Source organism: Cyprinus carpio, chromosome B24 (genome assembly GCF_018340385.1).
Source record: "Cyprinus carpio isolate SPL01 chromosome B24, ASM1834038v1, whole genome shotgun sequence".
Lineage (NCBI taxonomy): Eukaryota > Metazoa > Chordata > Actinopteri > Cypriniformes > Cyprinidae > Cyprinus > Cyprinus carpio.
This window is the reverse complement of record NC_056620.1, coordinates 4,304,402-4,448,580: the sequence shown is the minus strand read 5'-3', so window position 1 is coordinate 4,448,580 and position 144,179 is coordinate 4,304,402. Positions and strand designations below refer to the sequence as shown.

The following is a 144,179-nucleotide window of genomic DNA, read 5'->3' as shown; positions in this document are numbered from 1 at the left end:
ATTAGCCCCCGCCAGATCTCGGTGCTTATTTTGTGTTGTGTGTGTGTGTGTGTGTGGAGTGGGGGGGCACACAGGTGGAGCACACTCAAGTTAATCAACACCATGGTATAAATACAGCTGAATTACCTCTATCCATTGACGGTTTATCAGCATCCCTCCTCCGCCCCATCTCCTTACTTCGAGTTCATACTACCCTTACACAAATAAATAAATACATAAAGAAAAAAAAGAAAAAGGTTCTACAAATGTGAAATATAAATAATAGTGCTTTGGTGGGATCCAGTTTGTACTTTGTGGAACTCACATTATTATTATTCTTATTGTTATTGTTAATAATAATAATAATAATAATAATACATTATATTACATATATTTTTGTAATACTTTCTGCAATGGTATGCTTATGATCCATATAATTTTCAAGAAATATTTCTGCAGGTCTTAAAATGACTTAATTCACCCTTCCAGAAATCAATGGTAAATTCACATTCATAAGGAAATTGTGCAAGCTTTTTTTAAAACATTAGGTTGAAGGATCAGAAAAAGGCCATAGATACAGCCTCTCATAGAGCTTGCCCTCAGAGAAATCAGCAAAGTAGTCGAAAGTGGACAGAAAAGATGGGGGACTGTATCTCCCTTGTCATCTTGTTATGTGATTGACCAAAATGCATCTTAATATCAGGTGTAAACAGGGCCTTCAACTGCCTCTGGAAGTGGTCAAAAGTGGACAAGCTCAAAACCTTTCCCATTTACACATGTATTTAGCATTGTCCACTTGTCATCAGATCTACCAAAACATCTTAAAGGATTTGTTCACTTCCAGAATAAAAATTTCCTGATAATTTACTCACCCCCGTGTCATCCAAGATGTTTATGTGTCTTTGGTTTAAAAGAAATTAAGGCTTTTGAGGACAGCATTCCAGGATTTTTCTCCATATAGTGGACTTCAAGGGGTATATAAAATTAATATAGTTAAAAGGTATGATTTATTTTTTTGATTGTTTGTTTGTTTTTCCAGAAAATGACAGACCGTTTTGCTAGAAAAGAGCCTTATTCTTCAGCTGGGTTCATGTAGTCCTTTGAAGCAACACTGAAATTGCAATTTGAAACTTCTACCCTTGCCTCCCATTGGAGTCCATTATATGGAGAGAAATACTGGAATGTTGTACTTCAAAAACCTTAATTTCTTCTCAACCGAAGAAAGACATGAACATCTTGGATTACATGGGGGGAGTGTTGGGCAGTAATGCCTTACTTAGTAACGCGTTACTATAATTTGATTACTTTTTAGTAACGAAGTAATCTAACGTTATAATTTTCAAAATAGTAATTAGAGTATAATTACAAGCTGAGGTCTCTATACGTTATTGCCGGGTTACATTGCTGACAGAATGCAGTGTTTTATAATCTAGAGATTGTAAAAAGGATGTAGCACACGTACTGTAGAGTCAAGTGCCAGTGGATTCGAGACCTGCTCCTACGAGCTCCGACGCAACAGCGCGGCGCGGGATTAGATGGGCGAGTGCTGGTGCGAGTGGTCAGACACAGTGTATGGGATGCGAGAGAATAAAATGATTCACAGGACTCCTGCAAAATAGAAATATCTAAACATATAATATCTAAAAAAAAAAAAAAAAATTGTTATTTATCTATTGCACAAAAGCAACATGAGCTAATATAAAATATAAATGATTTACAGGCGCAAGCGTATACAGAGTTTCTATTTAGGCTATAACAGGTGTTGCAGCATTAAGCAAATTTGAGTGCTCACAAATCCTCTCATTATAACACACGAATTGTAGACATTATGAAATATTAATTATACATGTATGTATTGTATTATAACAGAGATTTGTGAGACTGCAATGAACTGAGATGACTTTTAGAGATTATAATTGCAGCGCTCTTTGCTTGCATTCTGCCAAACCATGCATGGAGCAGCCGCTGCTTGCTTTAGTTAAAAATAAAAGTGTTCTATACATGCTGATGCTTTTAATAACAAATATTTATTGGGAGCGTGTATACTGGGATTTCATAGATTTCATGGAGAAAAAAGTAATTGTAATACAGTTTCTAGTTGTATGGATGAGAAGGAAGGAGACCAGGGTCGGCTTTCTGAGGCTCGTGGGTATTTTATTAATTAAACAAAATAAAACAATCGCACCACATGCGCATGCACTTCAAACTTTCCTGTTTCACAATACTGCAGCCTTAGTCTCTTTGGGCTTCCAGTTCGCACTCCCCACGAGTCCTCAGCTCTCTCTCCTTAAGCCAGTTTCCAACTGGCTTTTATACTGCCTCCTCACACCAATCACTGCAACGAGACCCAGGTGTTAGTTATTTTGCACTTGACCCACTTACCGCCGCTCGTCTCCTCGCTCTCTCTCCCTTCGCAGACCTCGCTGAACCACGCCTCCCCCGCCACATACCCCCACACGCCCGACTCAGGCCGGGGAGCCATCCGGCCTGCAGCCCCCCCTCCATTCCTGGAGAGGAAGTCAGCCACAGCCATCTGTACCCCCGGCCTGTGAATCACCTTGAACTTAAAAGGCTGTAAGGCTAGATACCAACGGGTGATTCGCGTGTTGGTGCCCCCCCTTAATACTCACAGGTATTTGATACAACCCAGCTTGATCGGGGGCGGCCTGTGGGTCGTCCGGGATCCGGACCAATGTCCCCACCTCCATGACCGGGCACCGATCCACGAAATGGCAAGGATCCCCGCAACGCCAACAGGCCGGCCCAGGCCTTCCCGCCGCCCTAGTAGCAGGAAGTGGGTCAAACGATTGCCGTGGGGAGGCAGTAGGAGCCTCGTCAGTCCCCTCCAGCTGAGGCAACCCCACTCCACGGGTGGGGCCTCGTGACCCAGCTGCTGCTTCGGTTCCCGTCCTCCAGCGGGGAGCGGCCCTATGTGGCCCAGCAAATCGGGTCCTGGGAACAGGAACAGGTTTAGGGGAAGGGGAAGAGAGAGAGAGACAGGGGAAGAGAGAGATGGATGGGAGGGGTTCGCCGACCCCCGGAGCACGCCGCCAGCTGGTCCTCCGCCAGTTGGATGGCCAGATCCAGCAACGCCGGCCGGTGGCACTGGACCCACTGGGCTGTTCTCTTTGGTAGTCGGGAGGATGAACTGTTCCAGTACCACCTTGTCAAGGATGGCCTCGGCGTCGCTTCCTCCAGCCAACAGCCATTTGCGGCACAAGTCCCGGAGCTGCTGTTCCAAGACAAAGGGTCGGCCCGCTTCCGCCAACTCCAATGACCGGAAGCGTTGGCGGTGCTGCTCTGGACTGAGGCTGACCCTCTGGAGAATGGCTCTTTTTAAGTCAGCGTACACCAGGAGGTTCTGGACAGGCAGTTGTTGGGCAGCCTTCTGGGGCTTCCCCCGACAGCAGCGGAAATCAGCCGCACCGGCCAGCTGGTCGAGGGCCACTCACATGCCTCTGCCGTCCTCTCAAATAGATCCAGGAAGGCCTCTGGGTCATCCGATGCCCCCATCTTGGTGAGAGGCATGTGAGCGGCAGGGATGGGACTGGGGGAAGCCGACCTCATCCGAACCTCCCGGTCCAGCAAGCTCCAGAACAGCTCGCGGTCCTCCTGCTGGACCCGCATCATCGCCTGGAATCGTTGTTCCTGATCCGCCCGCAAGTCCAGCAGGGCCTGATGATTTTCTTGGTGAAGACCCGCGAGCGATGTGATGATTTCCGCAAATGGCGATCCCCGTGTTCCTGACGGAGTTTGCATAATGGCGGCGTCGTTCTCCTTCCTTCCTGGGTTTCGGCACCAGTGTAATACAGTTTCTAGTTGTATGGATGAGAAGGAAGGAGACCAGGGTCGGCTTTCTGAGGCTCGTGGGTATTTTATTAATTAAACAAAATAAAACAATCGCACCACATGCGCATGCACTTCAAAATTTCCTGTTTCACAATATTGCAGCCTTAGTCTCTTTGGGCTTCCAGTTCGCACTCCCCACGAGTCCTCAGCTCTCTCTCCTTAAGCCAGTTTCCAACTGGCTTTTATACTGCCTCCTCACACCAATCACTGCAACGAGACCCAGGTGTTAGTTATCTTGCACTTGACCCACTTACCGCCGCTCGTCTCCTCGCTCTCTCTCCCGTCGCAGACCTCGCTGAACCACGCCTCCCCCGCCACAGTAATGTAACTAGTAATGTAACTAATTACTTCACAAACAAAATAATCATAACATTAACTCTATTACACCTAAAAATACAAATCCAGTTGAGCTTGCATGTGCAACATAAATGTTCACAAAACTCAATGGGGTGCGCAAATATCAGGATTTTTTTTTTTATTCTGCAGGTGAATTAATCCTTTAAAGGGATACTCCACCCCAAAATGAAAATTTTGACATTATTCACTTACCCCCATGTCGTCCAAACCCGTAAAAGCTATGTTCGTCTTCGGAACACAATTTAAGATATTCTGGATGAAAACTGGGAGGTCTGTGACTGTCCCATAGACTGCAAGGAAGTAACACTGTCAAGGTCCAGAAAAGTATGAAAGATAGGGATGCACAATTAATCAAATTTCTAATCACTATTACAATTATGGATGCCACAATTATGTAATCATTCAAAGTGGCAATTACTCGTTCAAAGTCTCCTTATGTTATTCTGCAGGCTTAAGATATGTTTTTTTTCCTTTCTACATGTTATCTTAAGGGTTTTTCCATTGTTTTAGTTTTAGTATAACACTATAATACCATTCATATTTTTTTTTTTATTTAAAGAAGAAACCAATCCGAGGCTTAATACTATAGAAAAGCACTAAAGGTTTTCAGTTAAAGTGTTTTCAGCTTGTTTATTGTCAAATAAAATTATGGCATGCAGTTGCATCAAACAATTGTATAAACAGCATTCAGTGTAAATTGTGATAATCGTAGTTAATAATCACAATTACAATTTCAAGGGAATAATCGGCAGTTATGATTTTTTGTCATAACCGTGCAGCCCTGATGAAAGACATCGTCAGAATAGTCCATCTGGCATCAGTGCTTTAACCGTAATGTTATGAAGCGACGAGAATATTTTTGTAAGCGAAGAAAACATTTATTCAACAATTCCTTTGTCAACTGTCTCCTCTGTGTCTCTCCATATCACCGTATGCTTTGTATGCTCTTATGTATCAGCAGCGACACAAGGATGCACTGTTTTTTTTTTAATCAAAGCTAAATACACGTAGAAACAGCGCATCCCTGTGGCGCGGCTGATACAGAAGAGCATACGCAGCATCAGTTGAACCACTGATGGCAGATGGACTATTCATACTGTATGTTTTTCATACTTTTTTGGACTTTGACAGAGTGAGTTACTTGGCAGTCTATGGGACAGTCTCAAGCCTCCCGGATTTCATCCAAAATATCTTAAATTGTGTTCCGAAGACGAACTAAGCTTTTACGGGTATGGAACGACATGGGGGTTCTGACAAAATCTTCCTTCATGACAAAATCTTCCTCAATATGTTTTACTTTGCTAAAATGAATGTCTAAACATACTCAAATTAAGATCTATTCACTAAAACTGACCAAAACTAAGTGAGCTTATGCTTAAAACAATACCACATGTCAGTCAGTGAGTAACAAAAGCCTTTCCCCTTGAATTAGGTACATTTTTTCTGAGCCTCTGGCACATATTTTTTATTGCTTTAATCAAGAACTTAAAAAGTTTAAAATTTACTTTCATCAAACCTGCAGAAACTTTGGTATACTGTAGTATACTGATAAAAATATTGTCAGGAAACATAACACATTTTAGAGTTAAGCAACGCTCAAACATTTCCCGACATTGCTTAAGGCATTTTTTTTTTTTTTTTTTTTTTTTTTTTATATGCCAGCATAGGTAACAAAGATTTCAGAACTGAGGTACTACTCTGTGACTACCTCTAAATAATGCTGCCTGTGGTCATGTACAGTTACGTAATACCCTCTTTCACTTTGGGTTAGTTTCTAATCATATTATACATTGCACACACTCTGCATCAAATGCTGGAGTCAAATTCTTTTTTTTTTTTTGGACTGAATGCTTATTCTAGCAAACTAGATTTCATGCTTTGCTGGACAACAGGAGCATATATCTTAAGCAAAGTTGATGGCACACCATAAAACAGGCACTTGGATAATAGTCCCCACATAAATATACCACAAACCCAAAAATAAAGTTATGTTACCATCTACTGTACTCTATTGGACTGTAGAGCTGTATAAATGCCCTGCATCACTGATTCCTCAGAAATAGCCTACACACCCAAAAATAAAGGTAATAAGTAAACCAATAGAGAATAAGAATGTGTCATTTAGGACACGAGAGCTACAGTAGAGACTGGGTGGGAGTGAATGAAGACGTTTTACATTATTTTATGTTTATATTTTTCTACTTAATATGTTGGAATGGTTAAGGCTTACTGTATCATCAACTGCCATAGCCCTTCTCAGGACCGGCTTGAAAAACATGCTTTTTTCGTGCCAGAAAGCTGAAAAAGCAGAGGTATTTCATACAGGCAGTGTTAATTTTTCTAACGCGATCTTAAGTTCGATAATATAAACAAAAAATAAAATGTCTATATTCACTTCCGAACTTGGATGAAATTTAACTTGTTTGCATGGATTAAGCACATTTATTTGATTGCAATTTTCTGCATCCTCAAGTCAAGTTATTTATTTGTATAGCATACACAATACACATCATTTCAAAGCAGCCTTAGTAAGTTATTCTGTTACCTCTATAGGCTTAATGCTTTTACATTGAGCAGTTTTAGGACAGGGCAATATGACGATATAGAACCATGATAAAAAATCCACTGTTTGAGATCTAGCTATAATGTCTTTCTTCATCCTTTATGAAAAATAACCATGGTTTTACAACAAATAAAACCAAAAGAACATGGTTATTTTAGGAACAATGGTAACCACAAATGAACCATGGTTCCCTCTCGAGGTTTCACGAGACATCACGGAGACATTTCTCCATTATGGGAACTCCTTCTCTTCCAACCTTTCCTGAGGTCCTATCGGCTCACGCCAGTCCAAATGACTGACCAATTGTCGCAAAGTATGCAAATTGCATGCAAATAATGACACACTCTAGAGGCAGCATAAAATAATGTGCACGCGACAACTGCATCAGAATCATCTTCTTCACTTTGCTCAACAACCTAAGAATATGTCTTATAAACTATTAACAGCTCACTGTTGAAGTTTGCTCATCAGAGGGCAGTAACTGGATTGCCACTCCTCTGCAGCATTCAGGTGAGTAGCCTTCAGATGCCAGATGAGTCCATCTGCCCTCGATCAGTGGTGGACCTTAAGGACTCTGGTGATGAGGTCATACTGACAAAATGTCAGCATTCCTCTCACCCATCAAACCTGCAGGACATCAGCCCGGCTTCTCACATCCCCCTTCCATGGTGGAGCGGTAAGCCGAGTGCAGATACTGGGACTAAGGGCTCTCATGTCACCGCAGATGCCACACGACCCACTGTCTAATACTGTAAGTGTGCAGCCCCACGCCTCAAAGCAGCATTCTGCCGTGTGAAAAGCACAATCAGTGGCTCCTTACTCATTCACACGATACCAGCCCCTCATCAGCTCCTGCTGTGTTTGGAAGACACTGCTCACTTATTGACACGATACCAGCCCCTCATCAGCAGCTGCCGTGTGTAGAGGACTCCGCTCTCACACTCATTCAAAGCAACATGTTGCCCCCGCCTATGCCCCTGCGCAGAAAGCGTGGAAAGGCGAGGAGTCACTTGATGCCCCTGCACAGAAAAGCGCGTGAAGGTGAGGAGTCACCTGATGCCCCTGTGCGGAAAAGCTCTGTGTCGCCCACCAGTTAAAAAGCATGCCAATTGCCACGTTATGCCGAGGCACGCTTTCCAGCAGCAACCTGCGAGATCGAGGTCTTCTTTGGCACATGGCTAATCATAGTGCTAGGACACCAGGCCCGCAGCCGCTAGCATGACCGCTGCTGCCCCACACCAAGAACAAGGTGTGCGGAAAAAAGTGTAAAGGGACCCAGGGAAGGGCACCATGGCAAGCGGAGTGACCCGCGCCGTGACTCCCGCCCACCGTTAGCTGCCAAGCCGTCGTCCTGACTGCCCGGAGAGGAGGGAAGAGTGCACGATTGGCCCAGCCCCCAAGCGCCGCAAGCTGCCTCAAAATTAGTGCTGTGTTCGTTTTGATGATACGAGTATCGTTACAGTTTGGCCCTGTATCAAAATTGTGGCATGTGTGCAGCAGTGGACCGCGCTTAATTTGAATACAAGAACAATGTTTAAAATTGAGAAGAAAAGTGTGAGGATGAATATGAATAGAGCATAATATATGGGCTAAAACAAGGTTTAATCTGGCCGCAGAGGAACACAACTGGGTTGCCTGATATAAAGAGACGTAATCCCCGAAACAAACCATACCAAAATCGCAATATGGAAATATCTGCTAAGTGTGCTACTTATCTTTGTCAACCTGGCAACCATGTGTACCCGCTCTCTCTCCACTGTAGATAAACACGCTTGCTTTCTGAAAACACAGGTTAGCTTGCAGTTTAGCGATCTCCACTTCAATATTCTATTCTCAGAAAAGTGTAATTCAAGTGTTGATTTATGAGAGAGAGAGAGAGAGAGAGAGAGAGAGAGAGGCTGTGTATGTATGAATTACACCATTGTACCACCATTTTGCCACGTTTCTGTATTAACAGTGAAGCTGTGGCTTTAATTCCTTTAGAAACAATGATATTGCCAGCTCCTTGTTTAGAAAGATTATGTAGCTCTTGAGCGATTAAGCTATTTTGTATACTGTACCTGGGCTTTAGACATTCATTGGCTTATCTCCACCTATCAGCGTTGAGCCCACCTAACAAGTGTTGCTATTGGTTATGGGAATTGTATGTTCAATCTTCGCTGAGTATGTGACTTGTATAGGCTGCTCGTAGCCTTTCTCACGTCGGGATTGTATATCGTTCCCATAACAGAGAAATGTCTCTGTGATGTCTCGTGAAAGCTTGAGAGGGAACCTCGGTTCCCTGAGAGCAGGAACAAGTAACCGGAGACATTTTGCTATACTAACCATAGATTAACCAGGATATTTCTAGTAAAACTGTGGTTTTACAAATGGTAAACAATACTCCAAAAACATGTTTGTTACACGTCTACTATAATAAAACTATGATGCATTTTCGTTAGGGTGATTTAGCCTACATATTAGTCATTTTATTCTAAGCTTATGTAAGCTGTTTTCCAAAAATTATTCATATAAAATGGCTGTCTTTTTTCTGTGGTGATTTGTGTTTGTCTACTGTGTGCTCCTGAACATGTCCTAAAACATGTCAACCGTTACACAGAATGCAATGCAGCAGGACATAGATTCCCATTCTCTATAGCAGGGGTGTCAAACTCAATTCCTGGAGGGCCAGAGCCCTGCAGAGTTTAGATTCAACCCTAATTTAAAACATCTGGTCCAAATCAAGTCCTTCAGGATTATTGGGCTGCGTTCCACTCCAGTTTTAGACACGCACTCGCAAACTTCCCTACACACTTCCCCTCGGGGGAATCCCTGCCGCCATTTTGAAGTGCATTCCACTTCGTGAAGTGGATGAGGGAAGTTTATATGGACAGACCCTCGCTCCCTCGATTTTGACTGAGGTCTACTTCATACACTTCAGGCCACTCCATAGACCACAATGCAACACGATTGTGTCGTCATTGCAGATCGCGTTTAATTTATCCCCACCCCAAACTACACTGTAATATACAAATGTTTTTTTTGTTTGTTTGTTTGTTTTTTTACATTTATAACAGCCCAAGCATACCTATATACATATAGAATGCAAACAATCGTAAACAAACAAATTTGTAAGGTGGGAAAATGTAAATACTTCAAGTTTAATAAACCTTAAGTATAGTTCAGAATAGCTGATTCTAAAGTGATCAAGGGCTTAGGACGTTTCAGTTAAACTAAAAGCATACTTTCCTATTGACAGAGGGAGCCCATCGCAAGGGTTCCGCCAGAAGTGGCCACTCATGCAACATAAATCAATGACGTATATCTGAGTAAATGAGACAGAGGGAAGTTTGCGAGTGAAGGGCATAAAAAATGGACTGGAATGCAGCCTTTGAAAACTACTGTACATGGTACGTGTGTTGGAGCAGGGTTGGAACAAAACTCTGCAGGGATCCGGCCCTCCAGGAACTGATTTTGACACCCCTGTTCTATAGACCAGCGGTTCTCAATTCCAGTCCTCACGACCCCCTGCTCTGCACATTTGTTATGTCTCTTTGTTAACACACCTGATTCAGATAATCAGCTTGCTGGAAGTGAGTTCCGTGCATGAACTGTGTTCCCATTGACATGGTCCCTACACAGTGTTCATTGCTTTCGTTTGAACTGGATCATGGGGAAATATCCTGTGATTCCACTTCGTAGGGCACGTAAACTTAGAATCCCTGCCCCCTGAGATTTGCGCTGCGCATGAAGTTTACTTCACTTCGGAATATTCATTCACGGATTTGCGCTGCGCAACGTCTTCACACACGGACAAGTGTGACCTCATATACTAAGGTAAATAAATACAATTTAAATTCACGTCTCGCACACTTCAGTGCACTTTGAATGGAACATATACGTTCGTTTGAACTGGAATCATGGCGGAATATCCTGTGATGTCAACATAATAGAACAAATATAGTAGAAAAGACTAAAACTATAAAAAAAAAACATAAAATGTACATAAAGAGCAAAACAAAGGATAACGATATCTTATATTGCATAACTTTAGAACCAAACAATCACTAATACACTTTCATTTTGCATAACCCTAGTCTCTGACGGCTGCCAATCGTTTCAAAGGTCTTGTAAGATTTTATGATTATCATTTCTTCTGGATTCAGCCGATGTTCACTGATCATATAAATGCTGGGATGGAAATCCATACATCCCTGTGTGGAAGAGAGAAATATGTCCTTCCTGGCTGTATTCGTCTATTCAAGGTCAGAACCCAGGCAGTGAGTCTGAACGGTTCATTTAGAGATGGGAATTGAATTGTGAAAGCGTAGCTGCTGGCAGCATGCAGGAGTTTGAGGACAACTAAAGGTTGTCTGCACAGGAAGTGAAAACACATTGTCCCACATTGAGACCTCATGGGATACTTGAAAGCCACGTTTCTCATTTCTGATTATAAAGAGACAGTCTGAATACAGGACTGCCAATTAGTGCCTATGACTTAAGCAAATTAATCCTAAATAAAACATGTTTTCGTTTGAAATTGCAAACTGTTTGGCAACTCCAATTTCAAATGAATTTCAGTGTGATATAGTATACACAGGTCAGCCAATTAGCCTAGTGACCTTATAAAATCCATTTAGCTCTTGACAAACAAGTGCGTGGGTATATGTGGGTACTTGGCTGAAAGAACCATAGACACCATTCTTCCCTCTGAAATCGACAGCGCTGTTCATCTTCAGACAGAGAAATACTGGTCGACGGCTCTCTCGGACTGTGACAGCGGTGCAGGAAGTGTGTACATTATTGAACACTTTCCAATTAGAATTCTCAAAGCACTTCTTAAAGGTCTTAGCGGCATGCATAAACGGAGCAATTGCTCCATTCGGGGAAAATAAATGACTTGCGTGAAATTTTGTAGTGTGTTAGCACAAATGGCAGGTTTGCTGGCGTGATTAGGGATCTCGGAAAAATATTTAGGAAGCTCGTTTAATATACCGCCCCTGAGACACTTCTCATGGCCTAACTAACCAACTGTGAAATAGCTTTGGCTAAGTAAGGAGAGGGAACCATTAATATTGATAAAAACGGGTGAGGTGCTCTCAAGGTGGAATGGAAGTTCTAACTAAGGAAAATGATTAATGTCACCTTCAGTAGAGGTTAGAGAAATACATTTATTAAGGTTTTGTAAAGTTTGGGTTCACATACAATATCTCACTCACTCTCTTTCTCTCTCTATATATCTGTCAATATATATTCATGTGCCCCAAAAACTATTAGACAGTTATCATCGACATGAAAAGCCATTCAAAACCCATTTTACTTCTGTGAAGTCATCTGAAAAAATAAAATAAAATAAAATAAAATAAAATAAAATAAAATAAAATAAAATAAAATAAAATAAAATAAAATAATAATACTTTATTATTTGGGGGGGGGGTCAAAGTTATTACATTTAGATTAAATTAAATTATATTAAATTAATAAATTAAATTAAATTAAATATTTTGGTATATGTGTGTTTTGGTGATTTTCAGTGTATGTGAAAAGTATATTTTTTTTACTAAATTGATTCAGCAAGGATGCATTGATCAAAAGTGACAGTAAAGACATTTAGAATGTTACAAAATATTTCTATTTCAAATAATTGCTGTTCATTTTGGATTTTCATTCATTAAACAATAAAAAAAAAAAAAAAAAGATAAAAAAAAACAAAAAAAAAACAAAACAAAATAAAATAAAATAAAAAAAAATAAAAAAAAATTCTTGAGCACCAACTTAGCATAAAATAAGCAGCACAAATGTTTTTGAGATGGATAATGATAAGAAATGTTTCTTGAGCACCAACTTAGCATATTAGAGTGATTTCTGAATGATCATGTGACAATGAAGGAGTAGCAATGCTGAAAATCCAGCTTTGCACCTATAAAATAAAAAACAGTTAAAAATAAATAAAATAGAAAAAATATAATTATAAAATAATTTAATAATTCACAATAATATTGCTATTTTACTGTTGTTTTTTTTATCAAATAAATTTTGCCTTGATCTCAAACTTTTGAACGGTTGTGTATAAAGTTGCATGAGGTCAGAACATGGATTCACATAAAGAGGACATAAAGTTATTTGTGTGCCCTCAAAGATACATACATGAAACCAGCTTTGGTCCAATCTTCAACCCGTTTGAGAGAAAGGACCTTGTATTTTGACTGAGAGAAGTACCACAGGGCATTGGTGAAACATGTTGTGACAGTCAAACAATCTACAGCCCTCTGAATGTGACGCATGTCAGCAGCCAGGAGGAGGTTACATCTGTTCTTCAGCCTGGGGTTAAAAGCTCAAATAAACACAAAGCCCTGTGTGGGGCCACGGCAGGGCTCTCACAGCATTTGTCATGACTGCAACGGCAAACTTATTCTTATTACTGTTATTATGAATAATAATAATAATAATAATAACAATAATAATAATACAAATAATAATAATAATAATAATCATAATATTCTTGTTGTTGTTATTAAAAAACTGAACTATATCAAAATGACTAATTGAAAATTTAAAAGCAATAGAAAAAAATTATTAAAATTAAAAACTCATAATCGTAGATGAAATGACTGATAGCATTGCATCACATACTGGTGTATGATGCCATCTGATGTTCATTATGATTGTCTTCTATTAGACTCACAGGTTCATTGCGATCAGCTGTGTTTTACTTGCAGACTCTTTGTTGTGCAAAGCATGTTGTATACAACCAATACAAGGTTATTTTTTTATTTTTTTTTAATTTTTATTTTTTTCGTAGCATAGGCTGTAAAACATCGCCATGCAGTGCAAGCGCAGTGTTTCCAGCATGTCCTTCCTTCTGTCAAGGCTGACACACATTAATGAGGAACAGAACACATACAGACTTCATCATTATGAGCTTCAGAAGGAAGAGGAGGAGGGCTTTCACACTCCCTCCATTTTTTTTTCTCTCCATTCCGGGAGATATTACAGAGATTGCATACAGTATGTCACTTATTTGGGTGCTAATTGGGCGAATAAACATGTTTCACATACAATACATCTGCATCGCCCTAATCAGGCCTGTAGTGAATACCTAGCACATGCTCTCTGCAGTGCATTATGGGAGGAAAGAGACTGTCTTGTGCTTTGTGTCAGTGTTTCAGTTGTTTACTGTGTTATATTGTGTGTGCAGTGCTGTGTAGGAGGATGACAAATGTTTGCACATGTTTTCACACTGTTAAACTGTTCTGTACCATGCTAGTCAACTGGTCAAGGCTGCAGAGAGTTACTGGACAATAAACCCAGAACAGAGACCCTGATGCAAACACTTTCATCCTTGTCTCGTATATATGATTTCTGCTGGCACATGTGGCAAAAAATGTCTTACTTCTCGTACTTTAAAGGAATAGCTCACCAAAAAAATGAAAATTTGCTGACAATTTACTCACTTTCAGGTCATCAGGTCAAAAACAATATAATAATCCACAAGTAATCCACGCAACTCCAGTTCATCAGTTAGCATCCTGTGAAGCAAAAAGCTACATGTTTGCAAGAAATAAATTCATTATTAAATCGTTTTAACTTTAAAGCATCACTACTGCCCACAGTATGAATCCATAATAACCCTTCCTCCAGTGAAAAAGTCCATCCTCTGTTATCCTCTGAGTCAAAATCCACTGACATATTTGTTGAGCTCTGTTTTCACCTGAAAATGCTTTATCTGTGCATATTTCTCTCCTGATTCAGATGAGATTGTTTTTATTTTTTTCACCGAACAAAGCAATATTTTGCGGATAGAGGACTAGAAGACTAATAAAAAACATCTTGAGGATGGATTTGTTTCTTACAAACATGCAGCTTTTTGCTTCACAAGATGTTAATTGATGGACTGGAGTGGTGACGATTATTTTTATGTTTTTATGAACTGTTTGGACTCTCATTCTGATGGCACCCATTCATGGCAGAGGATCCATCAGGGAGCAATTGATGTAAATTAAATTTCTCCAAATCTGTTCATATTAAAATAAACAACCTCATCTTAGATGGGCTAAGTAAAATTTCAGCAAATTTTCATTTTTTGGGTGAACTATTATTTTCATATTTTTTTTGTTCTCTTTCCAACAATGACAATTAAACTATGGTAGTGCATCTCACTACCATAGTTTTAAATAGATAATTAGACAGGGAGGATTTACAGTAGAAGATAAATTTCACACTTGTTTCACAACAGGCCATCCTGTTTTCAGGTTTCTGACAAGTAAGACACCAGCAATGAGCAACAGCCGATGATATTGCGAGAGGAGGGGTGAGACCTGCTGGCCACTTCTTGACAACCACCGTCTCGTCAATATTTATTTTCAATTTCCAATTGAATAGAAATAGAATAGAAATAGAAATGTCCATAGTTTTATTTGCCTTTTAAAAAGTAGTCCAAAATAATAATAAAAAAAAAAATATATTGTTAATGTACTGTTGTATTCCTGTTGGTTTCATATGGTTTTGAAAAAGTAACATTTTCAAGAAATTTTTAAGTTTGGTGTAACCAATATATACATGAATAACACATTGAATGCAACTGAGTGTGTACACATCTTAATCATTTTGAATCTATAATATATATATATAACATTCACATGTATGCATGGGGTTAGTAAGATTTTTAAATGTTTTTGAAAGAAGCTCAATAAGGCTCAACAAAACAGTATAATAGTAATATTGTGTGTATATATTATATTTCAAAATATTACATTATACCTGTTTTCTGTTTTTCTGCATATTGGTTAAACCACATTACTTTGATTTGATTTGGCAGAGAACCCCCCACCAAAAAAATAATAATGAGCAGTGAAGCAGTGTTTTTAACTACTTAATATGGTTTTCATTGCCAGTATTTCAATGTTAGCATTTTTCTTTGGTAAAATCTGAGCTCATGAATCATGCAAGAAGACCATGTATTGAGGTCAAATTTTATTTTTATTCATTTTATTTGGCAAATGAAAAAATACTTAAATGAGCACAAGGCAACTACCCTTAGTTTTGAACTGTAGGCATAAGATTTATAATTATCTTCTCTCCCCTCTCTTATTTTTTCACACTAATCTGACTCCCAGTGCCCCCACCCATACTAAACTTTTTTTTTTTTTTAATCAACCGCCCCATTGATTAATGTTTTGCCAAACCCCCAAAAAGGTTAACCATTATTACTAATCAGGCAGATCCCTGGTAAACAGCAATATCACAGCCATGGCCTGGAGGAAGCACTGAACTGAGATTAATGCAGAAAAAAAAGAAAGCGAGGAGGGAAAATACTAAAAAAGCAATGATGGAGCTCATCTGTTGCTGTAAAGGGAACAAGACACAATAAATGTTTTTCCCATTTGCTTGGATTTTATTTGTTTGCTTCTGGCTGTAATAAGGATACTGTCAGGTGCATGAAAAGCAAGCTTAATTGACAGGCTATGGTGAGCTTTGAAACAATTGCTTCTGACATGTTTGAAGATTTATTGTGTATACTTTTTTTCATTTCTTATACTGATGGCTTACAATAGAGATAGATGAGAATCACTACTTCAACATAACAAACTGCAAGAGCGTCTTTGTGCACACCAACTTTGCTTATACACTGCATGAATTTGTATTGTGAATGAATCTCTATGGCATCGTACACTTTCATAAACTGTCCTGTATTGTGAAGTACAAACATAACAAATGTTTATACCTTATACAGTACACATTTATGTTGTAAATGCAATGTCCAAACTTCACAAAACTTGTGACTTATGGACCACAGGAAATTCTGAGGATGTTCACCAAGTTACATTAAACTGTGCCCATAGGGGGAGCTACAACTTTGATGCTTTACGATCAATCATGTTACAAATGGCTAGACATTGTTTTTGGAGCAATGTATTCTTCAGATATCACTCACATAATCAAACAAACATGGCTGCTAGCAGCCGATTAAAATTAAGCAGCTTGTAATGTCACATTTGAATGCCTAGCCATTATGAAATTTGGCAGATACTTAGAACTTTTCTTTTTGGCAGCGGCTAAGTGTTAATAGCATATTTTCTTAGCGATATATGCTATTTACACTAAGTGCAAGGCGGGCTATTTGCACTTAGTGTAAACAGATACTCTGTTTCTTCTTTTTCAAGGCTGTTTGTCTGATTTGCACATAACTGGTTATACACCATCTATAGAAAAAATTCCTGTGATTTCCATTAGTGTTTTTTTATCGTTGCAAATATATACTTATGGATGTGGCAGATAATGACTAAATGGCCTGTATCTTGTGAATTCAATGTCCTGACTTCACAAAACTTGGAAGTTCATTCTAATTGAATACTTTTCATTTTACATTATTATGTATGTCATGAAAGTGTACTTTCTTAATATACACAAATTCTCTTTTTATTTGGTCCATATTATATTATCTGAAGTACAGATTTAAAATACACTTTTAGGATTTGAAGTACACTACAAATGCACATTCAGTACTAAACACACTTCTTCTTTTTTTCACAAGGGAAATCTGGTTGTCAGCATAAGTTAATATCTGAATGCTGATCCCTGCACTTACGAGCTTAAAGGGTTAGTTCACCCAAAAATGAAAATTAGGCTGCGTTTTACTCACCCCCAAGGTATCCTAGGTGTATATGACTTTCATCTTTCAGACGAATCCAGTCGGAATTATATAAAAAATTGTCTTTGATCTTTCAAGGTCTATCATTTCAGTCAGCGGGTGTCGCATTGCTTCAAACAAAGGCCTCCTGTAGCGAACTGATGAGATTTTGTAAGAAAAATATCCATATTCAAAACGTAATAATCACTTGAATCTAGCTTGCACCAACAGTTGTACACAGAAGCAGTTCGAGGAGCATGACGTATGAGGTCAGCGTTGCGCATGCGTTGGTGAGTCTCGTGAAAACCTCTCAGGTTACGCATGTAACCATGGTTCCCTGAGAATAGGGAACGAGACGCTGCGTCCTCTAGAGGGCGCTATGGGAACGCTGTCAGCGTTGCCAGTGCCTGAAGCATGAATGAAAAAACAACAATGAACTTGACATTGGCAGGCGGAAGCCTATGACGTAAGCTAATGAGCGACTGCGGATATAAAAGGGCACTTGTAGAACGCATCACCCTCTTTTTTTGTCTGAGGAGACACGGCATGATTCCGAAGCATGGCACAGAGACGCAGCGTCTTGTTCCCTATTCTCAGGGAACCATGGTTACATGCGTAACCTGAGACGTTCCCTTTCGAAAGAGAACTCCACGCTGCGTCCTCTAGAGGGCGCTATGGAAACGGTATACCAACACCGCCATGCTGAGGGAAAAGTGCCTAGGTAACCATATCCCCAAGTCAGGACTTTAGGAACAGCATCCCTACTAGCGAAACACTAGGCTTTACGTGCAGGCTCATGCTCAATCATCATAGACTAACTCACCGTCCAAGTCTGGAGCTCTAAGAGTGGAGGTCTCAGTATTTACGAATCTCTAAAGCGAGAGGAGACCCAGCTACACTCCACGCCAGCGGCAGGTAGTGACTACTGCCTAGGCGGAGCTCTAGGCGGAGCCTAGCCACACTCAACCTCAAAGGCAGTAGTGAGGTCTCTACTGCCTAGGCGGAGCTCTGAAGAGCGAAGGCTTCAGCAGGATGACTCTCTTAAACGAGAGGAAGCCTAACACTCAACCCTCTTAGAGAAGCTCTTAAGAGTGAAGGCCTCAGCATGATGACTCTCTAAAGCAAGAGGAGACCTAGCCACACTCAGCATCAAAGGCAGTTAGTGAGGCTCAGTAGAAGAGCCTACACCCCCTACTGTCTAGGCGGAGCTCTGGGGAGCGGAGGATTCAGCAGAATGACTCTCTAAAGTGAGAGGAAACCCATAACGCTCAACCCTGGCAGGGGAGCCCTTAAGAGTGGAGGCCTCAACATAACAACTCTCTAAAGCGAGAGGAGACCTGGCTACACTCAGCGCCAGAGGCAGTAAGCGAGGCTCAAAAAAGAGCCTACAAACTCATATCACTGCCCCTGACGGAGCTCCAAAGAGCGAAGGCTTCAGCAGGATGACTCTCTTAAAAGAGAGGAAGCCTAACACTCAACCATCTTAGAGAAGCTCTTAAGAGTGGAGGCCCTCAGCATGACGACTCTCTAAAAACGAGTGGAGACCTGACTACACTCAGCGCTAGAGACAGTTAACGAGGCTCCCCAAAGAAGAGGAGCCTACCAACCATATTACTGTCCAAGCGGCGCTATGGAGAGTGGAGGCTTCAGCAGAATGACTCTCTTAAATGAGAGGAAACCTACACACTCAATCCTAGTTTGAGCTCTTAAGAGTGAAGGCCTCAGCATAACGACTCTCTAAACGAGAGGAGACCTAGCCACACTCAGCGTCAAGGCAGTTAGTGAGGCTCAGTAGAAGAGCCTACACCACTATACTGCCTAGGCGGAGCTCTGGGGAGCAGAGGCTTCAGCAGAATGACTCTCTAAAACGAGAGGAAACCTACAACGCTCAACCCTGGCAGGGGAGCTCTTAATAGTGGAGGCCTCAGCATAACGACTCTCTAAAGCGAGAGGAGACCTGGCTACACTCAGCGCCAGAGGCAGTAAGTGAGGCTCAAAAAGAGCCTACAAACTCATATCACTGCCCCTGATGGAGCTCTAAAGAGCGAAGGCTTCAGCAGGATGACTCTCTTAAACGAGAAGAAGCCTAGCACTCACCCCTCCTAGAGAAGCTCTTAAGAGTGGAGGCCTCAGCATGACGACTCTCTAGAACGAGAGGAGACCTGACTACACTCAGCGCTAAAGACAGTTAGTGAGGCTCCCCAAAGAAGAGGAGCCTACCTACAAAAAGTACTGTGCAAGCGGAGCTATGGAGAGTGGAGGCTTCAGCAGAATGACTCTCTTAAATGAGACGAAACCTACACACTCAATCCTGGTTTGAGCTCTTAAGAGTGGAGGCCTCAGCATAACGACTCTCTAAAACGATAGGAGACCTAGCCACACTCAGCGTCAAAAGGCAGTTAGTGAGGCTCAGTAGAAGAGCCTACAAACTCATATCACTGACCCCTAATGGAGCTCTAAAGAGTGAAGGCTTCAGCAGGATGACTCTCTTAAAAGAGAAGAAGCCTAATACTCAACCCTCCTAGAGAAGCTCTTAAGAGTGGAGGCCTCAGCATGACGACTCTCTAGAACGAGAGGAGACCTGACTACACTCAGCGCTAGAGACAGTTAGCAAGGCTCCCCAAAGAAGAGGAGCCTACCTACAAAAAGTACTGTCCAAGCGGAGCTATGGAGAGTGGAGGCTTCAGCAGAATGACTCTCTTAAATGAGAGGAAACCTACACACTCAATCCTAGTTTGAGCTCTTAAGAGTGGAGGCCTCAGCGTAACGACTCTCTAAAATGAGAGGAGACCTAGCCACCTCAGCATCAAAGGCAGTTAGTAAGGCTCAGTAGAAGAGCCTACACCTCTATCCTGCCTACGCGGAGCTCTGGGGAGCGGAGGATTCAGCAGAATGACTCTCTAAACGAGAAGAAATCTAACAACGCTCAACCCTGGCAGGGGAGCTCTTAAGAGTGGAGGTCTCAGCATAACGACTCTCTAAAGCGAGAGGAGACCTGGCTACACTCAGCACCGGAGGCAGTAAGCGAGGCTCAAAGAAAGAGCCTACAAACTCAATCACTGCCCATGACGGAGCTCTTAAGAGTGAAAGCTTCAGCAGGATGACACTCTAAAACGAGAGGAAGCCAAGCACTCAACCCTCTTAGAGAAGCTCTTAAGAGTGGAGGCCTCAGCATGACGACCCTCAGGAGCGAGAGGAGGCCTGACAACACTCAGAGCTAAAGATAGTTAGTGAGGCTCACAAAAAAGGAGCCTACAAACCAATAGTGCTTTCTAAGCGGAGCTATGGAGAGCGGAAGCTTCAGCAGGATAACACTCTTAAACGAGAGGAAGCCTACCAACACCCACCTAGTTGAGGAGCTCTTAAGAGTGGAGGTCTCAACGTAACGTTTCTCTAAACGAGAAAGGACCTGACTACTCAATGCTAGACGCAGTTAGTGAGGCTCACATAGAGCCTACATACCAGTTTCTGTCTAAGCGGCTCCACAGAGCTCCGTTGAGAGAAACAGGAACTGTGATCTCAGCCTAGCCCTTTTTTAGAACCGCTGATCAGGGAGGCTCAAGAGAGCCGCACACCTGGGCTGAGAAGATGAGGAGGCTCAGAGGAGGCTCAAACAAGAGCCTAACCACTCAAAAAAAAAAACTTGCCTTTTTTTTTTTTTTTTTTTTTTAAGTCAGGAGCCTCCTTCACCAAAAATGTAGATAACCCACATTATACACCGTTCCTATTCTAAAAAATCTATACAAAAAGAATTCTGGAAGAAAAAAGCATTCCACGTCAGATTCCTTCCATGCCCCGCCTACAATACCCGTGATCGGCCCTGATTAACTGCCTCGGCAGCCCGCGAGACCCCGAAACGCGGGGGAGAGGCGCTAAATTTTCAAAAGAATCAGGCATTCTCAATGCAATCACCTCTCGCAGCGTGGCTATCTCCCCTGAGAACCGTACATTCTGATCAAACACTTAATTCCCTCCAGAATCAGGCGAGAACAGAAACCGCCGCGCAATGCATCGCATTAAGCTTGTTTCAACTCCACCGAGTGGCAAACGCGCTCGTGCAAACGCTGGCAAAACTCGAGTACAGACCTCTGCTCTAGTAGTTCCGCGAATGCAACAGTGAGCGCATCCTACTCCCTCGTGAGTCAAACGCACATGCTTAGTACACAAGGCGTGAAGACAAAAAAGAGGGTGATGCGTTCTACAAGTGCCCTTTTAATATCCGCAGTCGCTCATTAGCTTACGTCATAGGCTTCCGCCTGCCAATGTCAAGTTCATTGTCGTTTTTTCATTCATGCTTCAGGCACTGGCAACGCTGACAGCGTTCCCATAGCGCCCTCTAGAACAAAAATCCTCCAACACCCTTACTAAAAAAAACAACAGGACTTTCCTTACTTTAGCAAAGGAGAACCAGTCTACTCTTGGCTTATACCAGATTCCTCCGACATTCTTATTTACAAATCCTTGTTTTGTACTACTAATTCTTGACCGTTGTTTTGTTTTGGTCTCTCCGCTGCTTTTCCTCGTGCATCACTTCTGAGTGGCGCATGCGCAAAGCTGACCTCATATGTCATTCCCCCGGAACTGCTTCATTTAGCACAAGTGAGCACAAGCTAGATTCAAGTGATTATTACTTTTTGATTATTGTTTTGAATATGGTTATTTTCTTATAAAATCACATTGATTCGCTACAAGAGGCCTTTGTTCACCCCCCGGAGCTGTATGAGACACTTTTTTATGGATGGGCACTTTTTATTTAAAATCTTTTGGACTGAAGCAATGCAACACCTGCTGACTGCAATGATAGAGCTTGAAAGATCAAAGATAATTTTTAACATAACTGGATTTGTCTGAAACATGAAAGTCATATACACCTAGAATGCCTAATTTAGCCTAATTTTAACCTTTAACCAGCAAACCTTCATTGAGCTAAAGGCCATTCTGCTTGACCCATCTTGCTAGTGACCAGCACCAAACCAATATAAAACAGTCTAAACAAGAATGGGAAATCATGCTGGTTTAAGCTTATCTTTAGCTGTCACTCAGTTCCCTCTGAATCTTTTTCTTCCAGGCAGAAGAGAAAAACCTGGCCATGGCCCTGTTGGATCCAATTCAGCTGTTGTTTTCTATCGCAAGCGCATCTTCATAATTTAAGATCCTGCAAGGCTAACAGATCCTCAGACATGAGTCACAGTCTAGTCTCTTTCAACTAGATATATTGATTTATTTGAAGCACCTCAATAAGTGTCTTGGCTTCAACAAATACCCAACTGGCATTTTCTGAGAGAGCACTCATGAAAAATTAACTTGTTCAGCAGCTTGTTCAGAAATGTCACATATAGCCTATTGTTGCCCTAACTTTCTGAGCCAGGGAGTATCGACATATGGATCTTGCAATAATTTATAAGGAATGGAATGGTTATCATTAATAATGTGAGATCACATTCAAAAAATATTGATTTTACTCTCATTTATCAAAAACAATCCATGAAAAAGGTCAAGGCTAACGTGAAATCTGTCATCAAAAACTGTTGACTGTAAGGTTCATTGAATCATCTCTTAGCCATTTTCTGTCATGCTACTGTTAAGATTTTCCTAGAACCTACATGTGTTTCTTAGTAATCGTTATAGATTGCCGCCTTTGTGCTATTTCTGCATGGTAGATTGAATGATGGTAATCTCCATGGCCACTCTGCAAGATGTTTTAAAGTAAGGGGTTCTTTTGAAATTGTCCCATGGTTCCCCAACTAGCAGGTCACCATTTACCACACGGGTAATCAAAGACTCTATCAGAATCAGGCCTGACAACCAAACCGTGTCCTTACACCGCAATCAGAGGCTCAGATAAACACTTATGTGCCACATGACAGACTTACTGTGAGGCATTTTCATAATCACCCACTGCGGAGTACACACAAGAAGCAATCAGCCAGGCCAAGCACCTGACACAGCATGGAGCTCTCATCAGAGAACCAGATGGACTATACTTCTGTTGCACTGCAGAAAACGGATTTATCCAACCTCTGAGATGGTCTCTCCTGCTTTATTACATGGATTTTTTTTTTTTTTATTATTATTTAATTTATTTTTTAATTTAATTTATTTTTTTATTAGGTTTTCATTTGGTTTTACTCCAAGCATGCCTTCTTGCAAAACATTTTGTGGCAGTGTTTGACAGAGTGGCTTTAAGACACACACACACATATATGTATATATATATATATATATATATATATATATATTAGTATATATATATATATATATATATATATATATATATATATATATATATTTTTTTTTTTTTTTTTTTTTTTTTTCAAACCAGTTAGCAAAAAAATCCCACCCACAGCCAATTTCATTGATCAACTCAATCATGTAGTCACCTGTCAAGCACAGATCAGACTTCACTGATTTGGTTCAGAGTTCAGTTACACAAAGCTAGTTGTTTCAGAGTAGACATATAACTAAAAAAAAAAAAAAAATATTAACTACTTCTTTCAAGAGCCTCAGCACAATCAACCTCTCCTAAAAATAAAAAGAAAAATATATATATATATATATTATTTTTTATTTATTTATTTTAACACATTTACAGGCTGGAAAAAAAAAAAAAAAAAAACATCAACTATCAACTAAAGGGATAGTTCACCCAAAAATTAAAATTCTACTTTTCATCCCATACTGCAAAATGCTTAATGTGGCATAACAGTCTATGGTGATAAAGAGCAAATTCAATATACATCTTATTGTTGATGTAAACTATATACAGGCCAGCAGACATGTACATTAAGAAATGCATTAAGAAACTGTGCAATGTATAATTACACTGTAACAAGGACACCTTAAGATAAAGTGCAACCAAAGATTGCAAGCAATGTCACTTGCAGAAGTGCAGATGTCTGAAAGCACATGTCTGCAGCCAGACCTTATTAACAGAACTGAATTTTTGGGGTGAACTATCCCTTTATTAAAAGTCAATCAACTGGATTTATTTAATTGATAATTAATATAGGTTCACAAAGAGAGGCGATTCCCTGTCTAAAATTCACTTTAACTGTGAACTGCGGTACTGTGGAGCAAGAGAGGGGTGACTTTATTACTCTTTGTTCCCCGCTGATTGATCCCGTTTTGGTTTTCGATTTCTTAAAGGGAAAGTTCACCCAAAAATAAAAATGATCCCATAATTTACTCAAGCCTTATTAAGGACATATGACTTTCTTCTTTCAGACGAATGCAAAATCGTACGACAATAAGCAGAAACTACAGATTACAATTTATAAATTTTAAATATGGATATATTTCTTACACAATTGTATCGATTCAGAAGACTTTTATTAAGCCGCTTGGGATACCTTTTATGATGGATGGATGCACCTAACTATTGGCCTTCAAAATCTTAAACCCCATTCACTCTCATTATAAAGTTTGGAAGAGCCAGGACATTTTTTTTTTATATATATAACTTTTATTGTATTTGTTTGAAAGTAGAAAGTCATACACAGTATACTTAGGATGGCTTGTAAATCATGGGGTAATGTTAATTTTTTTAGGGAACTATCCCTTTAAGCCCATGTATACTTTGTTTTTGTACAAAGATGAATTCAACAGAAATGTATAAAATGCATATGTATGAAATGCTCATTACAGTATTGTGCTGTTAGCTTAGCAACATTGTGTTATTGTGTAGAGTTTTAAATCACTCACTTACGAGATTTCATTTTAGTTAGGATGCTGTCTCAGAACATAACAGGATTTGGAGTATTACACTTGCAACAACAAAGTTATTAGTGTGAGTCCTATTAAAAAATAGTAATAATATAAAAATCTGATACTATTTATACTGCTGCTTCAAATAAATGCATCTGGCAAATGAATATTCGTGGGGTGTGAAGAAGGATGAAGAAGTGGTTTATCACATGATGGACAGTCAAAAAATTGATTAAAAAATAAAATAGTAAGAGTGTCATAAATAAATCACCAAGACCTTGAAAGCACCAATTCAGAGAAATGTCTGTTTAAAATAACCTGACAGATTCTCTGAAAGAGCCAAGATTTGATTGCTGGAATGCTACCCCGAGAGCACCGTGTTTTTTCAGTGTGCAGTTGAATTAGCCTTTAATAAATCTGCAGTCATTTCTGTGTGCCTGGAGCTGTTCTGTTGATGAGGCTCAAGCAGGGACTCTGTTGGCAGGTACAGCAAAGATTCTGAAGAGACAGATGACATTTTTTTTTCAACCCACAATTATGAGACCCCTGCTGTGCTCTGACCCTTCAAGACTGATTCAGAGACATCAGCTTCCTGCTCAGACTGAAGCATTTGAACAGGGTTTATAGGAACTGGGTACTACAATTTATTTTAATAAGGCCCCAAAAATGTACATAGTATTTTTTTTTTTTTTTACTTACAAATCACTCAGACATCTTGCAAGATATTTTTATCAAAACATTATGGAGGATTTATCTTTTTATCTATCTATCTATCTATCTATCTATCTATCTATCTATCTATCTATCTATCTATCTGTCTGTCTGTCTGTCTGTCTGTTCTATTTTATTTTTTTTAAATCTCGACATGAGTTAGCATAGGAAATAAACTTGGTGTGTATGTGTAAAGTTTCAAATTATTATTATTATTATTATTATTATTATTATTATTATTATTATTATTATTATTATTTAGTTTGCTTACTTAAAGGGGTCATTGGATGCCCATTTTTTCCACAAGTTGATATGATTATTTATGGTCTTAATGTAAAGTCTGTAACATAGTTTGGTTCAAATTTCTCAATGGTAGTGTAAAAAACATCTTTTTACCCTGTCAAAAACAGCTCTTTGAGAGCAAGCCGTTTTGTAGCATTTTCCTTTAAATGTTAATGAGCTCTGCTGACCCCGCCCCTCTCTCCCCAGCCGCTCTCAGAGAGTCTGTTTACTTTACTTTTTATTCATCCTGAAACTTGCTAATTTGCACATTATTAGGAAAGGCGATTTACAAAGCTGGACCTAGGGTTGCCAACTTCAGAAAATGAAAATAAGGGACAACTATGATTCTTTATAGGAAAATAAGGGACAGAATAAGGGACGCTCAAAATATGTGCTCTGTACCACAGAGTAGGCTATGTCTTTTCTGTGTCTACAGTTAAGTACGTGTATAAAAGTTGTACAAAAGGTTCTCATAAATAATCACATTTGTTTTGCTTAACCTATGTACAATTATTCTAAAAATAAAGTTTAATGTCATAAAAAAAAGTGTCACACATCTTATACATAAAGCATTGAGTAAATTTTACCATTATAGAATTGTGACTGCACAAGTGGTGAAGGCCTAATTTAGGAGATGAATATAGCCTACTGAGAAATTACATACACTATGGTACAAAATTTAAAAGTATAACATTTGAACGTCTATGTCTATATCAATAAAGTATTTTTTTTTTAAACAATGAGATTTACAATTTTGAACTAAAATGTAACTGCAACCACGTAGCCTATGAATATATATATATATATATATATATATATATATATATATATATATATATATATATAATATATATATATATATGTGTATATATATATATATATTTTTTATTTTATTTTTTTTATAAAAAGAACTTGGAGTGTGTGGGCTGCTTTTGGTGCTTGAATTTGTTCTTTATTTTTAATGAGGTCCAGGTTTAGGAATATGCTAGAAGTTACAGTTTAAGTAATTTTGTTTCTCTATTTAACAACAACTTACAGTACTAAGCAAGAATGTGAGGGTATTAATATATGATTCATGTCAAATATTACTTAAAACCCCCTGCTTGCTTGTATGCAGAGCTTCAAACAGAGAGGAATTATTTTTCTCCATAGAGTTTGTTTATCTCTGAGCTCCACTGATCAAATCTGATAAAAACAAACTGATGGAATGATTAGTTAGCCAGTATTTTTTTCTTTGATATTTCAAACAGCCAGCCAGCCCCTTTCATTTCTCTATGATGAATGACAACATTAAAGAGAAAACGACAGAGTTAGTTATCAAGCACCTACCTTGAAGGAAGACATCTGTTGAGTTTATTTAGAAGCCATAAAATATGAGCAAAGCCCTGTGAGTCACATACTCAGAGGGAGATCAAGGTTTGAGCTCAGCTGCTCTGTGCAGGAGCTCAGGAACTCAAATCTGTTTTATTGTTGCAATGCCTCAAAAGACAACAGATGTCAATGGTGGGATAAATTTAAACAAGAGCTAGAATAGTTCAGCCTTTACATTGACTTGCATTGTCATAATTGCAAGAAAACTTTCAGTTTACATTCTTACACTCAGAAATCATTAATTGTTTCTATGGCATTGCTCATAATGCCAAAATGGATCCATGTGTGGAGAAAAAAAATAAAAATAGGATAGATGGATAGATAGATAAAATTGCATGACATGAACATTGCATTAGTAGTGACTTACATGGTCCTAAACTATCCCAGAAACATTAACATGGGTGTTTAGGTGTTTAGACTTGGTCTTGGAGGGCCAAGATCCTGCAGAGTTTAACTCTAACTTGCATCAACATACCTGCTTCGAAGTTTCTAGGATGCCTAGTAAGACCTTGGTTAGCTGGTTTAGGTGTATTTGATTGGGGTTGGAACTAAATTTTGCAGAACAATGGACCTGGAGGACTGAGTTTGGATACCCCTGAGCTGGACAGTATTTTAAGGCTTGTTGTGCATTTAGGACAGGAAGGTAAACTTAAGACAAAGTAGCATATTCAATTCAGTACTATATACCAGTAAAATATGTACTTTTCCATTTAATTTTATTCAAAAATCTTGATGTTATCCAAAAAAATGTGGTACTGTAGAGTATTGTATCATTAGCTTAGCAATATGCTAACATCAAACTTTGTTGGAGTCAACTGTAAGCATACACTTCAGACAAGGATCACTATTTGTGTGATGCACAGGAGCATCTCATTTATGAGGTTTCACAGTGTTTACATTACTGTCTTAGAATGTATCCACCTATACAGGCAGCTGACAGTGAGGCAGCTCGCTGTGTTTTGGAACAAAGCTAATGTCTCCCCCTAATGTCATTTCTTTATAAACCCCTCATGCCATATCTTTATCTTTGGGTTGTTTGTTACATTTTAGTGGTCTGGCACCAGAGTGTAGATAAACGTCGTAAACAGATCTTTATGAATGAATAAATTCACCTCCAAAGGCATTGTGCCACCGGCAGACGTTAATAAACTGATTCATGGTGACTAAAAAACTCTATCCGGTACGCATATAACAAATTAATTCTTTCACACTATAATCACTGTTATTTCATAGAGTCAGCTGAAAAGGGCTATCCGCAGGCAGATGATAAATTATGTTTTTCACACTCTAATTTATAGAGGTGGGCTTGTGTTGCTTGAGCAATTTTTATTTTTCATTTCCAGTAGCGCAGAAGGTTAGTAACGAAAGTCCTGAGAAGACTTCAGCCTTCACGGGCGTCAATCCTGTTAGTGCCGTGAGGAAGAGTAAGATTCGCATTTCTGATCCTGAGGAGAATTTTGCTACAGCAAAGAAAGTGTTACAGAAATCGCAAGAGTTTAAGGGAAAATAACGTCGCCTTTGCCACAGTCAAGAATGTATTCCATCATAGTGAAGGCTGGTAATGATAAATTATTGCCTTTGAGCTTCAGGCTTTGTGTATGTGTATGCGTGTGTGTGTGTGTGTGTGTGTGTGTGTGTGTGTGTGTGTGTGTGTGTGTGTGTGTGTGTGTTTAGCGGTGTAATTGATATGGTGTTTTGCAAATGCTGAGTAAAATTAAACATAGCAGACTTTATAAAAATGTATTAAATTATTCTGTTGCTTTTCTATGATGAATGCAAAAAGCACAACACAAACAGGCTCCAAAATGTCCTTAAAAAGTATATATATATGAGTTATAAAAGATCAGTTTAGTCTGTCTCCTGTTTGGTATGTGCAGGTTTATGAGCACAGCTTGAACAGGCATTTATTTCTCTTTCTCCATTTATCTCTCTCTGTCACACCTACACACAAATGACGGCAGTAAAATTCTATCTACTTTCCGCCAGCTAACCTGTTGCCCTTTGTTTTGCACTTCTGAAGGGCAAAAATAATGATTTCTGATTTGGTATGCATTTTCCCCTCTCTCCCATGCACAGTCTCTACTTGTGGAGAGAGACAAGAGGATTTCAGGCTTATTAGAAGTCTTCGCCGTGCTCTGCCGGTACTGTAGATTTCATGAAAAGAACAGAGAGAAGGTAAAATAGACGGGGCACTGGAAAAACAAGCTGATACATTCAAACAAACACCATGGTAATTAACTAGTGAATAATTATATCTGCACTGCTAGAGTGCTTCTCTTTGTTGTGTAAAAAGAATAGTGTTTTCAGGAAACTATCGCTATCAAATTTAATTTGTCATGAAGTTTGAATACCTTCCTTGACTGCATGGAATGTATGCCATTATATGAGACATTTGATGTTTACGTTCATGCATTTGGTTGGCGAATGGTGTATTGGTTGTTATTCCTAATATAGACCTTCAATAAAATTTACAAGGATTTTTAGAAATTAATCAAAAATATCCACACATGGTCTTGAATTGGTTACCATGATTTTACCACGATTTTTTTTTCCCATGTATTGAAGGCCTCATCTCAGTCTGTGGTTTGTTTTCCTCTGTCTCTGGGTACTAGTTTCCATTCTGATAACAAACAAATTTGTGTTCCAGCTCATCTTACCAAATTGAAAATCTCAATTACGGACATATGAACAAAATCCCACAGTGGCAATCTGTTACTGTTCAGCCTGAACAAGTTTATCACTGCTATTCGTGTACTTGATGGCAATGAAAATCTGGAATATTGAACTGCCTTGTCTTGTCATCTTGATGGCTTTTGTGTTTTCATGTTTGTGTTTTTTCTGTGCAGAGATTAATTGTCCCTGTGTCTCTGGCTGACAACAGCGTTTATGAGAGGGAAGGCCAGAATGGGATGTCAGTATTTCAGGTACACATTCTCTCATACTATATGACTTTCTCTTCCCTCCTTCCTCATGGCCTTTTTTGTCTCTCACACTTTTTTTAATTGCAGCTCCTTCTTCAAATGACACCAGAGGCACTTGAGATTACTGACACAATGATCATCCACAACACTGAAAGCCCTGAATAACATTGATTATATTGTTACAATGGCACCTGTCAAGGGGTAGGATGGCCTATATTAGGCAGCAAGTGAAAAGTCAGTTATTGAACTGAATGTGTTGGAAGCAAGAATAATGTGCAAGCGATACGATCTGAGTGACTTTGACTAGAGCCAAATAGTGAAGTCTTGTTGGGTGTCCCAGTATGCAGTGGTTAGTACCTACAGTACCAAAAGTGGTTCAAGGAAGGTAATTTTTTACTCATCCTAATGTATATACATTCTTTCCATTGCTGAATCAGACTCTAAAAAAATGGACAACACATCTCTATTTCTTCCCACTGTAGAAAAATGAAGCCAAAATGTCCCAAACATGTCATCTTACACGCACTGATGATAACGTTTGGAGCTAGAGACTCCACAGTAGTAAGTGTGGAGTCGTGGGCTGTGTCCAAAAGATGAAAAATGCTGCCTTTGGAGGATGCATTTCAAGTTAGGAACGCATCAAGGCATATCCGAATTCAATGTCAGCTTCACCTCCTGTCTCCTGAGATGCTTTCATTTTATTGATTTTTGAAGGATGCATAGATGTATCCTTCACTGTCTTTGATATCCCACAATCCTGTGCATTCCAATCTGTGACAGCTTAGCTAAAAAAATAAACATGGCACCTGAAAGTTGTGGTTAGTGGTCTGCAGTATGTGTAAATGTATATATTTTTAACTATTTCCACTCTTGATGTTATTTCTAGTGAGAAAATGCTATTTTAGTTATTAAATATTTGCATAGTTTTCACCAAAGCTTACTCTATTTTGTTGTAGATCATTAAAAACCTGTCAGAAATCAGTTTCATGAGGTCTCCTTGTGCAAATGCTGCCTGCAAAGTTATTGCCTGATAAGACAGCGAGGCAAAAAGTCAGCAGAAAATATTGCAAAATATTCCGAGGAATGTTGGTAGCCAAAATGTTTCATGATTAAAAACTATCATAGTAAATGACAGAATTTTACTTTTCATATATATATATATTTATTATTATTATTATTATTATTATTATTATTTATTTATTTTTGCCTGAACTATCCCTTTGACATATGAGCACAACCTTCTATTTTTGCCAGTGTGGGAGCTAAGTATACAAACATTCACTGAAAGAAATCGTTTCGAACTACTTATTTAAAAATCCGACACACTCATTATTTAGTTGTGCTAGTTGCGATGGATTTTTTGATTCACTGAAAAGAACCGGCTTATAAGAGTCACTGGTTCATGAAACGCTAGTGTTTGTTGTTTGTGCCACAGGACAAATTATAGAAACACCCACATCATCTTTGCATAACAAGTTATTTTTATCTTATCACAGCCACTTCAGACTGCAAGCTTTAGTAAACTAAAATTTATCTTGTAGCGTCGTAGTTTTTGTCAGGTGTTTATAATAACAAGTGATTTCCGATCTGTGAATCATTCTTTTGAGTCAGTTCTTTTCAATGTACATTTTAAATCCTGAATAATGACTGAATCGGTTCATGATTCAGTTTGAATAATATTTTTTGAATCGTTTGGATCGGCTCTCACCTCAAGGGTAGGGGATACTACAGAGAACAACTGGATGAAGTGGTTTACGAATCACCAAGCCTGTATTATTTTTGCCACTGATGAAAACAATTTCTCCAGGTAAAGACATTTTCTACACAGTACCACTAAAGGTATGACATTACTACTGTATGATTTTTTTGGATATATACTCTGCTTTTTGGGATACCATTTAGAACCACAACATGCTTCAAAGTAGGCTTACCATAAATGTACATCTGATATCGACTACAGCAGGCTACTTTTTTGGGAAAATCAAGTTTGAAGAAACCACAAAAAAAAAAAAAAAAAAAAAAAAAAAAAAAAATGGCCTTAGTCTGGCTCATGCTCATTATGTTGTGGCAGTGTCAAAACTCTGGTCTATAACAGTTATAGTTAATTGTACTGATATTTTATTTGTTTGTGTAATATATATATATATATATATATATATATATATATATATATATATATATATATATATATATATTTTTTTTTTTTTTTTTTTTTTTTTTTTTTTTTTTTTTTTCGTACAACAGCCCAGACATACCTACAGATATATAGAATGGTGCATCAAACAAATTCATAAAAAAATAAATAAATAAAAATTGTAAACAATAAATCAGAACAATTGTGATCACGGGCGTAGGATGTTCCAATGTAACAGCAGTCTGCAATGGATCAATCAGGTTTAATTGGTACACTTTTATACCTACTGGAGCCTGTGGCCTAGTACTAATAGAAGAGAGAGTCACAAGTCCCAAGTTTGTGAACCCACCACTTCAGACCGTTTTTTTTTTTTTTTTTTTTTTTTTTTAGTTGCCAGGACTCGTTTCTGTTCTAAGCTCAAATGCATGCTACCTTTTTCGTTTTCTTTCACAGTTGCCGCTGTTTACTGTGTGCAATTCCCTCTTTCTTGCTACCTAGCAACCTTGTAAAATCACCCTTCCGTGACAACACTATCTGCAGTGCTTTTCATGTGGAGGTCAAAATGGTGCATGACTTCTCTGTTGATAGGTGTGTTGAAACCCTGACTCGACACATGAAAGGTTCTAAGCTAATTGCTTGGCAAAATTATATTATAAAATTATATTATTTTTATTGTTAGCCTATTAATATTGGCAGTTGGTGTCTTTAACATATTATAAGCCATTTAGGGTTGTGCTACAGTGATTTTACCAGGGTTAAGGAAGTTTCTGCTTTTCATTGTACACATAACATTCCTTGACAATGGTAACATTTCTCTAACGCATGGCCTTGCTTATTGCTTTTATTTAATATATAACAGTTTATCTTCCTACTCGTATAGCAGTTGTCTGTTCTGTGTTGGCAGTTTTGTGGACGCTTTGGAAAGTGACACAGATATCAGGGTCCTTAGAGAGGTTATTATGGTGAAATCCCATAACTGTCACATTTATCTGACACAAAAAATGGGACCAGAGGCATTAGGTGCTGTGTGCATCTTTGTGCTGTCTCTCTGGGCTAAAATGTGAAGAGATTAGTGAGTTCTCCGATGATTTCCTGATCATCTTCTACATTTTCAGCTGTCTGGCCAGACACTTGAGGCCCTGGACACATTGCCTCCACAGAGTTAACCTTGAAAGAATCCTTGGCTTTCCAGTAGACCAGGACGAGCCTCATGGCAGAACTCATCCATGGTCATCAATCTTGTGTCCCTGGTCAAAAACAAAGTCAGGTTATTTTTCACACACAAGGATACACACATCCTATTAATCGAATGTGCCAACTTGTGATTTTTTTTGTCATTTGACAAGTTTGTTTGTTTCATTTTGCATGTTGACAGGGATTGCTTTTCTGCATTTTCCACTCAGTTCAATTATTCCAGTAGTTTATTAGATTTTAGTTAGAGCAAGTTTTAATGAGCTTGCAGAGAGGAATATTCAAACATCAGGGACTACACTTTTTTGTGACCAGTTATAATGTGGTTCTATTATCCCCTTTTATGAAGTCTTGATTTGGTTTCTGGGGTGTTCTAGAATAGGTGTTCATGCTCAAAAATGCAGTATTTTTCACATATTTGATATTATCGCAGCACTTCTCTTCCCAGACTGTCTCAAACGACCTGGGCCGGGTTTCCCGATAACGATTGATCTTAGTGCTTAAGAGCGTTTTCGACGAGTCAATTAAATACCCATCTATATAAATTCAAACACAATTCCCAAAAATTGACTTTACGCAATTGCACGTAGCTGTGCTTTAAGTGCTACTTAGGAGTTGCTATCCGTTTGTCAAGTGCTGAAATGGTACCTTATAGAATGGCTTGAGTTGTATGTTTTTTTTGTAATTTTGTAATTTTCTTTGTAATTTTCTGTAATTTTTGATACAGTGTTATACACCATTTATATTTGAGCTCTTAATGAACTTTTCTTTTGGAATCTTTACTTTCAAGGCCCTGTATCATTCAGTCCCAGAGATATGGGGAACTCAGTGAGGCCCCATATTCAGACTGTTGAATAATATCCGTTTCCAGTGGTTGAAAACCAAATGTTGGTCAGCCAATATTGTATTTAACAAACAATGTTAGAAGAATAAATAATGTTGAAATTAGAGTTGCATCTTGTTTCCCTCTATCAAAACAATATGCGCAGACATACCTGTCTGAGTGCTAAAAATGCACTGAAATGGTCAAGTTGAGGCACAATAACTTTCTCTCAGTAGTCTGTTAATAAGATTCTATATTTGAATCCGTTTTAGGGATATTTGGAAGAAAGGATTGTGTTAATTTTAACAGCTTATGAAGCGGTATCACAACATGTTTGAAACAAATCCCATGCCTCATAGGGAAAAGTGGTTGCTTTTGCCACACATTTTATTCACATCAATAAATCAAGATTTGCCTCATCTGGATTAATTATTACAATTTATTTTTCTATTTTACTGTTATAAAATGTAAAGCATAGTAAATTTTTGAAAAAAGAATATTTATGAAACTTAAACTGGTATGTTCATACAATTGTTTTGAAAGAGGGAAACAAGATGCATTTCTAGTTTCAACATGACTTATTCTTCACACATTCAGCTTTAAATACAATAAGTTTCGGCTGTATACAAAGTGACCAACATTTGGTTTTCAGCTACTGAAAATTTATATTATTTAACAATCTGAATATGGGGCCTCACTGAGGTCCCCATATCTCTGGGACTGAATGATACAGATCCTTGAAAATAAAGATCCCAAAAGAACAGTTTATTAAGAGCTCGATTCTAAAATTATTTTGCAATGTCTTTAAGACTTCTTGATTTATAGCCACACAAACTTTGGAAAAATAATACTTATGGCACTCAGACAGGTATGCTCAATGCAGTTGTTTTGACAGAAGGAAACAAGATACAGTTCTAGTTTCAACATTATTTGTTTTTCAGACATCCCTCTTTAAAATAAAAGAATTATCGTATTTTTGTTAAATTTGACCCACATTTGGTTTTTGACCACTGAAAATGTGTACAATTTATCTATTTAATCCTGGAGCCATATTGAAATTCCATTATCCCTGGAACTAAACTATATAGGGCCTTAAAAGAGAAGTTTGTTAAGACCTAATATCTAAAAGGGCATTAAGATATCTTTAATACTTGTTGAGTCTTTTTTTGCAAACTTTGGAGAAACAAGCTTGAAAATAGCTCTTTCCCCATTTTTGACTGGTCACCATTGACACATAATGCAACAAAGATTGCTAAATTCAACAGATTTTACTAAAATACCTACCAACCTCTGTGTAAAAGTGACATTATGATGCTGCCATCTTTCTTAAGTCAATTTTACCCCCCTGTAATTTGGCTCTGAATCTCAGGTGAAAACTGCAATTTTGACCCCCCTCTACAAAATAGTGGGTAAATATTCTTCCATGACATTTAATATTTTGATTTAATCACTATGCATATTTATCTTTATTCAGAATAAATATTAGCAAAATCAAAAGTTTTAGCCGGGGACCTCTGGTTAAGTTGACACAGAATGACAAATTAGCCCATTACATAAACTGCATTAAAACTGTTATTCAGATGCAGTAGAAGGTTTTGTGTGTAGCTGGCATTGTACTCTCTCAGGTTCTGGAAGCTGTGCTCTGTATAATATGTAGCGCACCGATGAACATTGGGGTTATAATGTTCGGAAACAGTATTAAAAAATATGTTTGTCCACCTTAGGAAGGCTGAACAAAGGGGTTTTGGGACCGGAGTGGAAAAAACAGTGTTTCTTCAAGATACCAACAACATAGTACTAAAGCAGCTCCTCTTCTTCGTCTTCTCAAGCACAGCTCAACCAGGCCTGGCCCCCCATTTTTTGGCCAGATTTATTATTTTTTTAATTGTTTTAAATGATTGACATTGTGACTTTACAATAACCAGAAAAATAGGACCCCTTTAAAGGGTTAGTTAATTCTGTCATCGTTTATTCATCCTCATGTTGTTTCAAACCTGCATGACATTTTAATGCACACCATAAAAGAAGAGTTTTGAAATTAGAAATGTCTCAGTTTGGTTACCAGCATTCTTCAAATTATCTTCCTTTTTTGTTCTGCCGAAGAAGTCATACAAGTTTGGAACAGCATGAGGGTGAGTAGGAAGAATTCAGGTACATTTTTAAGATATCTCAGTGATAAAAAGTGTCCTAATTTACCCCTAAATGATGACAGAATTTGCATTTGTGGGTGATATTTCACTTTAAAAATGAATCTTTATATAAAATTGCTCAGTTCAGTTGAGTCACACTTTCTGAAGGTGATTCTGTTATCTATCCATTTCACATTTTCTCCACTGAACACAAAAAGAAACTGGTTTGTATAATATACTGTAAACAGATATACGCTAAGTGCATGGTTTTTCAACTCTGGCCCTCAAGGTCCATTTTTCTAGAGGGTTCTACCTAATCAATCTCAGAACAAGCTAATCAAGGCCTTCAGGATTATTAGAAAGTCACAGACAGGACAGTCTGCAGGACAGGGGATTTCAAGGGACATGTGTGTCAGTGTTTTTGTATATGTAAGATAATGCATATTTGTTCACCATAAAATACTTGTTTTGCATTTGTTTCTTCTTCTCTGTTAGTGTATTATCTGCCAGAGGAAACCCTTTGAGCAAGTACTCAAAATTAATGAAAGTTATCAAGAAAACTAGCTTTCAAATCTCTAATTTATTGGAAAGCGATCTTTGATGAGCTCATGTTCTTGTGCCAAATGTCTTACTCCTTCTGGCTAATAAAAGAACTAGAACAGAGGATCTCTTAAAAATGCTTTTTTACTCTGTTACTGACAGCACAGCTGAAGTGTATTAACAAGAAATCTATTTATTTTTCTTTTAAGAATGTGTGAGTGGTGGCTGCCAGGGCATTGTTAGATGGTTACTACTCGTGGTTATGTCAGGAGCCCATATTGTTCGGTCAAACTTGTAACCCCAAGTATGAGTCATAGTAATTGTTAAGGTTGCCTTAACAAACATGACTAATAATGTTTATGTGATGTAGGGGACACGTATGCAAAGTTTTGATTCAAAGCTCGTTGCTTCCTCCTTGTGGTGTAATAGTAAAAAAGGTAAACATGCCCATTGTTCATAACAAAAATCCTTCGCCAATGTTTGACATTTTAAGCCATAGTTTGTTTATTTTATATTATTTTCTTTTGTAACGCAAGGATGGTTTTAGATTAATGTGGTACATGGTCCTAATGTTGATGTCCTGGTCCTATTTCTGTCACTTATCCTCAAGGGGGCAGAATGTGAATGGGGAAGTGGAGTGTGTGTGTGTAGTTGTTTGTGTTTTACCCTGTATATACAGTGACACCTCGTGGAGGCCTGCTTAAATCTGATGGATTAAGGCAGAGTTTTATTGCAGCCTATCCAAATGTATTTGTGCATTGCCCTATGTGGACAACTTCTCCACAGCTTTTAACCATGCTGATTTGTTGGTCAGGCAGGTCTGCTGGTTTTAGAGGAGGTTTGTGTGCTTGTCAGCTGGTCAGGCTGGGAGACCAGCTTAAACCAACTAAAAACCACCAGCATTTTCTCTTTTCTTTTCTTTTCTTTTCTTTTCTTTTCTTTTCTTTTCTTTTCTTTTCTTTTCTTTTCAGTTGGATTTAAACACTTACTTATGCTTTGGGCTTATGCTGTACTTTTTTCTCAAGGACATTAGTAGAACTTTTGTAGATATAGGATGCATCTGATTTGATATTAGTTGTAAATGGCTATATTACTTGCTTGAAAGTCTTTACTAAGCTGTTAAATGAGCAGTTGAGATTTCCATTATAAAATATATTTTTATAGGCACTGATCTTATCAAATGCACTCATTGGAGTGAGTCAGCAATTTCATGTATTTATTCCTTAATACAGTAAGGAAACTTTTTTGTAAAATGCTGAGAATTACTGTGATGTGCAGAACATTGTTGAAACTCCCAAAAATACCTTGGAATACCTTGTCATTTAGTATAAGATAATTTAAGACAGGGGTCTTTTTATGGTTAAATTTAACATCATACTGCACACCATGCGGTAGCTTGAACAAACTCAAATCAGTTGTTGTAAAACTGGCCTATAAAGAGGCATAACTAACTCTTTAGCACCATACTCCCACCATACATCTTATATTTTTTTATGACAGATCCTTCATTAAACTGAAAAGGTGACAATATTCCACCTTGCTGAACCCCATTTGGCCATATGGAACAGTACACATATGTATAATATAGGCAGCTAAAAAGTCCAAATTCAACTGAAGATGTCACATGAGGTAAAGAAATAAGCATAACATCTAAATACAAGGATAGAAAACGGGAAGAAACTTGAAATTGTACTATTAAAAGGATTTTGTTGCTAGTACGTAATGGGCAAAGCTCCTATTGCACCAAGACTTTTCAACTAATGTGCTCAAATGTTTAGCAATGTCAAAAAAATGTTACACTTGGTCTAAGATTTGAGCTATGATGTAAGCTCATTCATTCTAATGGGTTTCGCAGCCGTTCCTTCTTTACATTAACAGAATCTGTTCCACTTGGTCAGCACTGTCGTGTGAAACTAAACACCAGTCATGAAATACATTACTCACATAATCTCTCGGCTTTCATTCAGTCTTTCAGAATAGCCCGCAGTTCACTGTTCTCAAAGCAGACATACTAGACTCCCACAGGCTGGAAGTGGGTGGATTCAGGCCTGCTGGCTGACTGGAGTGGTAATATGTTGTCTCTTTCTCACACCCAGGTCTATTTCATGAATTTAGACCTACCCAGCAGTGTTGTTTTGGATAGAGGAAAATGTGTAAACTCTGCTTGCTCGTTCACAGTTTACCCTGAGAAAACCAAAGCTCTTATAACAGTTGTAATAAGCAACGCCTTCTTACTTTTCACCATTCAGTGTGGTTTTGCAATATGCATTGTTGGGCAGTTTAGACGCATGAAAAGTTTCAGCAAAGCAAACAAAAACTTCTGCAAACCAGCTCCTCAACGAGGGTTCACAATCATTAGTGGTGCTAAGGCAAACATCATTATTACTATTGCTTGTACTTAGTATAAAGGGTTTGTTGCTAATTTTAAGCATTCAACTTTGACTGCAGTTTGTGCTGTGGACATTGCTAAAGCATGAAATTGTGGATTACTGGGGAGAGTTGTTATATTAATTGTTTAAGAATTGTGATAAATGGATGATAAGAAAATGTATACATCATAGACTTTACATTGACTTGGGGCAGTAAGCAATTACCTACTATAGCAATGCATTCGCAGTCCCTTATCAACCACCCATAATTCCTTAAAGCAATGACCTAGATACCATCTAGAAAGCTGGGAAGCTTATTTCCTCAGTTATGCCAAAATAAGCTTGTATCTTCATTCAGCTCTATGATTGTGTTCTTCTCCTACTGATATTAGCTCACTTGGAAAGCTTAATTTAATTGTGCCCTAGAACTTTATCAATGGGAATTATATGAAATGAATATTCTCAAATAATTCTATTCCTCTGAATATTTGATGAGGTATATGGAATTAGATTCATATCGTAACATTCATATCTGGGAAATGAATGTTTAAGTTAGACTGATTTAATCATCTCCGCATCCTTGGTTGATGTATTGTGTGACTTTTCTGCTCAGTTACCTGATAACAGAGAACATTTTGGCTAATTTAAAACACTTGTATAAATTGAAAAGATGTGCTTCTTCAACATCAACCTGTACCTGTACTGAATGCTACCTGTCAGCCATTTGGAAGGTATGCTTCATTACCCTGCAGCAATGACACTCGTTTCTCATAAAACATCCAGCAATTTCCAGGAACCTACTGTACCATCCAACTCGATGCGGTAAATATGGAAAGAAATGCTTTTAAGTAATAATTCCAGAGCAGCTTGATCCATTAAACATCACTTAGTGTGGTTAGTGCTGAGTTTGGTGGAGGAAATTCCACTTGCACAAGGTAATAACATCATGGAATGTGAGCAGGGCTGGTCTGATAGAGTAGAAGAAATCAGAGAGCTGCCAAGAATTTGCACCGGAAGAGTCAGAGTCCACTGCGTACATGTTCACTAGGAAAAACAGCCCACCATCAGAAGCAGCCATTGGTCCCAATAGCAGTGTTTGGCAGGAGCAATAGAACTGGGAAAAGAATAAATGAAGGAGAGCGAGCTGTATAAAACCCTGGCTAAGAAACAGCAAATCTTGTGGTTAAGAATATCTCTGTGATGTTTGAAGTTATTGGGTTTTTTATTGGTTTTCAGGGAAAAGGAGGATTTAAGAAGCAACTTCAGAAAGAGATGGAGCTTCAGAACAGTCAAGCGGATTCAGCTGCTTCGTCTCCATTCTCTTTGTCTGTTCTGAAGTGGCAACCTATTGTTGTTTAGTCTGACTGCTTTTCTCCAGCTCATTTTCCTCCCCAAGTGGCTGCTTTACTGGAAGACTTTGCTGGTTGCCTTTAGCTATTATGCTCTTCGAAATCCAAAAAGAGCAGAGGACCAGCCCAGTGCATCTGTTCTTACTGTAATGATGGGGCTAAAATAAGATGCTTCCATCTAGACTGACAGAAAGTTGGAGGGGACAAAAAGCCTTTGTTGTTAAATCGGGCATAACGCAATACGGTTCACGCTATGCATTCATCACCAAGATTGTAAATTTATACAAAGAGAGAGAGAAAGAGAACGGAAAGGAAAAGGCACAGAGTCCAAAAGTAAATTAGACTTGCCACAAGACAGAACCTCAGTCTTCTATTCAGGATCTACATTTGCAACAGTTTTGGATGCATGCAAGCAAGTCTTCAAAGAGATTAGGGTTGATTAGCAGCTGGCATGGCTGGATGTTGTAATGTAATTGCACTTCCATGAGGCTAGATCTAACTATTTGATGCTATACTCTATCAATTGAGTCTGTATTTGATTAATTCCAACAATTATTACAACAGTTCCTTGACTTTTCTGTTTGAAGTATTTTCTATTTCTTCTTGCCAGAGCTTAATTTATCTTAAGCCAAGCAAACATTACATGGCTGAAGCTTGTCGCTCATTCATGTTTTTAGTCTGCAACAAAAAGCCCCGGGTTGTACCCAAATCTCAGCATGTGCCCATTCCAGATGGTTTTCTAGTCTAGTATAAGCACTTGTGAGACGTGCTGTGACTAGTCACAGATGCTGCTACAGATTTTAGACTGTTTTGAAATTTGGCCGACTAGTCAGACGCGAGCACTGTCCCAAATACCGAGGACCAGCAATGAGCAACAACCAGTGAAACTGCAAGACAAATTTGAGAGGAAGGTGAGGCAGGAGCAGGAGCCAAAAAAAAAAAAAAAACTCTTCATACAGTTGTCCACATCTCCTTATTCACCCATTCTTTTTATTTAACACAAGCCCTTGCGTATTTTTGTGAGAACAAATTCCCAAATAATATCTACAGTTAAGGAGAAGAGTAGTCCCAAAAAAGGCCCTTTTCACATGACGTCAAGTGACTTACGTTCTGACGCGAGTGGAGTGTGTTTATTTTCACCAGCGTAGTGGAATGTTAGCCCCACTAGCATGGAGTTCATCCAGTTTCTTGGGCATCTGCCACAAATTCGGCGAGAGTATAACTGCAGCCACCTACTTGGATACATTCAAGGCGAGGCTTTGCAGATGAAATAGATTAGATGAGTTTGTCAGAAAAATAGACATTTACATGTAGCAACATTAAGACTTATGCAGTAGAGTGTAATACAACACCTGTATGTACAGTATAAAGTTCAATGTAAGTTCAAGGAAGATGAAGTTCAACATATGCCTACTATTCTAATACTAAATTCAGTAGGTTTATTTTTGTATCAGTTTCATTTTAATAAACTCAAGACTATTAAGTTGCTAAAGTTGCTGCTAGCTGTACTTCACCAACAGTAAGGCAGTTACAGAATGTTAAATTGTAAATATTTTAAACTTTACCTTTCATATTTCAAGTTGTTGTTGAGCATTACTTTATTCCTTCATACACTGCTTTGTGAAAAGCCTGAATTAAACTGAAATGATTGTGAAAATTCGGGGCTTATTCATTGTTCACAACCCTACTCCTGGAGGTACACCAATGATACATATTTTGGACACCATACTTATCTAAACCAACTATTTTAAGTCTTGGAATCTCTACTAACAAGCAAGGGAAGTTAAGCACGTGTCTTGATTAGGAAGAGTTTGAATACAGCTGGTGTGCCTCCAGGAAAATGGTTGGGAATCAATGTTGTACTTGATGCCCTAATTCAGAATTAGCTGTGTGAAGTGCACATCAACACAATACTAAACAAGAAACTGTCATTAAATGTGCACAGGACAACGTCTTTCAGTCTTAAATGGTGTGCCTTGGCTATACCACAAAAGACGGTCAGTTTATGCAAGGTTTGGGAATTTGGTATTTTGAGAAGATAAAGGTACAATAATTGTAGTTTTATGGGATGTATAGTTTGTGAGTATGTGTGTCATATGTTTGATGTGTATGTGTGTAAAGTGCTCATTTTGGATGTCTCGAGAGACAGCTCCCGGGTGGGCAGCAATAATCAGTAATAAACACTAAGCAGACAGCCGTGACGCAAGACATATCAACACAAACACAAGATGACAGCACTGCAAACGAACATGACAGGGATGTGCCCCACACATGCAGATTTTCCTCACTGTTATGTGCAATCTATAATGATTTATCAGAGAGAGATGAACAGATTCCCTGCCTTTGATTATATCCTTCAGACTCACATCTTTGACATACATCAAAGAAGCTTCATACACCCGTTTGAACTCAGCTGCCTTGATTGAAAATTCTGTTTTGCTTCTCATAAAGGTTTTCCCACAGGCCGTTTGTTGAATTACAGAAGACTAGATTTTTGTTTTGTCTGGTCATTTGCAGTTGCTTGCATACATGTGGTCCGGTTGATAGACAAAGGCCAAATTGGGCAGAAAGGAGCACTGAGGTTCACTTTGTGGAGTTACGGCCCTATTGACTCAGACCGTCAGATTTGATGGAGGAGTGTTTCGGTTCGCTGCTCAAGCTTGAAAAACACATTAAATCCACCCCAAAGTCTTTCTCGTCCTCATCGTCTGGTAGCACAGAAAGAGAAACACTATTGTGGAGAAAAAAAAAAAAAAAAAACAGACTTCATTGGGTCCATTCATCCTGTAAAACCACATGAAGTATGTGTCTATGTCAGTACAGACTGTTTGACACACAAACCTGACTTATTTTCTATGTATTCAGTGTCTGGCCGCGGATGGCACAGCATGCTGACAGATTGGACCTGTAGGCATCGTACTTTTATGATTGCACACACAAACACGCATGTGATTTCTTCCAATTTCAAGAAACACCTCAGTGTTAGCATCATAAACCCTTAGCTCTCAAACAGGAACCCTTGCCAACAACCCTTTTACCCTCAACTAGACTCATAAATCCACTCGAGAGAGGGTATTTAAAAAATAAATAAATAAATAAGACAGCCCTGGAGACAGTGCCACGCACCCTTGCTCATGAAACTGTTTGTGGGTAAAGGTCTCCTTTTGTGTCTTTCCATAAGTTGAAGGATAAACGTCTGGGAGTGTTCTAGTTTTAAGATTGTTTTTCCAGAGTGTTGCTGTGTAATTTGGCTAAATGGGCTTTGCCCTGCATTTACAACAATCCGGTAGAAGATCTCATGGCTGGAAAGTAAATAAGCTGATGCACGCACAAGCATACAATCAACCCTAATTACTGTTTAGGAGAAAGGATATACCACTCACCTGAAAAAGTAGTAATGGCTCTGGGCGTTAACGCCAAATGAGTGGTCTTAATTATGAGGGCAGTAGGCTTTTTTAACACATATTTTGCACACTGTGGTGTCTGTGTTTAGCTCTACGGCACGTGAGAGGTCTGAAATGGACCTACAGGACCCCAGTGGCAGCTGCCCACATTCACTGCCCACTAAATAAAAAGAATGAGCAGACTTTTATGGGGTGTTGGCTGTGTTGCCCAAAGGCGGAATGTCCTTTAAACCATCTGGAAGTCAGTGTGATGTCACACCCTGGGTCTCAGAGAAATATGATAATGCCACATAAGCAAAATAGCACAACAAAAGGGATTTTTTTTTTTTTTTTTTCACATGCATTTTTTTCCCCAAAAGAGCATACAAGAAGCAACACAGAACACATTCAAAAAGATTATTAACTTTAGATATCATCCACATAAATAATTTATAAATAATTTAACATAAATTAAATAGTTTGAGCAGATGATAGGTTCAAATACAGAATCTGAAGTTTAAAAATGTAGCCAATATTTGATAGAGAGGTCATGAGGACGACAGCACATTTATGTTAAGACTGCGCGGTTCGCAAAATGCCTTTAGCTCTGAAATTAGTTATGTTTCAGAAATGAGCAGCCTACCTACATGATTTGTTTAAGCACCGTAGTGTGTCTCAAATTGTAGGTAGTAAAATTGTTAACATCTGACAACTCAATTTTGGCAAAATTGGAGGTTACATTGCATGTATCCCTATGGATAAGGCAGTCCTATGATATTCTGTGATACCCTTTGTGACTGTCAACATTTTCAGCCAATTTCACTAAAAGTACTTGTAGGCAAATATAATAAAATCTAATAAAATTGAGCCAGTATTTGAGAGTGCTGCATGTTTTTGGAGTGTGTGTGTGTGTGTGTGTGTGTGTGTGTGTGTGTATGTATATATAGGAAGCCTTGCCCATTCAATTTATAAATGACCATGGCCACTCGTTTTTATTAGGATGCTGTTTTTGTAGTCTTCTGTCCATGTATGCAATAGACAGTGAGTTTGTTCTTTAAGAGACAACCCAAGTATTCAAGTTTCTCTTTCTTAAGAGAAAGTTTTATTTACCAGTGGGGAATCTCATTATTTTCTTTGAGACAAGATATTTTAATTAGGATCGTATCAAGTTAAGAATAATAGCAGAAGCAAACTGCATTTTTTTTTTTTTTTATAAACTGATAAGTTTCAATTGTGAAAGTTGACAATGCAATTAGTTTGTACACATTCTGTGTACTGTTGAAGAATAGTGGTAACACTTGCAAGCTAGTGCTGCTCATTATACAGTGACCCAACTAATTTTCCTACCCAGCTCTGAGGTAGCATGAGAAAGCAAAAATACTTATATAGAGCCTCAACTATTCATCTAAAATGCTATTTTCCCTCAAATTATTGTTGTATTTCAAATAAAATCACTTGAGCACAAATAACATGGTAACTACTACTTACAAACTCATAAGACTTAAGACCGCATAAAACCAATTGCTCACCATGGCTAGAGTGTCTGTTTTTGTCTTGAAGCTTACAGTACCTTACACAAAATACTTACTGCACAACCAAAAGCACCATCCATATCACATTCACAACTGCACACAAAAAATCATGTGTACCGGCACATTAACACTCACTGTTATTTAAATTGGACGGCACCTCCTCGAGATGACTTTGTTACTCATCATTTTCTCCATTAGTACTTTTCCATGTGTCAAAATAAAGACTGACTCAACAATTCATCTTTTCCCCCTGAGCTTTCCGTGCCGGTCCAGCTGTGGTGAAACGTCTGTCTTACTGAAGACACACCAAAGACCTTCCAATCACACTTACCATCCCATATTACATTATAAGGGGAGTTTAGTCAATTCAGGTCTCATTTAGTAGATTGTGAGCTGTTCTTCAAACATCTGAAATGTCTACATTGCTCCTCTCACACGCCTGATGTCATGTCTGAGTTTCAGACCTTTGATCATTCTCTCCAAACCCGGAAGATCTGAATGTTCTCATACACTTTTACCAATTGTTTCTATATTGGATATTGTTTTTAAGGACAACTCTTAACAAGACCAGTCAGTTTAGACAAGTACAAATTCCTATTGCAGTACAGACTTGAGTAGAGATTGTCAAGTAGGTGTGTGTATGTGTGTGTGTGTGTGTGTGTGTGTGTGTGTGTGTTTATATATATATATATATATATATATATATATATATATATATGAGAGAGAGAGAGAGAGAGAGAGAGAAGAACAACATAACATAGTAGACCAGTATCCAAAACATGCTAGCATTTTTAGTAGAGAATAAAGAGTTATTTTTTAATTTTTTTCCTCTAGTGGTATAAATAGCGGTGCCGTCAATTGCAGAATATTTTTAATACCTAAACTCCAGCCTGTAAGCAAACATTGTCTGGTTAGTCTGCTGTGTTGGATGGCTGGCACTGGTTTGTGGGCACCAGCCTTTCTTCTGACAACTGCTAAACAAAAGACTCCATCCTGATGCCTCAGAAAACAGGGTGGTTCCACCCTGTGATAACTCTAAAGACCCAGATTTACCTCTGCTCCGCCCCGTAATAAATGTGTGAGAGTGTAATTAGATAAAATGGAAAGGGTGTTTGTGTGTCTGGATTTCTTCTTAGACATAAACAGATGGGTGGCCAAGTTCTTTATGTGGGCAGGCCTGCGCTGTGTAATCATTACCTGTCAGTGGCCACTGCAGTTAGAGGGACTCGTCAATTGACTTAAACATTCAACAATGACTCTCTGGTATTTCCTTCACCAAATCATGATTTCCTGGTTTTGACCTTAAATGGACACCATGAATGCAAAAAAAATAAAAAGCTGTTTTAGGAATTAAACATATTTCGGTAAACCCTTCTTAGACTGATTTCCTGAAAAGTGGAGCTACCTGTTTGTCAAAACAATGTAAGATTTGGTAAGTGTTAAAGAGGCTTTTTTTGAAGCTTTAAGTATTTTTGAAATTTCATTTGGTGCCGCTATTGTCACAAAAAATTACACACAGTGTTTTTATAGTTTAACTAACATAACATGACATGACATGTTAAACCCATCGGCAAACTGTTACTTTTTTTAACCAGGTATGCTATCTAATTTATCAGAGATGACAAATAAGTAACACAAAAGCAGGTGTCAATTCAAAAGTAGGACTATCGACAGAAATTGCAATTAGGTGGTAGTGTCTTCCCACATAGTTACATGCATATACACATTTAAGATTTGTCAAACATGGGATGGGTGATAAATTTCCTCAGAAATTGCTCAAGCATGTTGCCAGATAATGTGCACTTTCAAAATTATTTGTCTGTGCCAAAAATGTAAGATATATTTTCAGTGAACTTTTAAAATTTGCGTAAGAATGAGTGTAAATATACAGTTATGCAACATTTGTACTAAAAACTTTGTGTTTTTGAAAAGTTTGTCAAAACAATACCTGTTCACATGAAATGTGACTAAATGACTAAAACACTGCATTATGCATGCCAGGGCAGTAGTTGGCGATGTCACGTTGTAAAGAAACACTACGTGCTTGTGCACATGTATTCCTATAGTCCAGTGGTTCCAAACCCTGGTCCTGGAGGCACCCAAACACTGCACATTTTCTCTGACACAATGAGCTGATGACCTGAATCAGGTGTGTTTGATCAAGGAGACATGCAAAATGTGCAGTGTTGGGATGCCTCCAGGACCAGGGTTGGGAACCACTGCTATAGACTAAACATGTAATTGGCATGCACATGATGTATAAGCATGTGCATTTTTGTAATTCACACAGCGAAATACAAACAGTGTAGTTTTCAAAAACTTGCGTTTTTAGACTCCTAAACCGCCATTGTTGTGCAGATGAACGGCCAACATGCATACAAAGTTTTACATTTTACGTCGCATAAACACCCTCTCAGTCAATTTAATTATGCATATTAAGTTACATATGAATTCTTCATATGAATATGAATTCAGCATTTTATTTTGTAAGCTCTGTTATGCTCAAATGGCAAAGGAATTGTAGTTATTTTAATTAGCCAGTCTGCATACTCATTCTCTCAAATGGATTGGGTATGCAGAACATTCACAAGTTATATGGACTAAACAGCCCTGGTTAGATGCTCTCTTAAAATGTGCAGTCAAAAAATAATAATTCTAACCAAGTGTCTTGATCTGACTTTACACTTCCTGTCTGCTTTCACCTTTCATACTGATCGTCTTGACTACAGCTTTCCCTCTCAGCTCTGTTTGATAAGTTATCCTCAGCAAACCTGTAAGTTTATTAGCCTTGCGAGTTTCCTGTGCCACTGCCCTGCATCAATGTCATCTTTCAGGGCCGTTTGCAAGGGGAAGAACGGCCACAAAGCGATCTTTCTGTAGCCTGCTGTTGCGCTCGTGTCTTTGACCTACATGCCTCCCTCTTTCGCTGGAATTTCTAAGCAGCTTCTCAAACCCGCAGACCCAGACGGAAACATTGAACAAGTCAGGGAGTTCTTCCCAGCAAACCCCAACCAAGAGACGAAAGATGAAGGAAAGGAAAAATATCTTTCACTTCAGCATCAGAGGGCATATCCACCACCTCCCTTTGCTATGGCAACTTTCAAACTTTATGTAGTTTGTGTGGTCTACACCCAAGGTGCGTTTACATCGACAATAATTTGCAGTTACAAAGAATCCCAAAGTCATTCATTTTCAGTGACAGTTGGATAAGGATCTGAGATAGAAACTACTGATACAAGTATAACTGTAAGCGTGACTTTTATTTGTTGTTTATAAAAACTGTTTAGTCGCTTTGCTCACTTGTACTGTTACGACTTAAACTCACCTCTGATTCCAGTTAAGATGATTCAGCTGCATAGGAGGAACTACAGTATCAGCACCCCCGTACATTCCTTTAATAGTTATGGTGAAATTCCAGCAACTCATCAATCTCACTTAAAGATGGGTTCAAGTATGTGTCACTGACAATGAATCATAGATTGCGTACAGTAAATCAGCAGTCTGCTTCTTGTTTACATGTTTTCTCTGTCAACACTTTAAGTTCTAATCTGTGCTGATTGATTTTAAGGAGACTTGCATGGTTTGACAGAACGAGTGTCATGTGATGGTGCGTGTTAGTGCTCACACACGTACTATACTACATTAGTATGACAATCGGAATGTGAATGTTTCAAGGCATGTCATATTTGCTTAAGTGTAAAAAGGAAATGTTTCGATTTTTCTAAAGCTGCACTGTATTTTTACATGTTCAGCAGTTAAATTATTGGACTGTTCCCCATCTTGACCTGGCTTGATCATATTTTTGTTTTATTAAAAATAAATAAATCAGCAAAATGCATTTATTGTTAACTGAATATAGACAGCCATTTCTCTTTAAAAACATCTTTTATTATTTCAACAATTTCAAAATAAGTTAAGAGACTGACCTGGCTGAAACACTTGTAAGGAACAAGAGAATGTAAAACATTTGACATCTCCGAGACATTTTCAGTTCAGAAAATAAGGCATTATTACCTTATAGTTTACAGTAAAAACACCTTCAGAAAAACTTTGTCCACAAAAAAAAAAAAAAAAAAAAAAAAATCAACAAGGATTAATTTTAAATCCTGTCATTTCTTGTTGTGCAAACATACAAAATTATACTTAATTTTTTTTTTGATAGCATATTCTTAGTGTCATATCATGTATCCCTAGTAATTAGGGTTCATGTCTTAAAAACATGGTCAGCTGCGACATGGAGGAAACACTGAAGTCATGTGCTATATCATTGACACTAACAGCTCTCCAATTTGTAGAAATCTAGATATTTTACAGTACTTTGAGCTCATCTTCCTTTTTACAAAATTTCCTTTTTGTGTTTCTGAGCTTAGAGCATCTGAGTGCACATTGGGTTGTGTCAGTTAGAGAATTCCAACAGAATCTTGGGTTTTTAGACATTTAATGTGCTGTTGAGGAAGAATAGCCCAAAAGTTGGCCACAAAACTACACTTTATAAGATTTATAAGGGTAACAGGCTTGCACAATATTTGCATCATTTTCTGCAGTAATACAAGAATGATTAAAATGCAACAATAAAGTGCAATTACACAAATATTGTGCACCCTTTGCTCTTAATTTTGTTGCAATGGCACTAAAATGTTTCTGTTTTTGTTGGAATGTTAAAATATAAGAAAATATAAGAAAAATATAAGGCTCGTCCATTTTATTCTAATGAGAATCGCTTAAATGCATATGCATATATAAAAAATTTAGTAAACAGGATTTTTTTTTTTTTTTTTTTTTTTTTTTTTTTTTTTTAAGCAGGACTTGAAGGCAACCATTATGAATGAGTGCTAATGCTAAACACCCTGAACCAAAGTTGTTTAAATGAAGAGTTACTGACTTCACCTGCTTTCTTTTTTGCCCAAATAGAAACATTATGGTCAAATCTCTTGTATAATTCTAAGTAATGAAACAAGGTTTATATATGTATGAAATTCTGCCTGCGTGTGTGTTTTGTGTGAATGCATCCATAGATTTGACTAAACTTCTGTTGAACAGCATTTTCTCTCGACAGTAGTGAATGTTTTAAAAGACAGCAAATACAAACAGACACACAACACATAATCCAAGAATAAATCAGTAAAAACAGACAAACAGCTGACACTACACAAACATATTAAGGCTAGTAAATTCCTAGTGTAGAATTACTAGAACTATACGTGAGTCTAAGGATCAACGAAGGACACTGCTATGTAGCGTGTACCGTTGGTGGTAGGTAGTCCTTCGTGAAGGTGGGTGAGTCTACCTGGATGCATGAAGCTCCATCCTTTTCTAGGAGATTCTATGGAACAGTTATATCTGTGAAATCGACAACCTCCACCCTGAAATAGAAGAAAATGAGCTGTGATTCTACAATGCGTTTAAAACCTACTTTAGGAAACGTAAGGCCAGTGTATCAACTTGCCTGGAAATCTAAGCCCTTGTTGTTGAGGGCAATATTAATGGTGAATGTTGAGGAATCGTGATGTGGTCTTAGATAGGCTTGTCTGTTTGGAGTGTACTTCACCACAAAGTTCATAATGGCATAACCCTGAAAGAAAAAAACAAATGGGAGACACAATCAAAACCTAACTCTCAAAAGTGTCTGACAGATTGGTTACATGTTTTTTTTTTTTTTATCATTTAAACTTTTTCTTCTGTGGAACAAACAATTGGTGAAGGATCTTCAAGTAGGTATTTTCCAAACAGTGACAGATTCTAGTTAAAATGGCTGTTTTGTTCCTCACATAAGATTATTGAGTGGCTTTAGAAGATTTGAAATGGTACAGGAATATATGGAGTATATGGTACTTTAAACAGACTTGGTCACTTTGTACTTCCATTGTATGGAAGAGAGCTTAGTGAACGTTCGTCTAAATTCTACTTCTGATTTCTGCTGCAAACATAACAGTGTATGGATTTGGAAAGAGTGAGTGAATAATGCCATAAATTTAATTTTTGGGTCTACTTTCCCTTTAATGGATGACCCACAAAGAACTCAAACTCACGGTGCCAACCAGAGTTCACATTCCATGAGTCAAATCAACCAGAGAACTAACAGCGCTTATCCAGTTAACAGTGGACAGAGCCCTCCTAAAAGAACAGCACAAGAGAGAAAGTCGAAAATTACAGAGAAAAAGATGACTCGACTCATTCCATGAGTCACGTCAACCAAAAACCAAACAAAGCTCATCTAGCAAGCTGTGTTTTGGCTGGCTGCTGTAACAAACCTTCAGAAATCTTGCAGATGTGTAATGTACTAAAAAGATCCCGGTGGCTGACAAAATACAAAATTTGTTTAAATTGGGCAAATTATAAAAAAAAACGACTTAGCAGCTCATTGATTCAGTGATTGCATTTGAGCGTGTGAAGCCGAGATTCAAATAAACCAGATTTAATGGATGAACTTCAAGAAGCTAATCAAGACCACGACTTGGTCATATTTCACCCCACAAAGTGAAAAAATGAAGTAACTTTACATTTACCATGAGTCATGATAGTGGCTAATGATTCTGTGATTCTCAAACTGGGTTGATATTGAAAACACTGGAATGCAAATAATAATTAAATTTACCCACACTCAAAGGACTCAAAGGCTTCTTTTGATCTTAATGATTATAATGACCCTAAATCTAAAAATATTCTAAATTGGGGGTGAAATATAACCATGTTCTTTACAGGATTGCTGGGTTTCATCCTAGCAAACATTAAAGGATAAAATGCTTCAAAAAAAGATGAGGTTGAGGTAGAAGAGAGAAATTCCTCCACACATGCTCAGACATTCTGATATAACAGCTCATTATGACTCTGTTCAGACCCATACAGACTGGCTCACCTTGGTGTAATAGCCAGAGAAGACCTTGAGAGTGACAGGGGAGATGAATTCTCTGATAAAGTGCAGCCATTCCTTATCAAAATCGATCTGTTTCATATGAATGTCATCTGTCGGGACACTCTCGTAGCCTCCACTGATACGCTTGTCCTGCAAAGAGAAAACACAATGACTGGGCAATCAGTCAATGCTAAAAAAAAAAAAAAAAACGTAAATGTTATCAGCAATTGTGCTACTGTGTAAAGTCTACTAAAAGGTCATTTCCACTGGAAAAAAATAAATATCATATATAATTGACTAAATATTTACACATTTTTGTCTACTGAGAATAAAGTGTCCTTTTTACAGTGTAATTATACATTTAACTACTGAGTAATATTAATTAACCACATGTACTTACTATGGTTATGTTTAGGATTAGGGTTTGGTTTAGGTAATTATACATAATTAATTGTTATTATAATAGTAATTGCATGTAATGTGTAACAAAGACACCTTAAAATTAAGTGTTACCTAAAGTCTGTTTCTGTTTTATATTTACACATTTTTAAAGTCTTTTTCATTCATGGCTGATCCCTGTACAAAGTGTGCAGACTGTTTTAAGGCTGGCGGGTTTATCTGACCTTGTGTTTCCCACCAGACCATGAACCATAATTTTCCATCTCATTCACCAGCTCATCACAGGCCTTCTCCGAGAGCACAGGGAACCAGAAAACATCTGGGCATGGCTGTAGAAACATAAGCAGGTGCTTAGTATCATCAGGTCAACTTTTGCCCTTAACACCCATCACAAATTTGGCTATTCTAGGATAACACACTTTCACACTAAATAATCCCAACTCATTCAAACATCAATGGGAGTGTCATGCAAAGAACAAATGCTTTTCTTTTCAAAGGTGACATCATGGAAAACGATAGTTTCCTTTACTTCCTCATACAGTATTGATCTGACAATCATAACAGAAGTCATTTGCATACAAAAGTCTAAAAGGTACAGTAGCAAAAGCAGCCAATGTAGGGATCAGAGAGATAATGAAGAATGGTCTATACTGTAATATAAAACTAAATTCATTAAACTTCATTAACATTATAAGCGTACTTAATGATGATGCCTCCAGATCATCTGTCCTAGTTCTGTTGCAGTAGTTTGTGTCTTTTGAGACTGAATCAACAGTTCATCCAATCAACCTTCTCAACACTAGAAACATTGGAAACCGTTGGTTTGAATCCTGCCTCCCATGAAGATTCTTTAGGGCAGGGATCCCCAACTCTGCTCCTGGAGAGCGACCTTCCTGGTTGATTGGAGGATCTGTGGATTTACAGTCTCAAAAAAGCCAAACTAGACTTTAGAGAATGGGATCTTCAACCCTGCCCCTGGAGAGATACCATCCTGCAGACTACAGTTCCAGCCCTGCTCTAAAACCCGGCCTGAAATTATCAACTAAACCCAAATACATTGATTAGCTCATTTATTTGTGTTTGATTGGGTAGGACCTTAAATCAGCAGGATGGTAGCTCTCCAGGAGCAGTGTTGATTCAATGATCAGTGCTTTGCCTCTTCTTTTTCTAAATATACACAACATTTCTTGAACCCATCATGGACCCATGGATTTTCCTTCCACTTCTTTGCCAACAACACATAGTACTGCAATGCTCTTCTGGCTGGACTTCCATCATGCACAATCAAACCTCTACAAATGATTCAGAATGCAGCGGCACGTCTTCAATGAGCCCAAAAGAGCCCATGTTACACCTCTCTTTATCTCCTTGCACTAACTATCAGTTGCGACCCGCATCAAGTACAAGACATTGATGCTTGCATAAAGAACAGCCACAGACTTAGTACCTGCCTACTTCCACTCACTATTACGAATCTATATCCCCTCCGGAAGTCTGAAAACTGCTAGTGAGCAACACCTCGTGGTACCATCACAGAGAGGCTCAAAATCACTTTCTAGAACATTCTCGTTCACCATTCCCGGCTGGTGGAATGATCTTCCTAACCCTATCCGGAATGCTGAATCCCTGACAATTTCCAAGCGACAGCTGAAAACTCCATCAACTCCAACTCACTCCATACTAAAAAATAAAAAATAAAACAATTCTTTCTCTTTATATATTCCTTTCCTTTCTAGCGTGTACTTATTTGAACAAATGCCTGAAACTTGGTATCACGAGCACTTCTTGTGTCTGTTTGCCTCTTTAAGAAGAATTGCTTAATGTATTCCCCAATTGTAAGTCACTATGGACAAAAGTGTCTGCATAATGACTAAATGTAAATGTAGTTCTACTTGTCTTCCTTTCCTTGGGCTGCACAAATCACAGCTTGCCTGGTCATTTTTATCTAGGAAGCCCATAATTCAGCAACATCATTCAGAAAGGCCCATCAATGAACACAGCATCCAGATCAGGCAAGAAGCTGAAGTTGAAGGCTCCCTCCTACTGTACCTGCTTCTACTTTTGCAAATCTATCCTTATCCCACAAGTCTGGGGTGCGTTTCCCAAAACCATCGTTAGCTAACTATAATCATTAGTTCCATTGAACTATATTGGTAACAATGGAACTTGCAACCTTTTGGGAAACACACCCCATTCAGTAATTGAGAGAACCTTTCTGGAATATTAACTTTAACTAAATCTCCATGGTGGAATGATCGTTCTTACTCTACCCGAATGGCATCTGCTAATTAAATAAATGTAAATGTTTGTTCACCTGTTCCAAGAGGTTGTCAGTGAAAATTCGGGTGTAGTTGGGATGGATGTATTTCTCTCTCCAGTCCTATGAAAAGAAAGAGGATCAGTACTTTTGCCTATTTACTGACCTGCATTGCAAACAGTGATTAGCTCCCTGCATTCATTCGGCAGGCGGACAAAATCCTATATGGAAGTCAACACAGATTTATTGTATGTCTACCCTGTCCGCACTCCACATCATTGATGACAAATGTTGCACTAAATGAACACTTGTGGATCCTGTTGTTTATGTATCGTACCAGACACTTTGTACAAAGGAAACATTTGATCACAAATAATCTAGTCACTTACCAGTGGGTTTTCAAATATTTGCCAAAGGTCGTTGTTATAATGAGATGTGTTATAGTTGGCAGTCGAAATAAGCCTTCCAAACTCATGACGATTTGTAACATACATGAAAACTCCCTGTGGCGGACAAAGAAAAGGTAGTTAGATACTACAAATGATGTCTATAATGCAAAAAGTCGAATGAAAATGAAACAATGTAAAATGAGGAATAAAACACATCATGCAAATAATTTAAAGTCAATGATGAAAAAAAAATCACAAATTATCAACATACTTTGTGATAATGTGTAATCAATAAAAATCGAGAGGAACTGGAATGGGAACATAGGGAAATGCTGGGAAAAGTGCAACTTCAGGAATCAACATTCCTGTTTACTATACTAGAAGCAGGGACAAGGGTTCTTACACCTAAGTGTGAGAAGATCCAGAGTTACTCTCAGTCTAGGCTTTACCAAAACATGTCTTGCACCGGTCTCAAACATATTAGTGTAATTTTTCATTCCAATGCAAAAATTCAAATGTAACAAGTGCTACATAAATACCTAGACTGAGATAAGTCAAGGTAGTGAAGGTAAGTTTCATGTTACTGGTACTAGTGTGTTTGGAAGGGAGTTGCTCCTGGATATAGATGTTACTGCAGGGGAAACTATAATGAAGGAAATCTATTAGACCCTTCATTGGCCTTTCCACCTCTGTGTAGAATACTGTGTAGAATTTCATGGTTCAGTGTATATATAATATCTGGTGCTTTGTCCAGTTGTTAACCCCATCAGAAAAAGCAGATGTAGCTTATTAAACTTAATAGCATCACTTTTCTAAAGGGTTCCGCTTTTTAGGAGAACACATCTGTTATTGCAAGATGTATTCAAAAATGGCCGTAGTTTTAAATCAAATGTTTAAATGCCTACCAGCACATGCACATAAATTTATGGAATAGGAAAACCACGAAACAACCGCATTGAGCATGAAATGGGGATTCATGGTTTTTCCACATGCATAGTAATTCATCTCAAAATTGTTTCACCCAGTTCTCTGGGACTGTATGTTCTGTAGTCTGACAACAATGCTTGTGATCTTGAGATTACACATACAGTATGAACCACAAGCAAGCACATATTAAATGCAAGTAGACGTTTTCCTTCAAAATTTGCATTATTTAATACAATTGTTAATTTAGTTTGGTTGGAATATCACTTTCTAACCATTTGGAAAAGTGATGCCTTGCTTTAAAGCATTTAAATCTTAAATTATGCATGATATAATAATCAAAATAAGAGGAACCTGTCGGGATCTGAGCATATGGAATGATTCCGGAGAAGGAGATTCTCTTTCTCTCTGTACTGTCTAAAATGAAGGAAAAGCACCATGTAAATTATATAATGAGACATAAACATAGTAAGATACAGAGAGAGAGAGAGAGATTAAGAAATTAGAATATTAGGGAAGATAGGGACACAGCACATTAAACTCCACCAGAACAGTAGAGATGCCTGTGCACTCTTTTCTGCTCATAAAATTGCTATGCGCTGCCTTTAGGTGTCCTAAGCAGTTAGCTGTAGACAGTTAGAAAAACACCATAGTTAGTTATTAGTGGTGTAGGTTTTTTTAAGGAGGAGCAAAAAGCACACAGCCAAACATTCCCATTGGTTCAAGGTCACACTATGAATGTGAAAAATGGAGAGAGGAAAAGGATGATGGGCAGAGAACATACTGAATGCATCACAGAGGCTGCCATAAAAGGACAGACACGCCATGCCTTCACGATAGCGCAATGATATACTTAGAATACTTGCCAGTTACATCTTGGTCACAGAGGTGCAGCAGATGTTTCAAAGCATTAAGAAATCAGGCTGAATTGTCAAATGCGAACTAATATAGAACAATTGCTGTTTTTAGAGGTGAACTGCTTGATTATCTACTGAATCTGTATGAATCTGTATTATGAAAGCCTGTTTCCACCACCGAGTATAAAAAAAAAAGGAAATTAATTTCAGCTTTTTATCTTATCTTACAACCTAAATTCCAGAAAAGTCGGGATGTTTTGATAAAATCAAGAATCTGTGATTTGTTCATTCTCTTTAACTTGTATTTAGTTGACAAAAGTACAAAGAAAAGATTTCCAAAGTTTTCACTGACCAACATAAATGTATTTTGTAAATCTGTACAAATTTGGATTTTGATGGCTGAAACACATTTCAAAAAATTTGGGACAGAGGCAAAATAAAAGTGAAAAGGTAATAGAATATCCACTTTAAACTATTTTGAAACAGTTTACAGTAAGCAGGTGAATTGGTAATAGGTCAAGGTATCATGTTTGGGTATAAAAGAAGCATCTCAGTCTTTGCAAGCAAAGCTGGATCATGGCTCATCAATTTGTGATAAATTTCACGAGAGAAGTGTCAAACAAATCAAAAATCACATTTCACAATGCAAAAAAAGAATTTAGGTCTTTCACCAACTAGCACATGTAATATTGTGAAAAGATTCAGGGAAACCAAAGAAATCACAGTACATGTAGGGCAAGGCAGGAAACCCCAGTTGAATGTGTTTGACCTTTGAGCCCTCAGATGGCATTGCATAAGAAATCATGCTGCGGTGTCAAATATAGCCACATGGGCTCAGGAGTACCAGAGAGCCCAGACTATCTCAGATAGTCAAAAAGTCAGTGAAAATTTATTCTGTACTCAGATGAGTCGACATTTCAACTTGTTTCTGGAAAAAATGGATTTCGAGTTCTCAGTCCCAAAGACCAAAGGGACCATCCAGGTTTTCATCAGTGACAGATGCAAAAGCAAACATCTGTCATGGTATATGAGTGCATCAGTGCAAACGGCATGGACGACTTGCATATGTGTGACGGTAACATTGACATGGAGGCATATATTGGAGTTGTACAGAGAAACACACTGCCGTCAAGATGATATCTTTCATGGCAAGTCCATGGTTATTAGATTAAGATAATGCCAGCTCTCATTCTGCATGTGCTACAACAGCATGGTTTTGTAGACTCAGAGTGAATGTGCTAGACTGGCCTGCCTGGCGCCTGCAGTCTAGATCTGACTCTTGTTGAAAATGTATGACCAGTCATGAAAAGAAGAATCAGACGATGACAATCACAGACTGCTGAGCATCTGAAAATGTTGCTTGCAAAACTTTAACAATTAGTATCCTTCATTCCCAAACACTGAAACACTGTAATTAAAAGGAAAGTTGATGTGACACAGTGTTAAACATGCCCCTGCGCCAACTTTTTTGGAGTGTGTTGTAGCCTTCAAAATCAAAATTTGTTCATATTTACAAAATACATTTATGTTGGTCAGTGAAAACTTTGGAAATTTTTTCTTTGTACATTTGTCACTTAAATAAAATCACAGATTCTTGATTTTATTGCATTTTTACAAAACGTCCCAACTTCTCTGGAATGGGGGTTGTACAATTGCTAGTTTATATCTCACAATTTTGAGAAAAAAGTTAGAATTGCAAGTTAACATCAAACAATTCTGAGAGAGAAAAAAAAAGTCAGAATCATGAGATAAATACACAATTATATATATGTATATATATAGATATATATATATATTTATATATATATATATATATGTATATATATAGTGGAGGAAAAGGGCTTCCATACCTACTCTTCCTCCCTTATTCCAGTTGCAGCTCTATCAATAGAAACCATGACATTTTGTGACTATATTTAGAAACATTAATTATATATTGTAACAGTTTTCCTGGTGTCTTCCATTGTAATTCTGCATGATAGAAATGCTGCTGATGGAGCTTATTTAGTTATCATGCATTTTTTTACATTTATTACACAGCAATCTAAATAATTACAACTCTAGACTATTTTAAAATAAATGCTATTAATGTTGCTGATCTAGATTAAATACTATAATTGCTATAATTGTACAGCTTTGTGTTCCGGCGGTCATACCAAGTCTCTGGCCTTCCTGCACAAGGCCATGTCAGGGTCCAATCTCTCCAAGACAAAGACATTCCTCTCTTTGAGCTCATTCCGCAGAGTCTGGCCTGTTATGAGGTAGATGTGGGCCATGAAGGGGATGTTCCACACACCACTATTTACACAAGGAAAGACAAAATAACATATAGTCATCTATCATATAGTCATATAGCCATATTTTTAATATTATTTTAAAATAGACTTTGGTAAAGACATGGTCTGGTGAGCAATGGACATGCTAAAAAGTAATCTGACTTTGGATAGAGTAGATCACTTTTTTTAACAAAGGACATGCAATTTCGTAATTTTCCAGTAAGATTATATACAGGGAAATATCAGTAATTTCTGGATCACATCCTCTAAGACACTCACACACGCTTTCCTTGCACGATGTCAATGTAGTCCTCAGACCTCGCATAATAACCATCTAGGCTCAAGGCTCCCCAAAAGTTGGACCACAATTTTCCATGACGGGTGACAAGAGGGCCAATTATTTTTCTAAGGTGGAAAAAGGAAAAATCAGCACAAAAATCAGCAACAGTCCATAAATGTACTACGGTATGATAGGCCTACTATGTAAGAAATAATGCTGCTTTTTGCCACCACAAGAAGACTTTAAAATTATAGGAAAACCAAACGTGATGATGATATTTGATGACAACAAAACATGTTTAGATTTGCTGTAGTTTGTACTGAATGAAGTTTCCAGGATGAGACTATTGAGCGACATGGTGGCAAGAAGGTCCCCAGTTTGAACCAGAAGGCCTTTCTGTGTGAGTTTGCATGTTCTCATGTGTTTCCTATGGCTGCTTTGGTTTCCCTCACAATCCAAAAAACATGCAGTATAGGTTATTTGGACAAAATAAATTGCCTTTAGGTGTGTCTGTGTGTTAGCCCTATAATGCACTGCCCATCCATCCAGGATGCCCCCTGACTGGGACCCAACAGAGGATAAGTGGTTTGGAAAATAGGTGGGATGGATGGATTGGTTTAAAGTTTATGGTACATAAGTGGTTACCATGATCCATGTGAGAACATACTCTTGTCAGGTTGGAAAGAAGGCATCCTTTTATTCAGGTACATGAGGGCAGTTTTATATGGTTTTGTTCTTATAATCTTGAGAGTGACCCTGAAGTAACACAGTCAAGCCCTTCACCTCTGTTGTGACCTTAAACTCAACAAGCATACAGAATATCACTTTTCTGAGGTAAACATGTCATTCAAAACACATTAGTGGAAATTACAGTGTCGGTCAACAATGTGAGAGCAAGAAAGTAAAATTCCACATTTCTACGGTTCCCGGATACGATTTCACTCAACAAGCCAGAGCCCAGCAGAAAGAGTTCCCAAGCCTTCTTAAAATATCTGAAAAAGGGCTTCCTCCATAGTCATGCGAAAGAGCGCTTAAGGTTGTCACGTTAAATGTGACTGAGTTCAGCCTTGTTTCTTATTTAAAGTCCAGTGGCATTATAAAAGTACATGTGATATAGAGCAGACTGTTTCTATGCACCATGGGAAAACAGGAAGCCACCCGTGCTTATTTTTAAACCTTGAGGGATTTTAGCTTTAGAGTGGCATAGCACATGAGGGAATCAAGTCTGTTCCCTCAGACAAAACGGTTACTGTGGAAAATTCCAAAGCATTGAAATGCTCGGCATTGATTAAAGGGAAACTACCTGTTTTGCTCAATGAGAAGTTTTAGGGTCTGTCGGTTGGTGAGCATCACATCTGCATCAATGCTGAAGTAATAATCACAAGAAAGATCCTTCCGGCACAAATCCCTGTAAGAAAATAGTGAGGGTGTCATTATTAATTATAGCAAAATTCAGGTCAATGTTGTTTTTCATGAACAGTGACATGACATACAGCCGAGTACGGTGACCCATACTCAGAATGCATGCTCTGCATTTAACCCATCCAAAGTGCACACACGCACCGTGAACACACACCCAGAGCAGTGGCGCCCGGGGTAAGACTGACCCGAGAGAATTCTGCTGAACTTTTTTATTTCCTGAAATGTGACAAACTGCATTCAAATGTCAGAGATCTGAATAATAACACTAATATTTCTTATCAAATTCATCCAAGACCAAATTGTATGAGTCCTTCTGTCCTTCAAAGTCTTTCAGAAGAACTTCTGAGAACTTAACTGTGTCCTTAGCTATTAAAGACCAATATCTGAGCAATATGATGTTCCTCTGAGTATCATTCTTTGAATATTTGTTAAATATTTGAATATTTGCAGGAAACAAACACCTTCTGTCTGCTCTGACATCTTATGCAAACCAGCATTTTTGGACCTAGTAGTAATTAAGACAAACAACTTGAGTGATATCACCATGTCAACAGCCACTGTGTACCAAACACAGACATGCAGTAAGAAAACAGCAACAGTACGAGCTGAGAGAACGTATGTGTCTACTGCACATCCTGTAGAGAAGCCCTAAAATATGTGATGTAAGTATATGACACAATACATCCACTAAAAACTTATGGATGTCAGTCTTTAAACTTGTCTCAGTTAATTAAAACTCATCACCGATTCAACAAGTCACGTACTGAAGTTTAATATGTGGAGTTATTTTATGTAATTATGTAATTGTGTTAATTAGTTAAAAGTAATTATGAACAATAGTAATAATAACACTTAAACAAGCAGCTACAATTATTATTAGAACCAGCTAGTTAAAGATAGTTGTAAAAATAGCTCAGAAAAGTCAAAATGGGCATATCTAGCAGCATTTGTTTACAGATGTCACTTGGTTTAAAGTTGTGATAGCTTTTACGGTAACTGTATTAAAGAAGGCATTTACAAGCAGATTAGTTTTGGAGCTGGGATGGGAATCTTGGAGACAGCAGTGCTTTGGGGAGTGCTAAACTAAGAGCAAATAGAAGGGTTCAGAAGAACTTCTTATGTATTTTCTTGGTACATTGCTATCGGAGGGGCAGATTTACTGCTCTGTGGTGAGTCGGATGTTGTCTATGTGTTTTTATTTGTAAGGAGCTGAAAAGTTTGCTGACATGTGGCAAGGGTTTGTGTCTATCTGTGATCAGGAGTTAGAGCTTGAATTGCTCAGATTTGCATTGTAATTTACTTCATTATTTGCATATTTTCGAGAGTTACTCTGAAATTAAAGGGACGCTTACATTCCCATGTTCCTTGCTTCTCCTTGAGTTAAGTTCTCCTCGGGGCCAACAACTTTAAAACTGCGGAATACATCCTTGTTCTCTTCCCAAAACTTCTGTATGTGCTTCTCATGGTAAACCTCCTGAAGAACAAGATGTGGAACAAGCACGGTCAAAGACAGATGCTAAAATCCAAAAGGTCAAATGGTTCTCATTGCTTTGTCAGCCAAGCACTCACACTGTTATGAACAAAGATATTCAGTTTATCTTTGGGATAATCTAGACTCAGGAACCTCTCCAGGAACTCTGGCAGGAATGGCGTCGGTTGCTCAATGTATATAGCAACAGTCACTTGTGGAAACTCCTGGTTAGATAAAGAGAAAAGTCTGGTCAAACATTACAACTTTTTCATGCGTTTGAGTTATTCACAATGTTTTCACTAAGGGTGGGTGATATAACCCCCAAAAAAATCACAGTAAGAGTATTTTTATTGTGCAATAATTGTGTATTGCAATATAAATATTTTGCTGGGAACTCAACAAGATATTATTTACTGTATATTTTAGTAACTCTGTAGGGTCGTGGAGATGCTGGATCCTATCCCAGTGTCTTGGACCGAAGGCAAGGACACACCCGGGATGGATGACTAGTCCATCACAGGACTAATACACAGAGGCATACTTAATAACCCCTGTTGTAGTGATTATTATTATGATTATTATTATTATTATTTTATATAATGCAGTGAATTAATTTGATAAATGAAATATGCTTAATCTAATTGAATTATTTGTACAGCAAAAACAGTGACACGTTATGTAAAACTAAAATGAAAAACCAAAAACCAAAAACTTAAAAGAGTAAAACAAATATTATGTAGCTCTTAATTCTGAATAGATGAACTACATATGAACTGCAACATTGAACTAGTAAAATAGTTAATATACCACAAATGTGAAATTCTGTAACACCCCTTAATATCAAGGTTTTCCTTGTCTTGACTTGTGTTTTCAATCTTTATTTTCACATTATTGTTTCTCTCTCACATGTGAATAATGTGAATATAGGATAACAAATATATTATCTACTATGGCTAAAATGGTATAGCAAAATAATTTACCATCCAGCCTTATTTTTTACATAGCAAGAAGCGCTGCTGGAGGTCTGGAAAGTTAAAGCTTCTTTCCCATGACATTGAGCTTAAGGTTATATAGATCTGTCACCACTGCTTTTGTGGTTCTTGACCAGTCTACACGGCTCACTAGATGAAACGGGACCTGAGTGGCACCATGTAATTACCCAGTTCCGACCTTGGCTCTGGGTTTCCGAAGGGAGTGTCCTAGAATGGAGCCAGAATTCTTTAAATTGTTACTGACAGAAGAGCAGGGACTAAACAGGAGACCCAGAAGATTCTGCAGAGTCTAGACTGGTACAGTTTCCTTTAACGGGGCCCTTTCAACCCTGTCCCTTCTTCAAGAACCAACCCAAAACCACTGAGCAGATGAGAGTGGTACGACCCAGCCACTCCCTCGTTCTGACAAACAACAGACTCTGGGCTTCGTCTCATCACCATTTCCAGTGCTACTTAGAAATACACCAAATGTGTCTGATGTGTTAAAAAAGGCTTTTTGTTTCACTTGACCAGTCATCTGAGCTTCTACCAATGACTGAAGTGAAAAATTTCTCCTGCCATTTGTTCTTTAATGTAAGATATAGTATACTTTTTTTTCCAGACAAAGAAAAAAAAAAGTTATACTACTCTACTGTCTCAATTGCATTGTTTGGTAACACTTTTGATTAGGAACACATATTCACTATTAACTAATTTTCCCTAAATAGTAAGCAAGGTAGTTGTTGTAGTCGTTACATTAAGATAAGGGGAAGGGTTAAGGGATCTGAAATATGGTCATGCATTAACTCTTTCCCCGCTAGCATTTTTGAAAAAAAGTTGCCAGCCACCGCCAGCAAAATAGATGATTTTCACTCAAATTTGATGGCCTACAGTATATTTTGCTATATAAATATTATAATATGCAATACGCCAAAATAAAGATCAAAGCCTCTACTAAAAAAAATAAAAATAAATCTGTTTTATTCTAGCTTAATATATATATATATATATATATATATATATATATATATATATATATATATATATATATATATATATATATATAATAATCACACTTGAATACAGGAAGGTTTCATAAAAATGTATAATTTTGAACAAAAAGGTGAGAAAATCACATTTTTTATCAAAAACTACATCTGGATAATATCCAGTATGATTATCAAAGCATAAATCCAGTAAATCACTTCCATCAACACCTCCAAAGCTTGCACAGCCATTTACCACTTCCTGGATCATCATTTTACTCCATAACATTATGCAGTTTTCATTTATATGCCGTCTATTGCTGATGATCCCATTATTTTTAATATGCATCTGTTTATTTTTTCCGTCCTGTTCACGTGTGTTTTTGTTCGGGAGGTTTTGTGCTCGTTCAGAAGATGTGTAATAGCACCCCCGAGTGTATAACAGTGAAAGCATGGAAAGCCATAAAACTCGTCAATGGCGGGGAAAGAGTTAATATGTGCTTTGTAAGTAATAGCCAACATGCGAGTAATATGTAAATAGTAAAATATGCAAATAGTTAATACCGAACAGTGTTCCTTAATCTGTATTGCCGTTTGTTTAAATTCATTCTTATTCATAGTAAACACTGTTTTGGGATTTTCTTACTATCCTGGGCTGCATTTCCCATAAGCATCATAATCATAAGTAGATGGAAGATCCACTGTCTCCAGTGGTCTCTACGATCGGCTTATCTCACAATGCTTTTGAGAAATGCAGCCCTGCACTGTTTGTGCTATGGATAGATCATCTCACGTCATGCAGATTGATGAGGACTGTTGCTCTTATAGTTTTCTAAGTGACTAGACTTATGATTTCTGCCTAGAGGACCATAAAACAGTCTTAAAATTCTACAGATTTGTGACAGATGGTCCAAGACATAACCAGAGACCAGATTACCATAGAGATTTGGGATCTTTCGATTTGGGCCTTTGAGCACCTACCCAGATCAACCTAAAAAGCACCTAGCAATGCCACCGAGCAACCAACCTAAACATGTCGACATGAAATGAAAATTCACTCTATCATCCCATTGCATTCATTCTTGATATGAAAGAAAAGATCTGTTGCTGCATTTCATCGCAACTTCATAACATTCTAGAAACCTCTCAGAAAACCTTCGCAGTCTGTTATTAAATGGTGATACATGTGTCAGTATTATCAGGTCAGTTTGCGGCCTGAATTTTGCTCTGGCAAATACTACAAGCAAGAAATGTGTTATTTCCACATCTGTAACTCAGGCTTATTGGAAAGAACTCAAAGCCCTTTTCCCAACCTTAGCTGAACCCTACAACAAATTTTCAGGACAACCACTTGAAGTTGCCCTGTGGATAAAACCCCACATTGAGTCGCCCGCTAAAGAGAAGTCTGGTTAACAGCAACACCCCAGTAAGTGAAACTGTCCTAAAACCAAAAGCCATTTCCTGCACCACAGCAGTGCACAACTTCCTCTTCCTCGAGTGGCTCCTCACAGGCATTTATAATTTAAGAAAGGTGTAAAACTAGGAATAGCCAGTTGTTCACTTAACATATACAGGCATGCATTAATAGAGCTGGAAATGTTTCATTGTTTTAAATGGTGATTTTAAGATACAACTTTCTGGTACTGGGAGAAAAAGGAACAAAAACAGCTACTGTGGCTTTCATTGGATGACTCACTTTAAGCTGAGACAAATCCACCATGTCTTGGTCACAGATGGTACAGCCTTGCTCATAGTTCCACACATTGGGGATGTAGTTGGCCAAGTAATTGAAGTATATCTGTGGGAGAGAAAAAATAAAAAGACATTTTAGGTATTTATTTATTTTTATAATACTATTAGATTATAATAATAATAATAATCAAAAGCATTACTTTAAAATATTTATTTTACAAGGACGAGGTGATTTATGATCCAAGATAGGAAATGTACACCCATACTCCATCCCAGCTTGGAGCAGTTAAATCCAATTTTGGTCAGGACAACAAACCAAAAAATGAATCCTGCTGTCAAATTTTCATGACCTACAGAACAGTAACTAGAATGATAATTATTGCTGATCTGTTACTTTAGACGTGTAAAACAACATGCATCAAAGAATGAGTTTTGTATCTCAATTGGGAATTTACAGGATAGCGTCGCAAGGAGCAAAACTTCGCATTGATGTTCATTTTGTATTTAAATAGTCTGACAGATCAAGCAGATTAACCGTTCCGAAGGGAATGATGTTGTTGTTCTTGAAAAAGCGTGTTGGCTTATGGGAAGCAACTATGTTTTATCTTAGATCAGGACACTGAAACAAATTTGCTTGTTCCCATAAACAGGTTGCCTCAAATTTTGCTGAAAAAGTAAACTTTAATATTTACTTTGATGCGATAAAGTTGTGCATTTTACAGCAACCCACCCTCTGTGAAGCCCATGGGACACCACATCAAATATTATTTACACCAACAAACATTTGCTATATTTACCTTTACAGTACTGTATATTTATCATACAGAAAAAGAAGACAAATGTCATGAACATTAGAACTAAGGGACTCTGGCAAGATACAATGACAACATTTAAGAATTTAGTACTTCTCTCCAAAAAAGTCTTATATATATATATCATGTTTATGTTTATGGATCCATATATGTTTATGGATTTTGATTTTGAAGGGATATTGCACCTTCATGTAACTGTACTTTGGCCGAAGGAAACCAGCTTTGAGTTTTTGATTCCTGGAAGACAAGTCTATATTCCTTGTTAATTTGTTCACTGGCTGTTGGACACAAATTTTGGCAGGACAGCTGTGCACTCTTTTGTCATGCTGCTTTTGATTACAGGAAGTTAGACTGTAGTATAAAGGAGGGGATCTTCAATTCAATCCAGCCTCAACCACATTACAGATGGTATCCAGATGCTGTCTTTCTAATTCATCCCATGTTCATCCGTGTTAGATAGTTTTAGATAGTTTAACATTTATAGTTGGCTGCTAAGACTGACAACCCCTTAGAGACGCGGGTCATGACCTCAAGTGCTGTGAGGTCAGTTGGTTAAACATAACGGACAGAAAACAGGAGTTGCTCACTGATTCCAAATGAAGAGAAGCCATAAACCAATCCACTGGCTTTGCATTCTGGTCATAAGCTACTACTGTGTATCTTCAAGCCTTGTTACTTTTATTGGACCTTGTTTGAGTATTTACGAGAACATCTGTAATCCCCAGGGCATGTTAAAGACCCTGAGAGATCTTTGGGACGGACACAAGGCAGCTTGAATGAATCATAGAGCATACGGGTGAGCTCTGGGTGGATGATTATTCATTAGAAACAACACAGATGGTTGCGTATTAGGAGAAGATGACTCCACACAGTGCTGTGTTTGTTTAATCTGTCAATGAGGTGCAGAAGGAAAAGCTCTGGGTCTGAGATTACATTATCACCCAGACATCCTGCTAAAATCTCAAACTCTACAGCTTAACAAAGACAGCTGGGCAGTGACTGCAAGAGTTTTCCATTAGAACACAACATGAGTTACTAACAGTTTTGCGCAACATGAGGAAATGTAGAAGACAGAATTTTCAGTTTAAATTAAACTGAATAAACTGCAGAATGTACGACTTGATTGCACAGACATTTAGACATATAAATTTGTAAGTTCTACTACTGACAAACATTTGTTTTACCTACAATATCAGTGACAATGATCAGACATCCTTTTATTTGGATAAATCCACTGAGTGCCTACGTTCAATTGAAAAACCCATTAAACCTACATTCAGAGGACGCCCAAGACCTCAATATCTATTAAAAGGTGTCCTAATAGAAAAATGCCTGAAAAAAGTTAACATACTGTAACCTCAAGCACACAGAAAATGGTAGTGATTTTGATTCAGGTCAACATTTTTTACACTGTCCCCATTTTTTACTGACATGAAGAGAAAGAAGACATTTACCTTGGTGTTCACATTTCCATGGATAATGGCTGGCAGACTGTTGTAGACTGTGTTTCTCACCCGCACACGCTCCGTTCCAAACTTTAGGAGAACTTCATCTAAATTCAAAAATAGATTTGTGCATTCTTAGATTTAGTACATCTGTCTAATTCTTTTGAGTGTTTAATTGTTCAGCAGGCAACAATTGTAAGCCTGGGCCCTGAGACTACTAGGCCACATGATTAGAGGTGATACCAGAGTCTGTAGCACAAAAGGAGATTAGTTACATTTATGGATTTATTCAAATCCCTCTATGAGGAGTAGTATTAGTGATGCCAAAACCAAAATTGTTATCTAAATCAAACTTTGACGTCCATTTATTCCTCAGCTATGCATGATGCAATATCTGAAAAATATTTATAAGTTTTATACACCATCTTGGATTGACTCACCCAAGGCTCCATTCAAATTCTGGAAAATCTCACACTTGTGGTCCAATGTCATATTAAGTCTTTCCTAAAATAAAGAACAGAACACAGTGGAGTTTGTGTAAAAGTGACCGTGTGACCTTTGTCCCTGTGTAAACTGTTTATAGTTGTGTATTTTTAACCGGTTTGTTTGCTTTGTTTGAGTGGTATGATACATTTGTAGGCGTTTTATAAGTGCATGTGGTCAAGTTGCAAGCACATTTTATGTTCTCACAGAGTGCCTTAAGGGGATAGTTCACCCAAAAATGAAAATTCTGTCATTGTTTACTCATCTTCACTTGTTCCAAACCAAAATTCTTATTCATTCATCAGAATAACTTATATTGTGCTCAACAGAAGAAATAAACTCATACAGGTATGGAACAACTTGAGAGTGAGTAATGAAGACAGAATTTTAATTTTTGGGTTTGGGTTTTTTTCACTGACCCTCTGAAGTGGATCCACGTAGATCTTTGTGTAGAATAGCTGATCGTCATCATTATCGTGAAGGTCCCACTGGTTCACAATCTTCTGAATGTATGGAGCATACCCGATTATGCCTGTGAAAGACATCGCAATGTGTTTTTTTTTTTTTTTTTACAAGATGTGTGTTGTAAAAGAAAGTATAGGATGTAAAAGAATGTGTGAAGCGTTGACATTATAGTATGCCTGGCTACAATAGTTCCAATTTCAATTATGTCTCGTCTAAGGAGGTGCGGTTCCTCAAACCCTCAAATCAGTGGGAGAAGTCTGGCAGAAGTATCTGACCGACAAGCAACAAGTGTTGTGTGGCCACGTCTAACCTCAGATGGCACAGACTTTCTACATCTAGTCAAGATAAAGGACTGTAATCAGTATAGGACCTCAGCTATGTGCTGGCCTTCTGTGTTTCTGTAGCAACTTGCATACGGATTTCTCATCATTTTCCTGAAGCTCTGACCACAGATGAAAATTGTAGGGCTTGGCGCCCTAGATACCATCATTTGGCAGTAATTAGGAGCTATGTTAGGTTACCACCCTAGACTATTACATTTTTAACTCCTAATAACCTTTTTCTATAGCCTACATTCATTGGCTGATCTAAAAGCTGTCTTCAATGCTGTTTCCAAAGCCTGCAGTAGAAATTCTGGACAGTTCAGAAACACTATCACATCTCAAATGATTTTACTGGAAATCTAAAATTATCTGTCTGCCAAAACCCAGATGAAGATAAACAGGGCATCTTTTCAGGCAAGTATGATTTAAATGTTAGTTCATTCGCTAAATTAGCAGATCGTCTTAGTCTGAAGGCGGTCACCTCAGATGTGGTGACATGAATCTTGTTTTATTACAGCGCAATAAAGTAAATCCCTTGACATAATGCCCAGGTTCGAAAGCAATAGCTAAAGCCAGATGTAAGGCATTATGGCATGTGGTTTTAATCTAGAATCCAGAATGTTTTTCCCACCGATCGAAACAACGCTACCTTCAACAAACTTGAATTTGGGCAAAGCAAGGGATGATCGGAAAGAGACGGGCCGTGCCGTGCAGTCATTCTTATTTCCACAAACACACTGATCCACATGACAATTCTGGTCCAACTGAAACAAAACAGTAGCCACCGCAATCTACGGAGCAGCCGGAGGGATAAAACCAACCTTCAATTTTGGATGTACAGGCTATCGAACAGGAAGTCCAAAACAAACAAACTTGCCCTGTTAATGACATAGACTCAACGCCCTGACAGGACACTACACAAGACAAAGTGACCACTGCAGTCAAAGCAGTAATTGGCCAGATTAAAATAGACGGGACCAGGACTTCAGAGTTTAGACGAGCGATGACCACAGGGTTTTTGAGTAAAAGAGGGGCTGACATTACTGTTCTTCAACAGAGAGACTGGGTAAGGATGCACACGTACACACTCAAATGAAAGCACCATTCATGAAGACCCCTGAATGAATAGTGCACTATGCCTGGTGGCCCTCAGGAAATTCCACAGGGTGAGTGACCGCCGCTGGCCAGTTTACACAGAAAACATTTTCTCTATCATATTGTAGCGATATAATGAAATTCTGCTGTTTGTCCTTCCAGACCTACCAGACAAAACAAACCCACACAGAAGCGTCTGGTGCAAACTGTGCTATGATGATACGGCTAATATGGCAGCTGGCCATGACCTATCCCAGTGATATGCTGCCTGAGTCGAATTCGTAAAGAATGACCTCGCAAATGCAGGAAATGTGAAGAACAAATAGCATGTTTACAGACTAAACAAATGTACACATTAATTGTACAGATTCTGATATACTAGTGCCCTTAAACCAGATTCCTGTTATATACTGTACATGCTAACTGTTTAATTAACTTGCTCTAAATTATCTTTAACTGTTGGGAAGGTAATGACACATAGAAGCTAGAAATGTTTTGTTCATATACTTGAGGTCTTTACAGTACATTTATAAAACACAAAATGCATTTACAACTGAAAAACAAGCTAATGATAAAAATCCAAAAACAGGTATAGATTTAAAATGTAACCAGATGTGTGCACAATGAATTAGCTACCAGATAAGTAAAGGTGTTTGCATGTAAAACGAAATGTGTATGGTCTGTTATATGCAAATGCCTATTTGATTGCACATCAAAACATTATGTAAATGTAGATATGTCAGACTTACTTTTTTATTTTTATTTTTTTTTTGCCTATTGCACATGCAGACCCATTTATCACCAACTTATGCCTTAAACACTTTATTCAAGTGAACAAATGTTTCTAGCTTTCAAGAAAACTTGAAAGCTAGAAACCATTTGGGGGTTTTTATGCATAATCAGTGTAAGATAAATGTTTTGATTCAATATGAGAGCTGTGGAAATCCAACTGAACTGAACTGAATGAGTTTAAATCTCAATAACACAATGGCTTTGGGCCTGCAAAGCCTTGATGCGTAACTATGAAGTAACTTTCACATCAAAACATAACATTTATACAGTTGGTACAGTATTTTCTATTTTTACACACCTCCAGAGTTAAGAAAGCGCTTCCCGCTGCGGACAGAAGGATACTTCTCTGCCAGCCGAGGATCTGGCCAGATGATTCCCTCAGCAGCAAACACCAGCTTATGATTGGTCTGCTGGAACTTTCTGAGAATCTCCTCAGGTCCACCAGCAAAGATGAGGTCATAACTGAAGAGGGAAAAAGAGAAGTAAATAGGCTGTTCAACCGATCAGCATTTTTTTACATTTAAGACATACAAACAATGTTTGCTAATCCACGTCCAGTTTATTTAATCAGCTATGTATGTCTATTTTAACTGAACTCCTGGAAGTGAGGGCAGGGCATTTCGTAGGCATTTAGGTCTTCTATTTCAGACACTATTAATATGCCTGGTAACATTAGTAACTATAAATGTCATCAGAGGAAGTAAACGGTGAGGGAGGCACCATGGTTTCCTCTCGTCTGGGGAGCACCTGTGCACACAAGTCATTTCCATTTTTCTAGCATGACCTAAAATCCATCTCTGGAATATGTGACACCACTTCAATGTGGCAAAATGGTCTGAACTACACCTCTAAAGGAAATATTACTGTAAAAGATATTTCAGAGGAACCTTGAACTCTGATTTGCTAGCTTCTTACCTACATGTTTAGGCTATACATAAGGATAACTATGTCTGACTTACATCTGTGAATGCTGTTATTCTGAACTTTCTGAACTTTTTGAGCTGTTTTGGACCTAGACATATGTCTAATTCCAGATATGGGTGTGTGTATAAATAGCTGCTTCATAGTTTAGAGAGTTCTGCAATGAGGTTTTGATTAGAGTTGAGGTGTTTTATATAAATGACCCCTTGATAAAACAGCACTGTACGTGACAGGTACGCGTGAAGCTAACTTCAAACACTACAGTAATCTTTTTCTACTTTGTGATCATAATAATCTCTCATTTCTTTCGCAAACACTTTCATTATAGACTGACATGCCATACTTTCCCTTGAATGATGATGTTAAATAACAGGCCATTTATTATGGCTGATTAGCATAAATTGAGTGAAAACGCAAGAGCACTGGTTATGAAGGTAGGTCTACAAAATTTTTGTTGAACAAATGCCCAACCGGTTACAAAATGCCCAATTGAACAAATGCCCAACCGGTTGCCTTCACACAGAGTCTTGCTGTTTCCCATTGAGCTGGCAGTGAATACTGTAAGATTTCTTCCACTAAGGCTGTTAAAAAATGGTCATGCATTTAAACCTACGGCACATTTGTTATAGTTGATTTACATAGCACAAAGCTATGCATTTAGCTAGTCATTTTAACTATATCTAGACTATATATTTTCCCGGGCATACTTTATTTTCAATTACAGGTATTTACCAAAAAGTATTTTGTAGCAAATTAGAGTCTATTCACACCTAGTCCCCACATAGAGAAATTAATATTGGATCTTTTTCTCTCTTGTATGTGGGCCACTATTTTTACTGTTCGGCCTATCTGATGCCATTTATGGGGCTTTTCACACATGAAATTGGGTCCCATTTTATATTAAGTGGCTTTAACTACTATGTACTTACACAAAACATGTACGTTGTACTTAATGTGTTCATATTGTATTGCAAAATGCATTTGCTGCTATTGAGGTCGGACAAGGGTAAGGTTAGGGATAGTTCTGGTGGTATGGGTAGGTTTAACGGTGGGTTAAGGTGTAAGGGATGAGTCAACAGTCTAACTATAAATGTAATTACAAAAATTAATTACATATGTAATTCCATGCAGGTATTTAAAAAAACAAACAAACAAAAAAAAAAACCTATGTACACAATAAGTGCATTGCATCACATAGTAAAGGCCACATAATATAAAGTGGGACCAGAAATCTTGGCTGAGCATCCTGAAAAAAAGTGCTTCATGATGTAATTTTAATCATTTACACATGGTTGGACTCTGACAGCCTAACCATCTGAAAAGTTTCTAAAACCGCTATAAACCCATCAAACTATTAAAAGAAACCAGCTTTATGGCCAATTAATATAATCCAGCCTTTTTTCCCTAAAGGCCCTTGCCAAGCACATTACCTGTCCACAAATAAGATCACCAAGTCCTCTTGGTTAGCCAGAGAATCCATGGCTTCCTTTAGTAGTCGAACCTTCTGGCCTCCACCGATGGATCGACCCACATCACCTCCCTTCCACACCTCTCCCATCCCCAGCACCTGTGTACAGCATATATCAGTTCAACAGCACCTCAATCAACATACTACCATCAGCTTGAAGAAATGAAGCATCTACCAAGTGAGAAGCAGTGGTGGGAAAGAGTGTGTGACCTTACCTTCACATTGAATTTGAAGTAGTTTGCTGACTGCATGAAGCGGTGGAAGCCATCAGTCTCCTGTGTTGCAACAGTAAGTACAAGCAGTTTTTCTGGTGACAAGAAAATTGAGAAATAAAAAGTGTATGTTAGAAAAAAGATGGAATGTCTAGCAAAGTAAAATAGCATGACCTTTGGGGGTGGAAGTGTAGAAACACTACTATTCCTAGACTGTATTCCTCAAAAACCTTAAGATATCTAGGATTCTTTAAGTTAAAGTTGTCCAAAACCCTGCCATTCCCTAAAGAGCCTCTTTACCAAAATATACAGTATATGTTCCTTTTGGCCTACAGTATGAAGTAGAGGGTATCTTGTTACTCCAAACCAAACCTCAAACCTATGTCAACACTCACAAAACTGATTCCCAAAGTTCATCCCTTCCTCTTGCGAGAATAAATGCACAGTAAAGTTAAAATCACCATGATCTGAAATGGTTTCGGCAGGACATGTTCTATAATGAGTAGTAGTGTTAAAGTACATATGATGGCAGCAACAGTGGTGCTGATGGTTAGTGAGCAGAAGAGGGTCTTAGTTTTGCAAGCGCCCGCTACATTTCCGGTGGATGTGCCAATGAGCAGGTACAGACCCTCTAGTAGAGCAGTGTGGGAAAATGAATTCCAGATTGGGGTGTGAAAGGCTGGGTAACTTCAATCGTCTGTCATCTCTAGGGGATTGGAAAACAGCCCCAGAGAAATCTTAAGCAAACTTGAGAAAAAAAAAAAAACAGGTTGCATGTTTGTGATCTGTAACACTGTAACACAATGTAGGTTTTACAACTGTAAGACTAAAAACAAATGACAACCATGTAGAATAAATCCTCAACTGTTTTTGCATGTGATGGTGTGGCCTTCAGAAAAATGCTTTGATCTGCATTTGAAAGTCATTTCCAGAGGCATCAGAGTGATTAGTCACACAATATTTACAGTTCAGGTGATTCAGGTGATCTTTGCACACTAAACTGGGTTAGAAGAAACTATTTTACCACTCAAAAAGTAAACACTGAAACTTGAAATGTTTTTTTCTACAGTAGGAACAACGTGGGAAGGTTCTAAACATCTCTTGTGGAAATTGAGTTGAATGGGAAGGTCGGTGTCTTTGCCTCATTCTTTTTGGAATGGAACACCTTATTACACATTCAGCAATAAAATGGGGAGTTATGGCAGGGGCAACAGGATTTCTCACCTCATGAAATGGCTTAACTAAACCATTTCAGAATAAAGTGCTAGTGCCCGTATGTGCTGAGCCAAGCATGGAAATACCGTGTTAACAAACAATTTAAAAAAATCCTAATTACAATTCGATTTCCTGGACAGAACGTCCTTACCCTTCTGTCCAACCGTCGGTCTGTGTGAGCAAGAGATAGTGAGGAGGTGCACAAAAATCAAGCCCTGCCCTCTATTTCCGCTCATTGAATATTCTGTTTCACTTGAAATACATCAGAATACTGAAGTAAACTCAGCTGCAACTTTGTTTACACTAACTTAAAAACCCCAAAGATTTTCATGCTTAAAGAAAATAGCTTACTGAAAATACTGTATTTTGGATCCCATGTGAAATTTCAGGGTTAGAGGCTCAAACCAGCCCATTTATTGAACTTGGAACATCAACACTTGAATGATTGTGCAACATTCTGTCCCAAGGTTTTTTCTTTACCTTACCAAACAATTCTAGGGAGTTTTTCCATACTCCCTGTTGCCTTTGGCTTGAATTCTGTGGCTCTAATGTCTTATCAGCATTAAATAGACATATGTTTGCACTATGATCAGTCACATGGCATTATAACTCAAATGATCGGCTTAAAAAAAAAAAATCTAAACCGAATTAAAAGATACGGCAGCCTCCAGGCCATATACTTTTTAAAGATTTATTTGTGGTGTTTTACGCCTTTATTTTGATAGGACAGTAAGCAAAGCGGGAGAGAGATAGGGGGACAAGATCGGGAAAGGTCCACAAGCCGGGACTCGAACTTGGGACACCCAAAGCACAACAGTGCTATATATCGGGGCGTTGTCCACAAGGCTATCAGGGCTGACCAAGCCATATACTTTTAAGGGGTCCAGCACCTTCTGACTGATGAATTACCTCCACAGTCAGCACTCAAAATTGAGAAAAAAACTGCACAGCTTCCATGGAACCATATATACAGTATGAGCCAAGGTACAGTATAAGAAAAGGGCCAGAATATGAATCATAATTCTGATGAACCCATTACAGTGGGTGAGGACTTCTTAAGAAAAGCCTGAAAACCTTGGAGACTTTATTGTGCTTCATTGCAATCCATCTGATTCCTATCTACATTCCAGACAAAAAGGCCTGGTTCCTCTCACATAAGATATATGCTGTTCTGCAACATGCTGTAAATGTTTAATCTGCACATCTGGATGCTTGGACTGTAATGTTATATTCAACGGAAGGCCGCTAGAGAGTCATGCCGGTCACGCCATGTGCACACAGCATCCTATAAACGCCCAGGTTTCATTGAGCCTTGTTGTCTGAGAAAGCCCCTTTCACTGAGCAGGTTGGGTTTAAAATAACATCTGGGGAAATCCATACAATGAATTGTCTTGACCGCTACTCTGAAATGTGATATCTGCAAGGCTTCATCTAATTCATCTTGTTCATGTGGTTACATCATGTTAAAGAAAATCTGAAGGGTCTTTAATCATTGTAAAATCCCATGAGCAAAAAAAAAAAATCTCTTTATCTCGGTTGTTTCTCTAACAGCGAGATTAAATAGTGATCGAATGATGACTTGCTCAAGACCCCAGTAAACTCAAAATTGATATTTCTATCAAAAGGTCTCAATATGAACTCAAACATTTCTTAGCAAGACCAAATAATCTTCGCTATAATAGTCACTTTTTTTAAGCTCCATATTCTTACTGTATCCCAAAAAGTGTCTAATTTGTATCTGTTTTATTTTTCTTATGGGGTTTTAGAAGAATTATCTTAGACAATATTGATACTCGAATGAAACATAACTAAGATCTTCATTAAATTTTTAAAGCTTTGAGAGAGCAACCTTTTTCCATTTTCCTCTGGGATCTGAAGGCTAAATCACAGATAAATCAATGGTTGCATGTTTAAACAAGATGTTCCTTGGTCAGAATCACCATCCAAATGTCATTGTTTCCAGAACACGCCAATGTTTTTTTGTTCACATATACATAATTCTTTGTCAATCACCATTCCAAAATCTAGAATTTATTACACCTCGGGACAGGTGTTTCTGCAGGCATGCATGCATCTTTCAATATTTTCTCCTTGTACTTATAAATATTCACACTAATCCATTTAAGTGTATAATCAGTCACAACACAATATCCATCTGAATCTATTCAATTGTGGCTATACAAATCTAAAAAGCCACACTAGAAAAGAAGCTGATTTATTTTATTCTTTTGCAGAATTTGGAGGCTATTTCTCAGCATGTCTTGAAACATTTGCATAATGGATGAGTGTGGGCAATCGGGGGCTGGATGTTACATTCTCTCTTTGTAGCCGTTCTCTAAGGCCAACAAATAAAAACCAATTTCTTTGACCCACAGTTGACCAAACCTTCACTTGAGCTCTTAAGATAACATTAAAAAACTGTAAGCCTTACTCTAGCCACTGTTTTCCTTTGTGCCGTGCTAGAGAGATTGAGGGCTGGATCCAGGCTACCAAACTAAGAGAGAATCAGTTGCTATGGCTACAAATATACACACAAGTATGTGATGATGCACAAGCCTGCTGTGATGGTCGAACGGCACCGTCTGCAATGATGTGAAGATAAGCAGGTGACTTAGACATTCCACTCAGCTCAAATACAGGATTTGCCAAGAAGATTTGTCTTATGTCTTGTGCCATTTCTTGCATTGATATGTGGTTGCAAAGTTGTTCTGGTTGTTTTTTGGGGGGGGTTGATAGGTGATTGCTAGGGTCTTCTAGTTGCTAACAGGGTGTTCTAGGTGTTCTAGGTGGATGCTTGGTTCTGGTATAGGGCATTTCTCAGTGGTTTTGGATGGTTACTTACTAGTCGGGTAAAAATAGAAAGTTTGATCACTTAGAAAAGCATCATTCATGGGGAGTTTCAAATATAATACTTAAAGTATGGTCACATTTACTGTTATTTGGCAAAATTTCAGAATCATTTGAATGGAAATCTGTGTGATGGCAATTTTTCTTGAGAGTGGAAGATGTCCCCGTACATATATGCTTGGTTTGAAAGTGACCTCTGTGTGAACTGTGCTTCAAACATTACTAAACTATTGGCAATAGACATAGTATATAGTGATATAGTGAAAGTAAGCTTCGCAGGAACTGAGAAAGACATGATTAGTGGTTCTAAAGTATCTTCTCAAAGACAGAAACCAAGCCGCACAGCATATAGTAATGTTAACCAACTGTGAAAAAAGCACTCTATCAAGTTGTATTTTCTTTGATTCATGAAGACTACATGTAAAACAGAAAGAATTACAAAACCAGAGGAATCATATTATGGGAGTGTGCACCCAGTAGGGCAATAATATGTGTTAATGGTGTCTACAGATAGTGCTTAAAGTAGCGCAAGTAGACATTCAGTGTGTAGACAGAGAGGTCAGTGTCCAACACTCTGAAGAATTTCATTTTCCGCCCCCTTGAAGTATGGAACACTGTTTTTAGAGCTGAAGCAAAAAATTGTGGAAAAAGCAGTTTGGATTTAAAAGATGGCTATTTTGAATGTACCACATAGTCTGGGCCTACCTGAGGAGACAGTGTTTGACAGATCGGTGTGAACTGCTGAGGTCCAGAGGAATGTTGCTTCAGACAAGCAAGCTGTTTCTTTTCTCAGAGTGGTGCTTTAAAAGTGTTCCTTGCACACAGTCATGGCCGTCTATGTAAACTCTCACACTGCACTGGAAGGCCACCGTAATACACTCAGAACTTCTACCACACAGAACACTCAAGTTTCAGTAGGAGACTCGGAGTCAAAGAAAAAGCGAAAGACTCCCCCTTAAAGAAACTATTTTCTCAGCTATATGACTGGGAAACTAGAGAACACATTTTGTTTTCTCTGTGGCCTTCTCAGCTTATCTTCCAAGTAATGCTTGGGGCTCTGGAGACGGAGTGTGTTTAAGAAAGCTCTCAGCCTACAATAACATGGCCTTTCACACTTTTTTTGGTTGGCTCTGGAGGTTTAACATACATAAGGTGGGTAAATCATACTTGGGAATGAACTAAGAATGAATTGTACTTGCTAATAGCATCCTATAAAAAAAGGTACTGTCCGCATGGTGTGATTTCCTGGTAAGCTTGGTTTTGATTGCTTGATTGTGGGGAATGATGCAGGCTACTTATTTATCTGGGACTGTGCAGCATCACTCCACAATTAAAATTCAGGCAATTAAAGTGGCTTTTTAAAATGCAGAGTTCTTGACTACCCAGTGTTTCCACATGTTTTGATGTTTTTCTCTATTGATTCATCATTATTTAATGAATTGCTGACACTGTAAACAATGGGAAATGTGACAAATTGTTGCTTTTGCAGGTGGTAATAGGTGGCAAAATAGAGCTGATATATATATAAGCCTAAATATAAGTTAATTAAATCTTATTTTGATTTTGTGCTTTAGGTTACTTCATCGCAGGGAAAATTTCACATTAAAAAAGGTCTCAGGACTGGAAGTTTAGCATTTATTGCAGAAGAACAGGTCTTAAAATTGCCTGCTTTTTTTCATCTAATTTAAAAGTTAATATTAAAAAAAATTATTACCATTATTTACTGCACTATAAAGTCAAAATTAGTGCTCAAGATGGTGCAATAATGGTGGGTTCAACAGTTGAGGATATGTAATTCCAAACCAAAAGACCCCCCCCACAACGAAAGTAAGACAATGTAGGACTGGAGAATTACAGTGAGGGGAGAAATTATTTGATCCCCTGCTGATTTTGTACGTTTGCCCACTGACAAAGAAATTATCAGTCTATAATTTTAGTGGAAGGTTTATTTGAACAGTGAGAGCCAGAGTAACAACAAAAAAATCCATAAAACCACATTTCAAAAAAGTTATGAAACGATTTGCATTTTAATGAGTGAAATAAGTATATGATCCCTTTGCAAAACATGACTTAGTACTCGGTGCAGCAACCCTTGTTGGCAATCACAGAGGTCAGACGTTTCTTGTAGTTGGCCACCAGATTTGGACACATCTCAGGAGTGATTTTGTCCCACTCCTCTTTGCAGATCCTCTCCAAGTCTTTAAGGTTTTGAGGCTGACATTTGGCAACTTCGAATCAATTTGGGATCTGGAGACTGGCTAGGCCACTCCATGACCTTAAAGGGTTAGTTCACCCAAATATGAAAATTAGGCTGCATTTTACCCACCCCCCGGGGCATCTTAGGCATCCTTTTATGACTGAAAAGATTAATGTGCTTCTTCTTGACCCACTCCTTTGTTGCCTTGGCCATGTGTTTTGGGTCATTGTCATGCTGGAATACCCATACAAGACCCATTTTCTCCCGTGTAGTTCTGGGCTGATTCCTCATGATCACTCATGATCACTGAAACTCCAAGAGGTGAGATCTTGCATGGAGCCCCAGACTGAGGGAGATGGACAGTTATTATGTGTTTCTTCCATTTGCGAATAATCGCACCAACTGTTGTCACCTTTTCACCAAACTGCTTGGCAATGGTCTTGTATCCCATTCCAGCCTTGTGTAGGTCTACAGTCTTGTCCCTGACATCGTTGGACAGCTCTTTGGTCTTGGCCATGGTGGAGAGTTAGAAATCTGATTGATTGAGTGATTGCTTCTGTGGACAGCTTTAAGAGAGTGCTCCTAATCTATGCAAATCAATTTATAACCTTTCTGAAATGCATTTTTTTTTTTTTTTTTTTTTATTGCTGTTATTCTGTTAAAATAAACTTAACATTAAAATTGTAGACTGATCATTTCTTTGTCAGTGGGCAAATGTAAAAAATCAGCAGAGAATCAAATAATTTTTCCCTCACTGTACTGAGATCACAATCTTGCATTTTTGTGAAAAAAAAAAGTGACATGACATACAGCCAAGTATGGAGACCCATACTCAGAATTCGTGCTCTGCATTTAACCCATCCAAAGTGCACACACACAGCAGTGAACACACACACACACCATGAACACACACCCGGAGCAGTGGGTGGCCATTTATGCTGCTGCGCCTTGGGAGCAGTTGGGGGTTCGGTACCTTGGGGGTTAAGCATTTAAGGGAAATGCTTAACCCCCTCACCAGATTTCTGGAGGGAATTTGTTTTTGTAATTGTTGCACAATAAATAAGCTTTTGTAAAAGTAAGTGATCACTGAAAAGAAAAAAACAATAACATCAACTAAATCTATTTCAAACCAAGCCAATTTTAACAAGTAAACTGAGTAACAGCAGCAAATAAGACATACTAACAGAGGTGATCTCACTTCAGGCAGTTCTGGGAAGCATGAAAACACTACTGAGTCACATAACTGACCTCATTAGGCAGTCTGATCCCTCAAAAGCCAGATTCTACCACAGTGCCCATTCATTCATACCATAAGTATGTCACTGTGTGTCTCCAGCCAACCAGCACTTCCGAATTGGTGTAGGGAGTACGCTGTTCTGCCCGCTTAAACATGAGCGTGTTAGCACAATCCCAACCAAAATCACCAGAATCAACTGGCAGAACATATATACACACAAATATCTAGCGCTCAGACTTACGCCTTATTACACTGAGAAAACAAAGGCCAATGTCAGATCAGAAGAATTTTAATGTAACCACAGATAGCTGTGACTCGACAACGAGATACTTGTATGTAAACACAGACATGCAGATATTCCATAACACCTTCTAAATATTTGTGGCTGAAGCTAGGTGACTGGCAAATGTGTTATCACTTAGGGACCAGAAACCAAATTTGAAGGCTGGGCGCAGAACAAACTGAGGGGAAAAGAGTGGTGGGGTTATTGTAGACAGACATTATTTCAGCTGTCCGCAACTAAAATAGAAAATCTTTCTCTTTTGGGGCTTGGAAATTTCCTTGATTGTTTAAACATGCCCCTGTGTCTATAAGACGAGAATCAAGTAGTACACTGGCAAGGGGGGTTGTGTGTCGATTGCACCCCTCCAGTGCAGCTGTAAATGCTTCTAGAATGGAACATTACATGACGTCACCAGCATCTGGTTTAACATGGGCTTGGCCACAATAGTTCAGTTGAGGATTTAACTTACCAGTAACTCTTATTTATTTTCCCTTGGCTGGAAAAACAATCACAAGTTTGAAGAACAGAGAAAAACAAGGGGGTCACTGGGTTGACATCACCAAAATTGTGCCTGCCATCATCTAATGCTCGCCATTATTGTGGTCACTTCTTGTGCTGAGCTGAGTTGAGCGCTGACTTGGAGTTGGAATGCTATATTCACCAGAGCAATTAAACAAGCCAAACTGAAGAACAGCTTCTGTTTGAATCTGGAAACCCTCGTAACCTTGTGTTTTGGAGACCGCACACAGTTATAGGGGTTGAATAAGGATATGAAATACGTCGGTAAGCTATCACTGTTGGTTATTCTTAGACTGTGTTTACATTTGGCAGGTTTGGTGCGATTATTCCGTTAGTGAGGTTCATTTGAATATGCATGAACGCTGTCATCCGAACCAAACAAGTGGACCCACCTGGCCAGGGGCACATTAACGCATGGGCTTTAAGGGTCTGAAACCCAGGGTCCTACACTTGGGAGGGGCCTACGGGCTACTGGGAAATTATATTTTTCAATTAATTTTTTGTATGTATGGGAATTTGCAGCAGTGACAACAGCATTCTGTAAACAAACTTAAACACTCATTTTCAGCAACGCCCTGCTTGTAGTATTTTTGTAGTGAATCCATAAGTTTAGGTTTCCCCCACACAGTTTGTATAGTTGGTATATTCCACCAATATATTGTAAGCGCGGAATGTACAAAGCACCAGTAAAGAAGCATAGAATGAGCACTATTCTGTGTGCGTGTCTCTATGTTAACGTGCTAGAGTCCTGCATTCCGACTTTATACGCCCCTCGGGCCAGGCTTCGGGTCAATTTTCACGTCATAGTTCCGACACGGGCTGGGCCTTGGGCCTGTTTAAGGCTTCTCATTATTTTTCTATTTTAGACATCCATCAATTAGTGACGAAAAAATGCCACGCTGGTGGAAACCACATGAGATCGTGCTCTACGGTGTGTAGTGTCCTGGCAGCAGCAGCAGTATGGTGCGTGCCGTCAGCGCAGCTGAAGAGTTCTGCATTCAAATGAACACAATAGACTTAAGCTTGCTGCAAAGCATGGGCAAAAGTAATTACCATATATTTGTCAGGGGGAAACAGTAAGGAGATATTTAAATTATTTACTATTAAATAGTGTTTTCTGAGTCAGTATGCAAGGATGAAGTTTCCGATCCTGACTCGCCATCTCCTCAGATGCGCCTTTAGAGAGAAGTGCATCTTTACGGATTATGATTATAATGAAAGAGTTTTTGTTTTTGATTAGTTTTATTTCATTAAGTAGTAATTTAAAGCTTTATATAGATATATATTTATTTATCATGTCTGTGAGGCATGTATTCGCTGAGTTTCAGTTCATTTTTGTGAAGCGCTCCTGTTCAAGACGGGAAGCCAGAAAGTGCATTATGTTTGTTTATTTTATAAAAGCACAATGTTGTGTTGATATTGTGAGTGCACACAAATACAAGTAGACCCTTTACAGTTACGAATGATGTATCACTCTTACCTTTATGAGCAAAAATAACGGTGTATCCACTGAAAAAAATATGCAAGTGATCACGCTGGCGCCTCCATGTCCTGCAAAGAGCACTTTAGCTTCCACTCTCCGCACAAACTATTGGATATAGTGCACATTCATCTAGGTTTAACGTTAAAAATTGTTTTATGCTTGAACTGTTTTATATCTATAGATCTTATTTTAGGAAAAACTTGATGATTTGAGAAGGCTAAATTGATCAAACATAGGCTATGATCAGCTCACTGTCTGCCGCTGGCCGCTTGAACATTACTTTAAAAAACAAAAACGTATATTTAACGAACAAAAAAATGCTCCAAATGTTTTTCATTAAAAATAAATAAATAAATAAAAAATAAACTAAATAAATAAATATACGCCAACTCATAAGCAAAAAATAAAAAATAAAATCTAGGGAAGGGGGGCCTACAGTAATGCTGTAGCCCAGGGGCCTCTGGATATCTTAAGGTGCCCCTGCACCTGGCCATGATCGAATGAAAAATAAGCACAACCCGGACCAAAGACATCTATACCAACCAAAAACAGTATGTAATTACACAAGATGCGAGCCTAAAAACGAAATGTTTTTTTTTGTAATACAGTAGGTGCTGTTGCCCGTTACAGTTTGGTACAGGCATAGGAACAGCCGAGTAATTCCTGGTGCTGGTTTGACTCCTTTACACATTTTCTAAGCCCTTTGTGAGGTATCAGCTAATAAAAATAACACCATATATATATACACACATACAACAAGCATGTTTAACCCAACACACATCAGTTTTGAATGTTTGGTAAGTTCATAAAAGCTGTCTAATCAACTTGGGACTGTATATCCTTATGTCTGTTGTTTAATATATTTAGGTTTGGTGTTAAAATGACAGTGTGAATGCTAAGTGAACAAGGACTAAGTGTATCAATTTACTTTTTGGTCCAGACCAAAAGAACCAAGACAATGGTTATTGACAAAGATATTAATGCACGTCTTGGGAAGGCTCATAGCACATTCGCTAGACTCCGGCCCATCTGGAAGTCAAAACAGCACAGCCTACGAATAAAGATTAGACTGTATAACAGCAATGTAAATTCAATCTTGTTGTATGGCTCTGAATGCTGGAGAGTGGTACAGAACGATATAAGCTGGATGTCTTCCAAAACTCTTGTTTGAGAAAAATATGTGGTATTTTCTGGCTAGAGAGAATTTAAAATGTAGAGCTATACAGAACAAAGTGTCACAGTGTGATGGTTGAGATGGCTTGGGTATGTATTAAGAATGGACCAGCACCGCATCCCGAAAGTGGCACTTAGATGGACACCACGTGGTAAGAGAAGACAAGAAAGACCAAAGCTCTTCTGGAGGAGGACAGTCACATCAGAGCTGGCAGAAATGCACCTCACCTGGGGCAAGCCACAACATGTGGCCATGGATAGAGATTGGTGGAGGCAGATGATAGCGGCCTTATGTCCCATTGGGGATAAGGAGGGTTAAGTAAGTAAGTAATTAAAAGAACCAAGCGAGCCAAACTACAACAGAAAATAAACCCTTACATTTCAGCCTCATATATACAATAATCATTCACGTCAAAACCAAAGTCTAAAAAAAGACTACTTCTTTCAGTGCTCATTTGCACCTGAATGGGCAAAAACATACAAAAGTATGTCAAAATACCTGTTCTGGCAAGTAACTTTGTAGCTTTAACAATGATTAATCTATATTTAATGTATACAGTGGAGTATATATATATATATATATATATATATATATATATATATATATATATATATTTTTTTTTTTTTTTTTTTTTTTTTTTTTTTTTTTTTTTAATTTTTTTTTTGGCAGGGCCAGTAGAAAAAATCCTTAGCGGTGATCCCTGCTTAGGGATTTACATTAGAAAAACAAATTAAATATACAGCAGTAATAGCATGACATAATTCATATACATCATAGTGATTGCTGTTGTCCAGATCCTCATTTACATACAGCTGAACTTTCCTCCACTTTGAGACGCTCTCAACACTTTCTCTGTTACACTATCAATTCCACTTTCCCCTACATGAGCGTGTTGCTCTTATCTCAGGAATTTACTGAAAATTCCCACAAGTGAACACACTTCAATTTGGTTTTCCCAAATGTTGACAAGTAACTCAAGCCTGATCTCCTGACCAGAATATCATAAACTCCACCAAAGAACATTCTGTATTTTCACCTCAGAAAACAACAACAACAACAAAAAAAAAAAAAATGGCCTGTCTTTATTGCATTAAGACTCCTAAAAAATTACTTAGGACATTAAAATGTTCTCTAAAATGATCATCTGTCTATGGAAACAGACATTCTGAATTGTCCTCAGAGCTCATAGTCAATCAAATAAAAGTCACAGGCACAGAAATGGTTATTTCTGACAAGTCTGATCAGCTGCCTGCAAAACTTGATTAGAGAATAAGTAAAACCACAGACTAGAGAACAAAGGGTTGTGGCACAAAGTTTGGATGTGACTACACAACTGTACTTTTGTTTGTTTTTTGGCTCGGTAAACATTTAATGGTTTGACAAACACAGCCGACATCCATCTAAACTGCTTATATAAACCAGACTTCTCTAATCAAGTGTGCGGTTGACTGACACCATGTTGCACAAGGCCAATTACAGGCTAGAGCTGCCAGGTCCAGCAGTCAACACTATAGACAAGCATATATGTTCTCTTTTACTGGGACTCGGAAGTCGTAAATCTTACACTGCAGTTCAACTCACAGGCCAATGTTTCATTGTGAAGGGTTCACACAAGTCTAAACGTGGGTGGACATTGAAAACTCACAGGAGGTGATAGGTCTCCCACAGGCATTTGAGTAGAGACGACCTCAAGAGTCACAAGGTGGATTGTTCACATTTAAACGCATCGGTTTCTAGATTATTCAGGCTGATGGATGGGTTTAAAGACTGGGTGATGTCATGCCACAAACGCCAGACGTTTCCTGTGCCGTTCACTCCCTTTCTGTCTACATAAAGGCATGTATTTTTCTTTCTATATCTTCCCTGTGTTCAGGACAGCATGCGTCATCTAGATACCAACTGTTAATGACTCTAGCTTAATTACTGTGCACAAAGGTACACCAAACCTCAAATCAGGGTCAATTAAGAGACCCATTTAGATTTAAATCTGCTCTGCAACTTAAATTTGGAAATTCACAGCCGCATTTCTTGAAACCAGTATGTGTCAGTGGTTTAACCGAAAACGTATGCTACGTGGTAGAGTTTAAAGTCAACATAATAGATGGTGCTATTTCTTGTGATTCATCAGTGGACGTTATAGCAAATCAAAATTTCCGTAAACGTGTTGCACTTCTGAAACAACTTTCCTTTCGTCTGATGTCATCAAGCCCTCTTATTTTTCAGCCACACCCCTCTATCTGTCTTTCTCCATGTGACTTCTCACAATCCAATTTCTGATCACAGTCCAGGCTCATTGGAAATACGTGTATTTCGATATTACATACATTGCTGCATTTATTTTTGTGACAGTTTCAAAGTGTAATATCCAGTTACTAGTGCTAAAATGACCACATTTTTATTATGTAGGTACCGATGCATATTGGTGTTTTTTTAATTTTTTTTATTACGTTTCTTCCAACCTGGTCTCATAAAAATACGTACCTCTGAGAACTTTTCTGCAACACCGTTTTTACGTACCTTACTGCACGTTTCGCCGCAGTTTCAAAGAGAAATGTCCACTGAGTGGCGCTAAAACACGTGTTCAATACTTGAACCCTGGCACGTTTTTATTACGTTGATATAGGTACGTATTGCTGTGTTTTTATTACAATGCTTCAGATACTTTTTGTGCGCAAAAGAAAAAAACAAAAAACAAAAAGTATTCTTGTAGCTTTGTATAATTGCGGATAAACCACTGATGTCACATGTATTATTTTACAGATTTAGACAGCTCTAAGATTTCATCAAAAATATCTTAATTTGTGTTCTGAAGATGAACGAAGGTCTTATGGGTTTGAAACGACATGAGGGTGAGTAATTAATGCCAGAATTTTCATTTTTGGGTGAACTAACCCTTTAACAAATGCAAAACTGATATAAAAATCCATTTGTTGATGCAACCGTGCCATTTGAACTTACTTGCAGATTTTAACTATTTTGTCAAACCGTAGTTAAATGGGATTTGAACTGGAGCTCCTCAATTCTCAAGTACGTGTCCATACTCCATGAGCTACCGAACAAACCTACTGTCTATGAAAACCCATAGATATGAAGCTGGATATGTGTGATGCTAACATTCAAAAGCATCAGTTTTCAAATCTCCCAGCATATTTAAATTGTTGAAGTCATAACATTCTTCAAGTAACTGTGTGAAAATTGCGCTTTATTAATCAAAACTCTGTAAATTTGTGTGAAATGGAATAAAAGGTGTCAGAGTTTTACTGTCTCTAGTGTTCATTTCAACTGGAAACTGCAGCGATTTGTATGTACAGTACAAGTATGTTTTTGTTTTGCAGAAATGTAGGAAGTGTCACATATTTCCAGCGAGCCTGGGTAGCCTGATTAATAAAATTAAGTCAGACTCTTTCTGGTTTCATTCAGAATTGCTTTTGATTATGGAAGTAAAATAGGTCCCAAATGGTATTTCATGTTGAGCATCTGTCCATGAACAATGCAAGCTTCATGTTTATAAAATAGATCATGCAAAATGTTTTTTTTTTTTTTTTTTTTTTTTTTTTTTTTTTTTCAATGACAAAGAATAAGTAGGCCACACATTTGGAAGGTGTCAAGGCTCATTGATTTGTATTGAAACACCTTAAAAATGCTTTAAATGTGAAACAGAAGATTAACTCCTTGAAAACAGTACTTTAGTTGTGTTATACTAAACGCCAGATGTTACAAACGTTACTGCCTAACAGACAGCCTATACATATTCTGACAAAATAAACACCTTTGCCCTCCATTTGTGTGAAACCACAGTCAGACAGTTCTCAAATGTGACACATGGCTGCACTTTGGGGTTTTGCTTTTGGAAAGTTTTACCAAGTGACCTTTCTAGAATGATACTTCTCAGACGGGAATGCATTAGTAAAGCTTGCAATAAAGTTATGTCACAGTCTGACCTAAATGTAATGCTTAGTGACTAATGGCACTAACAGAATCTGACTGACATCTGATGTCAAGGAAATGATGCATGAAAATTAGCACTGCCTGATTATATTGTGAGTTATGATCCAGAGCACAGAGGATTGTTTAGAAAATGTTAGCTGATAGATGGGTTAGTTTTATCGCGTTGTGTATACAATGTAAACACAGTTCTAGAACTGTCAAGAATAAAGATTGCTGCAGTCGTGTCGCATGCAAATGATGAACGCCAAACTGAATGAAATCTGTGCAAGTCTTATTTATCCCTCTGACTAGGCTTGTTGACACTCAACAGAGCATCTTTATATTCCTGTACAGTACATAAAAAGTCACAAGCAACTGTTCACAAACATAGAGGCGTTTTAATTATTTAAACACGTTTTTAGACTGTAAATGTTTTTTACCATCACAAACAAATTACAGTACAACCTAATGGAATCCAGAAAGTAATTAAAAACTTGTTTATGCTTCAAATAAATGCTTAACTCATTAGGGTGTGCAGTAACTGTGTGCATTACAATTTTAATACATTTTAGTTATTGCATTACACGACTATATGCACTGTAGATTGAACAGCATAGTTTTATATCACAGGCACACATTCCCAAACAGCAAGACTGTGTGAAAAAAAGGTCTACCTGACATCCCTCACGTCCCAACAAGAAGCAAGGTGTCACATTTTTTTCTCATTGAATATTTCTCAGAGTGGGTTATTTATGAAAGTCATTTTCTGTATAGACAAACCTTAAAGTCTGGGCTACTAACAAACTAAATAAATAATGGACATTATTGTCTGAGGTAACCTTGCATTAAACAGCCTATTATTGTTTTCAGTTAAATGTATACAGTAAAACAATTATTTAACACAAAAGAAACACCAACAGAGATTATAATTAAAGTGAAAAATGTTCCAACAGATGATTTGTTTCATATGTCAATGAGGTGTTCACTTGTTACCTAAAATATTTGACAGAAATATGATATTGAATCACAGTTTTCAGAATTCACACACAAATAAAAATGTCCTAAAATGTCCCCTCTGACAGCTTCCCCATGTGACTGTAGCTCTGCTCTCCCATAACTGATTGAACAGCAGAAGGGTAACATTTTACAGTACTTTTCAAATGTTAAAGATCACTAATGTCCATTCAAATTGAAATAACATGGATTTTTCTTTTTCTTCTATATTTTTTCATCTTCTGTAATTTGAGGTTATGAATATTTGAAAGCAAAATTATTGATCGGTTAGATTTTAAAGGTTATAAAAGATAATTAAGTGTTATCGTCACATTAGTTAACCGTTCAGATTATCATAATTAGGTTATTTTACATAACGCGAGCGTTCTAGACAAGTTGCGTCGCGTCGCACTCAGTGAGCATGACGCGGCAGAGTGCGCGGTCCCAGTGTAACGGGCTCTTACCTGTTGGAATATCCTTATTTCTCTCAATGCTCTGGGAATAAGGAACACAGGACATCAGCGTTAAAATAAGCGCGTAAAAGCACAAGGGACGCTCCATCGCCGCTTCGGTGAAGTCCTCGGAGACGATGTGAACGAACAAGTTTGTAAAGTTTTATGTGGTTCTGCTGGCCAGCGCGCGGTGAGTCCTAGAAACCCCCGGGGTCAGCAATAAAAGTTCTCTCGTAGATCACCTAAGCAAAGTCATTTCTATTGAAATTCAGTAGTAATAAATGTGTTGATTAGTCCCTTAAGAACGAGCTGACTGTGATGGTGCCCTCGATGTTCCCCAAACAGGGTGACAGGAGTGAGTGTGATTGAACAAGTACAGCTGTGTTTGAGCACCCCTCCTCCTGCAGTCCTCAAACACGAGCTCAAATAATGCCCCCTGCACCGCCCTCATTCACACCCAGACTCACGCGCTGCTTTCACTGTAAAAGAAAAATAATAATCGCACGCTAAAAGTGAAAATTAGCTGCCTTAAAATGTCAATGCGTCTATTAAAACGTGAGGTGGTCATGGCACTTTTTGATCACTTTGACCAACTTTTAAAGAAAACGAACTCAGGAAAATGTATAAATCTTGTGTAGTGCAATCTACCAGTAGAATGGGAGGTTGGAATCATCATAAAAACAAACGTACTGTATGTGTGTGGTGGTTGGGGGTTTCCATTTATTGTTAGCACCAGGTGTCCCTACAAAGACCATAAAACGTGAAATCACATACATTGTGGGGAGCAGCCAACATGGGAGAAATATGAGAAGAAAAAACAAAAAAAAACAAAACCTGCATCAATAAACATAATGCTTTAATTGAAATATAAAAGGGTTTATGATAGAAAATATCATTGGCTAGAAAACAAATGTGTGTTTCAGACATACTAAGCAAAAAGTATTAAAAAGTATGTTTTTGGACAGTACCAGTTTTGTGGATAAAATTGCTAAGATCAGGCCAAACCTTTGGAGATGTCCTCTAAAGGGAAAATGGTTCATACTGGTATTAAATATTGTCTTCTACAGGTGCTGGTCATATAATTAGAATATCATCAAAAAGTCTATTTATTTCACTAATTCCATTCAAAAAGTGAAAATTGTATATTATATTCATTTATTACACACAGACTGATATATTTCAAATGTTTATTTATTTTGATTTTGATAATTGTAACTGATAACTAAGGAAAATCCCAAATTCAGTATCTCAGAAAATTAGAATATTGTGAAAAGGTTCAATATTGAAGACACCTGGTGCCACACTCTAATCAGCTAATTAACTCCAAACACCTGCAAAGGCATTTAAATGGTCTCTCAGTCTAGTTCAGAAGGCTACACAATCATGGGGAAGACTGCTGACTTGACAGTTGTCCAAAAGACGACCATTGACACAAAAGGTCATTGCAAAAGAGGCTGGCTGTTCACAGAGCTCTGTGTCCAAGCACATTAATAGAGAGGCGAAGGGAAGGAAAAGATGTGGTCGAAAAAAAGTGTACAAGCAATAGGGATAACCGCACCCTGGAGAGGATTGTGAAACAAAACCCATTCAAAAATGTGGGGGAGATTCACAAAGAGTGGACTGCAGCTGGAGTCAGAGCTTCAAGAACCACTACACACAGATGTATGCAAGACATGGGTTTCAGCTGTCGCATTCCGTGTGTCAAGCCACTCTTGAACAACAGACAGCGTCAGAATGGGTTAAAGACAAAAAGGACTGGACTGCTGCTGAGTGGTCCAAAGTTATGTTCTCTGATGAAAGTAAATTTTGCATTTCCTTTGGAAATCAGGGTCCCAGAGTCTGGAGGGAGAGAGGAGAGGCACACAATCCACATTGCTTGAGGTCCAGTGTAAAGTTTCCACAGTCAGTGATGGTTTGGGGTGCCATGTCATTTGTTGGTGTTGGTCCACTGTGTTTTCTGAGGTCCAAGGTCAACGCAGCCATATACCAGGAAGTTTTAGAGCACTTCATGCTTCCTGCTGCTGACCAACTTTATGGAGATGCAGATTTCATTTTCCAACAGGACTTGGCACCTGCACACAGTGCCAAAGCTACCAGTACCTGGTTTAAGAACCAAGGTATCCCTGTTCTTAATTGGCCAGCAAACTCGCCTGACCTTAACCCCATAGAAAATCTATGGGGTATTGTGAAGAGGAAGATGCGATATGCCAGACCCAAGAATGCAGAAGAGCTGAAGGCCACTATCAGAGCAACCTGGGCTCTCATAACACCTGAGCAGTGCCACAGACTGATCGACTCAATACCATGCCCGCATTGCTGCAGTAATTCAGGCAAAAGGAGCCCCAACTAAGTATTGAGTGCTGTACATGCTCATACTTTTCATGTTCATACTTTTCAGTTGGCCAAGATTTCTAAAAATCCTTTCTTTGTATTGGTCTTAAGTAATATTCTAATTTTCTGAGATACTGAATTTGGGATTTTACTTAGTTGTCAGTTATAATCATAAAAATTAAAAGAAATAAAAATTTGAAATATATCAGTCTGTGTGTAATGAACAAATATAATATATAAGTTTCACTTTTTGAATGGAATTATTGAAATAAATCAACTTTTTGATGATATTCTAATTATATGACCAGCACCTGTACATTAAGTGGTTACAGTTGTTATTAGCTGATTTTAAGAACAAAATAAATCAATGTCCTTATCATGACATAAAAAAAAATGTGTTTCTGACACTTTATGACTATGACTTTAATGATTATATTCATTTATATATATATATATGGTTCTTAAGTAATATTTTAATTTTCTGATACTGAATTTGATATTTTACTTAGTTGTCAGTTATAATCATCAAAATTAAACGAAAAAAAAAATTGAAATTACTTATTACCGTTTACACTGGACCTCAAGTTTGTGAACACCGAATTCCCTTGTCTTTCTTATCTATTTGTGTTTGAACGGAAAAAAAAAAAATAACGATGTGCTCGAAAAAATTAAGTCAAAGTGCCCATCTCAACGAGTTTCCCCGTAAACGCAGTCAGAGAAATAAAACGGATTCGTGTCATTACCGGTATTAAATACATGCATTCGTCTTAAAGGGACAGCAACCCAATATACCTGCAGCTGTTTGCGTCACCAAAGTTAATCAAACAACAAAAGAGAAAGAGAAAAAAACACTTTTGTAGCTAAAGATAAACTGTATTAATTATATGAATCATATTTAATGTATACAGTGAAGGCAGTGTTATTTTACATTTGATTATTTCACATGTATTTTTGTTCTATTGCATTTATATATGCTTGTACTTTGTTTATTATTTTCTATGCAGAGGCACTAGGCAGTATATAGTATAGCAAGGTAGTCTTCAGAACCTTTAATAATTACATTTTAGGGGACCCCCCAAGAGTCCTAAGTCATTTCGAACCCTGATCTATAGGATCTATAGATCATAGCGTCTCATCTTACCTTAACACAAATAGGAACAGAAAGGGAAACGCCAGGGAGAGGAGAGACCAGAATCATTATGACACCATCACACCCATCAAAATAAGAGTATTTAAATAGTATGGCCACTTTCACCTCATTGGTCTGCCAATCACACCCCAACCAGGGCCAACAGCAGATAAAATAATTACCCTGCTACACTGGGTTATTATTTTTTTATTTTTTATTACCCAAATGCTGGGTTCAGCCTGTTGGGTCATTTTATTGGGTTATTTTTAACATTTTTACCCAGGTGCTGGGTATTTAAGCATGTCTCTTTTTGACGGTAGTTCTATAGTATTATTTGTCATGTACCATGGTACATGAATAGATTAATCATTTATTATCATGGCATTCCCATCTGATACCATTGCTGTACCATGGTACAGCCATTTTAACCCTGTAAAGCCTGGCATATTAAATAATAATTATTTTTAAAGAAACAGTTTACTGAATATTTAGACAGAATCTCAATAAATAAATATATTAAAAGTTGAGATTTATATGTGGTACATTTTTTGGCTCATATGAGAGAATATAGAGCTTATGCTCAAGGAGAAAAGAAAGAAACTCAGTTTTATTCAAAACTGAACACAAATATGAAATATGGTGTAGTTGCTGGTATTTTTATGTCCAAAATAAGATGCAATTCTGATAGCTTTTAATGTAAATCAGTTAGACTTTATAGCAGTATGGCATCTAAAGAGGCAATTTAAATACTTCGTCTCTGTATTTGAATTTTTTAGGAGAAAAGGTTTAATATACTTCAGTACAATGATGACTGAGATATTAATATCTAAACATTCCTCAAAAGCATTGTATTTGACATTTTAACAATATGTCTAGATAATCAAGTAAAGTGGTTGCATCAGTCCAGTATGTGTTCATCTTTTGTACATAAAGTACAACAAGTTTTGTTAAAGACACAGACTAGTCCTCTCTCTCTCTCTCTCTTTTCACTTACAAAAACCTCCTGCATTGTGAGAACCAGTCAACAGCCCCCACAAGGAAACAGCATAATAAACTTAATAAACATACTAAATGATCTTATAATGAAATAGTTAGCTCAGTATTAAAACAACAGAAGAAAAAAAATCCCGACTTGGAATAACAATCGTGTTGACGCTGCCCACATACATCCACTGACCACTTGATTACTGCTGGACTTTAAAAAAAAAGTATAATTTTGCCCACAGGCATATAAATTGAGCTCCATTTACTATACCACAATGACACTGCAGTACATTGAAAAGAAAGCTCCTTCGTGCCAAACAAAAACTATATGTTAGAGTTGGATCTTGACCATGCAATTTATGGATTTTATTGTGGTCTCCAGCTTTCAGACATATGGTGTTGTTGCACACAGCATTATAATGAGGTAATCTGGTTCACGTCCAACACTCTTAATAACCACTGATTGATGTCACAGAGGCCAGTGTATTCCCATTCATTCTTTTTACAAGATTCAGTTTCACTCATGCTTGTAGCTATGAGAAGTACAAATGCTCAAAATATGGGTTCACCAGAGGTTCATGGTTCTCTGTGGGCCATTAAGATGTCTTGTCGCAGTCTTTGTCACTGCAGATGGAGGGTGTTTCAAAGCACAAGTGTGGAGATGAATGATGGCAGGAATGATAAATAAAGCAGATATACTCAATACATCCCTCAACATTTCAAAGCTTTGTGAGTCAGTGGGGTTTGTTGGGGTGTGTTTGGGGGATGGAAGTGGGGGCTACTAACATGAACAGCTGAAATCACTTCTGTATTATACAGTGAGAACCACACTGGCTTTGCATTCATCCTCCACATCTGGTCATCTAATAGTCAATATAGAAGTGAGAATGTAAATTACATGTGTTTTGTGTGGGAAGTCAAATGTACAGTGTGAGATTGTTTTCACATTGTAATAAACTTTAGTCAAGTGCTAATGGATATGTTGATTCATAGAGGCAGAATACTGCCAATGATTCAGAAAAGTCTGAAAAATGGCATTATGTTCTTTAAAATCTGTCAAATAAAAGCTTAGGTACTATTTTAGTAAAAGGGTGAATCTCACGAAACCATAGTTCATATTTCACCCCAAAATCACAGCCCAAAAATCAAAAGAAAGCATAGTTTAAGCCTAATTTAAGCCTTTACTTTTTTGACATTTTAACATTGTGCATTATGACAATAATACATCCCTAATTCCCACCAGTATAACAAATATATAAATAATAATAATAATTACAATAACAAAATAAACAATAAAATAAAATATTAAAAACATATTTGTAATTTTTTAGGTTTTTCATGTGTTACATACATTATAATTGTATTGTTATATATAATTTTATAATATAACATAATATAATTAGTGCTGTCAAACGATTAATTGCGATTAATCACATCTTAAATAAAAGTTTTTGTTTACATAATATATGTATGTGTACTGCGTATATGTATTATGTATAATAAACACACATGTATATATAAATACACACACATACATGTATATATTTCAGAAAAAAATCTTATTTTTATATATTATATATATTTATTTATAATATAATTTATATGAGTATAAATATAGACATGTAAATACATGTACATATTTTTAAAAGTTTACATACATGCATTTTAAAAGTTTATATACATGAATATGTATGCACACCATACATATGCATGTATATATAACAAAGAAAAACTTTTTGGATGCGAGTAAACATGATTAATCGTTTGACAGCACTAAATAATATAATATAATATAATATAATATAATATAATATAATATAATATAATATAATATAATATAATATAATGACCTTTAATATGTTTTTGTGAGAGACCGTATTTATTTATTTGAATAATACTTATATTACTGACAAAAATTATGGTTTCTATTTCTGCTGATATGTGATGATGAACAAGATCCCCCAAATAGGACGAAAAATGAAATGTTAAGTGTTTCTTGTCGTAATTTCCTTGAAAGGCAAAGACATTAGTTTAAAGAGATGTCAAAGTCTGCAGGCAATGAACACAGTCATGAATCTCCATCTATATTTCCATTCTTCGAAAATGTCGAAAAGTACAGTGAATTTTGATGTGGTGGACAGAGTCAGGCAGTAGTACAACCATAAATGAATCAGGACTAAATATTTAAACAGACCTTTGGACCCTTTGTCTTGAATCACACAGTAAGACTATCTAAAGCTTCAGCCCACCTAGTATTTTTTCCCCATGTGCATGGAGCAGACCAAAAATACATATACGTGTCTTTCTGCGGTACTGGCAGGCCTGGCGAATGGTTTCTCGATTATGATGATGAGTCACCCATCCACGACGACATGATCTCATGGACCTGATGAATCCCCTGCTATAATTACTTCCAATAATAGCTTTTTTGTTTCAAATGCGTGCCTTTGATCGTGCCACTTTGTGTTAATTACAAACTGGCAACAACAGAAGACCAGTGCCTCTGATAGACCATCCGCTGTCAGTCTGACCATTTCCACATCTGTGCACTGGTTAGAGTGAAGTTAAGACGGGAAATCCCACATTGAGTTGCACAATTTGCGACACTGAAGACAGGGATATAGCAGTGTTGGTCATGGACATTTCAGAAAGAAAGAATGTAGGGTGGAATATATGGAGTCTACTGGGTTGATTGGCCACACATTGAGGAAACTTAATTTGTATTAAAAGACTATCCTTGTGAAGAAGAAGTGTGCTTAATTGTATTGAATGCGCACTTGTAGTATCCTCAAAATCGATTTTCTTTTTATAAAAACTGTAATTACAGATAATAGTAAATCAGTTAAATAAAAGGCCATGTAGTATACTTAGTGTACACTTTCGTAACTTTCTAAACACATTTTTTACTTTTTAATGTCAAATGAAAATTTTTACCTTAAAGTACATTTTAAATCATTATATTTTAATAATCTTCTGTCATGCTTTTATTTTGATGTGTCAACTAACACACTAAAGCACGTGCAAAATAGTTGATTATAATTTTATAATTAGTTTTTTTATGCAATTTGATATATTTATTTGATATATATTAAATGCACTTAAACTACATTTGTAACTATACATTTGCAGTTTACAAAGTTAAACTTAATACACAATGTACTTGTTTCAATAGACATACATATTTTGGTCTTACTTAAGTGGATCCAAAAAAAAAAAAAAAAAAAAAAAATTGCTTTTAATGTAAACTTAAATATAATATTTTTTTTTTCAGAGTTAAAAAATGTTCCATTCAGTTCACACTTAAGTATATCTATTAAAATATATTATTTCCTCAATAAGAACTCCTTTCAAAAGTGTGTACTTTTTTTTTTTTTTTTTTACCCATAAATGAAAATCCTGGTACTATTTTACTATTTTTACATTGTTCCAGACAAGTGTCTGTTTATTTATTTATTTATTTATTTATTTATTTATGTGGAACACAAAAGAAAAACTGTGAAGTTTGTTTATGCTGCTATTTTTCCTTTAGTAAGTGTATAGTGGTACAATGCTGTCAACCATAAAAAATACAAATCTATAAAAAAAAAAGGAAAAATGAATAAAATAAAAAAACAAAAACGCTACAAAAGTACTGCATATGACTTTATATTTTCACCTTGTACATCTTTAGAAGCCCTACAATAAAAAGGAAAAGACTACAATTTGGTTTATACATTTTATATTGTTATTTCCACTGAAAATCTTGACATTAGCTGTTGATTTAATATGCAAACTTGCCACATTGTGACTGGTCACACAGACATCAGTGGTGTTCAATATCGTTGACATCAAACCTAAAGCAAAGTCTTCATACTGAATGTTTGAATATAATTTGAATAATTACAATTTTCCTGAAATAAAGCTGTCATATGACATTAAACGACTTCGAATTAATGAACTATGTCATATGGATTTGGAAAAACTATACATTTCAGTGAAAGTACGAGACATGGTCACACAATGGAACCATAAGTTTGACCAAAGAGATAGTTATAAAGGAATGAAAACTTGGTGGGTCCAAGGAGGGGCTCCATTGGACAACTTTAGTTGTCCTCTGGGAGACTTCTTCATTTTAAGTTTAATTATACAGGGTGAGCTTCATGAGCAGTCTCTCATTAGAGTAATACCAAGAGTGATCATTAGAGAGGCCAGTCTGAAATAAGATGCTCGGATATATTTATACACCCTGACCATCACCATTTCCAGGAGGAAAAAGAGCGGACAAGCCTTTCAAGGAATGTGCATTATAAGCAGGAATTGTATGGTCAGTTCCATGTATATCTGAGAAAATCTCAGGGGAGCACATCACTTGTGGACGAGACCCAAGAAGAGAGTCCTGCCATGACATTCACTAACTCTGAACAATAACCCAGCTGGGGTGGATGACTAAACACTGCAGTTTTCATTCAGCTGCACTGTATCTAGAGCCAGTTCTCAATGTCCCATCCCACTGGAGACCATCTCCAAGCTTTGTTTGCACAGATGTACTGTATGTAGGACCTCTGTTTGAATGTGTGGTCTTCACACACAGATACAGGAAATTCCATACAGTGTGCTGTTTCTACGGCTCCTTTTAGTTTGTATATGTAAGCAATTAACATATTTAAATTGTTTTCAAGTATGTCATTTCTAAACATTCCTTATCCACAACCTGGTTAGCCTGGTGTTTAGAAACAGATTGCACTTACGTAAGAAAACTCAAACTGCCGTCATTTCTGATATGTGAGCTTCAGCTGAACTCTATAAATCAAGGTAAAGTGCCCAGCGTATCTGGAGCTGAGGTAATGTGAATCACTGGTTCTTGTTTAGGGGTGTTCTGGTATTTTTAGTATCGGCTAGTGTTGTCTATCATGGAATTAATTTAATGCGAAAAGTGATGGATGTGTTAGGTTATATTAATTTTTTAAGGATGATACTATCATTCACTGTATCGCAGACCTAATGTAGACTTAGTCACTTAAGCATATTGCTCTGGGCGGACATGTTGCTGGATCAGCATCCTTGTTGATTTTGGAACAGCATTCTCATAAACCAGATTTTTCTAAATAGGGTGAGGACTGGGGACATAACGACCCATTTTAATCAAACTGTTTCCCACTGATTTTAATGATAGTGGTTAGGGTTTGAGAAAGAGTTGTTTTGGAAGAAAACTTGTTCTAGAACCAACATAATATGTTTATCCAGGAGGTTTTGGATTAGATTAGATACATGGATATATATCCGCCGAGCAACCCAGTCTCATGAGAAAGTTTCCTAAATTGCTTAAAATGTCAGAGTGTGGGCTTTGTTTTCCTACTGTTTTCATACTTGCCTAAGGTTTTGTATTGTGCATAATTGACCAATCATGGCTTGCAAGAATGTAGGATCTACAGAAAACAGTCAAAGCAATGGAAATACACCTAAAGAGAGAGCACATCAATATGAAAACAAAGCTGAAACTCAGGACATTTTCTGAACATTCTTTCAACCTACTCCCACTCATATAGCATGGGGTTTTGAGAAGAAGTTGGGACTGATGTTTTGGCATAAAAGTTGTTCTATGAACCAACACAACATGTTTCTCCAGTGGGTTTGATTAGAGTACATGGATATAAACTCTGACCAACCTAAATTCATAAGAAAACTACACATCTGTGATTCTGAATAATTTTGTACCATCTGATTTGTACAAAAAATGTATGATTTTTTTTAAAAAAAAGCATGAAGCTCAAACACCCTAACCACTCCTAAACCTAACCTTCAGTGGGGAATGAGCAGATCCTATGAAATCATAGCAATTTTTACAAATTCACCACCAATTTGCCAAAATAGATATGATTGGTCATGATAGAGTGTTGAATGTGACACTTTCATGGAATGTTCTCTTTCACTGAAGAGGTTATAACTGGGCTTGCAATGGGTTTTTGTATAGTCAAGCTACACTGTAGGTTTATCTGTCTGTCCAAACACAGATTTTTTGTCTAGTCAAGCTAGTTTTCATCGGTCTTTCTAAACAGACATGACACAAGGCGTAATCAAATGTCTAAAAGGATTTGCAAGCCTGTCTGTCTTTCAGAGCATGCTCACAACGTTGAGGCCAATTGTATACATGTTGGGTGAAGCCAAGGTACTATGTAGGTGTGTTAGATTATCGTAGAATTAATTTAATGATCAAAGTAATGGATGTGTTGAAGGATGATACTATTATAATTAATATACTTTGACTCAGATTTGGACTCAGACTCAGACCTTTGACTCAAAAATTAAATAATTTATTTATTTTATATTCATGTATGCCTGCATGTATGTATTTATTTATGAATGAATGAATGGAGTGCACTCAAATCCAGACTACAATGTTCTTGGTCACTTAAATGTATTGTCTTGAGTGGCATATACTGTCCATTTCCCAGACATGCCCTGGCCAATATTTCTAAATTGTCTAAAATATTCAGGTTTTAGCTTTGTTTTCCTATTGCTTTCATACTTGTAGAAGGTAATGGCTGAAAAGTAGTTTCAGCAAAGCCAAAACTCAGATATTTTAGGCAACTTAGAAATCCCGGCCAGGGCATATCCAGGAAAAAGAGGACATGCGGTCAACCTACCTAAACCTAACCCTCAGCCGGCAGATCTTTTGAAAACATACAAATGAGATCAGAGAAATTCATATGAATTCACCACCAATTTGCCAAAATGTTAGAATAGTTGTGAATGGCCATTATATTATGTTGGCTTTGACACTTCCAGGGAAAGTTCTCTTTCAATGAGGAGGTTTAAATGCACAGTTATAATTGAGCTGCTGTGGTTTTTTGTGTAGTTAAGCTATATTTTCATCTGTCTGTCTAAATAAACTTGACATAACATGTTATCAAATGTTTGAAGGATTTGAATGCCAGTCTGTTTTTCAGAGCATGCACACAAGATTGAAGCCCATAGTAGCCTGATTGACACGTACAGTATATACATACTGGATGAAGCCTATGATGTTCTTGATTGCTTTAATATATTACCTTATGCAGCGTGATTCTGTATCAGTATCCTTGTTGGTCATAGAACAGCACTCATAAAAACCAGATGTTTACAACAACATTCTTATTAACCTATTTCCAACTAATTTTAAGCATAGTGAATGGGGTTTAGAAAGGGGTTGGTACTGTTGTTTTGGCAGAAAAGTTGTTTTAGAATCTATCCAACAAGTTTCCCCGGGAGGTATTGGATAAGAGTACATCTATAGTATGCTATATATAATCTCTGATAAACCTAATCTCATGAGAAAATGTAACTATTTTACAAAACAGTGATTTCAAAGGATATTTTACAATTTTATTTGACTGATTTTCTTAAAATAAAAAAGTAAGGTTACGCTTTATTTTAAGGTGTCCTTGTTACAGTATAATTATACATTAAAATACTGAGTAATATTAATTAACTATAACTATATACTATATAACTATATCAACTTACTATATGGTTAGGGTTAGGATTAAGGTTTGGCTTAGGGTTACTTGCGTGTAATTATGCATAATGTATTGTTATTATAATAGTAAGTACATGTAATGTGTAATAATGACACTGTAAAATAAAGTGTTACTGTGTTTTACCCTAACGCCACTCCTAAACCTAACCACTAGTGGGGGTTGAGCAGATTGTATGAAAACATACAAATGAGATCATAGAAATTCAAACGACTTCACTACCACTTTGCCAAAATTTAAAATCGCTACAAATGGTCATAATAGAGTGTTGAATGTGACACTTTCATGGAATGTTCTCTTTCACTGAGGAGGTTATAACTGGGATGCAGTGGATTTTTGCATACTCGAGCTAGTTTTCATCAGTCTTTCCAAATAGACGTGACATAACGTGTAATAAAATGTTTGAGGATTTGCTTGCTGTCTGTTTTTCAGAACATGCTAACAAGGGCGAGGCCAACTGTAGCCCGATTAACATTCACAAATAATAAAAAAAGAAAAAAAGAAAATAGCTGCTACACTTTCAGTCATGCTAAAGCATTTATAAGACATTTTAATAAGACAAATGTCTGTTTTAGTATGAAATCAAACTTTTAGAGTGCATTGCCATTAAATCAAAGTACCCAATCTGAAGCTGAGGTAATGTGAATGTCCCACTCTTGTGTAGGGGTGTTCTGGTATAAAGTATTAGCTAGGAGAGTCAAAATGTCTTCATTTAAAGATAAAAAGCAATATATATGTTGGGTTTTATTAAGCTTTGAAGTATGAGTCTCTTATTCACTGTATCATAACTGTTCAGAATAAAAGGAACAGAGAAATCATACTTAAGTTACAGTATGGGTATTATGAACTTACTAAGTGCTTTATATCTTGCTAAAATAATATTTAAGTGAAAGTACAACAGTATATCCAAAGTTCTGGCATGAAACGCTAGATGGCGCAGTCTGATAGGTCAAATTCAATCTGACATAATGACGTGATTATTACATGCCGCAGCTGATTGGTTCTTTTTATATCAGCAGCCAATGAGCTTGCTGCACTACATTTAAATACTTGGCTAGTGCTTGCTGTAGCAGTTGCAACGCTCTTCGGAAACCCACCTTCCCCAGCTCCACCTAAATAGATCTGCATCATGTTTGTTTTCTTTATTGTATAAAAGCTCAGTTTTTTTTTTTTTTTTTTTTTTTTGATATTGTGAATGCACACAAATACAAGTACTGTAGACCCTTTACAGTTCCGAATGAAGAAATGATGGTGTAGACTATTTTAAGTCGTTTCCACTGAAAAAAATAAAAATAAAATAAAAAATGCAAGTGATTGCGCTGGTGCCTCCACGTCCTGCAAAGCATGCTTTAGCTTCCGCTCTCTGCACAAACTTGGATATAGCACACATTTATTATAGCGCAGGTTTAACATTTAAACATTGTTATATGCTTGAACTGTTTTAGTATATCTAGATTTTATTTTATGCAAGTCGTGATGTTTTGAGAAGGCTAAACTGATCAAACATAGGCTATGATCAGCTCACTGTCTGCCACTGGCCGCTTGGTCGTTACTTTAAAAAACAAAAACTTATATTTAACAAACAAAAAATGCTCCAAACGTTTTTCTAAATTAACTTAATAAAAAAATATAATCATTTTGCCTTACATACAAAACCAAACTATTTTATTAGCTGAAACAGTAGTATAAGCTGTTTTGGGAGAAGGGGGAAAAAAGATGGTCTTGGGGCCGGTAATAAGCTAGGGCCTGAGCGTCTCGGGCCAGGGCCGGGCTAGGGCCTAAATTTCAGGTCCATGCAGCGCTCTAATTCTGCCAAGACCAAACGCATTAACATTGTCATATACATTACCATGCCAGTCCCTATGAGAGCTGTCATGACGGAGCTATATTTAAAGTATATATTTAAAACAAGTAAACTTTTTTTTTTTTTTTTCATATGTGAAATCAAGAGTCTTTACTAAAAATATTTTAAGGAGTATACTGTGCACAATGTTTTTTCCTTGGAATTGTAATTAAGTACAATGATTCCTGACAGTTATATTTGTGGTCTCTTATGTAAATATATTGTCTTGGGTGGGTTACCGAGATTTAGCTAGTAGGACACGTTCCTGGATCAACATCTTTTTTGGTATTGGAAGGATATTCCTCGCAACCAGATTTTAAAGACTGTAAAAGACCTTTCTTTGAGGCCTAAGCAACATTCTTATCAACCAATTTACTTTGATTTAGGGGTTTATATAGTGGTTAGGGATTATTCCAGAACCAACAGAAAATCTTTCGCTAGGTTTTAGATGAGAATACATGACACTTCCAGGGACTATTTTCTTTCACTGTCATAACACACAAGAGGAGACACAAGCCAGAGATGTTCTTCTCACACCGTTTGTAGATTAACTAAACATTTAGCTGTTTCAACCCAACCCTGCTCTTAGGGTTTGACACGTTCCATGATTAACGCTTTATTTAGACCATTCTCCCATCACAGCTGCAGGAGTATGTATACATTACTCCTTGTCTAAAAATCTAAAAATGCTGGTGTCATGCAGAGAAGGAGAGCATGAGTCTTCCTTCCAAAAAGCACAAAATGGCTCTCAAACCTTTGATGATTCCATTTTAAAGATAAATGTTCAAATCATAAAAACTGGGTCATTGCACATGATTGCATACTGGTCTTGACACAGGTTTTAGTATATTCTTTGGAAAACTTATTTAGCCAGAAATAAATTCAAGGCAGGCTCTTCAAAGGGCATAGGGTTGCTTCAATCAGTCATCCGATTTGTTGTTCCTCATAGTGGTTTGTGGTAAAGCATCGCAACACTGGCCTGCAATGCTACCTGAGCAATTATAATGCATTCTTTCGAAATCTTATAACTGAATATAGTGCACACAGACCAAGCTTCACCCATATTTCACAGGAGCAACTGAGAGGAAACCTTCACATCAGTATCCTGCCTGGCAGACTGGTTTGGCTCTGTCCAATCTTGTTATTTTGAGGAAACCATAAAAGCAAGTTGATCTGATTGACTTGAAAATTCTTCCTTTTAATAACAAGACTGCTACATTTGATCCTCCAAAAAATCTTTTCAAAAGAGACAGTATTATTTCATCAAGTCTAAATTCATTTTGCTCCCTGAAAGTGTCTCATAGACATGGCTGATTAAATATACATGGAAGTGTAATGGACTATAAAATAGCATTTGGTATATACAAACAGTACAGATAACATAGTAATAGAACATTACAGTAAAACTACCTGTCTGCAGTGCTGTCATCATTTGCCCTCAGTCTTCACATGAGTTCCTTTCTACTCTGGAACACAAACAGGAGATATTTACAACAACATACAGTATCTAAGCTGCTCTTCTCCATTCGGTGAAAGCCAGCTGTTGAGCAAAATGTTCAATGCAAAATAAATGAATAATGCTTTTTTCTACATTCACTGAGAAAAGCTCAATCTTTTTTTTTTTTTTTTTTTGCATTTCATAAAAGAAATTATAGATTTAGAAAACTATAAGTGTGAGTAAATGATGATAGATGTTTCATTTTGGGCTAAACTGTTCATTTTACTAGTTTCCAGAAATAGTGGATGCCGTTATAGACTTTCTAGTTTGCAACTTAATGTAATTCTATTAAAAAACAAGCATTAATACATAATGAATGGCATATGTGGAATATTTGTTTTGATGCTCTTGGCATTATCTTGTAGAATGCAGGATGAGAACTGAATATCAGAGCCCAGAAGAACTGAATCCTCAGCTAAATAATTCTCTTTATTGCATTCCAGATCAGAGTTCAGTGCCTTGTGTGTTTCCATCACGCTAATATGGTTTTAAAATGTTACTTTCTTCACAAGCCGAGGTCAGATCAAAGCCCGGGCTGGGCTGATGGCATGACTGAACACTCCCCGCTAAATGGTAAAAATAGAAATTCTTCTCAAACCTATAAACAGTTTTTGTATGGCGTAAAGCCATGTTCTCTTTCATCAGCACTCATAACTCACAGCTCATTAGGAAGCATTATTGCCGACTTGTTGGCTGTAGCTGGAGAAGAAAAGTTCAGTTTCCACCAAACATCCCTGTGACACGATTTTGTGTTTTCTTCTTTGTTTTTTTGGTTCAAAGACAAATTCAATTAAAGCATGTTGAATTATAACTAAAAGCAAACACAAATAACAGTGCATTGCCTACATAATGATTAGACAAACATGTGCAGTATATACAATTGTTTTGCACTAGATAATATAGCACTGGAATTAGTAATAACATGTCAAAATAAATATAAAAAAAATAAATAAAAGTGTCCTGATAAAAATACATTTTGTGTTAGTCAAACTATACACTATATTAACTATATCAGACATTCATGAAGCATCACATACAGTAGATGTGCTTAAATTGCAAACCCCAGTCACTTAAGGACCTAAAACGTAGAAGATTTTGCGTGTACTTAAAGATCAACATTCCCCTCTTCTGGAGACACTGAGTACTACAAAATATAAGCTCACAGATTCTTAAAAAACATATTCCTGTTTAAAAGCTTTTTGTTGACACTACAAATCAAACAAACAATATGTAAGCTACGTAAATCACACAATAAATAACAAATCATGACTATTTTTTTTTCTCAGACCACTTTGTCCAACTGTTTGGCTGTTTGCAACATCTGTTTGCATGCAATACATTTTTTGAGGGGGGGGGGGATTATTGATTAAAATGAAAAGTGCTGAAAAATACTATTTCACAATAAAATATAACTTTGTGTTTTAAAGGTGTATATTGGTCATTTAGCGTAGGTATAACTGCAAAATTGAATATGCGTAGTCATATGGACAGCTCTTAAAGGAATAGTTCACTATTTAAGACTCTTTTTCACACAAATCTGTTATATGGCTTCTTTTATTGTGTTTTTTTTGGGCCTCCATGGCTGTTATGTCCATTCACTTTCAAACATGGTTTTAAAGACCATGGAGGAAAGAATGTCATATGATTTTGGAATAAACAATGGCAGATTTATTATTCATTAATTTATTTATATATATAATTATTTTGGGGTGAGCTGTTCCTTTAAATGCAATTCATGGCATTTATTATGTACAGTATAGTCATTTGTTATGTATAGATAAAAAATAAATAAATAAATATAAAACACTTTAATCAGTGTAACCAGTTGAACACACACCTGAAGCTACTTCACAGTCTCTAAAACCACTTTTCTTCTATGCATTCCATTGGATTTTACAGATGAATGATGTGCAAGGGTAAATATCTCCTGTTTTCACTCATGTCAACAGTCACAACACCGTCTGTGTAGCAACTAGTTTTTCGTCTCAAAAAACATGAAGTCCTGAAAAAAATGAAAATCAAATATGTCATTCATGAGCTATACTATCAGACCATATTCTCTGTACACTCATACTCACAATGAGAAAGCAGGCTCCGATCATCACTGCCTTCATTCTCACATCAAGATCCATGGGGAACTGGATCCCAAAGTTGTCTGAATCTGTGAATACCTCCCGGAGAAGTCCTGTCCACTGTTTGCTGATCTTTCCAATGCTGACTTCATCCATGGTCAGAATTTCAAGGGGACATGACAAGTAGTAAACCACATTTTAAAATACTGAAATTGTGGGAAACTAATAAGTCAATGCAAATCCATGCTTATTTACTTGAAATATTGCATCAGCTGAACAACAGTTCCCCCTAGTGGCCATTTATAGAAAGAACCGAATAGCCAGACAGAAACAGAAAGACAGAAAAAGTACAAATCTGAAGCTCTCCGGTTAAATGCTATTGTTTTAACAGAGCTGAATTATTAATCACTTATTTACATACTGACATATTCCTCTCAAAGATGCTTTAGAAGTACAACACAAAGAATAACAGTTGTCTATGGATTAACCGTATAACCAACTGTTATAATTATTATCATCATTATTATTAATTTATTTAATGTGTAGTATTTTCCTGACAATTATGCACATTCCCCCATAAGTTGTAATGACTGTGTCACAAAAAAAGGTATTAAGAAAAATATCGATAAAAAAGGTAATTACAACTTTATATCTCACAATTCTTTTTTTTTTTTTTTATTTGCAAGAAAAAAAAAGTCAGAAATGTAAGATAAAAAACAAATCCTGTGGCAGAATTGCAAACAGAATTTCAAGATTTAAATTTAGAATTCGGAGAAGAAACAATTCTCACTTTTTTTTGCAATTCTGAGTTTATATCTCACAATTCTGTCTTTTTTTTAATTGCAAGAAAAAAGACAGAATTGTGAGTTAAAAGGCTGCAATTACCTTTTTAATTTTTAATTCTGTGGCAGAAAAAAAAACAGAATTGCAAGATATAAATTCATAATTCAGAGAAAAAAGTCAGAATAGCGAGACACAAATGGAAAACTGTGCATTATTAATTTGGAATTGCAATAAAAAAGTGAGCGTAGTTATTTATTAAGCTTATTTATTTATTTATTTATTTATTTTTATTGTGCGTTTGTATCTTGCAATTCTGAGTTTAGGAGTTTATGATGGGAAAAAACTCTGAATTGTGAGATAAAAGAAGTCCATAAAAACTTGCATAAATTAAGGACACAACATATCGTATACTGATGTCTAAATACATTGCAAAGCATTGCTATTTTTTTCACATTACAGTAAAAAGAATGTGAGAAGACCATGTGCCTAGTTGACAATAATGCTAAAAATAGGCTATAAAAATAGGCTTTATGTTCTTTATGTGAAGTATAATTAGTTTTGTTTTTGGTAAAACATCAGCCTCACCTCACTGGCCTAAACAAAGCTTTCAAGTGAATTAAGGGCTGCGTGATACAGCAACAAAGCCATTCATTTTCAGTGAGAGTTAGCAACCGTTGTTGTCTGTGACCGTTTGATCACAAGGTGCTGGAGATGTTATACCTCAAAGTCCACGTCTGGCAGGCAGCTCCAGCCACAGAACGGCCCCTGGAGCTTGAGAACCGGCTCTCGGTGCTCATTCTCTATGGTGAACTTGGGGAGGAAAGGGTGCCACTGCTGTAGAACATATCCCACTGTGTTGCCAGGAGGAGCCTGGATCTCCAGCTGAGACGGGAAAAATAAGGAATAAACAAAATCGCTCCTTTAATCATAAATACTCTTTTTCTCTGTGGTCTATTTCAAAGAGACTGCCATCTGCAAATGATGTAATTCTCAGAGCTAAAACTAGAACTAGAACATTTCAGAGCTGTTTCTGCCATCCAGGCCGATCACCTCTTGCAGACAACACGGGAAGAAGCAGGACATGCATTTCAGAGGACGGCTGACTGTGATGATTTCCTCTCCGAAGTTATCCAGGACACGGATGGTGAAGGATCGCAGCGGGCCGCAGCACTGACGGGTGAGACAGTCGTTCTCCTCCACTGCGTAAAACACGTTCTGACCCATGGAGTTACAGATCTCATATTTATTGTTGCTCTCGAAGCCTGCCAAAGCTGCATAAACCATACAGGTCTTGTTCATTACATAATACATATTTAGTATTTGGGCAAAAATAGGTCTGCCTGTAACAAACTGTTATACATACCTTCAATAAGCTCAACTTTCTGTTTGATAAGAAGTTGATCTACCTAAGGGAAAATAAATAAATAAATAAATAAATGCTTTAGTTATAGATACATATTACATAGGGCAAGATACTTTTTTTTTTTTTTTGATGTTTACATATTGTTTGAGATTTACTTTTACATTTTGATGTTTTGATATGAGTTTAGTATGTGCAGAATAAACTATGATGATGATGATGCAAGATTCCACCCTGGCTAAACTATCAGAATACATAAATGACTTTTGATATAATTCTTATTAATATTTATTTGTATTTAAAATGTCATTACAGTAGACAAAATTAAATCAAATATTCTATTTAAAATTGTATTTTGACAATTTAGTTGAATATTTAAATAACTAATGGCAGACAAAGCAGAATCCCAGCTGAAAAAAAGACTAATTGTATTTAATTTATTCTATTCTTATTTACATATTTAATTGCCTATAGTTTAATTGAAGATGTTCCATGATAGCATCACTGTGAATGCAAACTTAATTGTTTCAATTAATTAGCCTATAAGTTTTAGTGAAACGCAAAGATGTCTGAAAGGTACATCTAAATCATGGAAGTACTGAATTTTAACCTATGAAAATTATCAAAATGAATTCAACACACACACACACACACACACACACACACACACACACACATATATACAGTCATGTGAAAAAGTTAGGTTTGGTTTTCTGCATCAGGAGATAATAAAAAATTATCTGGTCCTTGGGAAATCTTAAAATTTGGAAATAAAGCGTCAGGTGAACAATATCACGACACATCACACCGTGTCATTATTTGATTAACAGAAATAAAGCCTAGATGGAAAAGCCACGTGTGACAAAGTTAGGACACCCTAATCTAAACTTTATCAATCTCTCACATCATTTTGGAAGAATTCTGGCCCATTCTTCTTTACAACGTTGCTCCAGTTTATTGAGGTTTGTGGGCATTTGTTTCTACACAGCTCTCACCACATGATTTCAGTCAGGATGAGCTCTGGACTTTGACTGGGCTATTGTAGCTTGATTCTTTTCTTTTCAGTCGTTCTGTTGTAGATGTGCTGGTGTGCTTGGGATCATTGTCCTGTTGCATCACCCAATCCTGACCAAGCTTTAGCTGTTGGACGGATGTCCTCACATTTGACTCTAGAATACTTTAGTATACAGAAGTGTTCAAGGTCGACTCAATGACTGTGAGGTGCCCAGATCCTGTGGCTACAAAACAAGCCCAAATCATCAGCCCTCCACCAGCATGTGTATCTCTTGGGATGAGGTGTTTGTGCTCATATGCTTGTTAGGTTTCACCAAACATGGCGCTGTGCATTATGGCCAAAAATCTCCACTTTGGTCTCGTCTGTTCAAAGGTCATTGTTCTAGAAGTCTTATGGTTTGTTCAGATGCAACTTTGCAAACCTAAACCGTGCTGCCATGTTTTTTTTTTTAGATAGAAAAGGCTTTCTTCTCGCAAGCCGGCCAAACATGCCATACTTGTCCCATTTTTTTCTAACTGCTCTGTCATGAATTTTATCATTTAACATGTTAACTGAGGCCGTTAGAGTCTTGGGCTGTCTGCCATTTCTCTGAGCATTACACGGTCTGTTCTTGGGGTGAATTTGCTGGGATGTCCCCTGTTGGGAGGATTGACGTCTGTTTTGAATGCCTTCCACTTGTGAATAATCCACCTCACTGTAGAATGATGGACTTCAGATTGTTTGGAAATGGCCTTATACTCTTCCCAGGTCTTACTTCCTTGGCATTGTGTTAACACACACCTGAAGGCTCCAGAGGCCTCCAGTAAACTGCCAAAACATCTGTTTTTATAGAGGTGCTCACACTTGCTGATGATCAGTTGATCAAAGGCATTTAATTAGCAGTGACTGACTGCTACTTACCCTCTTAATATATATATATACATATATATATATATATATATATATATATATATATATATATATATATATATATATATATATATATGTGTGTGTGTGTGTGTTTATATATGTATGTATATATATGTAAATGTACAGTATATTAAAGTACCTGTGTCAGGTACTCTAATCCCGGTGGACAGCCTGGTATTCCTGGATTGGGAACCATATACATATTCATAGGCTGCATGGCTGCCTTATCCTTGTGATGAAGACAAGAAAGATTTGTATATTTGTCAATGAAATTTTAGCACATAACATGAACATGAACTTAAGTTGTCCTGCAGCATGGCAAATGATTTTGTACAAATGAAATGTAGGGTAGAGCGTTTCTCCTAAAATAACCACTAGATGAAGTCAAGATCAATTTTTATTGTCACTATGAACTATGTTGGCAAGAGTGATGCATAAGTATTCACCATGAAGCATACCTGAGAGAAAACAAATCTCACAGTCCTTAAGGGGGGCGTTTTCCCCCACTCTACACTAAAGTCATTACCTCTGTATGCATAAACATTCATTTGTTACAATAAGTAGGCTATATATATATATATATATATACATATATATATATATATACATATATATATATATATATATATATATATATATATATATATATATATATATATATATATATATATATATTCAGCAGAATAACATTTAAACAATTATCCACTGAGAGAAGAAAATACCATAACATAGAAGTTGTCTAAATTTAGACAACTATGTCCAGAAGACACAGAATCATGCTAACATACGATACTATTTAAATCTAAATATCCTGTATGGTTTACGAATAGCATGGAAACAAGAGAGAAATATAATGCATCCAATTTATTTTTTAAATATAGCACCCGACCTGAAGAAACAACAGTTTATATCATGTAGCTCAAGGCTGATCTGCCTGGCCAGATTTTTTCCTCATACAGATAAAAAACAAACAGCATGACGCTCGCGGACGCGTTAAATCTGCTGCACAAATCTTTTTACAAGATCAAAACTCACCTGCGTCTTCTTAGGATAAGGACTATAACGGGCTGACTTAAGAGTCTCTGCCCCATATAATGCGCCACATCCCATTGGCTGGCATGATGCTCACGCGCTCCAAAGCTCTTTTTACGTCAGTACGCTTCAATCGAGATTTTGCTCATGAATATTAATTACGTAGCGTACAGTCACCGTGTAATACTGTCTGACTGGCTGAAAGTGAGCGTCAGGAAAGGCTTGACTCATGAATATTAATTCAGTATAACGTCAGCACGTGCTAATCAATATTCATAAGGAATGGTTTTCAGTATAGTAGGATTACAAAAAAAAAGTCTTGCAGGAGGCACAGATTTTCAGTCAAAATCAGTTAATCAGTATATAAATAAATAAATAAATATATATATATATATATATATATATATATATATATATATATATATATATATATATATATATATATATATATATATATAACTTCTAATCCAAACAAAATTATATACTGTAACATCTCCAAAGCTTTTGAGCTGGTGCTGTTGATGTGATCTCTATGTCTCTGGCTAAAATTCATATTTCACTCTGTTCAGCATCAGACTGATACATTGTTAGTTTGGCATTTGTGTACATATCTAAAGAAGATAACACTGCAGTGTCCACAGGAGTGCAGTATTGAGCTAACACACAATCAGTGGAGAAACTGTCCAATAATTGTGTGAGTGATCTGGTTGTGGGACTACTTGGTTCAAGACATGTCTCTATCTGAAACTTACCCATATAGCCATAGTGCAATATTTGAGGTGACTGGCATTTGCACTTGTGTCCAACACCATAATGAACATTATCAAGTACACTCGTTCACCTGAAAAATGAGTGTACATCTGATGTACACTAAACTGCTTGCTGTTAGAGAATACGCATGCACTGTAGGCATCAAGCCAAGTGAATTTCTACATCTTGTCTGAAGCACTTCACTCGTTTTCAATCACTCCTTCAAGTAGACTATTGGTGGAGTAATAGGGAAGGGTGAATGAGGGTAAGTGGGTGATTTCAGATACAGCCCAAAAGTGTGTTTGACTCCAGACAAGTTGGAGCAAATTATTAAAAAGAATAAAACTATTTATTTATTTTAATAAATAAAAAAACACGCTGATGCATAATAATAACGCTTATATTGTAATCCAGTCAGTTTGACCCAAAGTGGATTTTATTTTTTCCTCAATGCTAGTTTATATTAAATGTTTGTACTTTTTTGATGATTTTGAAAACCTGTGCTAACTGAAAGAAAACAACTTGAGACTGAATCATGGCAATAATATTGCATAATGAGATATTTACAAGCAAGTTAATTGCTTGGAATGCCAGATTAGGTAAATGTCATTTGGTTTTTAGGTCTAGATTCAAGTTGGTTTAAAGCAGTGCTTCTCAACTGGTGAAGACCAAAATTGGATGAGAAGTCTGTTGCGATGGGACAAACGAGAATATGACCAGGCTATTTAGTTTTTTAGTCCACAATGTCACCCAGCTGTTTACATTTTTTTAAGCATGCTTAGACTATTACCACCTAAGTTACTTACAGGAATAGACTGCATTTAACTATGACTCACGTTCAGGGCATGCAATGTTTGCCTGTCCTACATTATACTTGGTAGGGCATGATAACTTTTCATAATTATGAGGTCAGAGAGTGTTCTATTACTGAACAGGGAAAGTGTGGACTCGTGATTAAACCTGACTGGTCCGCAATGATTAAAAATTATCAGTAAAGTAGGCTAAAATCTTCTCTGCTGGTGCTCAGGATAGACAGTGGCATCCAGTGTATTAAGCGGTGGGAATGTGTCCCTGTTTTTAGCTCAAACAACAAATCCTGCGCCACTTCCTGGAAAACAGGAAGGACTTTAGTGCTAAGGTTTACACTTTCACATAAAAAAATTATAACAATAATAATAATAAAAATAAATAAATAAACTGTGGTTTTATGGGAAGTCATTTGAAATATTTAAACTCACATGAAATGGAATATATATATATGCTATTTCATGTATGTTGAGTTATTTACATTGTCAAAAGTTGGATTATCATACTAAACATGGCCAAACTTTCAAAAAAACGATTTGGATGAGTATTTCTGTGCTGAAAACACTCCTTCTGGTTTCATGCACTGGGTTAAAAACAACTCAACTTGGGTTATTTGGCAAACCAGCGCTGGGTAAATATTGGACAGAATACATGCTGCATTATTTTGATCCAACAGGTCGGGTTAAATATTTTACCCAACATGCTGGGTTGTTTTATTTCAGTCAACTATTGTTTAAAAAATATTATATTACTGGCTTAAAATAGACTGGAAATAAAAAATAAAAAAATCACACACAGAATTACTATCGGCAACAGCAGATGATTATTAAAACATTTATTACTAAGCAAGAACACATCTATTACAAAATACAAAACAACTGAATTTATTTGGGTGAATACAATTTACAATATTGCATACATTTAAACTCTTTTGACAAGCATTCCAGGCATAACAATGTAACATTTACAAGAAGCATTTTAATTTAAGTATTTTCAACCATTTTCTGTAATCGCTTTTTACCGAAATAGTGCTAATTCTCATGCTGGTGTGTTGCCGAAATCTGAGTTGATGAAGGGCTGCTGTTCGCGTGGGAGCTGCAAACTTCAGACTTAGGCCTCGCGTTTCACTCGTAGCTGAAAGATGCAGTGACCGACTCCAAAACCTGCCCATAAACAAACAGTTCTGAGATAAGACAACATATTTTAACATCAAATTAAATTAAACTCAGTATTATAAGGAATAAAATTAATTTATCTTATGCAAGGCAAAATGCATTTCCATCATGCGAAACAACTGCTGCTGACACAGCTGAAATCTTGTCCTTATGTTGCGTTGCATACAATAATACAATTTACAGCACAGTAAAGATTTTATAAATCAAATTACATGTATACAAACCTTTATTTTGCTGAAGAAGTGCACCAAATTGGTGGCTCTGAGAACCGCTCTCCTGTTAACAGTCCTATAGGACTCAAAAAGCCTGCGCTCTGACTGTAACTCAGCAGCCGGGTTGTTTCTTTAGAGACAGGCTCAACCTAGTGGTTGGGTAGAGAGAAAAAAATAACCTAGCATTAAAAATGACCCAGCAACTTATTTACAGAAAAACTACCCAGCACCTGGGTAAAAAAAAAATAATAAAAAAAAAATAACCCAAAATATTTACCCAATAAGATGATAAAAAAAAAAGATGAAAAAAAAAAAAAAATACCCGGGTAAAAAATATGAAAAAACAACCCAATAAAATAACCCAACAGGCTGAACCCAGCACTTGGTTAAAATAATTAAATTATAATAATAATAAAAAAAATAACCCAGCATTTTTTATAGTGTACAAGTTTTGGAAAGTTTTCATGACGTCATGAATGGTGGGACTCCTTGTATTCTCCCGGAAGAGCGTGCCTGCGGACACATCGACCAGGGCGAGAGCAAGAGCGCGCCCATCAATGTGCTTCATTCAGTAGCGCTGCACAGGACTTCGGGAAGAATGTCTCCAAAGAAGTATGTTTTTGGTTATGAGCAGTGGGGGCTTGTGGGTTTTAAATTAGAGGAGGCACACTAATTGTATTGGTCCCTGCCGATTATTATTATTATTATTTGCTAAACCACTTTAAAATGGCTTTTAGTCAGAAAACGTAAAGAAAATGACACACATACAGGAAGATAATATAATTTCACTTACCTGGCCTATCCCTTTATGCAAACATCCAAAAAACAAAAAAAAAGAGCCGACTGCTGTAAAGTTAGCCTATATCCAGCTTAGGCCTATTCTCACTTTTTTTTGTTGTGACATTTGCCAAGTATAATAACCCATACTCGGAAATGGTGCTCTGCATTTAACCCATCCAAGTGCACACACACAGCAGTGAGAAGTGAACACACCATGAACACACACCCGGAGCAGTGGGCAGCTATATATCCAGTGCCCGGGGAGCAACTGGGGGTTTAGTGCTTTGCTCAAGGGCACTTCAGCCATGGGTACTGAGGCTTTCACTCCCTCCCACCTACAACCCCTGCCAGCACCGAGACTCGAACCTGGGACCTTCAGGTTACAAGTCCAACTCTCTAACCATTAATTACTAATAAAATACTGAGAACAAAAATAAACACACATTAACACGTTCATAATTTTAGGTATTTATTATTTTTAGTATCCTGAAACTCTCCTGAGCAGCATTTTGAGCTCAGATAAGATAACGTTAATGGTCGTAGAGCGCCCTCAGACAACCGTTAATTTCACATCAGAACGAATCCGCTACCTACAGGTGATTAATGAACATTTTTCAAATATCCACCAAATTATCATCATTTTTGTAAGTTAACAACAATGCCACATCAGTAAATTAGTAAAAGAGTTATTGCCTACATAATATATTTTAATATAAATAATGTATGAAATAAACGTTAAAGCAGAAATAAGAAAGATGTAAACGCCATCTTTAATTCAAACTCGCTCCCGCTCCCTCTTCTAGCTCATTGCTACTCCGCATTGGTTTGTGGGAAATAATGCTTCAGCAAGTGTACATCGGTTGTACACTCGAAATCAGAATGCATTGTGGGTAAAAAGTAGAGAACGAAATAGGGAATGAAGTAGTTCACTCAGAATTCAGACAGCACTGCAAAATGGCTGACACCCGATATACTGCAGTGCATTATATAGGGAGTGGTTTTGGACACAGCTAGGGATGATAATAGGTAAGCACCAGTCAATGAGATTGTCATCCGTGCATTAATTCCGCACACTACCAGAAAACCCGGCAGTTCTTAAAAGCTGAAGAATTCCAAAGGAACTCTGTTATTTTGACAGGAAAATACAACAAAGAATATAGTTTACAAACACAGCACCAACACCAAACCTAAAGTAAGGGTGCTTTCACACCTGGCCCATTGTTTTGGAACCTGTCGCGTTTCCCCAGGCTACTTCACAATGTATAATGGGTAATTACGTAAGTTCCATGAAAAGCATTAACTTTGTTGTTTTGCTAATACTTCAGAATGAACCTGTTAATGTCTGTGGGTGAGCATGTCTTCGCCATTCAAATTCAAAGCGCACTTTTTCATTTTATAATGCCGTGTTATTGCTCTTCTCCCTAGTATGATGCGATTTCAAGTTTTCCTTTCTCTTTGGAGTGTTACAAGCTCTTGGTGCAAAAAGAAGATCTGTAAAGTTGCAAAGACTAAAGTCTCAAACCCAAAGAGATATTCTTTATAAAAGTTAAGAGTCAATCACACACCCCTAAAACGGCTCGTTCTAACACGCCCCCACATGTCTACGTCACGATGTGGCAAGATTTGCATATCGCCGGCCAAATGTTCACATAAAGAAAGAAGGCATAACTTTGATAATTTGTTTTTTTTTGTGAAACATGAACTACATATTCTGTCCTTTTTTTGTTTTTTTTTGTTTTTTTTTGTGAAAGCGGAACTAGTTTGTTTGGCCTTCCAAAAGAGGACACAACTAGAAATCAGTGGTTTAGTTGTATTAACAACACTGTTCTAGAACAGTTCAACCCAAATATTTAGTGTGCAGCAGATTTTATGAAGGACTGTTTCATGATCCTGGGAGAGAAGACTACAATGCCAGCTGTTCTGACTCACTGTCTGTAAGTACGTTTACATATGTAAAGGATTTGCCACTGATGATTCAAACGCGAGTTTTGAGCAGTTCTCAGTTCCAGTCCTCGCGCCCCCCAGCTCTGCATAATTTGCACATCTCTCTTTGTTAACACACTTGATTCAAATAATCAGCCTGCTTTGAAGTGAGCTCCGTGCATTAACTGTTTTCTCATTGGTATGGTCCCTAAACAGTGTTCATTTTCCCCTACTCCCTGAGCAGGGGAAATATATTGAAGTTTACCTCACTTCGGAACAATCATTCATGGATTTGCGCTGCACCACATCTTCACACACAGACAAGTGTGACATCATATAGGTCGTGGCCTAATGGTTAGAGAATTTGACTCCTAACCCTAAGGTTGTGGGTTTGAATCGTGGGCCGGCAATATATGACTGAGGTACCCTTGAGCAAGGCACCGAACCCCTAACTGCTCCCCGGGTGACGCAGCATAAATGGCTGCCCAATGCTCTGGGTGTGTGTTCACGCTGTGTGTATGAACTTTGGATGGGTTAAATGCAGAGCACAAATTCTGAGTATGGGTCACCATACTTGGCTGTATGTCATGTCACTTTTTTTGTTATCGTTGGTATTTGAGAACAAATTTATTCTCACATGTTCTTTATACAGAATATAATTTCTATTAATTCTCCACTGAATTATGTGATCTGTAGAGCACCGTCCGTTTTCTTCCAGGTGCGCAAGTGTTATGAGTCAGAGCGCGTTCACTTATTTCTACACATGAAATATGAAAGAAAATAGACATATGATTACGACGATATATTTTCTGTATGTGTTTTGTATGCAACTCATGGTATTTTTATAGCAATAAAGGATGTTTATGACAAATATTAGCAGTGTAGCATTATTAAACACACAAAGAGTGCATGTCTCTGCTTATTAATCAAAATCAACTATAGATCACAATTGGAAGTTATTACAAGCACTCGATTTAAAGTGGTTTAGAAAACCAGTCAGTATCTGGTGTGACCACCATTTGCTCCATGCAGTGCAACACATCTCCTTCGCATAGAGTTGATCAGGTTGTTGATTGAGGCCTGTGGAATGTTGGTCCACTCCTCTTCAATGGCTGTGCAAAGTTGCTGGATATTGGCAGGAAATGGAACATGCTGTCGTATACGCCGATCCAGAGCATCCCAAACATGCTTAGTGGGTGACATGTCCGGTGAGTATGCTGGCCATGCAAGAACTGGGACGTTTTCAGCTTCCAGGAATTGTGTACAGATCGCTGCAACATGAGGTGATGGTCGTGGATGAATGGCACAACAATGGGCCTCAGGATCTCGTCATGGTATCTCTGTGCATTCAAAATGCCATCAATAAAATGCACCGGTGTTCATTGTCCATAACATATGTCTGTCCATACCATAACCCCACCGCAACCATGGGCCACTCGATCCACAACGTTGACATCAGCAAACCGCTCACCCACACGATGCCATACACGCTGTCTGCCATCTGCCCTGTACAGTGAAAACTGGGATTCATCCGTGAAGAGAACACCTCTCCAAATTGCCAGATGCCATCGAATGTGAGTATTTGCCCACTCAAGTCAGATGAGCTTCCCTGAGACAGTTTCTGACAGTTTGTGCAGAAATTATTTGGTTATGCAAACCGATTGTTGCAGCAGGTGTCCAGGTGGCTAGTCTTAGATGATCTTGGAGGGGAAGATGCTGGATGTGGAGGTCCTGGGCTGGTGTGGTTACACGTGGTCTGCGGTTGTGAGGCCAGTTGGATGTACTGCCAAATTCTCGGAAAAGCCTTTGGAGATGGCTTATGGTAGAAAAATGAACATTCAATTCACGGGCAACAGCTCTGGTGGACAGTCCTAGAGTCAGCATGCCAATTGCACGCTCCCTCAAAACTTGCGACATCTGTGGCATTGTGCTGTGTGATAAAACTGCACATTTTAGAGTGGCCTTTTATTGTGGACAGCCTAAGGCACACCTGTGCAATAATCATGCTGTCTTATTAGCATCTTGATATACCACACCTGTGAGGTGGATGGATTATCTCGGCAAAGGAGAAGTGCTCGCTAACACAAATTTAGACAGATTTGTGAACAATATTTGAGAGAAAAAGCCCATGTACATAGAAAAAGTCTTAGATCTTTAAGTTCAGCTCATGAAAAATAGGGGCAAAAATAAAAGTGTTGTGTTTATAATTTTGTTCAGTATATATTGACATTCACAAAAAACATAAAAAAAAAATAAAAAAAAAAACACATTTGTGAAATTAGATCTCACCCATATGAGTTTAAACATGTAAATTAAACATCCAAGCTCATTTAAGTAAGTTAAATGAAGGTGTACTGAAATGCAAATATTGATCCCTCCATGTATCACTAATGAGAACATATGAGCATCTTCAGATATGAGCATATTAAATTACATTTAATAACCATATGCACACTTGCATGCAAAGTGCCACTAAATATTTTATTCCATTTTGTATCCGCAGTTGCAAAGATAAATAAATGAATTAAAGTATAAATTATTAATTAAGCTGATAATGTATCTGCTGTATGTTAGCATCATTTGGAGTAAGATTCCCTTGCATTTGTGTTGCATAACGATCAAGAAACATTTACACACTGTGTCTGAGATGAGCCCAGACACCAACTGAACAAACACACAGAGTCATCTGGCGCCTTTAAAAGCATGAGAAGTTGTCTGAGCGCACATTTGCACACTGCTCCCATAGTGAGTGTGTGTTTGTGTTTATTGTGTGTATTTGAGCATATGAGGGCTCTGCGCTTTATTCACTTGGGTAATCTGGCGGCCAGTCCTAACGAGGTTGTCACAAACCCCCATAATGAGCCTCAAAAAGATGAATGTAAAAACGTATCCATTACTGGGCCTTCATCTTCCTGTTCATTAGCTTAGCATAAGGTTACAATACATTACTCTAGCGCCTAACAACACCTCTCGCTACCCTATGGAAGAAAAACTCCATTGAGTGAGTAAGTCTAGTCTCATGAAACAACACTATGCACATTCGGGAATTAACATAATGGTGCTACACAGATATGCTGTCACTCTATTTCTCATCTTTCTATTGTATCTCTTCTTTCTTTGTCTTGGTGTCTTCTTTTGCTGAGCGGAGACAGTATGGTTCATTTTGGCAGGCAGCCTCTGTTTCCACGGCAACTTTATAATTGCTTTGGAAGCGGTCCAGACACTATTGGATGCCGAGGAATTACTGATGTCAAAAAGAAACATGTATGAAATGAGGAAATATGTATGCAGCCATATGCTCCTGTGCACATCCGTGTACAATGAAATCGTAATGTTGCCTTTGCAATGTTTTTCAAAGACAATTAAAATGTCACAGCACATGCTCTGTAAAATGCTTAAATGATTGGGGGTATTATGGCTCCATTAGGGCTTTTTACATGTCACAATATTACTTCACCTGATCTAAGTGTGAAATCAAAGTCTTGGAGTACTTAATAACTGCTGAATCTTTGAAGCCATAAAGGTGACATTCTGTGCATGTAATAATGAGAATATTGTGTACACATGCACAGTTTTGTGTCAGTCCAAATTAAATTCAATCAGATCTGTTAAGAAAAAAATCTGTCTTGTACTGTGCATGTATGAGAGATTTTTAAAAATGGTTCCTTGAAGTTTTTTTTTTTTTTTTAAATAAATTTATATAAATATTCTAACAGATATTTTTTTAGATTACATTAAATGATATACATTTTCTAAAACTATTAAAAATGTTTTTGTTAATTGAAATAAATCTGAAATTAAATCAAGTAAAAAATAGTCAATGCAGAACTTTAAATAAAAGAAAATAGAAATGTAGCATTGGCAACCAACTGAAATAAAATAGCCTGTTTAAGCTGAAGTACTAAAACTAAAAAACAGAGTGAAATATAGAGAAACATATAGCAAATACTATTAAAATGACAAAAGAATGTAACAAAATTACTTAAAGTTAAGCTAAAATTAAAATTTAAACTTAAAATATAGGAAACAATCTAATTCAAAATATTAATAAATATTATGGTCATAATAACAACAACAATAATGATAATATAAAATTGTACATTATTTAATGGATCGGTATTGCTACTGTACATTTTTGGAAAAACTATTAAAAATGCTTTTGTTTATTGAAATAAATCTGAAATTAAATCATGTAAAAAAATATTACATGAAACATGAAATAAAGGAAAATAGAAATTTTGCATTGGCAACCAACTGAAATAAAATAGCCTAAGTTTAAGGTGAAGTGCTAAAATCCCTAAAAACTGAAATATGTATATATATATATATATATATAGAGAGAGAGAGAGAGAGAGAGAGAGAGAGAGAAATGTATAGCAAATACTATTAAAATGACAAAAACATGTAACAAAATTACTAAAGCTAAGCTAAAAATAAATATATAGAAAAAAATAAGCTAATTCAAAATATTAATAAATATTATGGAGATAAATAACAACAACAACAACAATAATAATCGCACTGTAATGGATCAGTATCTATGTTAATCTTATTTAATTCACCTCAATAAGTTAATATTTTTCTCATTCCGATTAAGCTATTGGAATATTAGGCCACATGCAAGTAAATAGCTACTGCGAAGGTTTCTGGTTTGATTTGCGTGAGTAATTTCTTCAAGAAGTAGGACAGTGCTGGTTTGACGAAGAATCTTCTAAGTTGCACCACTTCCTCTGTAAGATGTTCCTCTTCTGCCCAAATGCTGCAAGAGTCATAGACACATTAACCAGGGCTCTGGTGACACTCATTAAAGTAACATATTGTGTCCCCAGGTGAATTAGCAGGCAAATGTTTTACTGCTATACGTAGGTGTGAAAATATTGTTATAGTGTGAGGGGGAAAAAACACGCAGTCCCCTTTGTCTTCAGTACTGTGGCTGTTTTCTCATTGTGTTATGAAAGGACGTGCTAATAGGAGATGAAAATGACTTCCTGGCTGGTCTTTTTTCCCCCTCTTTGCTTTTGTGGGGCTAATTTATGCTCTGTGAGTCCCTCTTGGGTGAGAAGAGGCTGAGATTGGTGTGAAGTTCGCTGAATGGAGCAGGGGCCAACAGGCTTGCCAAACACACACACGCGAGCGCTAACAGTACAAAGACAGTATTCACAGCTGTGGGCAGTAGATGTGGGCTATGATAGAACTGTGCTAAATATTTGAACTCATCAAGATCGCAGGTCAAAATCGTGTCACTACCATATGATTAGTAGTGTTTTCTAAGGCAAGTATCGCTATTATTATAGTCCATTTGTTAGTATTTCTGAACCGGGAAACTCTGAAATAATTTTGACACCATAGTTTCCGAGTTGGGTGGGCCACAGCTAAACTTTAAACATGGTGGAGAGTACAACCATTGCTGCCGTCTATGATATTCTCACAACTACATCACTTTGTCTCAGGCCCGGTTCTTCAGGGGTGCACCCTCAAATGAAATCAATAGCACCCTCAGTTAAAGCTGTAATAATGGTATTTTTTTTGCAGATTTGGCAAACAATCCAGTTATGGTTTGCGCTCTGGAGACCAATTTCTATTTCAGTGATTTTTGCTGTATTGCGCAATAAAGCCAATCACAGACATATCTGTTGATTTCTTGAATCAGAGGCATTTAAGTTAGAATACACTCACTGCACAAATTGCCTGAGTTTTTGTTCAGGTTCATGAATCGTCTCATTATAACTAAGTGTAGACGTGATGTAAATAAGATGTTCGTTTTGCATCACAGAGAACTTCCCGGATTGTAATGTATCTTTGTGAGATCGCTGTGAACTAAGATGAGTGAGGTTAGAGCACCATCACTAATTTAAGAAGCACCTTCAGTGATTTAATGGAGCCGGCTCTGCTTTGTCTTGTCGCTAAAGTAGTGTATTTATAGGCTATATATATGAACAATCATTTGAAGCATACTGTATGTTTTATAAATGGTGAAATAAGCATGTATTTGCCTGAACTTCCAGAACTGTCATTTTACAATTATTATTTTCAACAACAAAGCACTTGAATATGACAAGCTTGTAATAATGACTTCATAAGTGGGAAATAGGAAATTTCCGAAAGCACGTAAAGACAGCACAATTTAAACGTTAGCATGTAGCTTTAGCATCAGTTTGGCTTATGATTTTCACCTGGTGGATGACAAAATAAGTTAAATGACAATGTTGTCTGTACGTGGAAAATGCTAAGGAAAAACCTTTCTGTTTTTAGCACATCATTGCGTTAACAGCGCAAAAGGTTGTGGGTTCGATTCCCAGGGAACACATGTTAGGTAAAAAATAAAATAAAAAAATGTTAGCCTGAATGCATTGTAAGTCGCTTTGGATAAAAGCGTCTGCCAAATGCTTAAATGTAAATGTAAGCAGCCATGTAGCAGCAACTCATACATTTCCCAGTAAGCTCTTAGAAAAATTCTACAAACACCTTTGCATTAGGGCTGAAATTATTAGTCGACAACATCGACAATAAGAAAAAAAAAATTGTTGACAAATATTTTTGTTGTTGAGTAGTAATTTCATCTCATATGACCTAATGTAAGAACCTGCAATAACGAGGTTTGACCAGTGTGGTGCTGTAGCGCAAGATTGTAATTCAGCTCTCCTGAAGCAGTTCAGAGCATAGACTGTAAAAAAAAAAAAATGACCATAGTGTCTGTGACGTCACCCGTAGACTTCTGAAGAGTGTTTTTGAAGCTCAAAGTGGACGGAGCAGGCCGCCACCATCTTGGCAGTGCATCACTCCCAGATAATCGAAAATGGGCAAAGAGGCGGGAGCTGGTTGCTGAAACCATGCCCACCTAGCTCGACAGAGGTGACAGCAGCGGCAATCCACCTGTCACTCAAGTGGCCACGCCCTTAATTATGCATAACTTTAAGGCGTATTATAATTTAAACGAATGAGTTATAAAAAAAATAATTATAATTCAGCCCCCACACAGTTGTCATGAAGGGCAAAATAAGGTATATAGACCAACTTTTTGTACCAGGCTGTAAACAAAAGTTTTTTTCAGCTGTAAAGTTTGGCATTTTAACATGAAGAGTCTATGGGACTGACTGTCTTTTGGAGGCAGCCTCTAGCGGCCAGTCAATGAATTGCAGTTTTAGTCACTTCCGTGTTGGTTTCACGAGAGAGAGCGGGAGGTTGGCGCTCGGTTCAGAACAAACTTAGCCGAATCTGAGGCTGCTGAGCAGTGTTTGGATGAATATGTAAATATATATTGCTCTCAATAACAAACTCACATCAAAAACTGACAGCGGTGAGAAAGCAGCAGTTTAAAACACATCTGATTACAGCGATGTGGATGTTACACGAGCTCTGCATTTCAGTACTCCAGTAAAGTCCAGTCATGTCACGTTTATTTATACAGTACTATATGCAAAAGACAAGACTTAAATCAAGCAGCTTTACAGTATTTAAAATTAAAAACCCAGAGTCAGTGTCACTTTCAGTTAGAATAACAACTGATTTTCTGTTATAAAGCAGCTCTCCAGTGTGGAGCTAGATAATGATAAAATATTTTTAATATAATAATATAATAAATAATAATAATAATAATAATAATAATAATAATATTATTATATATATTCATTAAAGTTATTGTTTTGTTTACAGAGATCTAAGCTTGATCTAGCTCAAGACAGTTTTGATTATCATGACCCTATAAGGTAATTTAAGAGAGATTATGTTGTGAATAAAATAATTTATCCAAAAATAAACCATCTTTATTTAAACCATACAACAAGAGATTGTAGACAGAATTATGGGTCATTCAGCTACTTTTTAGTTTAGTTAATTTAATGGTGTATAAAAGAGTTTCTCTGCCATATCATTTTGTGTGATCAATATATTTATTTGTATAAATTAATTGTATAACTGTAATTACATCATATGACTTTCAAAAGCTGAAGTGATTGTTAGAATATGTATAACTCAGTATTTTAACTAATTGCAAAAGCTGAATAATCAATAAATGTCTACTGATTAATCAGCAGAATAATCGACGATTAGTCGATTAATAATTCTAATAATCGTTAGATTTATCGATTGTCAAAATAATAGTTTGTTGCAGCTCTACTTTGCGTAATAACAATCTTAGTAACTTGGGTTTGAATTACAGTCAAAATGATGCCTGACCCCTGTTAAAAGAAATTTCAGTAACTATGCAAAAGACAGAATAAAAGTTAGAGTTCGTTAAAGAGGCAAAAAGCTTGAAGAATAAACCATAAAAAGCAATGCAATGCTTTCCATTGGGATTAGTACATTAATAGCATAATATACAACCTAGGCTTATTGAGAAAAAAAAAAAAAATCCCATTGAGGCATTTTTTTGCAAATTTATATTACTATGCTTCTTGCATATTTCATGACATTTCAAAATGAAATGTCCAGTGGATGGTTCTAAAAGCACATTGAGTTTTACCCGAAACAGATGAACATAAATCTGGCAATTTAGTTGGTGTATGTATTGTGGCAATTCAGAAATGAAATGTCTGGTGAGTGGTTAATGCTCTATGGAGGTCAAAATGATTCCAAGGGCCCTGATCAGAGACAAAAAAGGTAAAACCCCAAAGAAAACATGATTTTTTTACCGAGGGGGTCGCCTGTCCCCGCCCCCCTCTCCCGAATGTCTATTGAGGGAGACCATAGCGGCGCCCCTGTCTGCCACTGCAATCATAATTTGTATAAAATTTGTGTTTTTGGTGCTTTACTGCCACTAGTGTTTATTTCAGCTGGAAACTGCTGTGAATTGTATGTGTACATATGTTAACTGATGGTGAGCCAACTTGTGCATGGTACGCCATAAGACATTTGCGTTGAACAAAACAAACCTACTGTGTTGTCAAAATTAATTCATTTATTTATAAAGCACATTTAAAAACAGCCACAAGACTGACCAAAGTGCTGTACATAAAAATCATACCATAAACACATATGAACTTAAAGACCAAAAATAATGACAGATAAACATTCTAAAGATAGTGTACTAATCAAGACCATGATACAATGTAATGAGAATATTAGTAGGCCAGATCAAACAAGTGTGTTTTTAAAAGTAACTTGAAGGGAATTCCCTTACGGAAAAGAAGTTTATTCAAGTGTGCTATTAGTATACTTCTTTTAAACTAAAAATAGGAAAGTATGCTTTTAGTTTACTTTTTATGTACTTCTCAGAAATGGGCTTTATGTACTCAGAAATATACTTAAAATGACATTTAAGTATACTTGACTTATACTTACAAAAAGTCTAAATATAGTTGAACTATACTAGAATCTGTGTTTTCATTGTTATACGGTAGATGGCGCAAGTACACATCTTCTGTACAGAATTTCCAAGAAAACACACAAGTGAAGAAGAAAAAGAAACAACAGATACTAACACATGTAATCTAACTCGATCATCTGACTTGAAACAGCATCAAAACTGTAACGTTATATAATAAAATGTTGACCGATAAAGAGGTAATAATTACAGTTAAGCTTTGGGGTGTTGATCGACTCAATCTACGTTTTGATTATCACTCTGAATCCAATTCATAGTCTTTTTTCAGCTTTTTGTTCAAAGTGTTATCTTATTTTTTAATGAAACTTAAAAAATGAAACTTAACCCACATTAAAGTGTTTTAAAAAAGAATGCATGAAGCTAGAATGAAATGTTTTTGTTTACAAGCCCAGTTCTTTCTTTGGATGGTTTGTATGTTCAGATATTCATATAACAAAATATATACAAATTAAAACATAAATATGGACATAGTAGTATACTTAAAGTATGATGTAAAGTTCACTTTAAAGTAAACTTATGAGTATACTTGCAGTATAAAACTACTAAACTAGTAGTTTACTGAGACTACACTTCAAAGTGTACAAAGTTTTTTATTAGTAAACTGTCAGTATACATATAAGTTCACTTTTAGTATAATTGCAGTACAAACTACAAACATATAGGTAAACTAGTTGTGTACTCAAAGTTTGCTACTGTTATACTTAAAGTATACCTAAAAGTATACTTTTATATACTAGAAAGTGGGCCAATTTAGTCCCAAGGAGTATTGAAACAGTACACTTACAAGTATACTACTAGAACACTGATATTTGTATACTTGCTACATAAAACTTTACATAAGTATACTTAATAAAATAAACTTAAAGTATGCTACCTTTTGGTAAGGGAATTACTAACAGAAAAGTAGTGTTCAATGAATAGTAAGTGTGTATAATTTGCAAACTAGTGGCAACACTTCAGCATAAAGCCAGGGCTTTTTCACAGGCTAGCACCACTAGCATTTTCTTTACAAAGAAGCATTTTTTCCTGTAAAAATGTAGTTTATAGTATTGTGCTGGAAGGCGAATTCAGTAATATGATCAGGTTTGGATGTTACTGCTCTGAAGTGGTAAAACTGTGAATCCATTCACAAAGACAGGTACAAATGAAGTGAGGAAAGTATCAAAATACACACGCTCCTCTGAGCCTGCCAAAGCCAATGGAAAGGAAAACAAGCCAACAGCAGATCACCTTTGCAGAGGGTTCAGTGACTGCAGGGGACCCGCTGCGGCACGGGAACGCTGACCGTCAGGAGCGCACTGTTAAAAAGCGGTAATCGACTGTCAGTCGCAGCTAAAAATGATTTCAGAAAGCGGGGTTAGAAGTTCAGCACTCTGCTTCTCTCTCTCCCGCTCAGACGGCAGGGGAAGCCCTGTCACCAGGACTCGTCCTGTAGTGATTTATTCACCTCTGCACACACTCCACAAGCCCACCACATCATGATCTCATTGTAGTTTATTTATTTATTTATTTATTTATTTTATTACAAACCACCCTTACTGACACCCCAGTATCAATGCTTGCAGCTGTTTTCAAATTCTTCTTCTTGAATTTTTAATTGTCATTTGCTGATATCTGGACAGCAGGGTGGCTTGATAAAATATGCAGTTTAATATACAAACAATATGTACACCAATTTGTGATTATTTTATAGAAACTTTTCTCAGAATTCAATACCAAAATAAATGAGAAAAGTTGTAATCTTCAGAAAAGCTGGATTTTAACTGTTATTGGTCCGTTAATTAGCCTGGCCAGTGCACCAGCATATAATTGATGTAAATATACTATAATAATAACAATAATAATATACTACAGTTTATAATAATGTATAATGTAATGTAAAATATAATATACAACTTAAATTTTTTGTTGTTAAGTTTTTTTTTTTTTTTTTTGGACATTGCTAAATGACTAAAACAAAACATATTTTCATCTCTGAGAAATGTTACCATATGGCAACAATCATAAAATTACATTTTGGAGTATAAAACTATTTCTTAAAAAAAAAAGTCATTTTATTAAGTCATTACATCACTCATGTGTCTCTTTCTTTCTTTCTTTCTTTCTTTCTTTCTTTATTTATTTTAAATAAGCATTTATTTTGAAGACCTACTGTATAGACTCAAACTGAATAATAATTTTGCACTCGTTTTCTTAGCCTTTCTACAGAATATAATTTTTTCCCCATTTTTTTTTTGCTTATGCCTAAAATCAATTATTATTATAAACACTTTAAACATAACTGAATGACACTATATATAAAATCTACAAAACAGTGCTATTGATGAGAAAATTAAATAGCGTATTATTAGTTTTGTTGTACCCAGCTTAAATGAGGAAAAATATATATGAAATATATATCCAGTGCTTTGCAAAGCTTCTTAAACCACCATAGAAAAAAATCAAAAAAAAAACAACAGAAAGAATACAAAAAATACACAGACTTCTCCTAATAAAAGATAATAATGCACTTTTGTAGCAATTCTTGTACAAATAAACATTTAAAATGTTCTTTCCATCCACCTTCAAGCACTAAATCTTAAACCTAAGGAGATTATATTTAGGCAGAGAATGCTCAGATATTTAAGTGAAACGTTAAGCAGCCTATTAGTGTTTTTATTTTGCAGGGAAAATCATCCCTAAATTGTGAGTTGCTTTCCTCACAGGCAGGAGCTTCACAGCAGTCATTCCCCGCTCCCAGGACAACTTGTTTCCATGATAGAGGATGATATTTTGGCGTTAGTTCAAAGGCAACTCTCTCTGTCTCTCTCCCATGTTTCTGTTCAGCCAGAGATTGCCGTTCTATGCCATCTGCAAACCACGCTCCATCCCAAACACAGGGGATCACAAAGGTGTTATTTTTCAAAGCAGTACCATGCGCCTCCTGCTGGGCCGGCCCTGCCGTTCTTCAAGGGAGAGGAGGGAAACTTCTGAGGGCGTGTGGCCCTCCCTGTCGCCCGCCTCCTCCAGGGCAGCCCTTTGAGGGGGTCATAACTGTGGCCTGTATAACATGGGTTACTGCTGATGCTGGTTGGTCACACTTGATGAAGCCTTTAAAGAATCCTCCCTTTCATGCTTGGTTTCTATTAAAATTCTGCAGTGGTGGGTCAAGGCTTGGCTCCCAGACGGCTGGGCTTCCGTGCGCAGCAGCTAGGGGGCACTGTCTAACCACGTTTCATCGGTTCGGCTCTCACCCACTTACTCCAAGATAAAATGAGTATCCACTCTCCATTTTAGCTAGAGTCGGTGTGGAAGTGTGAAGATCCTCTGCTGGTGCTTCACAAAATGAGAGTCTCTTTCCTCTTTAACGTGAGAGAACGCCCAGGCCTGGTCAAACTCACTGCGGATCTGCTGCGCTCCACACATAACTGGTAATATGGAGCTGTTACACTTATATGGTCATTATATGAAGGAAAATATATTAGTATGTGTATATATTTATAATATGGAGAAAAGAAAAGAAGAAAATCCTGCAGTGTAGACATGCCAAGTCATGTTTATACTGAAGGTTTATATTGAATAAATATTATTAAACACTGGTCACTTATTGCACATGCCTAAATGAGCACACACACACACACACACACACACACACACACACACACACACACACACACACACACACACACACACACACACACACACACACAGACATATATATATATATATATATATGTATAGCTATGATATGTGAGTGTAAATGTTTATGTTTAAATTGGTTGCTATTAGACCCTTTTTAAAATTAAAATGTATTTTATTTGACAAAAAAATAAAACTAATAAGAAATCATACTTGATTGAAATAATATCACTACATATACTACTACTACTGTTAATAATAATTCTTCTATTATCGTGGTCATAATATCATATCAGTGTCATGTTGCTGTGATCACATCGTACACTATTAAAATGGTTTCAAATAAACCTAACATTTATTTAATGTTGTAATATTTAGAATCGGCTGCTAAAATAATTCACATGAAGAACATAATTATTGTAATGTTGTTATTATTAGTAGTAGTAGTCGTCGTGGTAGTAGCAGTATTTTGTTTTATAGATTCTAGATTTTGTTATCCTCATTACTATATCATACTCATATGTGACCCTGGAGCACAAAAGCAGTCATAAGTCGCTGGGGTATATTTGTAGCAACAGCCAACAATACATTGCATGGGTCAAAATTATCCATTTTTCTTTTAAGCCAAAAATCATTAGGATATTAAGTAAAGATCATGTTTCATGAAGATATTTTGTAAATTTCCTACTGTAAATATATTAAAACTTAATTTTTGATTAGTAATATGCATTGCTAAGAACTTCATTTGGACAACTTTAAAGCCGATTTTCTCAATATATTTAGAATTTTTTGCACCCTGAGATTCAAGATTTTCAAATAGATGTACTGTATCTCAGCCAAATATTGTCCTTTCCTAACAAACCATACAATGGAAACCTTATGTATTTAGCTTTTAGATGTATAAATCTCGATTTTAAAAGAATTGCTCTTATGACTGGGTCTGTGGTCCAGGGTCACGTATTACATTAAATAACCATTGGAGACCAAAAAATTGTACATTAAAGTAGTTTAAAAAATACCACTTCAATGTATTATTAAATGTTTATTATTATTATTATTATTTTTATTATTATTATATAAATATATAGCAAATGAAATTACAAATATAATTTTAAACTCTTAAAACAGATTTGAGACACTAGATTATGCACTGATAATAAAATGCAGTTTGCAATACTCTTGAAGATGTTTAAATAATATAAAAAATACGATAATACATGATCTTTTTAAAATAATATAATAAAGCAAATATATCACAGTACAGCTTGCTAGAGTTGTAAAGTGAACTTCCTCAATCGGACAGGACTGTAGCAGTGGATCAAAAGATAATAATATAGCTTAATCGTGCGTCGTCTGTGCCAAACATGTGCTCTTCAGTCCAGCACACAGACAGACGAGGCAGAGAGACACAGAGCTGTTTGCCAGAACAACGCTTCACTATTCTCCGGGTTTCACCACTTTTCCAAACAGCACAGCAAGACAGGCAGAGGTCGGTCCCAGCCTGGCTCTCCTGAGACTCACACACACACGCGGCAGCGAGCAATCGCTGTGCTGTTTACACTGACATACTGTACACACACTGCAATGTGCTGTCAACACCCTCTAACATCACCAGAGTCCATTTACATATTTACACACTCAGCATGAGGCAAAAATGATACTGCGCTCCAAATGAATACAAATGTGAAATAGTAAAAAAAAAAATTTTTTTTTTAAATAGGTATGTACTTTAATTATATATATAAAAAAATAAAAAGAAAAAATAAAAAAAATTATATATATATATACATATATATTTAATAATAATATTTAACTAGTGACAATATTACCAACTGAACTGCAGTGGAATTTTATATAATATTATATTGTTTATTCTTTAAAAACATTTATTAAAATACATTGATTAATATTACAAGAATATGTTATAATATTATATATATATACTATATATATATATATCTAATATATATATTATATATATATAGTATATATATATATATATTATAATATTATTTTGCATGATTTATATATTATAAATAGGTTTTATTGTATTATATATAAAATAAATGCATGATGTACTGGTAATTTCTTATTCCTCTTGTTTTAGGGAGTTTGTTCATATCCTCGATGAATCATTATTCAAAGTCATAAAAGTTATTATATATACTGTACATACATGACCTTTCACAAAATTTAGATTTTATTTCTTCTTTAAAGAATAGTTGTATTACCCAGTTTACAAAATGTGATATTATATATTTTATGAACTGTCATAAAAATTAATCTAAATGTTACACTTTGTAAACTGGCTTCTTTACTGAATTTTCACTTTATAAATACAAACATAAAAAATGTAACGTCTTTTTAAATAAACACACACACACACACACACACACACACACACACTTGACATATGATGACCTTTGTGAGTGTGTATATATATATATATATATATATATATGTATACATCTCAGAACTTTCACAACAATTTATCTTTGTTGCAAGTTGCATTTTTGTAAACAGGCTGATTTACTAAAATAGTTGTGCTAAATAAAAAATATATAAGCCACCACTATAATACAAATTGTTATTCTCATAAAGTGGCCTGATGAGAAACCCGAGAGGCTGAGAAACTGACAGTTTATTCTGCTATCGCTGGATGTCAGGCATCCATCCTCCAGTGTTATTCCTTAATCCGATTCATTTGGCCTCAGCGTGGACTGGCGTTGTGTGTTTGGAAGGGGTTCATGTGCGATTGATGGATGTTTATTGTCAGAAATTGCCAAAGGTCGCCACATACACAACCGCTCATGCAAAAAAAAAAAAGGACTTACTTATTTCAAAAGCACCTCCCATGTATCATTCCTTGCATTAGACCTTCCCTCCTTCTGTAATAACATTCCTGCGAGAGGACAACTGCTGGGATCATTCTGGCGGTGCTGGCAGGCGGTCGGAATCTTAATTAAAACGGCTCTTAGGCCAGCTGAATAGGCCTGTCACACACACACACACACACACACACACACAACACACACACACACACACACACACACACACACACACAGGGTTTAGATTTCAGAGATAGGCCAGTTTTGGTGTGAGATGAAGTACAGTAAACTTTTGCCATCATCATGGGTGAGAACGTCATATAACTTGATGGTTTTAGGCTAAAACATAAACGGCAAACATCTAACAAACACACACACACACACACACACACACCCACACACACACACACACACACACACACACACTCTCTCTCTCTCTCTCACAGTATTTTACCCAGCATGTCTTGTGAAAACATCATGCATAACTTTAATGGACTTGTTTCACAGTATGTTAGGTTTTCTGGCCAAAAACTGGATCCCAGTAGTGGTCAACACTATATCAGATTGATTGACAGTGTCACTCACGGTTAGCTTAGCAATACATTAGCTCCTTGTATACGCCACTTCTCTGTTAACACTGCAATTCTGTGGTCATCTGGAAAATTCATAGCCTGTGTCAGGCCTCCTTATACAGCCGCGGTTGGCTACATCACAACATGAAATGACAGATTTTACTTTCATACGTGCGAAATGAAACCATATCTTAAGATTATTATCATACACTAAAAAAAAAAAAAAAAAAAAACCAAAAATAAAAAATACAAATAAGAGAGAGAGAGAGAGAGAAATAAATAATAAATAAATTTTACAGTAAGAATATGTTAGCAACATTTCAATTTACATTTAATATATATATATATAATATATATATATATATATATAATATATATAATAGTATATATAATAGGCCTATATTAAATAAACTGATATGTTAATATGCGAAACCTATTGAAGTACTAAAATCTGTTTTGGACCTTTCTAATACTGGAACCTACCAAACAACCATATATATATATATATATGTATTGAAAAAAAACATATTACTTCAAAGTTGTAAATAAAACAAAGTTTATTGTAGTGTGTTTTACAAGAAAATATTTTTTCAGTTTTTCTACTTCAAAATTTCACATTTAATTCAATGGGTTGCCTGCTTTTTCTCTGTTATTGTTTGTTGACACAACAATAGTGCAATAATAATAATAATAAAAACGGAGGATTCTGGGAAAGTCCATTTACTTTTTTTTTCTGATGTCTTGTTCTCCTTCACTTCCTAAAACTGTAAGTTTAACACTATTTTGAAAATGTCCCATTAGATTTATTCGTTTTTCATCATACATACAAAGAGGACCTTTTTTACTCTAGCATTTTCACAGTGTTTTACTGTTAAAGTCACAACCTTTTTTAACAGTGTATGATGAAGCAACATTAACGCCCTGCTGTATGGCCCCAAATGAGTGATTGTGAGCAAGAATCAGTGGTCTTAATAAGAGACACAAGTGCTTCTTTCTATCCAGAAGGTGTTGGGTCGGTCTGAGTCACGCCCCACGTAAGATTGACCTCTCCAGCTAATGGGAGGAAACACTCCAACAGACAATTAAATGGGCCACTTGTGAGGTTGAAAATGGAAATTCAGCTTGGAGCGCTCTGAGTGCTAAGTTTCCCTCCAGGACAAAAGAGGGAGCGAACTACCCCGGTCTAAGAAAATGACTTCAATTAGCCATAATGTTAATCACCATAGCTCAGAACAAAAAAGTCAAGCTGGAAAATCCCTTGATGGAAATTGTTATAATTGCCCCTAACTACAGGAAGAATATTTCTCTGCTCTTAATTACATGTGACTTAATATTTAAATATACCATTTGCCAGGGTTTCAAAGTATCTTAATCATGCCCATTAATTTTTAATATCTAACATTTGGAGTGGCAGCGCGACAGATAAACACCTTTTACAGTTTGACTGGTTACAAGCGGCAGGTATGAGTAACAGAATGTCAGCCTTTCATTATTCATGAGGCCTCGCTGACAGAACGGGAACGCTCCGACAGGAACAGGTAATTGTGCCATCCACCGAGGTGTTGGGGATAATCAATAGAGTACAGACACGCTTCTGACTCCAGAGGAAATCCATTCAGCTCTGCTTCATCACTATAGATACATGAGGAGTATATCCCTTTGCCTGGGTTTATTTAGCAAAAATCACTGGCTGACTCTACATTATTCCGTTACTATACGGCTGCTTATCCAGCTATGAATTAATAAATGGACTTGAAGTATTGATTTGAAGTTATTTTTAATATGAGGAAATGCAGAGCAGGGAGTGATGTGAGAAACTAGCACATGCTGGGAGCTGGTTGCCTGGGACAACGGTCCATAGCGCTCGTTATACAACAATAGCATTCATTATTCAACGATATTTGACCATTGAATGTTGCAATTCACCAATCACAATCAAGTATGTTATAGATCTGTGCAATAAAACAGTATAAGATTTAAAATGGTGTAATTAGTCCAGGTTTGCATAGCCTGTAACACACATCGTGGGAAGTATTGCATGGTGACCAGCTTCTGACAGATGAAATAGTTGTTAATAAAAGTAAAATATTTGAATGTTTACTTTCCTTACTCTTTCAAAAAGATCACCTTAAGTATAATCACAATCAATGTAGCGACAAGGTAAAAAAAAAAAAATATATATATACATAAATAATAAACTGACAAATCTACTTCAAATTGGTCAAATTAAACAACCAAAAAAAAAAAAGTGAAGCAGTTTTGTTTTGTTCAGTTATTTTATAAGAAATAGTGCAACAATTATGTAAAGCTGCTTGTTAAGATTTTCTTTCTTTTTTAAGCATTTTATTCTTTAATGAGATTTTTTCTTCATTTTGACATTTTGATGACAGTTAATTTTTATACTCTTTTCTCTTTCATTAACTAAAACTAAAACCAAAACTATATATATATATTTATATATATATATATATATATATATATATAATATATATAGTATATATATATATATATATATATATATATTGTAATTTTTGTTTAGTTTAAGTTAAGGTACTAAAATAACTTAAACTAAAGCTACAAAATAAAACTTAATGAACACAGTATTTAAAAAAGAAGTCAAATTAAAATAAACTGAAAATATGAAAATAAAATTCAATCCAAAATAGTAACAAAAACTATAATAATATTTGAATTATATTAAAATAACACTGAATAATAACACAAATACAGAAATGCAAATATAGACACATCCTTGTTATTATTCAAGTGATTATATGTACTTGAGTTTAAAGAGGTTTTTTTTTTTTTTTTTTTTTTTTTTTTTTTTATGTGTGTTCACTGACATGTACATAATTCCTCTAGAGCAGTGTGCTGAATGACCCACGAGCGGATCACAATCAGATATGTAAAGAACAATGGGCACATGTACTGTGATGATCTCTCTGTGTCTTTGTCTCTCAGGGGTCATTACTGCTCCTGCGCCTGCTGGTCATTAGAGGATCTCGGAGTTCTTTAAGCTCAGTAGCAGGGGTTCTAACCCCAGAGTCCTGGCTAAAGTCCAACAGTGGCTCTTTCTCAATCTGGCCACCTTAATCATGCCCTTGTCTAATTGGCTAAATTAGTCAGTGCCTCTGCTCCCCAGCTGCGTCAAAGCTCGAACCTGTCGGCCTAATCCAAACTCTGCGCTGTGCCTGTAGTTTAACGAAGGGCTTTCTCACAAGGTTGGGTCTGGGTAATTGAAGGTCAGTACACAAATAACATGTTTTGCAAAGGCTATCGATGGAGTGCATCAATTCATTAGAACAAGGTTTAACAATATAAGGAAAAATGGCATAAAATCATATTCTTCTAAACTTAGCGGTCGAGCTAATGCTAAGCAAAAGACAAAGGTCAGATTTTCACGGGCGGCCCTGAGGACTTTCGCCCCCTTGCAGCGTTTCCCCTCGGCTGTTGTCTGAAACTCGATGGAGCACTGCTGCGATAAACTCGGCAAGGGTCTCTTTCTCTCGTCTCTCTGTTTCTCAGTGTATGTTTGCGGTTGCCAGCGGGCCGGTCTCTCAGTATGTGTGCGGCCGTAGGGAGCGAAGGGGCCAGAGCTGTCGCTTTAATTGGCTCTCATTTACACAGTGGCTAGGATAGAGTCCCCTGACTTATTCATCCGCCCGGCATTTCCGCCGCGATTTCTTTCTTCTGCTGCTTTCTCCGTTGATCCATTCTTTATGTGTGCTGCTCTTGGCTCGACATCTAGAGCCGTGTTTCTTTGATGGAAAGCACATGGTCAGATATTACCCAGCAGTCTCAGGGAGGAACATCTCAGCAAGCTCAAAACATTTCACAGTGTTGCATTATAGTTGCAGATAGGTTACTGATGCATTAAGAAAATACATCGTAAATTTTACAAAACTAAAAAAAAAAAAAAAAAAAAACCTTTAACTTTAACTAGATTTCAAATATCAATATAATGTGTTTTTACAGTGTTTAAAGTGAAGACAAAACCAGGCCATGAACTGCATAATTTTTAGTTCGGTTTTAAAATAATACAAATACATTTGCATAGTATTTTTTTTAGTGTTACGCTTTATTTTAAGGTCTCTTGTTACAGTTTAATTATACATTTAAGTACTGAGTAATATTAATTAACTACATGTACTTACTACATGGTTACGGTTAGGATTAGGGTTTAGGGTTACTTTCATGTAATTATCCATAATTTATTGTTATTATAGTAGTAAATACATGTAACGTGTAACAAGGACACCTTAAAATAAAGTGTCACTGAAAATACTAATGTTACTAATATATATATATTTATTTTTTTAATTGTTATACAGTATTTTATCATTAGTTAGGGCTTTTTTAAGTTTGTAAAAAGCGATGCATGTGTGATATCAAATTAGAAGCAGGAATGGTGTGCTTGAAAAATAGGACTTGCCTTTTCTATGATATGAAATTCCGTATTTATTATGTTCACATGGTCAGCTGTGCTATCTACATATATGAATGCATGAATGAATAAATAATAAATAAATATACATTTTGTAATGCTAGCAGGGTGAAATAACTTTTAGTAAAGTCACAGTAGCATGTTTTTTTTTTCTCCCCCAAAATCCCGAGTTATGTCTTCCGCCATTTTGGAGAGTGTCCAAGAACGTATTGGACGTAATCAGCGTTGTTTACGTTCGGGGGAAAGCGTGCGCATAAACGTAATCTGCATAATAAGCATTGTTTACACTTAGGGGAAAGCATGCGTATGCATTGTAACGCCCCATTCACACGGGGTGTCAGCGTTAACGCTTGACGGAGGGCGTTTCTGAAGCTTGGTGCTTACACAACCGTCATAGTGACAACAGCCAATCACATTAGTCTTCTGGTGTTGCATGAACGTGATTGGTTAGCGTCTGCGCTAGGGTATTTGCATAAGGCAATCTGATTGGCTGACACCTGCGTTGGCACTTGAAAAGTTGAAAAGTTTTCAACTTCTGCCGCGAGCAACAGACCCAAAGCGACGCGACGGACCCACAATTAATTTCACCAACGCTTGACGTCACTCTGTTGAAAGTAAACGAGAGGCACAGACGCCGATGCCCCGTGTGAATGGGGTGTAATGCTCTCTAAAATGCCGGAAGACGTAACTCGAGGAAGAAGAATGGTTGTGTAAATTATGTTATTTTTGTTTTCTTTGCGCAAAAAAACTAAGTATTCTCGTTGCATCACAATACTGAAGTTGAGCCATAGATGTCACGTGGACTGTTTTACCAATTTATTAACTATGTTTCTGGACCTGGGAACATTTCAGTTGTGTTGCTGTCTATGGAGGATCAGACAGCTCTCCGATTTCATCAAAAATATTTTAATTTGTGTTCCGAAGATGAACAAAGGTCTTACGGGTTTGGAACGACATGATGGTGAGTAATTAATGACATAATTTTCATTTTGGGGTGAACTAACCCTTTAACCCGTCTCCTCCATCCACTTGGATGCATTCTGGTATATATGGGCTCTTCACAATCCAATTAATTCTCAATGGATACAAGATTTGTACTACATTTTTCCCCACTGGAAATATTTCTCTTGAAAATACATAAGTTTAAAGAAAAAAAAAGTTGTTTCATGTTGACTTAGCTCGATGGCGTTTGCACTTAAGACTGGAATACACTACACGACTACCAGTTGTGGAAAATCAGAGCCAATCTACAGATTTGAGTTGACAGATTTCACAAAAAAAATCATGTATAGTGTATGATAAACAGACTCTGGTTTTCTAGCTTCAGACTATGACTTGATGACATTTTGAGACAATTTTAGAACATGTATTGTTTTCATTTGTCATACGTCTCAGGCACAGCATGTTTCTGTGGGTGTTTGTTGTGTTTGGAACAACTTGAAGGTCTGGTATTATGACGCCTAGTGCTTCTCTGTAACCGTTTACAAAGTCTGCAAGCGTATGATGCCTAGTGTTTTAAAATCTGCTCAAGTCATGTAGTGTATCCCAGCCTTTTGGAAGCTTTACCAGCTATCACCCTGTCACGTTGAGGCCTTATCTTTCAAAATTCAAGACATCACCAGTAAGTGGCGTTTGGGGGTGGAGAGGAGAAGAGAAGGAAGGAAGAGGATGAGAAGAGTGGGGGATTACACCATTCTCTAATCAAACTCGCCTCAGTGCTCTTGTTCAATCAGACACCTGCTATTAAGTTGATAAATACGCTTTTCACAGTGTGGGGCGGCACTCGTTGAGTAGCCCTGGATACGCCGCTGCCTTCCTAAATCCTCGCTGGGCAGGGTTCTAGCCTTTATACACCTCTTTTCCTATTATCTCACATTTCACAGACAGCACCAGAATGTGAGCAAATGCCTCGCCAAACCAGGACGTCGCACCATATCAGTGGCACACCACAATCGGCCTGAGTGCATCCAAGAGCAGGGGTGGCTTTCGCAACTCCATTAGTACTTTGTCTTCCCCTTTTCCCTTTTTATTCCTTTAGTGGTAATGAAGGAAAAACCGTAGAGTGTCTCTTTGTGGGGCGAGATGCGACTCGTCCCCCTTAATCTCTTGTCTCTGCTTTTCAGCGACGGCGGGTGCCCCGCGCCGCGGCGGCCCGAGAGGATGCCCACCCGCTGGGAATCTTACTCAGTGCGGCGCCGGGCCCACTGCCGCGCCTGATAAACACTGAATAGGCACCGTCGCAAGAGAGTCTCAATGTGTGTGCGAGTCTATGTTAGCCACATTTTGGGTTTTAAGGGTGCTGCAGGTACAGAAATGTCACTCGGCTCCATTGTGCAGGGAAGACCATTGTGTGAGAGCATTAGCTATCCTGCTTCTTCTTTCCATCTCCACAGGGGTTCTGACATGTCCCCTTGGGATCCATCACCCCTTGGACACGATGCCACCAGCAGCGTCCATGTAAAGCCGCTCTGGTCGCCCGTGCCGTGCGATGTGGGGTTGCTTTGTACCGTCACAGTAATAAAAGACGTGAGATCTTCGCGGTGGTGATCCGTGTTGTGCTTTATCTGATCGGTTTGAAAGGTCTTCTCAGGCTGGTAATCTTGCATATGTCTTTAGATGCAGATTTCTTATTAAAGTACAATAACGGTTTCTTGTATCTGATCATAGGATTAAGCTCTTCTGATACAAGAGCAAATTACAATGATCTTCCATCGCGATCCAGACACCTGAATCGGCTCTTTAAAATGCAGAATGTGCTTGTCTGCACCGTGCATCTGGATACATGCCTGCATATCTCCATCTTTTTATCCTCATTTGATAAGTTACTGGTGCCATTATCAAATGGAAATATAACACAAACAACTTTACTAAAATGTAATTTCATTTATTGCAAATAGCTCTGTGAATGAGGCAGAAACTACTGTACTGTTCAAAAGTTTGGAGTAAGATTTTTTTGGTAACAATTTATTTTTAGAAAATTTTTCAGTGACTGAACATAATTACTAGATATCATGATACACAATAAAGTCAGATGGATAGTAGTATATCAGAAGTATTTCATTCTATTTTTCTTTTATTTATTTTAGGCTTCCCACTCCTGGTATATGACCAGTGTAATTTTATAAAGATGAAAAGAAAATAATTTACAATCATTTGTTTGTAAATCATTTTACAGTATTTCTCCAATAAAGGACACTTTGAGAAAAGTATTATTTGCTATACTTTGAGGAAATCTGATTCCATGTCACTGAAATGATCCAGTTTCCAGTGATCCTTTAAGGTTGTTATTACTTTTCTTCAAGTGTACTGAATAAATATTTAAAGTTGAATCGATTTCAGTCAAAACCCACAACTGAAGCTATAGCGGCCGGATCATTTCAAGTGTTGTTTCAATCGTGCTAGTCTTTACATTTCATAGCAAAAATGTTTTTCTCTTAAAACAACCTCCAAACGGCGTTTGGAAAGAGGCAGTTTCCCTTGTTCTCGGTGAAAACATAAAAACAAGAATATCAAGTGTCTGTTGGTCCTCTTCAGACGTTCTTCACATTCTCCTGTTGCTTCAAAGCCAGAATTCATAACTTGGTGGTTAAAGTTCAAACCCTTTGGAAAAAGAAGACTATGAAGAAAAAAAAAATAGTGGAACAACAGAAGCTGGAGTTGGCATATGTCACTGATTGAGTTGCACAGTCAAAGGGAGGAGGCGTCTGGTCCATCAGGAGTCTGTTGGCTGGATCTGCTCTCATATTTGAGTGGAATCCATCATGCGTGGAGAGGCCTAACGGGAGCGAGCTCGACCCAGTCCAGGCCAGACTTCAGATAAGTGATCAGTGCAGAGTCTCGGCCACTATATCACCAGCACTGAATGAACAACCCCACGTTGACCCATCCAGGGGAGGAAAACACATGTTCTCCGGCTCGACTCTGGCTGGCTACCTGCAGAGAGGGCTGGGAATTCCTCCAGCAGGAGGCCAAGGGGTTGCAGAGGAAGAGGAACGCTATCCTACCGCTCGCTGGGTAGCCATTAGTGTGTCCGTGTGTGTATATGTATGTGTGCACGGAGAGGAGAAATACACAATGCACATTTCAACAACAGCTTTACACCCTAAACCCAACCCGTCACTGGAGTTTAATTGATATTTGCTGTATGAATTATAGAAACAGGATTGATGGGAAGGAACAGGATGGCGATGTGGGATTGTCCTGCACAATTTATATAATTTCAGAAAATCCCTTCTTATTATTTTGGCATCCGTAGATACTGTAGAAACAGGGGCTACTATAGTTTTGAAAATGTCACTTTTTATTTGTATTTTGTTTTGTGATCCGATTATCCGATCATATTATTCGTTAAGGAGCTTTTTACTATTTTTAGTTTGTTGTGTT

At 37.1% G+C, this 144,179-nt stretch overlaps 2 protein-coding genes across 3 annotated transcripts; both read right to left on the bottom strand.

Moving 5' to 3' along the window:
* Positions 1-49,662: 49,662 nt before the first annotated feature.
* Positions 49,663-91,315, bottom strand: LOC109099667 (procollagen-lysine, 2-oxoglutarate 5-dioxygenase 2). Of its 2 annotated transcripts, XM_042751566.1 has the most exons (20): positions 90,929-91,315; positions 74,593-74,684; positions 74,340-74,476; positions 72,287-72,450; positions 69,733-69,845; positions 69,271-69,334; positions 68,840-68,937; positions 66,578-66,679; positions 63,023-63,148; positions 62,806-62,927; positions 61,335-61,439; positions 60,031-60,156; positions 59,632-59,773; positions 56,973-57,035; positions 55,695-55,808; positions 55,363-55,428; positions 53,273-53,377; positions 52,653-52,799; positions 51,243-51,368; positions 49,663-51,159 (listed from the first exon to the last, which is right to left on the bottom strand). In XM_042751566.1, exons 1-20 carry the CDS (start codon positions 91,023-91,025, stop codon positions 51,004-51,006), a joined length of 2,265 nt encoding a protein of 754 aa, XP_042607500.1. In that variant the 5' UTR covers positions 91,026-91,315; the 3' UTR covers positions 49,663-51,003. The 2 variants fall into 2 exon arrangements, with proteins under 2 accessions (XP_042607500.1, XP_042607502.1); XM_042751568.1 differs by lacking the exon at positions 56,973-57,035.
* A 15,287-nt stretch (positions 91,316-106,602) lies between these two features.
* Positions 106,603-113,476, bottom strand: LOC109050308 (phospholipid scramblase 2-like). The gene is made up of 7 exons (XM_042752207.1): positions 113,369-113,476; positions 112,473-112,562; positions 110,413-110,455; positions 110,100-110,320; positions 109,770-109,931; positions 108,273-108,431; positions 106,603-108,196 (listed from the first exon to the last, which is right to left on the bottom strand). Exons 1-7 carry the CDS (start codon positions 113,441-113,443, stop codon positions 108,167-108,169), a joined length of 780 nt encoding a protein of 259 aa, XP_042608141.1. The 5' UTR covers positions 113,444-113,476; the 3' UTR covers positions 106,603-108,166.
* Between the last annotated feature and the right edge of the window lie 30,703 nt (positions 113,477-144,179).

Excerpts from the sequence above, each read along its gene's own strand:
- LOC109099667 (XM_042751566.1), bottom strand. The coding sequence starts at position 91,025 with ATGGAGCGTCCCTTGTGCTTTTACGCGCTTATTTTAACGCTGATGTCC. Across the intron at positions 66,680-68,839 it reads ATGGAAATGTGAACACCAAG|ATATACTTCAATTACTTGGC; the intron begins GTAAATGTCTTC and ends TCTCTCCCACAG. Across the intron at positions 60,157-61,334 it reads CTTCTCATTGAGCAAAACAG|AAAAATAATTGGCCCTCTTG; the intron begins GTAGTTTCCCTT and ends TTTCCACCTTAG.
- LOC109050308 (XM_042752207.1), bottom strand. The coding sequence starts at position 113,443 with ATGGGATGTGGCGCATTATATGGGGCAGAGACTCTTAAGTCAGCCCGT. Across the intron at positions 110,321-110,412 it reads GAAAGTTGAGCTTATTGAAG|CTTTGGCAGGCTTCGAGAGC; the intron begins GTATGTATAACA and ends TGGTTTATGCAG. Across the intron at positions 109,932-110,099 it reads TCCCGTGTTGTCTGCAAGAG|CTGGAGATCCAGGCTCCTCC; the intron begins GTGATCGGCCTG and ends TTCCCGTCTCAG.